General features: G+C 41.3%; 3 protein-coding genes across 5 annotated transcripts in view; 1 reads left to right on the top strand and 2 right to left on the bottom strand.

The window, feature by feature from the left end:
* PXT1 (peroxisomal testis enriched protein 1) overlaps nt 1-24,446 on the bottom strand; it is a 25,554-nt gene extending 1,108 nt beyond the window's left edge. Inside the window, exons 1-3 of the mRNA XM_032861955.1 lie at nt 24,422-24,446; nt 15,474-15,719; nt 10,245-10,375 (exon numbers count right to left, since the gene is read on the bottom strand). Coding sequence (XP_032717846.1) covers nt 10,245-10,375; nt 15,474-15,552 — 210 coding nt within the window. The 5' untranslated portion in view covers nt 15,553-15,719; nt 24,422-24,446. The remainder of the gene's footprint in view (nt 1-10,244; nt 10,376-15,473; nt 15,720-24,421) is intronic.
* Nucleotides 24,447-47,924: 23,478 nt separating this feature from the next.
* KCTD20 (potassium channel tetramerization domain containing 20) lies at nt 47,925-80,253 on the top strand. 3 transcript variants are annotated; one of them, XM_032862363.1, is made up of 8 exons: nt 47,925-48,027; nt 65,213-65,418; nt 67,964-68,237; nt 71,537-71,639; nt 71,986-72,106; nt 73,567-73,764; nt 75,142-75,252; nt 76,590-80,253. In XM_032862363.1, exons 2-8 carry the CDS (start codon nt 65,259-65,261, stop codon nt 76,880-76,882), a joined length of 1,260 nt encoding a protein of 419 aa, XP_032718254.1. In that variant the 5' UTR covers nt 47,925-48,027; nt 65,213-65,258; the 3' UTR covers nt 76,883-80,253. The 3 variants fall into 3 exon arrangements, with proteins under 3 accessions (XP_032718254.1, XP_032718255.1, XP_032718257.1); XM_032862364.1 differs by lacking the exon at nt 47,925-48,027 and adding an exon at nt 48,281-48,464; XM_032862366.1 differs by lacking the exons at nt 47,925-48,027; nt 67,964-68,237 and having other exon boundaries at nt 65,308-65,418.
* A 3,733-nt stretch (nt 80,254-83,986) lies between these two features.
* Nucleotides 83,987-124,963, bottom strand: STK38 (serine/threonine kinase 38). The gene is given in 15 exon segments (XM_032862362.1): nt 83,987-85,906; nt 85,908-86,002; nt 86,485-86,579; nt 87,487-87,582; nt 87,795-87,918; nt 88,985-89,102; nt 94,280-94,341; nt 95,169-95,271; nt 98,978-99,132; nt 101,486-101,609; nt 105,238-105,321; nt 107,097-107,219; nt 108,108-108,159; nt 119,818-119,953; nt 124,675-124,963. Coding segments are annotated over 14 exon segments (1,398 nt in total). The 5' UTR covers nt 119,949-119,953; nt 124,675-124,963; the 3' UTR covers nt 83,987-85,870.
* Nucleotides 124,964-144,179: the final 19,216 nt, after the last annotated feature.

Here is a 144,179-nt window from a genome sequence, read left to right as displayed (position 1 = left end):
AAGGTGGCTTCCTTCTGAGATCACTATGCAACCACATTGCGTGGTCATTCCTGGGGGACAGAAAGCACGCTATTGTATTGTATTCTCCTTGCACACTGTGGCTACCAAAGAGGAAACACGCTTACCCTCACAAGCTCACACTTACAGCTCCGTTTCTGAACATCACTACCATGGAAATGACAGTGAATTCCCATTGGACTGCAGACTTGTAGACGGGCCATTCAAGGTGTCAGTAGAGGAGGATGGAGATGGCGCTATGGCTAAAAGGATGTAAGTCCTTGTCTCTGGGAGTGAAAAAATTAGATTTGCCCCAGAGGCGCTACATTCTACTCAAATAAGGGACATGATCCTACGATCTTTGAGACCAGGGATTGACAAAGACTTTTCTGTAATGTCTTCTGTAAAGATTTTCTGTTAGGTGTTGTAGTCCACATGGTGACTCTGACAATGACTGCACTCTTGCACTGTGGCTTGAAAGCAGCCACAGACCATCCATAACTAATGTTCTAGCCACACCTGATTACGAGAATATAGGGGGAGGTCCAACTGGCCCACGGGTGGTAGTTTCCCACACCCCAGATCTGCAAAATGTTGGATAGTGGAGAGGGCTCTTCCTTTCCAGTGGCAGAGTGGGAAGACACTGTGATCTATCCTGCCTGAACCCGGCCCCTGTACTTGAATGAAAAGAAAGATGATAGTGAGATTGGCCAAAAGTTAAGGCCTCAGGAATCCCCCCCCCTCCATTTCCCTGACAGCCTCGAGTTTCCCCCAACATGTTTGTCTGTGGTGGAATTCAACATAGGTATTGTTTAACTGAGTCAGTCCCCACTGCCTTGTGGTTATATCTTTCAGGTTATATACCACACTGATGGTCATCTTGTTCAGGCCAAGACCATGAGCACATTTAGGGTTCTCCTGAGTTAGAAGAGGATCCAGCATGTGTGGGCTTCAGGACGAATCTGAATGAGCCCTCAGCAATGTTATTGTTGTGCCCGAGTTTTCACGTCTGAGAGACCACCAAGGAGCCAAGCACCGATGCAATCACGTGAGGGTTTATTTGACAAGCTTAAACTTGGGCCCAAGTATACACGACACAGCGGAGTAGGGACTTGGACCCCGAACCAGATTACAGTCAGAGTTTTTAAAGGCAGAGTAGGGTTGGACTCGGCAGGGGGTGAGGACAAAGGGGGTTATGGATGATGTAAGTCTCTAAGGAATTTTGGAAGCGAGGTCTCCAGGACCTTGAGGGGCTAGCTGTTGTCTGAGGAAAAGGTTATTCATTACCAATAATAAAAATCTTCCTGTGAGACCCTTTAGATGTATACCAGTGGGTCATATACTTGGGAATGATTCTCAACACTATCTTGGAGGTTTAGAGATAAAGTTTCCTAAAGGAATTGTTAAAGTAGACTTACAGAATTCTGGTTGTACCTGTCGGGGTAGGGGGTCGGTCAGGCTAGGATTGTCCTTCGCAAAATCTCAGCGTGAGGGCAGTTAAGTCCCCAGGGGAGAGCCACTCTGTCTGTTTCAAGGGCTTGTCAATAGGTGAGGAATTTTAATGATTTTCTTCTCCCTCTGTTTCCCACATCAGCTAAACTTGAGGTGGGATGGCCTTAATTTTCTCGGCCTCCACAGTTATGGCGCACCTGGCTTCCTGGGCCCTCTGTGGCACTGGCACGGGCCTGTCCTAGGCTACAAAAAACATAGCTTTTCCCATCTTCTCTACCCTCTGTCAGCATCTGTGTTTCCTACCAACTGTGTCTTTGCAGACAAACTCTGAGATGGCCTATGGCTTGGGACTCCACTGACATCTCAGAGTCTCATTATAACCACCAGTGGTTTCTGTGGCCCTGACCTGACTTTTGTTCTCAGAATATGCCTCTTGAAGAGTCCCATGAGAGCCTGGGAGTCCAGGAAAGATCTGTGGGTACAGAGGCAGGATCACCAAGGGGGTTAATGGAGGGCATGAGGTTCCGGGTTTGTGGTCAGGGGAGCTGCCAATGTTGGCAGTGACCTCAGTGGGGCACGCAGTTTCTCCTGTTCTGAGGGTTCTGTGCAGCTCCAAAGGGCATGGTTTCCTCCTGGGGGGGGCAGGAGGACTCCTGGGGTGTGACTCAGAGGTCCCCAATCTGGGGGGCTTCAGGGCCAGGACTCTGGGGACAGAAGCCTGAGAGCCCAACCCAGGGTTGGGCTTCAGGCCAAGGGGCATGGAGGCCTCACCTCCCAGTGGGTCTCCCAGGGGGTCTGAGGAGAGGGAGGTTGGGTAGGCATTCGGAGGAGATCTGGGCCACACATGGGCCACACTGGACGGAAGCCTCTCAGACAGGCTTCCGTCCATGACCAAGCAGGACCCTGGGTCAGGCCTAGGTGGCTCCCATGAAGGACCCCGCTTCTGGGAGCAAGTTCGACCGGGGATTCCAGCCAATTCTCATGAGCTTTCTGCCCAAATCAATGTTGATTTGGGCAGAAAGCTCATGAGAATTGGCTGGCATTGGGCGGTGATTCTGGCTGGGCACCCACCTGGTGTTGGGAGCGCTTTCTCGATAGGTGAATGTTGTGGCCATGTGGTCCATGAGATGGGCCCACGTGGCTCCCCTGAGGGCCCCCGTGGAGGCAAGCTCCCTGGGGTCTGTGATGTGGGAGGGCGTGAGCCTGAGCATCACGTGGTTCGAAGGGGTCACCATAGGTCAGGGTGGCCTGAGGGGGGAATGCAGGTTTCTCCAGGTATGAGGGTTTCGTGCAGCTCCCAATGGCACGGTTGCCTTCTGTGTGGCAGGCGGAGTTCTGTGGTATGGCTCAGGGGTCCCCAATCTGGAGGGCTTGGGGGATAGGCCCCTGGGGATGGAAGCCTGAAAACCCAACTTAGGGTTCAGGTTAGGGCCTAGTGGCATGTCAGGCCCGATCTGCCAGTGCTGAGACTGGCACCCCAGAGGGCTGAGCAGAGGGAGGTTTTGGCCATGTGTGCACCTGGCTTTGAGAGCACTTTCTCACATGGTTCAGGCCACGACCAACTCAGGACCTGGGGCCAGGCCCTGTTGGGTCCCCTGAAGGTCCATGTAGCTGGAAAGGAGTTTTCTGGGGGTTTCTGGCCAATTCTCACGAGCTTTCTGTCCAAGTCGGTATCAATTTGGGCAGAAAGCTCATGAGAATTGGCCAGCATCATGCAGCAATTCAGGCCACACTCGTGCCCGCTGTTGAGAGCGCTTTCTGTCTACGTATGTGTTGCCACCATCCGGGAACTTGGGCTGGGGACACCCAGTTTCATGGGTGCTGAAGTCAGAAGGAGATTCTTTGGGAATTCTCCTGGATAGAGGCATGCTGGTGGTTTCAAGGGGCTTGGCATCAGCAACCCTGGGGTGAGTTTCGTGCCTGACGCTGGGTGAGTCAGGTTATCCCACAGGTTTTCCATTTCCTCCTTAGGAAATTGCTGGTAGATGATATTCTGCTTAAAGCAGAACCCACCTGCACCGTCAGTGGGCATGTGGGTTGTTGCAGCCACTCTGGAAAAAAGTATGGTGGTTCCTCCAAGAGCTAAAAACTGAACTCTAGGATCCAGCAGTTGCACTCCTAGGTATTTACCCAAAGTATACAAAAATGCACATTTAATGGGGTACAAGCATCGTGATGTTTATAGCAGCATTATCAACAGTAAGTAGCAAAACTATGGAGGGAGTCCCAATGTCCATTCACTGAGGAATGGAGAAAGAAGATGTGGGTGATCTATATCTATATCTATATCTATATCTATATCTATATCTATATCTATATCTATCTATATCTATACACAATGGAATAGGACCCAGTTTCAAAAAGAATGAAATCTTACCATCTGCAAGGATGTGGATGGATCTGGAGTGGATTAAGCTAAGCAAAATCAGTAGGACAAGACCAATACCCTATGACTTGACTCCTATGGAATTTTCAGAAAGAAAACAGATGAATATAGTGAAGGGAGAAAGATAGGCCAATGAGGAACAGACTCCACCTTAGAGCACAAACCGAGGATTGCTAGAGAGAGGGGTGTGGGGGAAGGGTTCAATGGGTGATGGCTATTAGGGAGGGCAATTGCTGTGATGAGCTCTGGGTGTTCTATGCAAGTGAGAAATCGCAAAATCCTATCCCTGAAGCAAAGGATTTACCACTGCACAGAAACGAGTTGGAATTGAAGTCAATGAAGAAAAGAAGACCATGTTCTGCTTCATGAAGAGTGAGGTAAAAATGGAGTGATTTTCACTCTCCTATTCTGTAGACGATCATTTTCAAATACACTGTGGTAGGATACACTAGTTTATTTTTGCATAAGGAATCCTCAGAAAGCTGCCATGGGGGGCGCCTGGGTGGCTCAGTGGGTTAAAGCCTCTGCCTTCAGCTCAGGTCATGATCTCAGGGTCCTGGGATCGAGCCCCACATCAGGCTTTCTGCTCAGCAGGAAGCCTGACTCCCCCCTCTCTCTCTCTGCCTGCCTCTCTGCCTCTCTGCCTACTTGTGATCTCTGTCTGTCAAATAAATAAATAAAATCTTAAAAAAAAAAAGCTGCCATGGAAGATTCAGATCTCAGAGCATGTACATGTTCCATTGATACATTCCTTACAGTTTGCCCAGGTACACAGGTAGGTGGAGAGAAATGTGACAGAAGAGGAAAGGAGGTGTTAAGCATTCAGGAGGTAGCCTTCTCCCTTTCTCATGAAAGACTTGGGCCAGTGTAATTTTGGAAGAAGGAGGGAGATCCCAGAGCTCTGTGGCAGAGGGAGTTCCAAGTCTGCCTTGAGCTGACAGGGGTCCCTGAGGTGAGCTAAGCTAAGGCATGATCTGGCAGTGCTGGGGCCGGTTCCCTGGGCTGCTGAGTTGAGGGCAGGGTCAGGAGGTATGTCAGGCTGTGGGTTTGTAGCCAGGGAGCTACAGAAGGTGGGGGTGTAGGTTTCAGGGGGGACATACAGGTTTCTCCAGCTCTGAAGGGTTCTGCACAGCTCCAAATGGCACAGCTTCCATCTGGGTGGAAAGCGGACTCCTGGGGTGGGGCTCCTGGGTCCCAAATCTGGAGGGCTTGGAGGACAGGCCCCTGGAAATGGAAGACTGAAAACCCAACCTAGGGTTCAGGATAGGGCCTAGTGTCACGGCGGGCCCCATCTGCCAGTGCTGAAAATGAAACCCCAGGGGGCTGAGTAGAGGGAGGGTTTGGCCACTCCTGTCCCTGGCTTTTAGAATGCTTTCTCACAGAGTTTGAGCCCCAACCACTCAACCACTCTGGACCTCTGGCAGGCTCAGGTGGCTCCCCTGAAGGCCCCCACAGCCAGAAGTGACTTCCGCCAGGGGTTTCCAGCCAAATCTCATGAGCATTCTGCCCAAATCGATATCGATTTGGGTAGAAAGCTCCTGAGAATTGGGCGTTGTTGGGCCGCCATTGGGGCCTCGCCGCGCCGAGCTAAGAGCACTTTCTCGCTAGGTGCGTGTTGCAGCTGTGCAAGACCATGAGCCGGCTCCTGGAGCCCCCCCACCCCCCCAGGCAAGCTCCCCGGGGTGCAGAGGTGAGTTAGGGTGTGAGCGTGAGCCTCAGTCTCTAGCTTTTTTTTGGCAGAAGGGGGCGCCAAAGGTGAGGTGGCCTGAAGTGGGCATGCAGGTTTCTCCCACTCTGAGTGTTTCCTGCAGCTGCCAAAGGTATGGTTTCCTCCTGGGTGGCAGGCGGTGCCCTGCCATATGGCTCAGGGATCCCCAATCTGGAGGGCTTGAGGGCCAGGACTCTGGGGACGGAAGCCTGAGAACCCAAATCTGGGTTAGGGTTTGGGCCTAGGGGCGTGGCAGGCCCCAGCTGCTGATGCTGAGGCAGGCTCCTGGGAGCACTGAGTAGAGGGCGGGTTTGGCCACCATTCAGAGGCGACTAGGGCTGCACGTGCACCTGCCCTTTAGAGCGCTTTGTCGGGGGACACCCTGCAGCCCTGGGCTAAGCCCAGGCAGCTCCCAGGAAGCCAGTTCACTGGGGCTTTCTGGTCAATTCTCACGAGCTTTTTGCCAAATCGATTTCTGCCAAATCGATTTCTGCCAAATCGAAATAGATTGGAGAGTCAATGTGACCACTTGATTAAACAGCATACAAAAGGTAAATAAGTGATGAGTATATATTAAATATACCATTCCAGATTTGAAATTCTATTAAAGTTGCTTCATTTAAGTCTTCAAGCAGCAGAATAAAGTCTTGAACATTCTAGAGCCAAACTTCGGAGGAATTTTTTTAAAATTATTTTTTAAATGTACTGTGCTCTATTTATAGGTGTTCTTGTCCAGGAAAAGATATTTTTAAAAGTCTAGGGCAAAGCCAGCTTGGTAATATGCTTCAGGGAAAGCTAGGGCAGGGATAAGGATAGACATGTAGATCAATGGAATAGAATGGAGAGTCCTGAAATAAACCCTCGCATTTAAGCTCAATTGATTTTTGACAAGAATGCTAAGGCAATTTAACAGGGAAAGGATGTTTTTTTCAACAAATGGTGCTGGGACAACTGGGTTGCCCATATGCGAAAGAATGAAGATGAATTTTTAACTCATCCCAATATACAAAAACTAACTTCAAATGGATCAAAGACCCAAATTGAAGAGCTAAAACTATAAATCTCTTAAAAGAACTCATAGATGTAAATCTTCATGACTTTGGGTGAGGCAATGGTTTCTTAGCTATGACCCCAAAAGCAGTAGAAACAAAAGTAAAAATAGATAAATTGAACTTCATCAAAATTAAACACTTCTGTGCTTCAGAGAACACCATCCAAAAAGTGAAAATGGAAGAAAATGTACAAATAAGATCTGAAAAGGAACTTGCAAATAGAATGTATAAAGAACTCCTACAACTCAATAATAAAAAGACAGATAACCCAATTTTAAAATAGACAAAGGATGTGAATAGACATTTCTCCAAAGAGATATACAAAGGAGCAGTGAGAGGGTGCCTGGTGGCTCAGTGGATTGGGCCTCTGCCTTCAGCTCAGGTCAAGGTCTCAGGGTCCTGGGATCGAGCCCCGCATCGGGCTCTCTGCTCGGCGGGGAGCCTACTTCCCCCTCTCTCTGCTGCCTCTCTACCTACTTGTGATCTCTCTCTCTCTGTCAAATAAATAAATAAAATCTTTTTTTTTTTTAAAGAGTAGTGAAGACATAAGAAGATACACAACACTAACCATCAGGGAAGTGCCAATCAAAACCACTATGAGACTCTGCACACCAGGCTGGCTGTAATAAAAAAGACAGTTAACAAATGTTGACAAGGACATAGAGAAACTGTCACCTCCCATCCTGCTGCTGGGCCACAATGTAAAATGATACAACCACTGTGGAAAACCATCAGGAAGTTCCTCAAAAGTTAAATGTAAAGCTGCCCGGTGACTCAGCAACTTCCTGGATATGCTCCAGGAAGAACTGAAAACGTATGTCAACCCAAAAACTTCTACACAAATGTTCATGGCATCACTGTTCTTAACAGTCAAAAAGTTGAAACGACCAAAATATCTATCAACAGATGAATGGATAATACATAAAATGGAATAATATTCAGCAATAAAAAGAAACGGAATAGGGCCCCTGGGTGGCTCAGTGTGTTGAGGGTCTGCCTTGGGTTCATGATCCCAGTGTCCTGGGATTGAGCCCCACATCAGGCTCTCTGCTCAGTGGAGAGTCTGCTTCTCCCTCTACCCTGTTCCTGATCTATCTCTCTCTCTCTCTCTCTCTCAAATAAATAAAATCTTAAGAAAGAAAGAAGAAAGAGGAAAAGAAGGAAGGAAAGAAGGAAAAAAGGAAGGAAGAAAGGAAGGAAGAAAAATGGAATAGGAGGTTATGTAGAGCAGTGCCTTCTTGACTGGGGTGAGGCAAATACAGAAAACAGGTGTTGTGGGACGCCTGGGTGGCTCAGCCAGTTAAGCCACTGCCTTCCACTTCAGGTCATGATCCCAGGATCCTGGGATTGAGTCCCGCATCCGGCTCCTTGTCCAGCAGGGAGCCTTGCTTCTCTCTCTGCCTCTGCCTGACACTCTGTGTGCTTGTGCTCGCTCTCTCTGACAAGTAAACAAATAAAATCTTAAAAAAGAAAAAAAAAGAAAACAGGTGTTGTGATTTGTCCTCCTCTATTTTCTCCTATTCAGAGAAAAAAAATAGAGTACTCAGAATTAGAGGATAAAGACGCAGGAATGTTGAGCTAAGGACCTTCCTAGAATTCATAAAGTACAGTCATCAGAGAAAACTTTCCTAGAGAAAAGACTGGAGCCTGGAAGGAAAATGGTGACTATGAGGAGGATGTTGTGGTAAAAGCATAGAGGTGGTCAACTCCAATGATGAAAAGGGCAAAGCCAGAAAACAAATTAATATTTTGGCTGAGATAACATTTAGCAATCATTTTCTGTGGGTCAGGCTGGGTTCTAAGTGATTTACACGGATTATCTCATTTGATTTTCACAACAGCCTACTCTCTGCCCAGGGAGTCAGTCCCCATTCTAAATGTAAACCAGCACCTGGTACTCGCTGCTTCCCTTCCCCGGAAGCTTCCCTTATGCATAGGTAGAACGCAGACACCTGACCACTGTCTCTAAGACCGAGGCCAACTTCTGGAATTCAGCTCATTCCACTCCAGCCACTCTGGCCTCCTAGCGTTGCTTTAAGTCTGTTGCTGTCACAAGGACTTTGCATTCCCTGTCCCCCAGCTTGGAACACTTTTCCCCACGTGTTCTGATGGCTCACTCCCCAACTGCCACTCTCTGTTCAAATATTGCTTCCCTAAGGGAGGCCTTCCCCAAAGTCACTCTGCCTCACTCAGCATCTCCAATCCTGCTTTGAGCCTGCATCCCTGTCTGGCTAGTCATCGGCTTTACTGTGTCCCTCCTACATTACTAGTTCAATGAGAGCAGCCTCATCTTCCATCCTGCTCTCTGTTCTAGCTACCAACACCTGGAACTGAGTCTAGCATACAGTAAGCACTAAATAAAATGTGTTTGAATGAAATTGGTCCATCAAATATTGTATTTGACTCTCTTTGTTTTCTCTTGGTTTCCTTCTTATTTTTAGTAGTGTGATATTTCTGGGAGCTTTCTTTCGTGTTTTGTCTGATGAGACAAACAGGGAATGTTTTCTCTGAAGGAAAGGCTGAATATGGTCCGCCTTTGGACCAGACCCTAAAAGAGGACATGGCACCCCCTGAAGTCAGTGTGATGGCAGCAGCAGCGACAAGCAAGAAATCATCACAGGACAGGTCCATCTGAGGAAAGAAGCTGGGCTCTGGGGATGCCTGGGTGGCTCAGTTGGTTAAGCGTCTGTCTGTCTTCGGCTCAGGTCATGATCCCGGGGTCCTGGATTTGAGCCCCCATTGGGCTCTCTGCTCAGCGGGGAGTCTGCTTCTCCCTCTCCCTGCTTGTGCGCTCTCTTGCTCTCTCTCTCTAAAATTAATTAATTAATTAATTAATTAATTAATTAATTAAAGTAAAAAAGAAGTTGGGCTGTGAGGGCCGCCACCCGCCGCCCCCTCACCCTCCATGGAACCCACCTATCATTCTCTCTCCACTGCCAACAATAGGTTGGTCCCAGTGGACTTGAGCACCTCTAAGACATCAAACAGTAATCATTCTTCTTTATTGTTTTCCCTTAGTATCTCTCGTAATAACCAGGAGAAGCAAAGAAACCAGCAGGAGTAGGGCTTAGAGCATCACCTCTAGATAGTTCAAGGGGGAAAACCACCAGGAAAGCTGAGGTTTTTTTTCCTCCCTGACTGAGCATTAGATTCACCTGGGGAGCCTTTAAACCGCTGGCTGCCCAGGCCACACCTCAGGCTAACTCAGTCAGAATCTCTCAAGGTGGGGCGCAGGCAGCTATAGTGCTTACAACTCCGCAGGTGAATCTAATAGGCCCCCCAGTTTGAGGGTGGGGAGCAACGATTCTCACACTTTAATGTGCACACAGATCTCCCAGGGCATGCGTAAAAAAGTTGATTCTGATTCCAGCACTGGGGCTGGGGCCTGAGATTTTGCACATTTGACCAGTTGCCAAATGCCGCATCTGCTGTCTAGCTCTCTGCGGACCACAGTTTGAGTAGCAAGTGTGAGATCAAATACTGGCTTTGACTCAGGTTCACAACTTTCAGATCTAAGGTTTCATGATCTGGATGTTATTAATCCATGTGTTCTGCTAATTCCTGGGCATCTCAGCCACTTGATGGCCCTTGTTCTCTTTGCTCTTCCTGGCTACCTGACTGGCTGTTGCTGGGGAAACGGAAGACCCACCTCTTGAACCATCCCACAATCAATGCTGTCCCCGATGTTTCTCAACTGCAGGGCCAACTTGTGGATTATCTCCTCCTGGTGATGGTTCTGGCCACTGCTACTCTCCTTGGGCTGAGAAGGCAGATAGTGACCTACATGGGCAGAAGAGTTCAGAAGAGATTATTAACTATCTGTAAACCCCTCGCCACTAGTCATAAAAAACTGTCTTATTAGACAACGAGAGGGATGAAATCTCATCATCAATGATTATAGAAAAGCAGAGTCTTATATTGGAATAGATTAGCTCTGTTCAATAAAAATATAATTCAAACTACATACTAATTTCAAATTTCCTAGTAGTAACATCTAGTGTAACATAAGTAATATATTCTATTTAAAATGATATATCCAAAATATTATCATTAAATGTATAATCAATATAAGATTATTGCTGATATTATTTTGCATTCTTTTTATTATACCTAAGTCTTTCAAATCCAACACAAATACCTACAGCACATCTCAATCCAGGCACTACCCTGCTTTCCAGGTGGAAAATCTTGATCTGTATTTAGTCTCATGCAATTTACAGTTTAAAACATGGATTCATGCATCCGAATTGTTCCAAACATACTTAAAAGTTTTCCAACAATGAAATCAAGCATCATTAAAGATGCCAATCATCGTCTGACTTGCCCACACCCCCTTGCAATAGAATCTGCCATGTTGCCTAAGCAGTCAAGCTCCTTCTTCCATGTCCTCACCCTGACCTCAGGCCCACAGCTGTTTGGATCAGAGATGGATACCTGACCCAAGAACCACGACTCACTTGCTGGCCAGGTAGTCATAACCCAGCCCCTAAAGAGAAGAGGGTCCCTTCCTCTCTGTTCAGTGTTCAGGAGACTAAGAAAAAAATCGGCAGCAAGACCAGTAATGCTACAGGACTATGTTGGGCCTAGGGTAAGTCAAATCCATTTGTAAGCAAACATTATGAAAGGGAAGGAAACACTGAAAGGAGAGATGGAGAAAGCTGGTTGACAGAGAAGAACTAAGCCACCAGACACTTACTAGGAAAGCAAGATTAAAAAAAAAAAAAAAAAAAAAAAAAGACTGGCCCCAGAATTCCCTGAGAACCTGACCCCACCAAGTTCAGTTCTGTTTCATAAACATCCTCACCAGCAACCACAGCTTTTTGGAGGTGACTAGAATAGGTTTCTCTTCCCTGCAACCAAACGAATAGTCATCAAATATCATATCAATTATCATTGTGCAGAGCTGTAAAATGTAGGAAAAACTGTATAGGAAATTATGTTGGCTATACAGCTGCTTCAGGACAGACTCTGAAAGCAAAATTTAAAAATTAGGTCCCTGGGGCACCTGGTTGGCTCAGTCGGTGGAGCACATGACTCTTGATCTTGGGGTTGTGAGTTTGGGCCCCATGCTGGGTGTAGAGATCACTTAAAAACAAAATCTTTTAAAAATAATAAAATGAAAAAAAAATTAGGTTCCTGGTACTAGTGGCTTGTGTTTTGGTTCTGGTCATTTATCTATTCCTATTAAAATTTGAATGGAGGGGCACCTGGGGGGCTCAGTCAGTTAAGCACCTGCCTTTGGCTCAGGTCACCATCCCGGGGTGGTGACCTGGAATCGAGCCCCGCATCGGGCTCCCTGCTCGGGAGCGTCTGCCCGTTCTGCCGCTCCCTCCGCTTCGCCCCCCCCCCCGCCCCCCACCGCTTGTGCTTACATGCTCCCGTGCACACACTCTCTCTCTCAAATAAATAAAATATTTTTTTAAAAAGTTGAATGCAAAATGTCTTCAAGGCTCTGCTGTACTCAACCTGTTTAGTCAGGATCATCTGCTGACTAAAGAGAGACCAATATCCCTGTCCTACAGATATTTACACAGCAAAATACCTATGCCACCATGTTATAAGAAATATTATAAGATTACAGGAAAGAAATTATTTTTTAAAGATTTTTTTTTTTAATTTACTTGACGGAGAGATAGAGCACAAGTAGGCAGAGCAGCAGGCAGAGGGAGTGGGAGAAGCAGGCTTCCAGCTGAGCAAGGAGCCTGATGCGGGACTCTATTCCAGAACCATGGGATCATGATCTGAGCTGAAGGCAGATGCTTAAATGACTGAGCCACCCAGGAAAGACTGGGTGACTCAGCCACCCTGAGGAAAGAAATTATTAAATCAAAGCTCTAAAATAACCATATATCAGAGAAGTAAGAGGTCTTGTGACAAGATGACCAAAATGAATTAAACATAAAAGTAAAGCTGTATTTTCCAAGAATTGAATTTTTAATATCCAGAGGGAAAAAGTATCTTGCTCTGTGCTGAAAAGTTGTGTGAATGTATATACGTAGATATCCACACAGTGTTCTGAAAATAAAATTCATAGTCTGAAAGGCCTCCTGAGAAATTTGGGACAATCACGTGGTTAATCTTTTGCAAGAATAATTCCTTCATAAAGCAAATAATAAGCCCCAATGTACTGGAACTTTAAAAAATATTGCTGTGGTGAGAATCTTACGTAGAAAACTTTGTCCCTTCAGCTGCACTTGGGAAAACTTTTAAGCAAACATACTTCTAAGGTTTTATAAGTGTTTCTCTGCTGCTAGCTATACTGTGCCTATTTTAATTTCTCCTATGGTGATCGTGCTTTCATAATCTTGATTTTGTTCACTAAAAATAGAGTTCTAGAGACTTCCGGCTCAAGCCTGGACATAAGCATCGGCCTCCCATTGGCCCTAATCCCTCCCAAGACACCACCAAAATGAATGCATAAAATTAGAATAAAACCACAACAGTGAGAAGAATGGGAAATGGATCAACAGCAGATGAGAGATGTGTACGTGTTTCTGGAAGGCAGAAAGCAGATGAGACAAGATATGGACAAATGAGCCAGGCAGAGAAAGTGCCAAGACTGTCTCACCACAGGAGCTCCTGAGGCCTGGAAGCCCATTTACTCCACTAAAACCCCAGGGCTGGGAGAAGGAGACATGACCTTGACTGGAAGGCTGATGGGGATCAACTGTACCACATGGTACCCTTGACACCCGCAGGCCACTATACTCAGCACAAACTTCAGGCAAGAAAAACCCAGGCCACTCTTCTCTAATGGAAGAGAACAAATCTTGTGGAGAAAACTAAAGCTTCTTTATGAATGTTGGTGCCTCAAATTAAAGGTCTCCTTGTTGTAGCATTTGGAGGACCTGGGACCAGAAAGTGAGCTCCCTAACTCATGTCCCTAAAGTCCCCCTAACTCAGAGCCCTCCTACGCCCCAATTTGAGTCCTCACTCAATGGGGAGCCAACTAATCATAGTGGTAAAATTCTGAAGCCAGGTCCCTTGGGTTCAAATGTAAAATCCACTATAGGTAATACTGTGTAACCAGGGACAAGTTATTTAATCTCTCTGTGCCTCAGTTCCTCCAACTGTAAGAGGGGAATAGTAATGTATTATTTCATCAACCATAAGATTTTGTAATGTCTCCAAAATTAGAATGTGTTTTAAAACCTATGGCATGTCATATTTCAATGATATTTACCTTTCAGAAGTAAACAAAATGATGGTATATTTTACAATTAATGGCATATTATTAAACCTCATGAAATAGCATAGTAAGTATCTTATAGAGAGTTTGGGAGATGACTGAATGAGTTCACAAGGAAGTGTCCGGAACATAGATAGACACTACATAAATGTTAGCTACTGCTACCTCCTTCATACTCGCACAACAGCAGAAAAAACCCACACCAGCTACCCAGTCGATAATTTCTTTAAAATAAAGGATCACTAGGCAATTGAGAAGGACCACAGAATGCAAGAGAAATACCAGAAAAACAAAGAAAACTAATCCTGAAGAATACACGTAATTCAGGAAATGGAAGAGAATGTTTGCCAATTCTAATGTATATATTTTGAGAGATTTAAGAAAATATTACATTCAAGAAAAAAAGAAACTGCTATGAAGACAGAACAATCCTAGAACAAAATCTTTCCAATTTAAAAAATATGATCGCCAAAATTCAAAAGACAATGGATGGCCTGAAAAATTAAGTCAAGGAAATCACTCGGGAAAAAAAATCAGAAGGTGTAAAACATACAAGAGAAGAGATAGGTAATATAGAGGGTCAATATGGAAAGATGAGCATTTGATTTATGGGATGGCCAGAAAGAGAGAAACAGAGGAGGAAAATTTCAAAGCAAGCAGTGTTAAGAGAGCTTCCCAATGCTGAAGGACACCAAACATCGGATTAGAAAGTACCCCCCAACCCCACACCCCGCACCCCGCACCCCGCCACACACACACACACACACACACACACACACACACACGCCCCTCCAAGTTCCCAACACAACAAATGGGGAAGTAAAAACCTCACCTCCAGAACATATTAAAATTTCAAAACACTAGGCATAAGAGACACTAAAAATCTCCAAAGAGAAACACAGGTTAGTTTGGCCACTGACTTCCCAACTACAATGCATACTAGAATATAAAGGAACCATTTTTGCCCCAAGACTTCTATAAAAGATTATTTTCAACCTAGAATTCCATGTCTAGCTGAACTCTCAGTCATACATGAGAGGCGAATGAAGACATTTGCAGATCTGCACAGGCTCAAGAATTTTTCTCCCATACAAAATTCCTTAGGAGGGAGTATTCCAATAACACAGAGTATGACTAAACCAAGAAAGAGAAAGAAGATTTAGCAGAAGGTGAATCCAACCTACATGAAGGAAAGTCCCAGGATGACAGTGGGACAATAGGCCCAGAGAGAGACTAGATGAGAGCCAGAGAACAGCTCTGGAAGGGCAGACCCTTGAGCAAGTGAGATTTAGTAGAATAACTGGTATGGACGAAAATCGGGGGAAACTCAAAGAAATGGAAACTATGAATCATGTGGGAGAAGAGAAGGAAAGGGAGTGAGAAAGTCCAGAAAACAATAAAAGGTCATACAGGAAGTTTATGGCCTGAATGTGAAGCAAATTTTAATGTGGTTTAAGTTGAAAATAAAGGAATCATTTTTTTAGGTCCTTTCAACAGGATATTCCTCTGTGTTCCACTTCCTGGTACTCTACCTGTATGACTGGACAAGGTTTCAAACAATCGCAGGTTTTGTCCCTTGTTTTATGACTGGGAGGTGATTACTCTGAGGGAAAAAGTCATTCTAGCACGTATGGATTTTATTGCTGGTAGCCAGAACCCCTAATCCCAGAGCCTTGCATAACCTTTTACCTTTGGATACTGACACAACGGGTGGACAGAAATGAGTGTGAGGATTCTGAAGTCTTGGCCTCTCTTTATGCTGGACCATCTGCTTCCAGATTGGAAAACAGATACCTCCCCTTCACAGGGACAAACCACCTTTTCCAGAATGCAAGTCCTCATCTCAAACTCAGCGGGACCTTTTCTTTTAGCTGAGGAAGGGAACTTCTTTTAGGAGAGCTTGAAGCCATTAGCTTGTACTTTGAACATTTAAATCTGTGAAATGCAAAATCAACAGTCATTGCCTCATCTCACAGGACATCAAGTCAACATATTATAGTTAAATGTTCGATGGCTATAAATACCCGAGCTGAATAATAATTTCAAAACAGTTTGCCTCAATTTAGCGGGACTGCTGGTCAATCTCAGAAAGGCTCAAAGTCTCTCACCAAGGACAAACTGCTCTTTTTAAAAAGAACTGCTGATATCACCCAGGATTGAAGTAAAGCAAAAGAAAAATGGCCATGCAGGAAGGCTGAACAGAAGGAAGTTTGCATGACAGTGAAGTGTGAATTTGAACCACCAGACTAGATGTAGCATCAAGAAGTATAGACTACTCTTCCAAGGGGTGCCCATGATGGAAAGAGAACAGACAGTGGCAAGAGGAAGAGTTGTGTTGAAGGAATTTTCTAGGTTGAGAGTCTTGAGCAGGTTTTGTAGGTTGAGGGGAGGAATTAGAGCAGGAATAATGGCAATGGAACATAGAGCCGAGCGAATTGTTGAGGCCAAGTCCCAAAGGTTTGGGACAAAGGAGAATGAAATCACATGGAAAGATTAACTTTGAATCGAAGCTGGAGGGTGGCGCACCCTTCCTTTGAGATAGAATAGTTGGTAAGATGTGACGTGCAGGTACAGAAGTCTGGGGCAAGGGAGAAGGAAATTAGGTGTTTACCCCAATGACTTCAGTTTTGTACATGAAGCGGAAAACTACGCCATCTGCTGAGAAAGGGGGGGATCTTGAAGTGGCTGAAATCTGTCACTAGCAGAAATGGAAAAAAGAAGGCTGACCAGAGTTGCATAATAGGGGCTAAAGACAACCATCACCTCCAACCTCACCCCAAAAAAAAGAGAAAGGAAAAAATGTGTATATATTCTTGATGGGCATTCTCTTTCCAGCTGGTAGGTGTCCTAAATTTGAACCTAAAGAAAAGACATTTTTATCCTATCTTCCCATAGGGGAAGCATCAAGGCTTGGCCCAGTTACTTTCTAATTTCCTATTCTTAGGCAAGATACTTAGCTTCTCTGGGCCTCAGTTTCCTCATTTGTTAAAAAGGACTCCAAGATTGTTACGAATATTAAAAACGATGTTCACAAAGTGCCAGGTATATAATAAGCTTTATGTTATATATCTTAGCTACTACCACTGGACTTGGTATTAGATGATAGTTACATAGGTATAAAAATGTAAACCAAGGTTACTGGTTTCTAACTTTTGGACTCAGCTGATGGACAAAGTATGGAAGAGTTGTTGTGGCTGGAGGCGAGAATATAAATGTTAATGACTCCAGCTATATCAAAATAAAAAAAAGTGTAAGGGACAAAGAGCAGGGTATGGAAGGCCAAGTGAACAGAGGACAGGGAAGTTAATATCTGCGTCTTATAAAATGGGGAGTCATATGACAGTGCTAAAAATACATGAAATAAGAAAGAGGATTTTAAATTACTGAAGTTTCCAAAGACAACAAATGGAAGTTTTACAATAATTTAACTGTCAACCATGAGAAGAGAGGGTATAGTATGAACTAAACCCCATCTGTCATGTTAAAGAATCAATGGGGGGAGAAAAGAAGCAATGGATGGCACCAATTTGATAAACCAAGAGATAGAAGAATAAACACACATTATTAGAACAGTAGTTCTCAACTCTGGCTGCACATGAAGATCAACTTGGAGACTTAAAAAAAATTTTTTTTTCTTGGTCTGGGAATAAAACTACAGATTGGTGTTTTTTTTTAAAGCTCCCCAGGTGATCCTAGCCTACAGCACTGAGACTCACTAATCGACACAACTGGAAAACAGAGCCAGTTAAAGTTTCCTTCCTGGAAATGGGACAGTGGGGCGGGGGGTGGAGGTGAAAGGAGAGACTGGATACTAACCTAGCCTTCCTTCACTCATTCATTCATTCATTCATTCAATAAATATTATAGGGGGCACGTGGGTGGCTCAGTGGGTTAAGGGCCTATGCCTTCGGCTCAGGTCATGATCTCGGGTCCTGGGATCAAGCCCCGCATCAGGCTCTCTGCCTGGCGGGGAGCCTACTTCCTCCTCTCTCTCTGCCTGCCTTTCTGCCTACTTGTGATCTCTGTCTGTCAAATAAATAAATTAAATAAATAAATATTATAGAAGGCCTTCTATGTACCAGACACTGCTTCAGGCCCTTTTTACCACAACCTCTCTAATACTAGTTGATTTGTTCTCATGGACATGAGTGCTTGGAAAAAATATTTTAATGCAATGAAAACACAGCATCATTACCTGAACCCACACGTTGACATACTCTGGGCAGCCAGTGAGACCCACTTCTGCCTGACTACAAGGAGCATCACCTATGCAGGGTGACACAGTTAGAAAACAAAATCTTTCACAAGGAGACAGCCAGGCTGTGAGAGGACTGGGAAAGACAACGGGAAGAGTGTCCAAGGGCACGGGAGATTACCCACCCCACTTCACAGGCCCCCTGTCCTACCGCCAGAAGCCACTGAGCCATGGCTGCCTGGCTGGGTTCAAAAGTAAAGAGCTCTGAGGGCACCTGGGGTGGCTCAGTCTGTTGAGCCTCCAACTCTTGATTGCAGCTCAGGTCATGATCTCAGGGTCCTGGGATGGAGCCTCATGGCAGGCTCCGTGCTCAGCAAGGATTCTGATTCTCTCCCTCTCCTTTTCCTTCTCCCTCTGTCCCTCTCTCTATTCTCACTATCTCTCTTTCTCTCTACAACAAATTTTTTTAAAAGCCTTTTTTAAAAAAAGTGCTGTAAGGGCAATGGCTCCAGAATTCCTGAACCCTACAACAGGGTTAAGTGGGGAAGGGAGAAAATAGGAGGTAGGGAGGGCCAGGGTCTCAGTGCATTAACTCACCTCAGGCAAGAGAAGGTGAATTACATAGTAGGTGAAATATATGGCCCTTTGATAAAAATTGCAACCATACTACCTGTCATTTCAGTTTCCATTGTTGTTTTCAAGAGTATCATGAACGCTATACACATTAATGACATTCTCATCTCAGACCATTTTGAAATAACACCCTAATAATTAGTTGACACCAATCAAAGATTATGTGAGGGTACCAGTGAGGACTGAGAGCTCACCCAGGAGAGAAGTCACCCAGAGAGAAGAAAGGGCAACTGAGTAGGGACACCCTCCAAATGGAGGTCACCTTTTCAAAATGGGTTTAGGACCAGCCCTGCCCATGCCAATCAGAAGCATAACGATCTGCATCTATTAGTTTAACTGATCAATTCACTGACACCTGGGAAATACCAAATCCAGTATCTGCATTAGGAAGATGGAATACAAGTTGGATATGTTTCAGTAATGGACAATGGGAGAAATGAAGAGCTATAGAGAAGCCAACAATACTTGAATAGCTCAATTGGAATTGGGTAAGCAAAGGGGCAGAAAAGAAAGGACATGCAGATAGGATGCAATAAAGGATTAAATGTACCAAAGCTAGGGATGTGTTTTACATTCCAGAACTCAACATAATAAATAATATTTTGTGCATGTCTGACCAACTAAACGGTGTATTCCTTGAGGACTGTATCTACTTCATAACTCTGAGACCTCGCTCAGTGCCCTGCACATGGAAGGTCCTCAACAGATATTATTGATTATGGTTATAAAGATGCAGTTGCATGAGGGGGTAGAGAGAATGGGACAGAAAATAAGGTTAGGGTTATATGAAAAACGTTGGCTATTCTATAAGAATAAGAACGCCCTACCTTTTAGTTTCTCTTGAAGACAGATCTTTCATTTAAACTTGTAAAATATCAACAATAATTCAGATTCACATATTTTACCTCTCAGTATAGAACCTTATCAAAAGCCTGAAGAAACTCCCGCAGTTAGTGGTGGGAGTGAAATTGGTACAACCTCTGGGTGAGGGGGGCAATGTATCAATCAATTTTTACAAATGCAAATATGTGCAAGGTTTACAAATGCAAAATGCAAATTTGTTGTAGCACAGTTTCAATATTAAATGATTGGAAACAATCTAAATGTATATCAAGAATAAACTATTTAAATAAATTATGCTATATTCACACAATGGAATATTATGTCATTGTAAATAAAAATGACACTCTGTAACTATTAATGGATAAATATCTACAAATCATACTGTTAACTGAGAAAACAAGTAAGGACAGTGTGCTTTGAATGCTACCTTTTCTCTAAAAAAGGGGAGGGGTATAAAAATCTATATTCACATTTGCTCATACTTACATAAAAAACCTCTAGAGGGGCACCTGGGCGGCTCAATGGGTTAAAGCCTCTGCCTTCTGCTCAGGTAATGATCCCAGTGTCCTGGGATTGAGCCCCACATCGGGCTCTCTGCTCAGCAGGGAGCCTGCTTCTCTTCCTCTCTGCCTGCCTCTCTGCCTACTTGTGATCTCTGTCTGTCAAATAAATAAATAAAAATCTTTATTTAAAAAAAAAAAAAAGAATGCCCCAAAATCAAGAACAATGGTTGCCTGCAATAAGGAGTCTTCAGAATGGGAACTGGACAGGGAACAAGAACGCAAGACTCTTCACCATATGCCAAAATTTTCATATTCTTTAATTTTCCACCCATGAAAATATGTTTTTATAAGCAAATACTTCTATAGCACTTAATATCTTAGTCACTGTTAAAAAGCCATTTAAAATTAGTAACCATTTATTATTAATGTATTAACATAAATACTCAAAATTAAATTTAGAAAGTATCTCAAGAATGTCATAACTCTATTGTGGTTATACAGGAAAATATTTGTTCTTAGGAGACAAATTATTTAGAAATGGAATTATTTAAAGATGAAGTTAGTAGATCTACAACTTTATCTCATAACTTTCTTTGTAGCAAAGAAAAACATCTGTACATGGGTTTGTGAGTATGTGTGTATAGGGAGGTAGAGAAAGAGAGAGATAAAAAGATAAAGCAAATGTGCTCCCCCCTCCACCAAAAAATGATAAATCCATGCAAGGGGTAAGAGGCAGAGGGAGAAGCAGGCTTCCTGCGGGGTAAGGATCCCCTGGGACTCGATCCCAGGATGCTAGGATCATGACCTGAGCCGAAGGCAGCGGCCCAACCAACTGAGCCACCCAAATGTCCCTCATTTGTACAACTTTTTTGCAGATTTTAAATTTTCTAAGGTAAACAGAAAAGAAAAAATATCTCAGGAAAGTCCTTAAAAGTGAAATAGAACATTTTTATTTAGTTTCTATAAACTCTTTGGACTGATTTTCAAGGTCCTTAGAATATATCTCAACTCACCTCTCCAGCCTTCTTACTCTATTTGACCAAATTTTACCTTTAAATCACAACTCAAAAAATACTTTCTCAATATGGCTTTTTTGAATCTTCCAAAATAATGTGATCTCTCACCACTGTGAATATCTATAGAGCTTTTAGTTCTACTGAGATACATCATATTCTAAATTTTGTTATAATCATTGAATGTTTTGGGATGCCTAGGTGGCTCAGTTGGTTGAGTGCCTGCCTTCAGCTCGAATTATGATCCCGGGGTCCTGGGATTGAGCCCACTGAGGGCTCCTTCCTCACTGGGGAGTCTGCTTCTCCCCCCTCCCTCTGCTTGTGCTCTCTCTCATTTTCTCTCTCTCAAATAAATAAAATGGAATTTAAAAAATCATTGCATGCTTTTATTATATAAAACAAGAGATGATAATGTATATTAGATGTGTGTATTATATACTTACCTACTGTACATACTGTACTGTACATGGTCTATAACAGTAATTATTAGTTATGAGTTACTCCCTAAGAACTTAACAATTAAAAGAAAAAAGAAGTGTCTTTGATAACTTAGAGGCCAAGATAATTTATGTATAGTGGAAATGAGAGATGGGCAGTCATTGGAAGAGGAGAGACTATCAGCTCTCCCCTGCCCAAAAGGCTCCCTTTGCCTCCTTCAGATCTCAGTCCAGGATTAATCTTGAGGGAAGCCTTCTCTCAACTCCCTGCTAGATCAAAGCCCCATTATAGCATCTGGAACTATCTGCCTCCTTTACCCGACCATATGCTCCAGGACGGAAGAGATTGTTAATGTTTTTGCTCACCACTGTCACCCCAGTACCTAGCAGCATCTGGAACTTAGTAGACCCTGGTATTTTTTTTTTTTTTTAATTTGTAAAAAAAGAAAATGTGTCCCTCTGGAGAAAGAGGACACTTGAGACTTAGAAGAAAAGAGAGAGGGGCAAAATGAGCATCCAATCTACTCTCTGAGGGAGAAAGAGGCTGAGTAACTGGATTCTCTACTGACTTCTACAATCAATATATCGCATTTATACTACCTACATACACACGCATACGTACAGACACACACATATACATAATTCTACCCTTTCCTGCCAGTAATTATTACATTTTTAGAAGTGGAAAAGCCCTCTTTTTGCTCTTATTACGTTTTGTTTTCCCCAGAGTTTCTGATTTCCCTTAAACGACCTATCAGGGTGGTCTCTCCGGATTTCCCAAGATCTACGCATCTCCTCAAATTTTCTTTTAAAAAGCGGCTTTAAATTCCCCTGACAGGGACGCCTGGGTGGCTCAGTGGGTTAAAACCTCTGCCTTCCGCTCAGGTCAGATCTCAGGGTCTTGGGATCCAGCCCCACATCGGGCTCTCTGCTCCGCCGGGAGCCTGCTTTCCGCGCCCCCCCCCATCCCTGCCTCTCTGCCTACTTGTGATCTCTGTCAAATAAAGAAATAAAACCTTTAAAAAAAAAAAAATTCCCCTGACAGAAATTGTGTTTTCTTTCTCCAAAGACTTATACTTTCAAACGTGTCTATTTCCCCAAAGTAGCCGAGACATTTTGGCTTCAGCGAGTCGCCAAAGACTGGGGATTTCCACTTTCAGTCTGTATCCAAGAAGCAAAGGGGGCATAAGGGGACCTTTCAGTGATCAGCTTCCTCAGTAGGAGTTTTAGGTGAAGCAGTACTTAAGACTTTTTTTTTTTTTTTTTTTTCTTCCCTTATAGGGTTCCCAACCAGAGAGCTTCCGCAGATCCTCTGCGCTACCTCCCCGACCTTCGCGGGACCTGCAAGCCGTGGGCCCCGCCGGCAGTTTGTCCCGCGGGAAAGCGCGCGCTCCAGCCGGCGATTTTGGCGGCAGAGGTCACGTGGTCCCGCTGTGGCCAATGAGGGGCACACACGGCAGTCGCGGCGGCCGGAATCGGTCTTCCGCGCGGTCTGGGAAGCGCCTTCTAGCTGCTGGCCCCCGGCGCGCTCACGGGAGCTCTGAGGCTGGAACCCCGGAATACACTGCCCCGCGCCTCCCGTTACCCTGCGGCTGGGCGTTCCTGATGCTGTTCTGACACCTTCAGGGCCCCTTCTGTCTCCACGCCTCTAAATGCCCGAAAATAAGAGGGGACAAAGGCGCCGCCGCTTCCTGAGCCGGGAAGAGAGTGAGGGCGGTGGAGGGCTTGTGTCTGCTCCCACCTCACGCTGACGGATCCCTTGTTTTTCTAACACGCCGGTGGCCCGCTCCCCGCCCCTGACTAAAATTCCTGTCACAAATAAGATTTCGCATACAGAGTAAAATGAGAGTTCTAGGCGCGAAAACAAACGTAAATTAGATTGTTGGCTGTTACTGTATAACTCAAACGTAGGGGCTTTATTCTTCACCCTGCTTCTGCTTTTGAGGTGAAACTCTAATTTGGATTAAATTTGGCAACCGGCCACAGGGAACCTCAGAAGTTGCTGAGGAGGGCTCTGTGAGGCTCAAAGGGTATAGTTGAGTGTGGAAACACTGGGAAAATTTTATAATAAAGCAGAAGTTCCAGAATAGTGAAAACGATCGCACAACTTGATGAATATGCTAAAACCATTGGTTTTGCCCTTTAAAAGTTTGAAGTTTATGGTGTACAGATTACATCTCAATTAAAAAAAAATCTATGTTCTAGAAGATATATTCATAGGTGACAGAATCTCAGGCTTTGAGAAATCATTGTTGACACCTGCACAGATCAAAACTCAGTTATTTTAGTCAATCCAGTTATTTCTGGAAAATGTACCATATTTGATATGTGGCAAGAGGCGATCACGATGCCTGAATGTCCACTTTCTCAGTAGCATATTATTCTTTTAAAACTGGAGAATAGTCTGAGATTAGCTTTAATTATTCCTTCCAGGTGTCTAGCATATTCTTTTTTTTTTTTTTTTTTTTTTGTCTAGCATATTCTTAACCTAAAAGTCTAAAACCCATAAATTTAGCTTCTTTAATCCCAACACCCTAGTGCCCTTCAGAACATGAGACTTTAATTTTCCAACACTCAGGGACATTTAGGAATCATGCAAATTTTTGCAAAACAAAAATTCATGTTTATATTTCCTTCATGTTCTTTCCTATACTGGCAAAATCAAAGAGGAACCGACACTGAATTTTCTCTACTTAACAATGTTGACTTTGTCCGGTCAAGTTAAAGACAAATCTCTATTAGAAGGCAAATTTGATCTATTTTAGTTAATTTTGGATCATCTTAATGAGTTGTCACATCAACAATTTAGAGCTAACAGACACTAAGAGATTTATGAGGCAATGTCAGTTTTAGATTTTTACCACCTAAGAACATTGATGAATAGATTGACCACTATCTTCTTACAGTTAATGTTTAATTAATCTATTTAAGGCCCGATTTTATGTCCTCAATACCAAGAAAAACACATGCTAAGTAGAATATTTATCTTAGCTTAATGCAAATAATATCTTACCTGGGTCCCTTGACATGGCTGAAACTGTCTGGAAGCTGACAAGTCAGGTCATGTACTCCTTCTGAAAACTGTATTTCACCCACAGGGATTTGCAACAATTTGTTACTTTGGCATTCAGAAGTTCTTTAGGTTCACAAACAATGGTATCATGTTTTTTCTTCATGTTTTTTCCCTGTTGAAAAATACATCTTCAGAAAATTTCCCCCATCAGTATATATTCAGTATGTTTGATGAGTACTGGTGTTCTAACAATACAAACAGCTTTTATTCTATATATCTAAGGGTTATGGTTTTGAGTGGAAAATGGAACAGAGTAATTAAGGTCTTTTTCAACTTAAATAAACATCTTTCTATATTGTTGGTCTTTAGATCTGCAACCACTTCACATCCTCATCTCCATGGAGTTTTTCTTCATTTTTTCAATAGCCACATTCTACCAAGAGAGTAGTCTAAATAAGTATGCATAGAAGAATGCAGACAAAATAGCATAGTCAAAAGAAAATAGATTTAAAGCCTAGAGATGGGGGCGCCTGGGTGGCTCAGTGGGTTAAGCCGCTTCCTTCTGCTCAGGTCATGATCTCAGGGTCCTGGGATTGAGTCCCGAATCGGGCTCTCTGCTCAGCAGGGAGCCTGCTTCTCTCTCTCTCTCTCTCTCTCTCTCTCTCTGCCTCTCTGTCTACTTGTGATCTCTCTCGGTCAAATAAATAAATAAATAAAATCTTTAAAAAAAATAAATAAAGCCTAGAGATGGGGAGGGTTGGAGATGAAATATATTTTTGTCCTACTTCTTTGCATGTACATGATTTTGTATTCTTTCTTTCATTCCCCATGTACACATAGTCCATCTCTACACATGGTCCATAGTCCACCTCTACAAACTCTAATGAAGACTGTTCTCCCGCCCCTACACCTTTTTTCTAATACGGCAGCACCAAACCAACACACTGAAGAATTGAACTAAGACTTTCATTGTTTACTTGAATTCTCTTGACTTAAAGGTTGAGGGGTGCCTGGGTGGCTTAGTGGGTTAAGCCTCTGCTTTCAGCTCAGGTCATGACCTCAGGGTTCTGGGATTGAGCCCCACATCAGGCTCTCTGTTTATCGGGGAGCCTGCTTCCCCCCTCTCTCTGCCTGCCTACTTGTGATCTCTCTGTCAAATAAATAAATTAAAAAGAAAATCTTTAAAGGTTGGCCACAGTTTCACTTTGTAGTTTACCCTCTAAATCTAAGCAGTTTAATGGAAATGGAAGAAATAGAAGTCAGACAATAAAGAACAACTAAAGAAAGTAAAGGAGAGGACTTCGGGTGCCTTAGATCAATGCTATCCAATAAAAATATGTGAATCACATATGTAATTTTAAGGTTCCTAGCAGCTACACGAAACAAATAAAAAGAAACATGTAAAATTAACTTTAATGATATATTTACCCAAATATATTCCAAAATAAATCCAAATATTATTATTCCAATGGGTAATCAATATAAAAATTACTGAAATATCTTATATTCTTGTTAATGTACATCTTCAAAATCCAGTATGTATTTTACAATTATAATACATCTCAATTTGGACTAGCCATATTTCTGGTGCTCAATAGCTGCATGTGGCTAGTGGCTGCATTCCAACTTTAGACAAAGAAGCAAGAAGTAAAAACAAACGACTGAGAGAAAAGCAATGAGCAGTTATCCCAGCTATGCAAACCAAGAGGGGGTGGGAATCAGCAAGTAGAATTCTGACTCATTCTTTTTCAAATTTACTACATTTTCCAGAGCAGAATGCTACTTGAATATTTTGATTTTTATAATGTGGGCCAGATGAGGGAAGAGGGAGCTATGCTTTGAAGGGCTGTGGGTGCCTGGGCCTTTTTGATACCTTGGGAACTTGACGGTTTTTTTTTTAATCCCTGTGACTTCTTTATTTTATAACTGAAAGTTTCTTCTTCTTAATCCCCTTCATCTATTTTAACAGTTTGGCATTTTAACTATATGCATCAGACAACCTTCTAATCCTAATTTGATTTCTCAAGTACACTTTCCATTGGAAAAAGGACATGCTCTCCAGCTAATGCAGCACAGCCAAATTAGCCCTGAATAGAATTATTAAATTACTAAATTAGCCAAAGTTGATGGTCAAGATACAGTTACAGTATTTTTTAAGATTTTATTTAATTATTTGAGAATGATAGAGAGCATGGGGGGTTGTGCAGCAGGAGAGGAAGAAGCAGGCTCCCCAGTGAGCAGGGAGCTCAATGTGGATCTCAATCCCAGGGCCCCAGGATCACAACCTGAGCTGAAGGCAAACTGTTAACTGACTGAGCCACCCAGGCACTCCCAGAGTGAGGTTCTTATCTGAAAGAGCCAGATGATAGCCTTTCCCATCAGCCCCTTGTGAAATTGTCATTTTGTACTGTGTATTCACATGACATTGCCAGATATCTGAGAAGGAAATATCTAACCATGGTCTTTCAAAATAAACAATTAAGAATGTTGGAATTGGTTTTCCCCAAGTAGGTTTTTATTATAATTTTTCCCAAACAATTCTGCAGGATGTTAAGAGGTATTTATTGAAAAATAATCAATGCTAATTATGTTTTTCCGTCTAAAATTTATTTTTAATATATGTAAGAAAAAACACTATGCTCTTTTTTATAGTTGTTTGTATAATTAGGTAAATGCCTTTAGGAAATGGTGTGCCTACCTGAAACACCAGGAAATCCCAGGATTCATGAAAGGACAATAATGGAGATATGCACATGGAAGCAAGGCAGCTACTGAGCTGATGATGTATTTGTCTATTTAATAATCATTGGTTTACTGTCTTATTATTTCAATACATATTTATGATATTTTTCACTTAATAAATTATGTTATCTACTTTGGAGGCTGTTCTGATTCAAAGTTTAAAGTATATATGAGGGAAGTTTTATCATTTCTTGCGGCAACTAATTCATGTATGGATTTACATTCTGCTGTCTATGTGTAGTAGGCTGAATAACCATCCCCCAAAGATTTTCACATCCTAACCCCCAGAACCTGTGGGTATTTTATCTTATGTGGCAAAATGGATTTTCCTTATGTGGTTAAGTTAAAGCTGTTGAGAAATATCTAATCATCCTGTGTTATCTGTGCACAACTTAATCACGTGGGTCCTTATAAGAGGGAAGCAGAAAGGTCAGAGTCAGAGAAGGAGGTATGACAATTTCTGCCAAGAAATAAAGGCAGCCTCTGGAAGCTAAAGAAAAAAAACCTGAAAGCAAGGAAATGGATTCTCCCCTAGAGCCTCCAGAAGGAAGGCAGCCTTGCCAACCCATTTTAAACTTCAGACCTCTAGAACTACAAGCTAATAAATTTGTGTTGTTTTTGTCACTCAGTCTCTGGTAATTTATAGCAGCAGAAATAGAAAATTTATACACTATGCTGATCTGAGTGCGTATTACTATCAGTACATTATGATCTTAAAAGTGTCCATGTAAAGTAAGTTTGGAAATGGACGAGAGTCATTTGATAGTGTTTCTATAACAATAACTAGACAATCATAACTAAGATCATGAAACTTTAAATACTTATTGGTGGTATCAACTGTAAATCCAGCCTTTTTTTTTTTTTTAAGTAATCTCTACATTCAACATGGGGCTTGATGGAACTCACAACCCCAAGATCAAGAGTCACATGCTCTACAGATGGAGCCAGATTGGTGCTCCTAGCTACAAATCTTTAAAATGAGTAATATATGTTGATCAACAATGAAAAATATATATTTAGGGATGCCTGGGTGGCTCAGTCAGTTAAGCATCAGCCTTTGGCTCAGATCATGATCCCAGGGTCTTGGGATCAAGCCCGGCATCAGGCTCACTGCTGCTCATCAGGGAGCCTGCTTCTGCCTCTGCCTGCCGCTCCCCCTGCTTGTGTGCTCTCTCACTCTTTCTCTCTGGCAAATTAAAAAAAAAATCTTTAAAATATATGTATATAGCCCCTATTAAATGCTAGGCATTGCACTATACACTAGGGATATAGCAGTCAGCAAGACAGAAATGGTCCCTTCTCTGGTGGAGGTAATGGTCTAGCAAGGGAGGCAGACGTATATACTTAATTAGAATCATGATAGGTATTTGAGACTAAATTACAGTGAGTGGACCTAACCTAGTCTGGGTTAGGAATGATGTTTAAGCAGGGACCAAAAAGATGACTTGGAATTGGCCAAGATAGCTGAGATAGTCCCCATATCGCTACTCCCAAAAATAACAAGGAGGGAAAAGAAAATACAGGTTTCATCTTTATTGAACTGGTAGTCACCCCAAACCACAATGCATGAAAATGGCAAATGGATTGAGGCGGGTGAAAGACTTAGTCAGGCCTAAGTGGTTGGAGAAGGAGAAACCAAGGAGAAGCAAGGCGGGTCACCCTGAGGAGCCCTGGAAAGACTCATGAACTAGGAGTAGGTAAAGTGCAGAGAGAAGTTAGAATGGAGATGGGAGGGGTGTAATGCTGAAAAGGAGATTTGTTTGAAAATCCGTTTAATAAATGGACAGATCCCCCACATTGCCATTCCACCTGATAGAATCAGGCTACTGCTTTTACCTCCATTGGAAACAGGAAATGCCACCTTTAGAGAGAGTAACCCAAAGGAGTTATAGTTGTGGCAACACAAGGCATAGATCTGACTGAAAGAAAAGAGGAATTAAGTCTGAAACAGAAAATGAGGCACCCAGTCTTCTTCTCCAGCTCACAGAACTCTGACACCAAGTTCTGCCTCTAGCAAAGAATAAAAGAAAAAAATGAACCATGCCAGAAAAAAAGAGCCACAAATACTGACATTTGGAGGTCCCCAAAGGAAAAGCCTTTAATTAACAAGACTCAGACACAAATCAGGGCATCTGTTCAGCTTTTAGGACTTCACTCTTAAAATTTGAATGATAAAAATCACCAGATACCAGAGGGAAAACTTCAACATGAACAATTAAAAAAACCTTCAACATCCCTGGGGATAAAAATATATTATATGTTTATAAAAAAGAAAGAAAGAAAGAAAGAAAAAAAAGAAAAAAAAAAAAAAAAAAAAAAAAAAAAAACCCTTCAACATATAAGAATCAGGGAGAGAAAAGGAATCCCCAAAAAAAAAACAGAGACAATGCAGGGAGCATAAAAACACTTCAAAGAAAGACACCTGGGTGTCTCAGTTGGTTAAGTGTAAGCATCTGCCTTCATCTCAGGTCATGATCCCAGGATCCTGGGATGGAGTCCCACATCAGGCTCCCTGCTCAGCGGGGAGCCTGCTTCTCCCTCTGCCTGCCACTCGCCCCTGGTTGTGCTCGCTCGCTCTCTCTCTCTCTGACAAATAAACAAATAAAATATTTTTTAAAATACTTCAAAGAAATTGTAGTGTCATCAGAAAATTATTGTATTCATGAAACAAGAACAGGATGCGAAAAGAAAAAATCATCTAAGAGCAAGGAAAGCAGTTGAAAATTACAAATACTAAAATTCAGTAAAATTCAGTAAGAAACTATATATTGAAAAATAAAGATAAGTACTCTGAAATAGAATAACCTTAGAAGTTGATACAAGTCAGAAAAAGTCATGAGGACATTCTACAAAAATAACTGACTGGTCTTTTTTTTTAAATTAGTCTCATAAGGAGATAAAATAATAGGCAGATGGACAACATTGCTCTAGATTTAAAAAAGCTAAAGAAATAAAACAACCAAATGCACTGTGTGAACTTTGGATACTAGCTTTAAAAAAAGAAAAAAGAAAAGAAAAGAAAAACTACTATTAAAAAAGTTATTGAGGAATTATTGTTTCCTTTCCTGAGCACAATAATACTATTACAGGCATACAGAGATTATCCTTATTTTTAGGAGTTACATTTTAAAATATTTGGAGGTGAATATCATGTTGTCTGCCACTTTCAAAAGGTCAGCAAAATAGATAAATATATAAAGTAAATATGGGGAAATGTTGACAATTGCTTAATCTAAGTAGTGGATATATTAATGTTGATCATACAGTTCTCTCAACTTTGAAATTTTTCATAATAAATTGTTACAAAAATAAGATAAATATGTCAAAATGTTGATTATTGTTGCATCTAAGTAGTGGTTACATTTTTGTTGAATGTATCATATCATTTTTTCTTTGTGTTTGAAATTTTTCATAATAAAAACTTATGGGTAAAGGTCATGAGAGAGATCTAAAATTTTATAGACCTTTGTGTTAATTCTGTAAGAGTTGTGGCCTCTTTTGTTGTTGTGTGTGTTTACCATACAACGTATTTTTAAAAATTTGTTATTTAAATTCAACTTAGTTAACATAGTGTATTATTAGTTTTAGGGGTAGAATTTAGTGATTCATCAGTTGCATGTAACACCCAGTGCTCATTACATCAAGTGCCCTCCTTAATGCCCATCACCCAGTTATCCCATCCCCCCACCCATCTCTAACCCCTCTAGCAACCCTCAGTTTGTTTCCTCTTATTGTTTGCCACTCTCTCTGTTTTTATCTTATTTTTCCTTCCCTTCCCCTATGTTCATGTTTGTTTCTTAAAATCATATGGTATTGGCTTTCTCTGATTTATTCCACTTAGCATAATACCCTCTAGTTCCATCCGTCATTGCAAATGGCAAGATTTCATACTTTTTGATGGCCAAGAAATATTTCATTGTATATATAATCCGCATCTTCTTTATCCATTTATTCATCTCTTTTTTTAAAATATTTTATTCATTTATTTGAGAGAGAGACAGTGAGAGAGAGCATGAGCGAGGAGACGGTCAGAGGGAGAAGCAGACTCCCCGTGTAGCTGCGAGCCTGATGCGGGACTCGATCCCGGGACTCCAGGATCATGACCTGAGCTGAAGGCAGTCGCTTAACCAACTGAGCCACCCAGGCGCCCCATTTATTCATCTCTTGATGGACATCTGAGCTCTTTCCATAGTTTGGCTATTGTGGACACTGCTGCTATAAACATCTGGGTGCATGTGCCCCTTTGAATCACTATGTTTGTATCCTTTGGATAAGTACCTAGTAATGCAATTCCTGGGTAATAGGGTAGTTCTAGTGTTAACTTTTTGAGGAACCTTCATACTGGTTTCCGGAGTGGCTGTACCAGTTTGCATTTCCACCAACAGTATAAGAGCGTTCCCCTTTTCCTGCATCCTCACCAACATCTGTTGTTTCCTGAGTTGTTCATTTTAGCCATTCTGACCAGTGTGAGGTGGTATCTCATTGTGGTTTTGATTTGTATTTCCCTGATGCTGAGTGATTTGGAGCATTTTTTCATGTGTCTGTTAGCTATTTGTATGTCTTCTTTGGAGAAATGTCTGTTCATGTCTTCTGCCCATTTCGTGACTGGATGTTTTGGGTTTTGGGTGTTGAGTTTGGTAAGTTCTTCTTCTTCTTTTTTTAAGATTTTATTTATTTATTTGACAGACAGAGATCACAAGAAGGCAGAGAAGCAGGCAGAGAGAGAGGAAGGGAAGAAGAGCCTCTGCTGAGCAGAGCCCCAGTGTGGGACCCCATCCCAAGACCCTGGGATCATGACCTGAGCCGAAGGCAGAGGCTTTAACCCACTGAGCCACCCAGGCGTCCCCTAACTCCTTATTTTTAAAATATCGATGTTTGGTTGACACCACGCCAGATATCTTACAGAGTGTACCACAGGTGCCCCAAGGTTGGTAAGTTCTTTCTAGATTTTTGGATGCTAGTCCTTTATCTAATATTTGCAAATATCTTCTCCCATTCCGTAGGTTGCCTTTTAGTATTGTTGACTGTTTCCTTTGCTGATGAAGTCCCAATAGTTCACTTTTTGTTTTGTTTTCCTTCGATTGTGGCCTCTTTTGAAAATAATTCAAAATAGAATGAAGCTGTCAATAAACTGGCTGAATCTAGTCAAATGGGGTCGCTAATCAGATTTTAAAGTCCTAATCAGATTGAAAATTAGTTAATGATATAATTGAAATCCTCCTTAGTTTAAGTGGAACTGTTTGGGTGTATAAAGGCCAAATGAAATCAAATCTATATTTCAGATATCCAAGAGAATTTGGCATATAAGAGAACTAACAATCACTCATATTTATAAGTTTATTAGGCTTACAATAATGCACAAGTACTTGAAAAGTCTTGTCAGTCTGACAATTATGGCATGTAAAAAAGAAAATAGTTTAAATGTATGTGATTTGAAAAGATTTCTATTTAGTTAAGCAGCAAAAGCCTCTATTCAATCAACTGCTAAAATGTGTAGACTTTCAACCAAAGTAATAAAATGTATCAGCTGAAATGTTATCATTTTCTTTTTATTCTTCTTTTAACAGCTTAGGGAGGTTAATTTCTGAGTAATATTTTTCTGTGGTTAAAACCCTTCTTGAAGGGACGCCTGGGTGGCTCAGCTGGTTAAGCAGCTGCCTTCGGCTCAGGTCATGATCCAAGCGTCCTGGGATCAAGTTCCACATCGGGCTCCTTGCTCGGCAGAGAGCCTGCTTCTCCCTCTGCCTCTGCCTGCCACTCTGTCTGCCTGTGCGTGCTCTTCTCTCCCTCTCTTTCTCTGACAAATAAATTAAAAAAAAAAACAACCCTTCTTGAAGTTATTAAAAGTCAAACATATTGACAAAAGAAGAAAAAGAGAAGACTAGAGGATCTAGAAAGTACAATATCTAAATAATAGGAATTGCAGGGGTGGAGGAGAGAAAAACACAGAGAAGGGAGGGGCTCATCAAAAGAAAGTAAACCAATAATGATGGGGGGTGGGGGGCATAACAAATTCTTTAGCAATGATTGCTTTCAAAATTATGCGCCTGGATTATTTTTTTTAAGATTTTATTTATTTATTTGACAGAGAGAGACACAGTGAGAGAGGGAACACATGCAGGGGGAGTGGGAGAGGGAGAAGCAGGCTTCCTGCTGAGCAGGGAACCCAATTCGGGGTTGATCCCAGGACCTCAGGATCATGACCTGAGCTGAAGGCAGCCACTTAACAACTGAGCCACACAGGCGCCCCCCTGGTTTAGTTTTTTAAAATAAAAAAATAAGGAAGCAAAGCAAAAGGAAGCCAGTGTGATTGAAGAATAATAGGTAAGTAGCCCCCAAAAGAAAAGATTTATAGACAGGAGCCAAATCATTCAGGGCCTTATATGTCCTGCCAAGAGCTTTAGATTTTATCCCAAAAGAAGTGAGATGGGGTGCCTGGGTGGCTCAGTTGCTTAAGCGTCCAACTCTTGATTTTGGTTCAGGTCATGATCGCAGGATCATGAGATTAAGCCCCCAGGTGGGGCTCCAAACTAGACTGGGGCGTGCTTGAGATTCTCTCTCCCTCTTGCCCTACTCCTCCCCTGCTCATACACTCTTGAAAAAAATAATAACAATAAAAAAATAAAAGAAGTGAGACACTATTTGTGGGATTTAAATAAGGGAGTGACAAAACCATATTTCTGTTTCAAAAGACCACTCTGGCTACTAAATGGAGGGGGTTTGCAAACAGACAAGAGATGACTATATTTCAGTAATCCACTAGGGTGGTAGCAGCGGAGATGGAGAAAAGTGGTTACAGTTGAGAAGACTGAAGTAGAATTGACAGATTAGAAAACAGGATGAGTAAAGCCTAGGGGGTTCAGTTAGTTAAGCTTCTGCCTTTGGCTCAGGTCATGATCTCAGGGTCCTGGGATCAATCCCTGAATCAGGCCTCTGCTCATTGAGGAGAGGGCAGCATCTGCTTCTCCCTCTCACTCTCCCTCTGTGCTCGCTCTCTCTCTCAAATAAAGTAGATCTTTTAAAAAAGAGAGAGAGAGAGAGAACAGGATGATAGGGAGATGCCCCAATTTTTGTTGAGCAAGTAAGTGGATTATGGTGGCATTTACTAAACCAGAGAACTCCAGCACAGAATTAACATTTTGCCTTGTTTGGTGATAGGTTTTATTTGGGAGAGGGGAATTGGTGACAGGAAATGGTAAGTTGGATATATTCAATGATGCCTCTGAAAATCATTCAAGTAAAGAAGTTAAGTGAGCATTTGCCAAGACAAATTTGGAGCTCACAGGAGAGATCAGGGCTGGAAATTTAAATTTGTGAGTCATTATCCTAGAGAAGATGAAAAATGCAGTGTAAGTGAAAAGAACACCCTTACATTCAATCACTAAAGAAATATTTAATAAATTCCTACTATGTGCTAGACACTATGCTAGGCACTAGGTTACAATTGTGAGCAAAACCTTTATGGTACAGGATATATAAGTGGACTCCACTGTGGGCAGTACAAGTCCCTACAGGGTGTTGTTGAAAACAGTGTGGCGTACTTGTATAGTGATATTAGTAGGGGGTTATATTCAGATTTAACATGTCCAATCAGGTATCATAGACCTACTCCAATGCCTGCCAAGATCCTGCCCACAAAAAAATTGTCCTACAACCTATATGCTATATTTGTACTATTCCTCTGGATATTCATGTAGGTTAAAAAATATATACATCCACGTATAATTACCTAAGTTTAGAATTTAAGTCTGTTTCGCATATAAATCCAAAGATTTTTTGCATGGGTTTTATATACACTGGAGTTACTAAGAATGCATTACAGTATAAATGCAGAGAAATCAAGAGAAACATACTTTTATTGTTACTATTTTTCTGAACTTTGGCAAAATTCGTTTACTATATCAGAAAATCAGATCATAGACTACACGCCACACATGGTAATCGAGTTCCTAATTTAATATACCTTATCAGACTGTATTTGCGGCTGTCACATTTCCAGTGATTCTATGTATAAGTGCAACCAAATGACTACTTAATTGAGTTTTCTCTTGTATTGTATCTGAACATGTATTGAAAAATATATATACGGTAACTGCTATCGTAAATTACTTTATTTTTTTCTTTTCAAAGATTTCATTTATTCATTTGACAGAGAGAGAGACAGAGAGCACAAGTAGGCAGAGCAGCAGGCAGAGGGAGAGTGAGAAGCAGGCTCCCTGCTGAACAGAGAACCTAACATGGGGCTCAATCCCAGGATCCCTAGATAATGACCTGAGTTGAAGGTAGATGCTTAATCAGCTGAGCCAGCCAGGCACCCCAATTAATTTCCTTTCATTCTCCTCTAGGGGAAGATAATTATATAGATTTTTTTTTTTAAATTGGATTTGTACATAGTTCCTATAAACCATACATGTCATTCCAGGATAGAAGATGAGGTGTGACAACACAGTTGTTTTAAAAAGTGACTTTCAGGGATGCCTGAATGGCTCAGTCAGTTAAGTGTCTGCTTTCAGCTGAGCTCAAGACCCCAGAGTCCTGGGATCGAGGCCCACACTGGGCTCCTTGCTCAGCAGGAAGCATGCTTCTCCCCCTGCTTGTGCTTGCTCGCTCTCTGATAAATAAATAAGTAAAATCTTTAAAAAAATTAAAATAAATCAATCAATAACTAAAAAGTGACTTTCAAAGTGTTCTAAAGCCCTTATATTGTCCCAGAAGAGGTAAAAGTACAAATGTAAATTTATGTTATACTTAGGAAGTTACACTTTTTATGTGATATAAAATTAGATCTGTATGAATGGCTACATGAAACTGTGACAGTAATGACAGTGTGCTAGCTCCAACCTGGGCCTGAAGGGGCCTAGTGTGTGTCTCAGTTTGCCCTTTTGTACTTCTTGCCATCTCTAGGAGAAGAGTTTTCCCTGGGTAGCTGTTGCCCCTCAAGCTGAGCACCAGAAAGAATGCCAAACAGAAGCCAGGAAAATGCCAGTAGGCTAGAATTAGGGATTCTTCCCCCTCCCTTTTCCCAAAGAAACGAATTAGCAATTCTTTATTCCACTCCCTATTTTCCAAATTTTCTAAATGAGCATAAATTACTTTTCATACTCAGAAGATAGAAAGGTTACTAACGAAATGAAATCATTAACTCTTCTTGCAGTAGAGTAATGCATATTTATTTTTCCTAGGACACGAATTTATTAGAGTGCACACAGTAGGCAATAAACGTTTGTTGATGAAAAAAGGAACCCTCTTAACTCTTCTCTGCTGGGCAAGTCTGTTTGTTCTTAGTCTTTCTCTCCCTTCTAAGTAAGACCAGCTTCCTCCTTTTCTCCACTTCTGGTTTCTCTCTTCCTGACTCCTCCTTCTCCTTCCCTAGCCCTTTTTTTTTTTTTTTAAGATTTTATTTACTTATTTGAAAGAGAGACAGTGAGAAAGAGTATGAGATGGAAGAAGGTCAGAAGAAGAAGCAGACTGCCCGTGGAGCCGGAAACCTGATGCAGGACTCGATCCCGGGATTCCGGGATCACGACCTGAGCCAAAGGCAGTTGCCTAACCAACTTAGCCACCAAGGCACCCAACTTTTTTTTTTAATAATGCATTCTCTATATTGTCCCAGCATTTTGTAATTTTTTTGAGGGGGAGCAGAGAGATGGGGAGGGAGAGAATCCATAAGCAGACTCCCTGGCTGAACACAGAGTCCAACTCAGGGCTCTATCTCAGGACCCTGAAATAATGACCTGAGCCAAAATCAAGAGTCAGATGCTTTTCTAACTGAGCCACCCAGGCACCCTCTTCCCTAACTGTTCTTTTTAACTCTTCCTTTCCTTCTCTCCGGCTCTAATTTTTCTTTCCATGTTTCTCTCCTTTTCTTTTTTCTCCCTTTTCTCTTTAATTTAGCATTGCCTCCCCCCCTTCTTTCTTCTCTCCTCCTTCCATGGGAATTCTACCTCTTAGCTAGCCATAATAAATAATTATTTATAATGTTTATTGAAAGTTCATTATTTACAGAAATTTATCCCGTTTTTAGTGTTTGAATAATTTTAAAATGTAAAAATAGATCAATACTTGTGCTTAATTTTTTAAAGTTTTTTTGGTGACACATTAACAGCTAAATTAAATTCCTTTTTCATTATGTGTGATGCATTTTTGACTTTTCGGTGGTTGGTGATTCTAGATGAAAGTTTCACTACCTCAATTTATATGTCTCCAAAGAAAAGGACTATCCTCCAGTGACCTGACCTTCAGGTCAGGAATTTCCAGTGACCTGGAAATTCCACTTATTTGGACAGACAATATTTACCAACATAACCAAGGTCATCTTTAAGAAGCTTTTGGAACCCAGTCCAAATTCCACCTCCTGACACACCTTCTTAAATATATATTTCTACCCAGGTAGAGAATCAGGTTACAAAGAGTATTCATTATAGTCAAACCGGAAGGGAAAATAAGTTACGACCATGAGCTGATCACTCATCCTCTTTGGATCTTAGATTCCTTCTTAACAACTGAAAAACCTAACACTGATCATTTCTAAGGCCCTTTCCACATTTGGCATTTCATGACTGAATCCCAAACCATGAAATTTCTAAAAGGGAAACATGAAACCCAAGGGGTAGAATTTTCTCAGTAATCCTAGAATTTCAAAGCTAAAATGATTCCATGGAGTTCACCTAATGTGGCCTAAAATAACTTCATCTCTTTGAGCCTTGATTTCTGTATCTGTAACATGGAACTAATAAACCCTGTCTTGCCGGGCTGCTGGGAGACTTAGAGCTATTATCTGCCTATTGGTAAAAAAATAAGCCAACAGGCACAAAATGGGATTGCTTCTGCTAAGCCCCACATCACCAAATGGAGACGTAATTACAGGTTTGGCTCTCTAAGGAATGGAATCTTAAACCAGTCAGTCAGGAATCACTGATCAGCACTAGTGAGGTAATCTACCTAACAGACCCCCACCCTCCAAAAACCCACTAAAGGAAAGTAACTTTGCAACAACCCACCTGCTTTTCTTGCCAAGTAATAACTTCCTTGTTCCTGCTCCCTTCTGCCTATAAGTCTTTCATTTTTACAACTCCTCAGAGCTCCTCTGTCTACTAGAAAATAAACTCTTAATTTTTTAACTTGTGTATATTTATTGAAGACAAATTGACATACAATATTGTATTAGTTTCCAGTGTACAACACAGTGATTCAATATTTATAGACATTATGAAATGATTACCACAGTAACTCTTGCTACCATCTGTCACCACACAAAGTTGTTATAATATTATTGACTATATTCCCTACCCTCTATGTCTCATCTCTGTGTCTTATTTTATAACTGGAAGATTGTACTCTTAATCCCCCTTCACCAATTTCATGTGTCCCCTCCTCCCTCCCACAATCTTCAGTTTGTATCTATGAGTCCGCTTTTGTTTTGTTTTATTGGCTCATCTGTTTCTTAGATTCCATGAATGAGTGAAATCATACAGTATTTGTCTCTCTCTGACTTATTTCACTAAACATAATACTCTCTAGGTCCACTCACATTGTTGCAAATGGCAAGATTTCATTCTTTTTTTATGGCTATAAACTCTTAAAATTTTTAATGTGCCTCGGTTTATCTTTTAACACTACCCTATGGAAGGTGGCCAATAATGGCAGCTATCATTTGATCTAAAACTACTGACTTAAATTCTTTTTAAGATTTATTTATTTATTTGAGAGAGAGCGAGAACGAATGGAGGAAAGGGTCAGAGTGAGCGGGAGAAGCAAGCTCCCCGATGAGCAGGGAGCCCGATGGGGGACTCAATCCCAGGACTCTGGGATCATGACCTGAGCTGAAGGCAGCCGCTTAACTGACTGAGCCACCCAGGTCCCCTAAAACATCTTTTAGATGAAAAGAAATGACATATAGAGCTAATGACTGACCCACAGGCAACCAGGCTGGTACCAGATGCCTGATCAGCCTTCTCTCAACTGACTCCTTCTCAAAGTCACTTTCTAAGTACAGGTTTCCCCCACTACCTGAAAGTAGAACGTCCTCATGAAAACTTTCGTAACCCAAAATGGCATAAAGAAGAAGAAATCACCAGTTATTTATGTAGAAAATTTTTTGAACATTCCCAGACCCAAGCAAATAACCTCTCTTAAGCTTTTCTGATACCTTAAGGACACATCTTGCTAACAGATCCACAAAATAAGTTGAGGTAAAGCACAGGTGTTCAGGTCATGGCACCTCAATGCCGAGATGCTGAGCACAGTTCCGGGGGAAAAAACTTGTGCTCAGGTGTGCGCTGCTTGAACAGTTTCTTGTGAGACAAACGCTGAATGCTGTTTTTCCTTTTTGCCTTTTTTCTTGTAAAAAATGAAAATCCTCTTCGGATTTCTCTCATTTGGCAAAAACAGTTACTAATGTGGGTCTCTTGTGAAAGCAAAGTAGCATAATTCGAACTTTCAAAAATCAAGGGGTACTTATGTATGCTATCCTCTCCAAGGCCTGAACATCTACTAATTTTCAGCATCTTAGGGCCTACCAGCATTTACAAGAAGAGAGAGAGAATACCCCAAATTGCTATCTAAACTTAGTGAAAAGTGCCTCAGAAACTGGAAGCAAGAAGACAAACTCTTTTTTAAATTTTTATTTAGATTCAATTAATTAGCATATAATGTATTATTAGTTTTGTAAGGGCCTATTTAGCCAGAGCAATTCCATCTGGTTAAACAGTGATTTTGTTGTTTATGCAGTAAAACTTAAACTGACCCTGTCCCCCGCCCCCCGCCCCCCTTCAGGGAACTTACTTAAAAGCAAGTCAGGGAAACCAGTCCCAGGTAACAAAGCCCAAATACAAGGGCAGGTCAGGCCAGGTGGAGACATCCAATCAGTGGAGTGTGCATACTGTCTCCCTAGCTACCAAGGAGTGTGGGTCCCGCCTTTTGGGTACCAATTCTGACCAAGGTGATAGGCTAGTTCAAATATCTACTAGGGTAAATTATAATTCAATTGGCCCCCCGTGTGTGACCTAGCATGACTGTGCAGCTTTCTCTGTGTGCTACAATCTCATTGGCCACCTGTGTGTGGCCAGGCCCAACCACAGGGCCTTTGCTCTATAAAAGTTAGTCTGTAAGGCAGGGAGGGGTCGCCCTCTCCGTAAGAGGCGGCCCTAACCCGTCAGTTTGATTCTCGATGCTTGGCACGAAATAAAGCTTTGCTTGACCTTCGCTTTGTATCAGTCTCGCTCCTTTGATTATGGACCTAGCAGTTTCTGAGATAGAGGTCAGTGGTTCAACAGACTTATATAATAACCAGTGCTGGGCACCTGGGTGGCTCAGCTGGTTGAATGTCTGCCTTCAGTTCAGGCCATGATTCCCAGGGACCTGGGATCGAGCCCTACACTGGGCTCCCTGCTTAGCTTCTTCCTCTCCCTCTGCCTGCTGTACCCCCTGCCTGTGCTGTCTCTCTCTCTGTCAAATAAACAAAATCTTAAAAAAAAAAATACCCAGTGCTCATTACATCATGTGCCCCCCTTAATGTCCATCATCCAGTTACCCCTTTCTCCTTCCCCCACTCCCTCCAGCAACACTGTTTGTTTCCTATGCTTTAGAGTCTCTTAGTTTGTCTCCCTCTCTGATTTCGTCCTGTTTTATTTTTCCCACTCTTCCCCTATGATCCTGTTTTGTTTCTTAAATCCACATATGAGTGACATCATATGATAATTACCTTATTCTCATTGACTTATTTCACTTGGCATAATACCCACTAGTTCCATCCACATCATTGCAAATGGTAAGATTTCAATTTTTTTGATGGCTGAGTAGTATTCCAAAGACAAACTTTCTGAATTGCTCTCTTCAACCTTTGTATATGCTGCTATCATGTGATTTGGAAAGAGTGGTTGGGGGCACCTGACTGACTCAGATGATACAGCATGTGACCTTTGATCTCAGGGCTGTGAGTTCAAGCCCTACTTTGGACTTATGTCAAAAAAAAAAAAAATCAAACAGTGGCTAAGGAAAGACTGAGTTAGTAATTTTCCCCAATTCCTTCAGCCAAGGGAGGGTGTGCATGTGTGTGGGTGTGGGTGTGTGTGCACACGTATGGCAATCCTTAAAAATAAGAATCTACAAGGACGATTATTTACTACACCATTACAAAACTGCACTAGAAAGCACACATCAGACAGAGAACCAAATGTCCTCTTAAGAAAAGATGTCAAGGGGAGGATTAGGTAACTGGGTGATGGGCATTAAGGAGGGCACTTCATGTAATGAGCACTGGGTATTATATGCAACTGATGAATAACTAAATTCTACCCCTGAAACTAAAAATAGACTATATGTTAACTACATTGAATTTAAATAAAAATTTTAAATTAAACAAGATGTTAAATTCTCTTTAAAAGTAATTCAATTGTTACCAATGACTATGGCTAAAAAAAAATACTGAAAATATTTTATCATTATAACATGGCTTATTTTCATTCACACTGCATAATGTTAAGGAAAGGAGTATATTTTGATATATAAACTATTTATGGTTGACATTAATAAGGACCACTTTATGTCACAAAAAAAGTCTTTAGGGTTTCTTTTTTTTTTTAAGATTTTATTTATTTATTTGACAGAGAAAGAGACACAGCTAGAGGGGGAACAACATTGGGGGAGAGTTGGGGGGAGTGGGAGAAGCAGGCCTCCCACTGAGCAGGCCGCCCCATGTGGGGCTCCATCCCAGGGTCGTGACTTGAGCCCACGGCAGCCGCCTATCAACTGAGCCACCCAGGGGCCCCTGGGTGTTCCTTTTAAAGAATGTTTGCTCGGATGGAATGTGTATATCTGCCATTAATAGTCAATACTTCAGTAAAAAATTGTTTTAAGTAAAAAATAGAATTAATATTAATAGCACCTCGGGGCGCCTGGGTGGCTCAGTGGGTTAAAGCCTTTGCCTTCAGCTCAGGTCATGATCCCAGGGTGCTGGGATCGAGCCTCGCATCGGGCTCTCTGCTCGGTGGGGAGCCTGCTTCCTCCTCTCTCTGCCTGCCTCTCTGCCTACTTGTGATCTCTGTCTGTCAAATAAATAAATAAAATCTAAAAAAAAATATATATATATATATATATATATTAATAGCATCTCAAATTTCTCTAGTGCTTTGAGATTATGGATTTTTGCATACATTTTTGACTATGTTTTCTTCCCCGTAACAACCTCAAGGCAAAGGTAGGTCGGTTATCATGTTACAAATTAGGAAACCCAAGCTTATGCATGACTTGCTCAGCCAGTAACTGGTGGAATGGCCTCAAACTGAGGTCATCTGGCTCTTCCAGTATTTTCTTGCACTACATCGTACTGCCTTATGAATCTGATATCACTTCATGTTTTTGTACTTCCTTTTTCATGTACTTTGTACATTCACAAACACTGATGTGCTTCCAAGTGGGCATGGTAACTCCAAATAAACAAGAACACTTTGGGCTCTTGGTTAGCAAGCAGAAGAGACATTTCTGAATCTACTTAGTTCCTATTATTTATCTTACTATCTGTTCGTTTTTCTTTTTTAAGATTTTATTTATTTATTTGAGAGAGAGACAGAGAGTACAAGCAGGGAGAGGAAGAAGCAGACTCCCTGCTGAGCAGGGAGCCTAATGTGGGGCTAGATTCCGGAATTCCAGGATCACCACCTGAGCCAAAGGCAGACATTTGACTGAGCCACCAAGCTGTCTCTGTTCATTTTTTATTATAAAGTTTCCCAAAGAGTGGAGGTGAGGGGCCAGGACACATGCTTTGGTAAATTTGCTGTATATCAGTCACTGTGAACGTTTGGGGAAAGGAGGAGGTATGATTTGAACAAGGTGAAAGAATCTCCTGGTTTTCTATGGTGGCTCAGTGGTAACTGGAGTCTATTCTGCAAGCCTAAAGCTTATTAGTTCAAACCCTAATTTGAAGAATGTATATTTTGGGGCCTATTTGTTTTCTTTTTCAGATGGAGTTCATTTAAAACTCATATGAAGTTAAAAAAAACTTCCCAGCGTTCTTAGTATTGGGTTCAAGAATTAGACTTGTGTGTTTATAAACACAGGCAATATGTGTTGACAGAGCTGGTACATGGGATTTCGAAGGTCAGTCTGTTTGCAAACTGTAACAGGAGTAATGACAGATAAACATATTATCAGTTTACACTCAGCCTCTGCTGAAGCCTCAGGATAACATATTTCTACATTTTCTGACTCCTCCATTCTGACTCCCAGCAGGACTTCTATTTACAAAGGTTTATTTGATTCTTGAATCTCAAGCTGAGCATTCTATATCCTTTTAAAAAGTCACAGAATTCTGAGATGAATTGTCCTCACATGTGGGTGGGCAAGGGAGGGAGCTCCTGCCCTTGGCAAAATCTCAATGGGTAAAGTTATAGATCACTCTCCTGACCATTACTGGAATTTAACCATTAAATCTCAAGAAATTGTTCCTTATCTTTCATCATTCCATTCACCTTTTCTCTAACATTCAAAACACACTCTACTACCTACTTGTCCATCACCTTCTAAAAAAAAAAATGACAGTGGGGTGCCTGGGTGGCTCCGTGGGTTAAGCCTCTGCCTTCAGCTCAGGTCATGATCCCAGGGTCCTGGGATCAAGCCCCACATCGGGCTCTCCGCTCGGCAGGGAGCCTGCTTCCCTTCCTCTCTCTCTCTCTGCCTGCCTCTCTGCCTACTTGTGATTTCTGTCTGTCAAATAAATAAATAAAATTTAAAAAAAAATTCTCACCCTTAAAAAAATAAATAAAAATTTTTTAAAAAGACAGTATCTAAATAAAATTCAAAACTGTATTACAATGTGGATTGTCTTTCAAAGGATTCAGGGTTTTTTTTAAAGCCTTTTGCTTTTAAAAATAATTTCACCTTAATATTGTTCCAGGAAACCAAACAGATATATTTGCAAATAGCTAGGTGTGGAGAAAATGCATTTCAGTTCTTGGGTAGGGCTGGCCTGTCCTTCCAACTCTTTTTTTTTTTTTTTTAATCTTTTTACCATAAAATAAAACACAGAAACAGAAGACACTATAAAGGAAATGTTCGCCTTAATAAATTATTTTAAGGAAAACACCCTTGTAACTAACCATCACCAGGTCAAGAAACAGAATTTTGATACCTTCCCTTAGAAGCTCCTTCCAAGTAAGTGTCCCTTCTTAATCATTCCTGGCCACCACCATCTTCTAAGTGACCATGATCCTAACCTCTGTAGTATCACCTTCACTTCTTTTTTTCTTTAATGGTTTCTCCACCCAAATGTTCACCCCTTTGACGTGTAGAGTTTTCCAGTCAGGACTTTGCAGATTGTATGACCTTGGTACAGTTCAGCATATTCCTGTGTTTCCTACAAACTGGCAGCCGGATCTCAAGTCTGCGTCAGATCTAGCTTCAATCTCTTTAGCAACATTTTAAGTGGTGGTGTGGTCTTCCCTCAGGAGGTACAGAAGGTCCAACTCCCTTTTTATTATCTTAAGAGCTGCTGAGGCATAATGCCTAAATCTATTAACTCACAAGGAATTACAAACCTGGGATAGCCTATCATTTCTCTTTACTTAATAGTGGAATACTTTAACTAGATTCATTTACCCTTATCTCTTATTTGGTTACCCAAATAACCAAACCTAACTTTTATAAGTTCCTTTAGAGGAGAGATCTTATAATCATTATCTACATAATTCTCTTGGGGTCCTATATCTTTGGATTGTGCTACGTTTTTGTTGAATTTGCAACTGAGACATTATAAATGAGACTAAAAGTCACTGAGTTTGTATGTAAAGCACATTTATACTAACAAGGATCCAGTAGCAAATTCCAGCCACTAGAAACTCAAATTTGTGATCCTTTGGTTGTTTATGTTTTCAAGATCCAGTCTTTGTTTCCAGTTGGTCATTAGCCTTTGTGACTTTCACGAAGAGATTGTTAACAAAGGTGAACTGATAGAGTAAAGGAAAAAGGATTCTTGTGAAGCTATTTTGCAGGGTTCCAGCACACCCCCAAAAGTCGGAAATTAGTTATTTACATCTATATTTGAGCACAGTTTTGGACTTCCAAATGGAAGTGATTATTCTTTCAAAAAGTCTCATTTTATATGTCTGCAGTAATCCAGAAATCATAAAATCTAGATCATTTAGTTAAAATGCAAATATGATTACTTTGAGAGTTCAGAAATCTTGGGATTTTTGCATTGTTTTTACATTTACTACATATGATGTAGAAAGGATAATTAGTTTCTTATACAATAACTGATACCAGCTATTACCTTAAAAATATTTTCATTCTGGGGCACCTGGGTGGCTCAGTGGGTTAATCCTCTGCCTTCCACTCAGGTCATGATCTCAGGGTCCTGGGATAGAGCCCCACATCAGGCTCTCTGCTCAGCCGGGAGCCTGCTTCCCCCTCTCTCTCTGCCTGCTCTCTGCCAACTTGTGATCCCTCTTTTTCTGTCAAATAAATAAATAAAATCTTTTTTTAAAAATTTCATTCTAAGATGGAGTTGTTTGGTATTGACAGCTGAAGGCATTTAAGGTGTCTCCTGGAAGTTCTTAGGAGTTCACCTAGAAGCGATTAGGGAGAATTGCCACACACTCAGTGGATGCTGAGCCAAACTTTGGGGTCAGATGATCCAAGTTCTCAACCCGCCAGCACCACTCTGTAGTTTAATGACCTTAGATACTTAACTTGTCTATGTCTTGTTTTCCTCATTTGTAAATCTGAGTAATAAAATCTATCACCCAGGGTTGAGAAGTTTAAGTGATGTGAAATATTGGAAAAGGCATTTTGCAGTATTTGCTAGTAGTGGACAGCATATTCAAGGAGACTTAACACAGTTAATTGTATGAACTGTATTGCCTTTTGAATTAGCCATCATGGCAATGGAAAATTCCAGGTTTGCCAATCTGACATGAGAAAGGGTTTCAGCTTCAGATAGAAATACATGTGGGAGATTCAGGTTTGGAGAGGCATTAATTTACAAATGAATGATAAAAATCAGCATATGCCAGTGCTTTCTGTGAATATACATTTCTCATACTTCATCTACTTGGTGTCTACCCCAAGAAAGTGCCAGTTCTGATACGCTATTTAAGACATGAAAGTAGAGACAAAAATAGAAAAATTTAGTCTGAACTGTTAATTAAAAGACACAGTCATTCGCCTGATTGTTTGATCTTTCTGCCAGATTTTTGTGTTACAAATCTGCAGAGAGAAAACTTTCCAGAAAGGAAGAATGTGCTTCAAGCACTATCCTGTAGCGATGCCTGGGTAGCTCAGTTCGTTGAGTATATGCCTTCAGCTCAGGTCATGATTCCAGCCCGCTCCTTGCTCCTCAGGGAGCCTGCTTCTCTCTCTGCCTACTGCTCCCCCTGCTGTGGTTCCCCCCCCCATAAAAAAATAAATTCTTAAAAAAAAAAAACAAAACTATCCTGCAGGAATATCAAGAAGGTTTTCTTCCTTTTCTTCTTTTCTGCTCTCAGGAATAATATTATATTTTATAGAAATGGAAATAAAGGCATTAGTTTGAACAATCCTCTACTTTGTTAAGTTTGGATCCTAGATCCTGAAAGACCTCTACAGTCAAATTATAATGAAAGAACTGTATAGCTTCAGCTTTTAAAATTAAAAGTTTTGACCCTGATAACGCAGTTTTGCCATACACACGATAGCAACCTACTAGAATGAGAGTCAAAACAATTTTCTCATATTCCTACCACTTCAACTCTAATCCTAATCTTTGGCCTCAAATTCGTTTCTAGAGACTTTTGTAAGGGGAAAAAAAAAAAGTTGACTCAGCATTTAAGAAATCATGCTATTAATTTACATAGTTTTCAACAATTTTATTTTTTTTTTTAAGATTTTTTATTTATGAGAGGGTGAGGGAGGAGTAAAGGGAAGTCAAGTAGCCTTCCCCCTCAGCGGGGAGCGCTACTCCAGCTCTATCCCAAGACCTGAGCAGAAACTGAGTCCCATGCTTAACCCACTGAGCCACCCAACTGCCCCAGTTTTCAGCAATTTTAAAATAAAACTGTTTGCATAGTAAGTATAACTTACTAACTTTTAAAAATACAAAAATCCCTAGAAATCAGGACAATAAGGACTGATATTATTTCCTTCCTTTATGTTTTCAGCCCTCAATTTATAGGACATTGACCGTACGTTAATATTTTTTGACTGTTGAAATATTTTACTCGTAACACAGCCAATTTTCCAATACTTTGCTTTCGATTGATTTAAAATTTTCAATTCAACTTTGTTTGCTATATATACCATGTGGTTTCATTAATTCAAAGTTTGAGAAAAATGAGGATTTTTTTTTCTTCTTTGGTCAGAATGCATACCCAGGATAGGGGCTTCTAAGCAAAACGTGTTTAAGGAACTCCGTCATTCTTACTACATACCCTCTGCCCCAAATGCGTGAAGACAAGGAGGCTCCACAATGTCATTTAAGCATTAGCTGTCCTGGGGCTGCGCAAGATTATTTTACAACTCCGGTAGCTACTAACGTTCCGTTTTATACCTTTAATAATTGAAAAGGGGGCATCCTCAGCTCAGAAACAGAATCCACCCCCGCAGTGCAGGTGCGAGCACGTCCTCCATCAGGACCCGTAGGCGTGGAGGGAAAGACTGAGGTTACCTACCAACGGCCGCCCCAGGCGGCGGGCCCGGTGCCTGGCCTTCCCGGCGTGCCCCGCGCGCCGAGGGGACTTTTAATGTGAAGCTCCGGGTGACTCAGCCGCGTGGCCGCGCCGGCCAGGGCGGGGGGCGCGCGCCGCTGCGGCACGGCGGCTTCTCGCGGCGCCAAGTGCGCGCGCCTCCCGGGCGGGTTCGGGCCCCGAGCGCGAGAGCGCGGCGGGGAGCGTCAGGTAAGTGTGGCTCGGGGCCCGGTAGGGCGAGTGTGGTGGCGGACAGGGCCCGGGCTATGCCTTTGTGTCGGGGGGCGTGAGGGCTGGGGGGGCCGTCTCCTCCGGCTGCCGCTGGGGCGGGCGCCCGCCAGGTCGGACCCCAGTTGTAAGGCCGCGGGACTGAAATCATCGCGAGGAAAAATGTCCGCAAGTGGGTTTCGGCGGCCCGTTTTCGTGTTGAGGATAAAGTCTTAGAATCCGGGAAAGGGGTGTCGCCTTATATGGAAATCGTAAACGCAGTCGCGGGGACAGCTAAAGAGTAACTTGACTGTTTTCTGCAGGCCTGGGGTGTTTTCATCCCGCCAGCAGGGTGAGGACGGTAGCGCCGAATGTCTCTTGATAACGCTTTTGCAGACGCGGTTTTTTCCTGGCAGCTAATGGGACTCATTAAAAATCAGATAGTTGGTGGGACTTCTTGTCAAACTCTGTCTGGAGCGGAGAGTGCGTCTTGCTCACTCCCCACCCCTCCTTCAGAGTCTCCTTTCTCTGCCACCCACAAATTACTGGCTTTCATTAGAAGCTCCGAGTGCAGAAGAGCTGGGTAGAGCCTTAACCGGGGATCTTTTCTTTTGAGTGAAATCCTACTTTTTATAGCAGGCAGTGACTTCAGGTTTACAAGCCTGGTTCTGCACTATCAACACACACACACCCCAAAACAAACAAACAAACAAAACTCCAACCCCCAAACAAAAACCTCTTATATTTCGGAGTTTGTGATTCTTTCTGAAAATTCCTGGGTTGGGGCGGTTTATTTTTAAATAAAGCAGTGAAGCCAGTGAACAAACAAACATGGTAGACAAGGCCGTGGAGGAACTCTTTAACCAGTTCATGAAAATGCATTTTCCAGGTCCTTTCATTGTGCCCCTGTGAACTGTTAGAGGACTCGCTCAGGTTTTACCTGAGAAATTGAGGTTTTTTTTTTTTTTTAATGGTCCCCAAAGCAAAGTAGTGTAGTCATATGTAATGAATCCAGAGTCAAAAGAACCTCACCTTAGTTCCTATCCCCATCCGTACCCCATCCCCACCTCCCATCCCCCACCCCCATTCTGGGACAGTAGTTCTCAAATGTAAATTTACTCTTTAAAAATGCGAGTACCACTCCCAGAAATTTGATTCTAGAGATCTGTGATGAGTCCCTGAAACTGCATCTTAAGCAGGCACCCCCATCCTTGGTGTGGTATACCACTTTGAGAAACACCACCATAAGGCTGGCCTGGGAATCTTGAGAACTGCCCACCTCCCTCATCCCTTTGTTGATTTACTCTCCCCTCCCTTCCAACCAGTCACAAGCCAAGAAACCAGCCTCTACAGAGGGAAACTTAAGCTAGTGCTTTCTTGGACTCTGACACCAGGGTAGGAAATGACTTTCATACATATTCTGATATTGCCTTGGTGGGTTAGAGATAGCCTGTGTCTACTAATCTGTACTTGTTCCTTCTGGGGCTGCTTCTAGCATCCTCAGAATTTAAGCAGTGCCATCAGGCCACATCTTGGCATCCCATCTGACTCAGTTTCAGTCTTCCCTTGAAAACCAGGACCGCCAATGGCATGTAATTTCACTTGAGTCCTCAGATTTCATGGTACCTAGCAGTACTGGTAGCGTTTATGAGAGCTTTCAGTTCAGCTGAACTCTAATTCAGTCATTAAACCCAGTAACGCCTATTTTGTGCAAAGCCTGTAGGGGGCCGCTTTAGCAACAACATTGCGAAGATGGCACACAGTTGCATTGCTCCCTTGAGCTGGAAATGAGGACTGTGTAACCTCTACTGCTGAAAGCTTTTTCTCTTAGTTCCTCTTAAATAGATATGTAGGCATGAGGTTAGAGTTAGGCTGTTTGACTTCTGTTTTTGACCTCTTTTTTGTCTTATATCTCTTATTAATCTTCTTCTAATTGGTTCACAATTTCCTTCTATAACTCCAGACTTCCTGATTATTGTGTTTTCCTCCTGCCCCTGAATTTGAACATGCCTGCCCCTCTTTGGCTAACTGGAGTAAAAAGTTGAGGAAAGTTGTTGGAATGCTGAATGACTTCTAGCAGGAAGACCCAGAATCATGGAAATATGAAGCTTAGAGATATAAGGAAAGCTATTACAAATTTATTTAGTGCAGTCCTCTCATCTTTCAGATAAAGAGATGAGATGGCAGAGGTGAGGACCCCTGGCTCCCAGCCCAGTGTTCTTCCCACTAAATCTTCTCAAGAAAGATGCTTCTTAAAATGGAAAAGGTCAAAAGAAATTCTGTTATAAGTAGAAGAAGAAAATGGAGAGACTTCCACATGACTACAAAAGCAGTATTTTCTGGGAAAATGGAGATTGAAGGAGAATGTGATGTAACCATATAAATCCTGGAGTGAGAGTACTAAGGACTCTGAAGCTTAAAATAAGTAGTAGAAGTTCAAATAAGAGCAAACAGATGGTTACCTTGTAATCCCAAGAGACATTACAAACTTAATATTTTTTTAAGAATTCAGTAAAGGTTAAGATAAGTATATTGGCGAATTTTTATTAAATATTAGATGTTTGAGCAACATCCAGAATGTTTTAAAGTTGTAACCATACTTGTCCTTATAGAAGTTATTAGATGTTCTATGGGAGACCATGTAAAACTGATCTAACTACTAATCTGATTTAATATGTTTTCTTAGGGGAAATAAGATTAATGACATGCATTTCTGGAATGTAGGAAGGAAATAAGTATGGATAAAAAAAGTTTTTGATAATTTTTTTTCTTTTGAGGGGGGAGAGAGCGTGAGTGCATGCACTGCATACACACATGTGGGGGAGGGGCAAAGGGTGAGGGAGAGCAAAAATCCCAAGCAGGCTGTAATGCCCAGTGCAGAGGCCTATGTAGGGCTCAGTCCCTCGACCTTGAGATCATGACCTGAGCCAAAACCAAGAGTTGGACACTTAACCAACTGAGCCACCTAGGTGTCTCAGGAGAACCTTTTGATATTTTTGCTTGGAGTCCTCAAATTAAACATTGTTGGATTCTCCTATTCTCCTTGTATATTCATGAAAGTAGATTAGAAGGGTAAGGGCTTAATAGTTAGACATTATGTGCCAGACACTGTACTAAATGCTTTTACATCCATTGTCTTATTTACCTCCATTATAGAGCTGAGGACTCTAAGGTACAAACAGCTTAAGTTTGCCCAAAGTCATACCCCTAATAAGTGGCAGAACCTCTATTCAAACTTAAATCTGCCTGCCTCCAAAGCCATTAAGATTTATGCTCAATAGTGCCCTCTTTATACTTCATTGGGTGGCAGTTCAGAATGTGGGCATTGAAGTCAGTCTTTTCCTGGGTTCCTTTATTTATTAACTTGGATAATCTCATCAGTTTCTAGGTCTCTGAAATAGAGATTGTTGCAGTTACGATCTCAGAGGGTTATTAGGGTCGAGTTAATTCATGTAAAGTGCTTAGAACTGCCTGACACAGTAAATTCTCAGGAAATGTTGGCTTTTTTTTTTTTTAAGATATTCTTTTCTTTAGATTCAGATTATCCTTCCTACTGTTAAAATACTAAGGCTTTATGATAAATATAGATATAAACTTTATCTCTGTTCTTACTAAAATGGGGAGCCTTACAAATATTTTGGAAAATACTGGGGTATAGTGCAAAGATCTGTGACTGGGACTAGAGGGTTTGGTTTTTATTTGTTTCATAGAAAAGGTTGTAAGGATCAGATAAAGTAACAAATACAAATGAAATTTAAATAGTATTTTATATTTGTATAGCATATACAGTTATTAAAATTAGAGGAAAGTTAACAGTAAATTATTGACAAGATTATTAAAGTTTGATTTCCTTAAAATAGCTAGTGATTTACAGTTCTATAGGAAGATCACAGTCTATACATAAAACTATGTAAGATTCCTTCTATGTGTTTGTCCTAAATCTCTTTTGGTGCCAGAACCTGAAATTTAATTTTCACAGTTGTATCTGTATATCATTTTGCTAGGGCTGCCATAAAAAAGTATCACAGACTGGCTTAACCATCAGAAATTTATTTTCCTACAATTCTGGAGGCTGGAGGTCTGAGATCAAGATGTTGGCAGGATTGGTTTCACCTGAGGCCTCCTTGCTTTGTAGATGGACTCCTCCCTGTGTCTGTGAGCTCATTTCCTATTCTTAAAAGTCCTATTGGATTAGGACCCACCCTAATAACTTCATTTAACCTTAATTACCTCTTTAAAGTCCTTTTTTCCAAATAGTCCCATTCCAAGGATTTAGGAGTTGAAACCTCAACATACAAAGTTTAGCTCGTAACAATTTGTTTAGGGAATTATTTACTTTTTATTTTTTATTTTCTGTTTAGGGAATTATATGCGAGGTAATCTGAATGTTCCATTGCCTTTATTGTTGAGTGCCCTATACCCTGGGGCTCAAGCAGCATCATCCTCTATCTCTGTGCCTGCCTACCTATTCTAACTTCCACCTGTTACTTAGAACCAAGCTTGCTGTCAAGTACCCTAAGAAACACATCATGCCTCTGCATTAAGTCATTGCATTTGGATTTAAAGCAAGAATCTGCTTGAGAAACTATTCCATATATTTAACCTAATAAATTACTAATTTGTTTGGTAAGCATATTTCTTAATTTTAAATCTCTTATGTAGTATATTTTTTAAACTTTAAAACATTTTTTTTTTCTTAAACCATTTTAAGCCTTTTCTAAGGGGAAGAAAAAACATCCTGGGGTGCCTGGGAGGCTCAGTAGGTTAAGCATCTGCCTTTGGCTCAGGTCATGATCCCAGGAGGCAGATGCTTAACCTACTGAACCACCCAGGCATCCCATAATACGTGTTTTTTAAATTGTATGTTATTGAATATTCCAAAGTCTCTAAATGTGTTATAACTTTTAAAATGCGAAAAAAGGAAAACGTATCTAAAAATGGAATTCTTCAAGAAAATATTAAAATGCTGTTTTGGGGATTTTTTGTTTTGTTTTGTTTTAAGATTTTACCTATTTGTCAAAGAGAGCAGAAGTGCACAAGCAGGTGGAGAAGCAGGCTTCTTGCCAAGCAAGGAGCCTGGTGCGTGACTCAACTCCAGAATGTTTTTTCCTTTGAAAAGACTTAAAGTCCGCTTCTCCCTCTCACCCTCCCCACCCCTCATGCTCCCTGAAATAAACAGATAAAATCTTAAAACAACAACAACAACAACAACAACAAAAAAAACCCACACACATACATCATGAGCCTACAATGAAGGGAGAATAATTAGTATTTTCAGTCTTTTTTTCTATGAATATATTTATTTCAACCTGCCTTTTTTTAAACCTAATAAATCAGTACTGTTTCATGCTATTTTAGTTATTAATCTAAAATCTATTGTTTGGGGTGCCTGGGTTGCTCAGTCATTAAGCGTCTGCCTTCAGCTCAGGTCATGATCCCAGGGTCCTGGGATCAAGCCCCTCTCCCACTCCCCCTGCTTGTGTTCCTTCTCTCGCTCAGCGCCCTGGGATCAAGCCCCACATCAGGTTCCTTGTTCAGCAGAGAGCCTGCTTCTCCCTCTCCCACTCCCCCTGCTTGTGTTTCCTCTCTCGCTTTATTATTTTAAAAATAATAAAATAAAACCTATTTCTCTTTAGTCTTTTAATGTGGTGAATTATATTAATTGATTTTTAGAATGTTAAGCCAACCGTCCTCATAATGTATTATCCCTTTTTATGTATCTGGATTTAATTTTTTAATAATGCTTGGGATTTTTGTACTTATGTTTATGAGAGAAAATAACCTCTGAAAATGAATTGGAAAATAGTCCTCCTTTTTCTGTTTTCAGGAAGAGTTTGTATAAGATTGGTGTAATTTCTTCCTTAAAGATAGGGAAGAATTTGCTAGTCAGGCCATTTGGTCCTGGAGTTTTCTTTTTTGAAAGGTTTTATTTTATTATTATTTTTTTTAAAGATTGTATTTATTTATTTGACAGAAATCACAAGTAGGCAGAGAAGCAGGCAGAGAGAGAGGAGGAAGCAGGCTCCCCGCTGAGCAGAGAGCCCAATGCGGGGCTCAATCCTGGGATCCTGACCTGAGCCGAAGGCAGAGGCTTTAACCCACTGAGCCACCCAGGCGCCCCAATTTTGAAAGGTTTTAATTACAGATTATGGTTCTGTGTGTATATACATCACAATAACATATATCCTCTATCTATGAATACATACACACACCCCTAATATATGTTAAGATATTTATCACAGAAAGTTGGCTTTATAGAACTGTGGGGACTGGGCTAGACCATCAGGAAGGATGTTCAGGTTGGAGCTCTGAACAGGAGTTGAAGCTGCAATCCACAGATTAATTTCTTCTTAGAGAAACTTGAATTCTGCTTTGCTTTCCAGTTGACTGGGTCAGGCCCACTCAGATTATCTAAAATAATCTTCCATAATTACAGTGATTATAGACTTTTAATCACATGTATCACATGCTTTCATAGTAACATCGAGATTAGTGGGGTGTTTTTTTTTAAGATTTTATGTATTTATTTGACAGAGAGAGATCACAAGTAGGCAGAGAGGCAGGCAGAGAGAGAGGAGGAAGCAGGCTCCCCGCTGAGCAGAGAGCCCGCCGCAGGGCTGGATCCCAGGATCCCAGGATTCCAGGATCCCAAGGTCATAACCGGAGCCGAAGGCAGAGGTTCAACCCACTGAGCCCCCACAGGTGCCCTGAGATTAGTGTTTTGATTGAACTAAGACTGTAGCTTAAGCAAGTTTACATATAAAACTGACCATTATAGCTTCTCGCCAATCTTCAAGTCTTGGCTACTTTACTTAGTTGTCTGATGCCTTCAAGCAGTTGTTTTTCTGTTTTATCCATTTTTCTGAAGGATTCCAGGCAATAAGACTAAAACGAAACATGGAAGTCGTGGGTGTGGGGAGGAAGGCAGACTTCAGCTCAACTCAAAAAGAAGAAAAGATTTTCCCCAAGGATTGCTATTCAGTGATTGAGCAAAGCAAGAGACTTTTTATTTTTGGATATTTTTAGGTAGACTGGACTAAACTGGTAGAAGTATTTTTGTAGTCCTAGGTAGATTATTGGGATCCAGATTTTTTGAGATTCATGATTGGTAAAATGTGGGGAAGGAAATTGGGAGCGCATCAAAAGGTTGCCAGTATCTTCGTACATTTAAAAAAAAAAAATTCTGGCCGTCATTTTCTGCCCTCATTATTTCATAAAAGACATTTAATACCAAAAAAGAATTGAAGGTTTAATTTAGGTATAAAAGACTGTCCTTCCCAAGAAAGCATTACATTAACATATACTATAATTTATACTTCAGTTCAAACTTTAATATTTTTGAAATCGTGATGTATCTTAAAATCATGTATATATCTAATATGCTAGTACTTCTTTTTCCTGCAAAACTATTAGATTGATGATGTCTCAGTCAATGCCCACTGTCTTTGAACTGGAGTGATCTGTCTGTGTATGTGTAGATTGCATTGTCCTCATTTCTGTCAAGAATTCAGGGAAAACTTTTGACACTAATTGGTACTGGTCCTTGAACCATCTTCTGATAGTGATTTTGGGTTGTCTCCAGAATTTTCAACATGTTCTGTAGCTACAGTATTGATCCATGGGTCTGTCCCCTAAGACCTTCAGATCTTTCTTGCTATACATTCACTTAGCTTTTTCCAATAAAATGGCCAACTGTGTTGATAGATACATTTTTAAGTTTTGTTATTGCACTGCTTTGCACTGTTCCTTTTAAGACATTGGTAAGAGTATGGCCCTTGGATATTTCCTGGAAGTTTGCCAAAGTAACCTTTAATTGTATATCTCTTCCTTTAAAGGATTATAAGCTTTTAACAAGAAGAAGACTGTCCTGGACATTAGGAACCTCACCCTGGAGATTGTATAATATGTTGACTGGCTTTTTCTTAGGAATCCCAAGCTTTTCCTGGTGTGTTATGTGCCCTGAATTGTTCTTAGCTTAAAGGTGTCACTAGCATGACTACAACTAGTTGAATCCAATCAAAAGATAGAAACACCTTTGTGGAAATTACAGAATTTCATCTATGCAGTTTTTAGGTGATAATGTTGAAAGTTAAAGCAGAATTAGGTAAGATCTTTGAACTCTGGGAAATTCATACCGTAAAATCAATCCCCATGTGGAGTTAGTTGATTTAGAAGTCCACTCAACTATTTAAACAGAAAAGGTGCTATATATGCCCATTATTGTCACAGTGAGGTTGTATACCCAGGCCGCAGATCTTAGGCTTGGAATTATATCTCCAAACCTGTGCAACTTAGATAGAAATTGGGAATTAGGTCAGACCTATAGGAGAGGTAGGTAACACAGCATGATGGTTAACAGTAGACAGTGAAGCCAGAAGCCTGGGTTCTAAACCTGGCTCCACTATTTATTAGCTGTGTGACTGTGGGAACGTTCCATAACCTTCCTCTGTTTCCTCACCTATTAAATGAGGGTTATAATGGCACCTACTTCATGAAGTTTTTTGACTATTTAATGTTTGTGGAGCGCCTGGGTAGCTAAGTCAGTTAAGCATCTGCCTTTGGCTCAGGTAATGATCCCAAAGTCCTGGGATCAAAGCCCATGCTTGTTGTCAGGCTCCCTGCTCAGTGGGGAGCCTGCCTCTGCCCTTCCCCCACTTCCCACCTCTACTCACTCTCTCTCTGTCTCTCTCAAATACATAAAATCTTTTAAAACTAACATCAAGTACTGAGAACCGTATGTAGCACATGATTCGTGTGAATAAAGTTCATTGCCATCTGTACTTAAAATGTAGGGTTTGTAGCAATTTGACATATTCAACAATCTCAACTGATTCATTTGTGATTCTAATGTAGAATGTGTTCTTGAGTAATTGGGTGTTAGATTTGATTACTCATTTAAGGATGGAAGAAAATGTTGCTGTTTGAGACTGTTGCAATATTTAAGAACTTGAGATAAACTAGATTAATCAGTTTAACTTTTTAGATTTACCAGAGTTTTTTCATTACTTAAAGATTTGCTTGGTAGGCAGTGGAAGTGCTAAAACAAGAAAAGAATATATATGAAGATTATAGATATAGTTTGAAATATCTGATGGAAATACCAAACTTAGGGTAGTGGTTATAGAGGAATTAATATATTATGTTTTATATTTTAAACTGGATGGTAAGTATAAAAGTTTTTACTATATTATTTAAATTTTTTTGTTTCTAGTACAGTAGTTTTTTAATTTGATAAATTTGTAAAAGAAACTGAGTAAGGGCAATCTTAGTTATAAATTGAACACAAGGTCTTAAGTCTTAACTTAAATCCAAGTAATTATAATATAGTCTCTTTGTGCACAAAACCCATTCTTGGACCTAAGTTATATTGACAAAAAGGTACTGGGGGCAGTAAATTGGGGATGTCAAGTAGAAAAGACAGGAAAATATATCCACGCAATTACGAACTTGTCACTATTGTCATTGTGCTTTTATCTGCCAGCCTATTAGCATGGCCTCAGCAATTCATTGGGGAAAAGGAAAGAAAAGGGAAGTAGAAACAGAATTCCAGCCTTTCTGTCCTCTTCTCTCCTGCATCTCTTCTCTCATTGTGACTCTCTTCCAATGTAGAAGAAATGAGGAACAGAAGTGGTTCTGCCAACAGACATCTTTGAATTTTTTTTTTAAGATTTTCTTTATTTGAAAGATCACAAGTAGGCAGAGAGGCAGGCAGAGGCGGGGTTGGGGGGGTGCGGAAACAGGCTCCCGGCCAAGCAGAGATCCCGATGGGGGTTCCATCCTAGGACCCTGAGATCATGACCTGAGTCAAATGCAGAGGCTTAACCCACTGAGCCACCCAAGTGCCCCCATCTTTGAATTTTATGCCTTCCCCAACTTCTGTAGTTTTTTGCCTTAAATTCTATTTTGTAGACTATTAATATAGTTTCACCTTTAACTGGTGATCAAATTTATCCCCTATAGTGGGGTAACCTGGCATTATGTGCCTCTAACGTGATGTTTGGAAGGATACAGTTGCCATCTGTCATATTCTTGTTTAGTCACAAGAAAATGTTTTACTTATATGGAAATAGATTCAGGATGTTGGAACTGACCTATACTTTTTTAAAATGTCAGTTTCAGGGCTGTCTGGGCGGCTTAGTCATTTGAGCTCCCACCTCTTCAATTCAACTCAGCTTGTGATCTCAGGATTATGCATCATGAGATCAAGCCCTGTACCCTGGACAGGGCTCCAGCTGCTCTCCCTTTCCCCGGTCAGTACTCTCTCTCTTTAAAATAAATAATTTTTTTAAATGGGGGGAAGGAATATGTAATATTAAGAGATTGAGAATAGCCAAATGCAAGGAATGGGCCTTGATTGGATTATGGATCCTCAAAAAAGGCTATAGAGGAAAATTTGAGGCCAAATTAGTAAATTTGGTTATGGATTATATGTTGAGATTATAGAATTGTTTGTTTTCTTAGATGAAAATGGTACTGTCTTGTTTTATAGGAGAATGTCATAATTCTTAGACAATGCATACTGAAGTATTAAGGATAGGAAGTGCACCTCTCTGTAACTCTCAGGTGATTTGGAAAATGTATGGGGAGGGGAAGGAAGTGTAAGCACACACAAATGAGACAGGATGATCATTGTTAAGTCTGAAGGGTGTATATGAGTGTACTGATTGTAATGATTTTTCCATTTTCCTGGAGATTTAAAAACTTTCAAAATGAGGGGCGCCTGGGTGGCTCAGTGGGTTGGGTGTTTACCTCCAACTCAGGTCATGATCTCAAGGTCCTGGGATTAAGCTCCACATTGGGCTCCCTGCTCTGCAAGGATTCTGCTTCTCCCTCTCCCTTTTTGCCCTCCACGGCACTTGTGTGCTCTCTCTGTGTGTCTCAAATAAATAAAATCTTAAAAAAAGAAAAGAAAGAAACCTTGCTGATGAAAGTGTTTAGTTAATACAGAAGATTCATTAGAAAGCTATACAGTTTTCTCACTAGATGGAGCACACAGCTCTTGGTCTCAGGGTCATTAGTTCAAGCCCTGCGTTGGGTATGGAGCCTACTTTCCAAAAAAGAAAGCTGTGTAGTTTTTAGTTCTAAAATTACAGGTTTGGTTTAAAGAAGTAACATGTCTGTTATCAGTAAATGTTTGAAATTGAGAGTTAACAGTGGTATCATAATTGAATTTTATTACCTCTGCAAAAGGACACATTCAAAGTCCAGCAGTTATTCTTAATATAAAAAGTACAGCTACACAGAGATAATTAGCGGTTGTTGGTATTGGAATGGAGATAAGGGATGATGTGGTAGGTAGGTAATAATGCAAGAAAAAAACAAGCAAAGATTTAAAAATGTTTTTGAATATGATTTTTAATAAGCTTGAAGCTAGGTTTGAATATATGAATAGTAACAGCTATTTTCAGTGTTTACCATATGTCAGAGATCATACTCAATCTAAAGTATTTGTGATCCCTAAAATAGCTCTTCCAAATAGATATTATCAGTTTACAAATGAAAAAATTGAGTCTCAGAGAAATTAGTCATGTGTGCAGATTGACCTAGCAAATAAGTAGTGGAATCAAGAACCAAACTATGCAGTCTGGTTTCAGAGCACTTGCTGGCAAATATGGGTGGCGGCATAGGTTATGGTTAAATATAGCTTCCCTTAATTTGAGACTTTGTTAAGAAATGGTATGGTAAGTGGGAAAGCATTTTATAGCATCAGTTCTTTGAAAAGAAATAGAAACCCGAAAGATAAAGCAGTTAGGGCAAGGGGGTTGATCTTTACTAGGGATTAATTGCTTAGGCTCATGTAGAGAGTATATAAGAAGGGCATGTGCAAAAATCTTGACCAGTATTCAAGAAGTACAATATCTTGAGTTCTTTTTCTGCATAGAATTCTTCTAGTATAGCTGCAGTATTAACCTAGACAGCATAATTTCTTTAATGCATATGTATTTGTATGTGTTAAAATAGCTAAGGAAACTCGGGTTTTACTTTGGAATTAAAAATTTGATTAAACAGTGTCTCAACAATAAACAGCAAAATTGCTTTAGTTTTAATAGTTTTCAATTATCCATACATACTTTTAATATTTCATTGGAATGAATTATGGCAGTAATCTTTTCAGGTAAAGTGAATTTTTACTTCCTATAATAAAAGTTGGAACAAATGGGGATCTGGCTGGCTCAGTTGGTGGAGCATGTGACTCTTGATCTCAGGGTTGTGAGTTCAAGCCCCATGTTGGGTGTAGAGATTGCTTAAAAAATAAAATCTTTAAAAACAAGGCTACATTCTGGATAACAAACCTGGTAAAAGGAATGTGTGTGTAACCGCTATCCATTAAATGTAATATTCAATGACTCTTATCACAGTGATTTTAAACGAAATATTTTACTCAAGGCAGAAAAAATATAAATAATTTAAGACACGATGTTAAAAATTAGAAGAAAAAATTTTCCTATTAACAACTTAAAAATACCATTTTAGAACTTCTAGCTAAGGGACATAGAAAAATGATGGTCAGATTGTTCAGTTGAAATTGTACATGACATTGGCACAGAAATAGATGAATTGGTGGAACAGTGTAAAAACCAGATCAAGCATCTATTATCTGTTAGTATTTGATAAAGGTGACATCTCAAATCAGTATGGGAAAAAAATGAACTCTTCAGAATATATTAAGGCAGTTAATTGGTTAACCATTTGAATTTTGGTACATCCATACCTCATGCTGTATACAAAACAAATTCTCTATGGGATAAAGATTGAATGTTAAAAAGGCAATAAAACATGAAATTTGGTATAACGTAATAGAATATTATGTACCATTGAAAATGATATGAGTGTAATTGTTGACCCACAGGCAAAATCATGGTATGTTGAGAAATATAGCATAATATTAACAGCAGAATTTCAAATTGTAAAAATAAAAAAATATATATCTATGTATTTATGCTTAGGAAAGTCTGGAAGAGGAATTATGGGTGATTTTTATCTTCTTAGTATTTTCTGTCAACAGCAATAAATCTGTACTGCCTGAGTGCAGGATGATTATTTGTTTTTTAAAATTCTGCAGGAGTAAAATAGCTAAGGAAAAGACACCTTGGCAATAGAAGAGGAAGATACGGTGTTTTCCTGGGTTGAGTTGGGGGGTGGGAGAACGGAAAGACACAGAAGGTCAGGTGCAAATGAAAAGTTAGGCAACTGAGGCCAAAAATAATTTGTAGAATTCCAACAACAGTACAGGGTATAGTCTCACTGAATCAAAATGAGGAAGGTGGAACTGGACAATAGTCAGAACGTAAGTATATTCAAAAGTAGAGGATGAGCGTGATGACAGGCTTAGAGAGCTAAAGAAATACTGAGCTGCTGTATGTGGGAGATTGACACATGTCTCCCAAGCTTATCTCTTGTCTTTTGTATGGTGCCTCATGAGTTCTGAGAGCTTTGCCCTTTATCCTGTTTGAGAAAGGTTTGTCTGACTTGGTAATGGCAGACATCCTCCTCTATTTTTATGGATGAAAATACTGAAGCTTAAAGAATGTTTTGGTGACAGAGCTAGTTAATAACGAAGCCGAAGCCAGAACCTGCTTTGCTTCAGTCTAGTGGGTGGTCTTGTAATCATACCTCATTCTCTCAGACTTCCAGGGAGATGAGAGCAGTCCTGGGAAACACCCAGTGATTCTAGTCAAGCCTGACAAACTTGATATGAATAAATCACTATTACCTAATACCTGCCCAGCATGGTTGTTTTTCCCCACCCACCCAAAGGTAAAATTTTAAGGATCACAAAGGTAAAATTTTTGATGAAAAAAATAATGGAAATGACTTGTTAATTTATCACATTAAAATGAGCTATCACATTTCACTTACCAGATTGGTAAAGATAAAACTGAAACACTGTTAGCAAAAATTCTGGAAAAAGATATAATTACTTTCTAAATCTAATTATGCCGTATAGATTAAGGGTAGATTGGTTAATTTACCAAATTCTGTGGCATCCTACCTCATCTTCACCACCCAGCTTACTCTGAAGTGAAAAGAAAAGAAAAGAAAAGATACTGCCTTTTTAAAAAGATCCTATTCTGGGGTCCTGGGATCCAGCCCTGAGTTGGGCTTCCCACTCAGCAGGAGGTCTGCTTCTCCTTCCTCTTGTCCCTCTCCCTGTCATACTCTCTCTCTGTCTCAAATGAATAAATAAAATCTTTTTAAAAGAATAAATAGGGGCGCCTGGGTGGCTCAGTGGGTTAAAGCCTCTGCCTTCGGCTCAGGTCATGATCCCAGGGTCCTGGGATCAAGCCCCGCATCGGACTCTCTGCTCAGTGGGGAGCCTGCTTTCTCCTCTCTCTCTCTGCCTGCCTTTCTGCCTACTTGTGATCTCTGTCAAATAAATAAAAATTTAAAAAAAAAAGAATAAATAAAAGATCATAACCCTTGTACGATTTACAGTCTGAAAGTGTTATGCTTTTGAGATAGATTCATGTTAGGGTTGTTTGCTCCTAACCCTATTTAGATTTTAAAAATCTGAATAGTTTAGTGTAAGATATTGTACTTAATGGCACAGTGATCCATGTAATTACCTTGTTTTCTTCAGAAATAATTGATTAGAGGAAATCCCAAGTAAGAAGAAAATACATAGATTTATTATAACTAGAAGTTATTTTGGATTAATACTCAAGGTGATTATGTTCTTGGGAGAAACTGGTGTGTCTGTTTTTAGGTTCAAGAAATATGTGGAGATAATTCCACTACCAAAGATTGTGTCTAAATTTTCCAAGATGGGAGATTATGAAGCTAAGTGGTCTTGCTATTCCAGGTCTGCAAAATCATGACTTAACAAAATATGAGCCTTCATGTGAGGCCTGTGGAAAAAAAAATTATTTTATTTATTATTTATATTATAATTTTATAATATTATAAATATATAAAATATAAAATATAAATATATAATTTTATAATATTATAAAATGCTTACACATACTGTGTGGAAGTGAAGCTCAAGCTGCATGCTGGATGTTAAGTTTTCTTGATGGCCATGTAGTCTGAGCTCCATTATTAATATATTTCTGACTCCTGGGGCACCTGGATGGCTCAGTGGGTTAAGCCTCTGCCTTTAGCTCAGGTCATGATCTCAGGGTCCTGGGATCGAGCCCTACATCGGGCTCTCTGCTCAGTGGAGAGCCTGTTTCCTGCTCTCTCTCTGCCTGCCACTCTGCCTACTTGTGATCTCTCTCTCTCTGACAAATAAATAAAATCTTTTTTAAAAAATAAAAAATATATATATATTTCTGACTCCTACTCCTTTCCTGAAGCAGTCTCATCAGCTACTGTTCAGTGTGCCAGGGGCAGCACGATCCTTTGGTTTCTGTCATTGTATGCTGCTATGACTTTTAGGACTGCATTTTGGCCAAAAATAGTTTTTTAGCAATAGAGACTGTATTGTTTAAGTGCTTTGCTTTTTCTTTTTCCTTAGAACTGTTTTGAGGGCCACAGTTCATTTAGGGGATGGTTACAGAATTGAACCAGGTTGGCAGTGAAAATACACATTCAAAGTTGAATGAATGCCTCATCCTGCAAGGGGAGTGGTATTAGGTTTAAACAGGCTACTCTGGTGTAAAATCTTCTGGTGTCAGTTAACTTTCTTGGTTTCAAAGTTTAAGAGAGTTTCGTTCTGTCATTCTAGGATTATAGAGGAATTAATTCATAGAAGACTTTGGGAAATGTTGCATTAGGTGATTTCTTTTATGTGTGCCACTAAGCATTAATCCTAGTGAAGAGCTGAGAAACCGTATCTACAGGTTAAGTGAAACATTGTCATACAGAACCAGTTAAGCTTTTTTTTTTTTTTTTTTTAATTCATTTGAGAGAGAGAGAGCATAAGCAGTGGGGAACAGCAGACAGAGGGAGAGGGAGAAGCAGACTCCTCGCTGAGCAGGGAGCCCGATGTGGGGCTTGATCCCAGGACCCTGGAATCCTGACCTGAGCTGAATGCAGACACTTAACCATCTGAGCCACCCAGGTGCCCCCAGAACCAGTTAAGCTTAAAGAAACACCCCCTTTTGGTCTTTCCAATGTTGGCAATAAGCTCTTTCCAGTTCCATGGATCCTTTTCTTACCCTGTTCTATAGACCTGATTTTGACATCTGAATAAAACTTGAGGGCAGTGGTGGTTTTGACTTTACCAGTTGCTAGGGATCTGTTTTAACCGCTACATGCTACATGTTACTGCCCTTAGTGACCTAATTTCTTCCTGAAATGGTGTTAGCATGCAATCCACTTGGATAAAAATCAGTGGTGATATAAGATGATTCTTCCACCAAAATTGCAAGTAGAAATCAGTATAATAGAATAATAAGTAAGGTGAACTTCAGGAATATTTCACATAGTTGTGCATCCCCTAAGGATGGAAGGGCTGCAGGGCAGGATTACCTGGAAGAAAGGTATGAAGCTTTTCACATAGTCCCCCCCCCCCATTCTGCCTGATGAGCAAATGCCTAGCACAAGGAGGTAGCTCGTTATGTGTTCCTCCCATGACTGGACTGCCTGGGGGAGTTAGCCTTCTAGCCAATGATGTCTTGGTGTAATTTTGAGGTTGGGGTTGGGGTTGAGCGTAAGGTACAGAAAGTGAAAGAACTTATAAAGAGGAACCTGGGCACTCTAAGTCAAATTTTGTTTGTTTGTTTTTTCTTTAGTGCAGGTGATTTCTTGTTTCAACAACCATAATGCTAATGCAAGATTTGATAGTTTTCATTCCCTAGTGCTTAGTTGTTGCAGGAACACATGTGTCTTGATTATTTTTCACATATGGGCAGGTTTTCTTTAGTTGACCTGTTGGATTCTTCCCCTCTTTTGTGTCTGTGATCTAAACAACACCAAATTACTGCACTACCATTTAACTTGTAGAACTGATCATGATTGGGGCCAAAATGGTAGGTGTGATGTCTGGTTTTGGATACAGCTTAAAATTATTCTCAAATAACAAGTTGACCGACATTCTTAAATTGTTAGTGATTTGGTAGAGATCATTAAATAAGCCCAGTTCCTCCCAGTATAAAATCACAAAAATAAGTTTAAGATGTCATTTCTTCTTCAAACAAGAATGTGAGCCGTCTGTGAGTTCTCCAGCTCGGCTTTCATGCTTCAGAAGTCCTTGGAAGTCTGTTGGAGGGTGTTTTAAATCCTGCACATTCCTGTCTTCCAGGCTTTTTCTCTGGCCCAGCAGACAGTTCAGGATCCAGAACTCAAGGATGAACGTTCACCGCGGCAGCGAGAGCGACAGGGCACTGCGGCAGGAGGCCAGCTGCCTAAGCGATGACCCCTCAGCTGTGGCCCAGGAGAGAGAAACAAATAGCCTGGCTGCTTCTGCTCTTCAGAGTCTCACTTACTCTGTAGGGCCCAGGAGCGATGGTACGATGGTTAGATCTTGACTGAATTCGGAGGGCTTTCTCACCCGTGAGCGTCCACTCCACCCGGATGGCATAAATAACCTTTCCAGCGGACTGGCTTAGTTACAGAAGGCTGACTGCCACATAACAGCCCCGCTGACTCACTCAATCCCGCATGTCTAACTCAGCGGTAACGGTCTGAGAAAGATAGTCCTGGGTCTGGAGTCACAAGACAGATTCAGAGTCTAGCTGTGCTATTTATCGTCTGTAACAGTGGATGAGCTCCTTAATCTTTCCGAGCCCTGCTTTCTTAATCCAGAAAACAGGGATGTTAACATTCTTACTTCACAGGACTGGGAGACTTCGGAATTAATGGATGTGCAGGCTCTTGATAAACTGTCCACTTCTTTTTAACTTTGAATGAAGGCAGCGGCAACACTCACAATAGCGGTTACTGTTTACTGGGTGCTCACTGGGCTAGGAACTTCACATACGTGTTTTTAGATTAAGGATGGCAGACTGTTGCCACATCTAAATCACTGCCTGTTTTGTACATTTTTTAAAATGCCGCCATCACGCCTGTTTGTTCACATATGGTCTTTGGCTACTTTCTAGCTACAGTGGCAGAGACTGTGACCCACAGAGCTTTCTGGCCCTTCACAGAAAATGTGCTGATCCCTGCCTAGAGTCCTCCTCCTTGTGCAGATGAGGAAAGGAGATTTCAGGAACTTACATAACGTGCTCAGACCCACACTGCTAGGAGGTGGGCAGCTGCCATTTGAACCCGTGTCTTTCTAACCAGCCTGTGGTATTCTAATGCATCCACTGGCAGAAGAGCAGGGCATGCCTGCCATCCTAGAGTGTGCCATTGGGGGGAGTTTGTGCACTGAGTCCCCCTTCCTGCTCACCCATGTACACTGCGTGGGACTTGAGGCGCCCTTCAGGAATCAGCCCACTAGAACTGCTTCATTGTTGGGGGGTGAGAGGGGTAGGGAATCAAGCATCCTGAATTTATGATGTGGGTACCTACTTTCATTTTAGAACAGCATTTTGAATGTGAAAGCCCGTCTTGGTGATGTAAGCGTTTCTTGCTAGAAGCTTGTCCGTGGGTGGTGTGGAAGCTTGGCTCTTGTGCAGACAACAGGGCCACACTGAAAATTTGTCCAAAGCTGTAGAATGTGAACCCTCGGTGTGTTTGGTCTAGATTTTGGTTTCCTTTCCTTCAGAAGCAAATGGGGAAGAAATGTGAGTGCACTCTAGCTCACAATTTATTTGGTTATCTAAGGGCCTGAAATCAGGCTTATTTCCCACAAGTGAAGAGCAGGTAATCCTGTTCATGAATTATTGTATACAGACTTAAAATTCGTGTGGGATGGGAGTCAGACACTCAGTTGTATCTTTAACCTTTTACTTTTTTCAAAAAAAGATTTTAAGAAAATGTAGAAAAGTTAATTAAGCTTGTTAAATCTAGGTGACAGGATATGCATATTGTGTTAACTTTGGTATGTTTGAAATTTTTCGTGAAAGAGACTTTTTTACATTAAAATATATTAGGAGATCTGCCAGTTTAAAAGAATTCTATGATAATGCTTTCATAAAAATTTCCCCCAGTTTTCTTCTGCATTATATCCAGATTTCACATATTTGGTTTTAAGCCTTTTTTCCATGTTATGGTATTAACACACTTTGAAGTGCTCTCACATACTTTAATTCAGTTGATAGAAGAATCCTTTGAGGGAGGTGAAGTGAACATGATTCTCATTTTAGAGACATGAACAGTGTTTAGAAAATTAAATAAACTGCTTAAAGGAAATGCCTCCTTGGTGATACTAGCACAAAAACGGTTTCCATGAAGGAATCCTAACCCAAGGCCACTTGCACCGGAACCTTTCTGCTGAGGGCAAGCCCTGCCTCTTCAAAAAATGGTCCTGGTGATGTTAGGATTCTCCAGTGCATAGTGAAAATGCATTTTTATGTGAATTTCTAGGAAAGGTAATGCATTAGACAATTAGAGACTGTCATCCCTTCTGGGAAATAACATTTAGAAACATTTGGAAATTTTTAGAAGGATGTGGGAAAGGAATAGTTTCTGCACCCAGAAGTAGCAGATTCCTTAAATAAAACACAGGAACTACGAGAGTATTATTTAGAGCTAAAAGTGGAAACAGAAGTAAAAAGTGATTGCCTCTGTGAAACAAGACCGGGGGAGGGCATGGAGTCTGGCAGAACCTTGTTGGTTGTCCACAGAAATTCTCTAGTGTTTAAATTTTTTTAAGCCATGCACGTAATTTACTTTAAAATTTTTAAATCACTTTTTGAAATGTGGGCATTATTGCCTTCATTCTCTCCTCCCCAACATACAAACCTGTAAAAAAGCTCAGGGGGATCCAATATGAATCTCTAGCTTATTCTTCCTTTACTTGTTCAAGGGCAAGAGTTTTTTGCCTGCGAACACCTAAAAGTTCGGGGGTTTTTGTTGTTGTTTTTTTTTAAAGAGATGAGCTTTATCTTTTCCCCCAAGGCTTTTTGCTGTCAAGTTATTTTGGTTTGTTTGTATGATCTTTTAGACCTTTCACTTGACTATGCCTCTCAGCCAGCAAATCTTCAGTTCCCTCACATAATGCCACTTCCCGAGGACATCAAAGGCTCCTGCTTCCAAAATGGGAATAAACGGAACCATGAATCCTTTATGGCTCCAGAACGATTTGGAAACAGCACTGTGGGCTTTGGCAGTAACGTTCATTCCCAGGCACCAGAGAAAGTGACACTTCTTGTAGATGGCACACGTTTTGTTGTGAATCCACAAATTTTCACTGCTCATCCGGATACCATGTTGGGAAGGTAATTGATGATAATTTCCTTCCAAATTCACTGTGTTCTCTATGAATAGAAGTACCTGCTGTTTATCTTGCACTAGATGTGAGGAAAAGAAGGCCTGCGGTTGCTTATTTTTCTACCTTCCTATCTTTGTGAGACAGGGAGGGCAAGCTTGTACAAAGCTGTTTATGTGTTGATGATTTGGGGGATGTACTCTGTTTACAAAGCCAGTACAGCACAATGGGCCCCCACAGAAGGGCGTGCAATCAGGACTATGGAAAATAATCTGCTGAATATCCTTCCCTCTTCCTCTATAAACTCCCTCTACAACAGAAGTCACACTCCTCATTTCTTATCCATCTTATCCATAATAAGATGCATAATAAGTACACCCTCACAAAAGTAATCTTGCCTGAGTTCCACAGGTCAAAGACAGGGTTAAGGGGAGATCTAAGTTGTGGGTTCTTTTTTTCTTTTGTCTTTTAATAAAAAATAGAAATGTGTTCCAAATGACACAATAGCAAAGCCGTTTTATGGAAAAGCCTTTTGCCTGCCATCTGTCGCCCACTGTGCTTGGCAGCGGGTGTCATGCTGTCATTTTCTGATACCTCCGTCTCTATTCAAGTTTTCCAAAACTGAGTCTTTATGTCTGGCTGTTGTATTGTTTTGTGACTGCTCTCTCTTTTCGTCATGTTCCATTCTCAGTGCTGCTTCATTGAGACCACAGTCTTACCCTTCTCTCCCCATCTCCTGCCTCCAGCATATTAGGGTTAGAGTTTAGGAAATGGAAAAGGCCTAGCAAGGAGGAGCACTGGCCAGAAAGTGTTCTTGGAGCCTGGGCTGGGAGTTAGGACATGCTCCTTCTGGCCAACTACAGACCTTAACATGAGGCAGAGCAAATTGGGATAAGAGTAAAAATAATAATGTGTGTATGTATATTACACACAGACATTTGGCTTTTGAGGACGTTCATCTCCTTGGAAGTAGATCTTATGTAAAGATTTAACCTCACTCAGGACTTTGGACTAATTTGAACTGATTTAGAAATCAGAATGGAGGGGTGCCTGGGTGGCTCAGTGGGTTAAAGCCTCTACCTTCAGCTCGGGTCGTGGTCTCAGGGTTCTGGGATCGAGCCCCGCATGGGGCTCTCTGCTCAGCACGGAGCCTGCTTCCCCTCTCTCCTCTGCGTGCCTCTCTGCCTACTTGTGATCTCTGTCTGTCAAATAAATAAATAAAATCTTAAAAAAAAAAAAAAGAAAGAAAGAAATCAGAATGGACTACACTCATTTGTTGAATTTTAGGCTAAATGAAATCCAGCTACTCAAATGTATTTGAACATATACATACAGATTCATGATGAACCATTTTTAGCCAGGACCAAATCTGAATACTTCTCAAACCTCTGAATTAAGACTAAACTAGAACAAGCAAGCAAGCAAACAAAAAAAGACTAAACTATAACATTAAAACATATTCCAGATTGGCCCTACATTTTATCAGATTTGACTTCTTGTCCTCAGTCTTGGGGTTATTACCACTGCCCACCCACCACACCCAAAAACTGTTCTTGCAGCACTGGCTGGCTCTTCAAAGTAGATTGCCTCTGACAGTAGTGATCATGAGAAGAAAGGCAAGCATTTTCTGTTTGATTAATAGATTCTTTTTTTTTTTAAGATTTTTATTTATTGTATAGATCACAAGTAGGCAGAGAGGCAGACAGAGAGAGAGGGGGAAGCCGGCTCCCTGCTGAAGCAGAGATCTTGATGCAGGCCTTAATCCTAGGACCCTGAGATCATGACCTGAGCTAAAGGCAGAGGCTTAATCCACTGAGCCACCCAGGCGCCCATGATTAACAGATTCTTAGCTGACCCTCTTTCTTTGAATCTAGGATTGTCCCATGATGAGAGAGTCTAATTCTTAATCTAGGTGGTTCTTCAGCTGAGGCTGTTGGTTCTGAGATATACTTAGGTTTGCTCTGTCCAGAGGTTATATACAGTGTTGGTAAGCCTCTAGTCAGTGAGCTTAAAAAAATGTGAGCCATTAGTCAGAAGGGGTACAGGCTGAAAGACTGCAAGTAGATTAATGTTCATCCACACCATTACCAGAAAAATAACTCTGAGCTTAGGTCTTGCTGATGAGAATTTGTGGGGGGAAGGGGGCATTGCATGGCATGTTCACTATTTTGATTCATAGCTGTTTTGGTTGGACTTTAACCAGAATGTTCAGAAATGTCAGCATTCTTTGAAGACCCTTTTATCAGGATGGATTTCTTACGTATGGTGTTAGTGTTTGGAAAGTATGGATTTGGAGTCTTTTTCAGACCTTTGAAAAGCAGCCAATTTAGGGTAGAGGAAAAGAGTTTTAACACTGAAGAGCCAGCCAGGCTTCCCAGCAGGCTGAGGAAGGAAATGGCACTGAGACGCCATCGGGAACTTAAATCAAGCTGGCCAAAGAGCCTACCTACCGCCTGCGCTGTCCCTCACACTGGTTTCCCATTCCACAGCTCAGATGTGCAACAGGAGTGGTGGAAGTCAAGGGGCCAGTTTTACTGGAGGGGATCTGAAAGGGAGGGAGGAAGAATGGGAAAAGATGAGTAAGAAAAGGCAAGATCTTCCTGTGCCCTCCTGACCTCTAAGTTCATGTACAGAGCAGGTTCGCCTCTCTAAACTATGCCGAACCACTAGATAAGCCTAATAGCTCCCATCCCTATCTGCTTGACCCGAAGTTCCTGTCATTAGAGTTACTCCTTGGATTGAAGAAGGGTATTTTCTCCAGAGCTCCAGCATCGGAGTGTACCAGGAATGGGAGGACAGTAACGTCTGCACCCACCAGGAGAGATGCATCAATCATATTAGATATTGAAAAGCAAATCTGAGAACCACTGCATGCTAGATAAGGTAGGTTAACAAACGAGGGAAAGGACCAGGAAGGGTCAGGAGCAGGAGAAGCAGTCTTCCTGAGCTGCCGGCATATCCCTGGGCACTGGGGAGGGCAGGAGAGGCAGCCCTCCCACACACCAGAGATTTTCCAAGGGCCAGCTCTGCAAATGCTCCTTTACCTCATTTGCTGTCCCGGAAGCTTACCACTGGTGATCCCTGAAGACTTGGCTGCTTCATTTCTCCTTGCTCTCAAATGCTGCAAGCAATTGCTACCACCTTTTATGTCTGGAGGGAGCTTCTTCATAGGGGTTGGGTCTCACTGATGTGTTTTTAATTTATACTATGAGAACATGGAATGGAGTCTTCCAGAATGAGGTGAAGAAGGGAGCAGTCCTCATGGGTGAAGAATCCATCTGTCTGACATTGTCGTCTGATGTCTTTCAGAATGTTTGGACCAGGAAGAGAGTACAATTTCACTCGGCCCAACGAGAAGGGAGAGTATGAGATTGCCGAAGGAATCAGTGCGACTGTATTTCGAACAGTGCTGGTGTGTAGGACCCTTCTTGTGGCATCGTCTTCCCCAGGGGCAGGCACAGGCAGAAGCCTTGAGAGTTCCATCAAATTGTTACTGACTTTAGGGTCTCTAGTTCCAGTTCCCGTTCCCTCTATTTTCTCTCCCTGAAGTACCTCTTGTTTGAGCTCAGTCAGCTATCAGGTTATGATTAAGCACATCAGAGAGCCAGGAGCCACTCTGCCAGCTGACAAGTCAGCCAGCATGGTGACAGTTCTAGTAACCTACCATTTTAACAGAACCAGGAATGGATGAGGGGTTGAAGAGGTCATTCCTCATCTTGGTTCTTTGCCTACATTTCTTCTTTTTAATCTTTTTACAGGATTATTACAAAACTGGTATCATCAATTGTCCTGATGGCATCTCTATTCCAGACCTTAGGGATACATGCGATTATCTCTGCATTAACTTTGACTTCAACACTATCCGATGTCAAGATCTGAGTAAGTACAAGAGCAGCTCTGAGCTGCATTTGAGCAGCTGAACTTTTGAGTTCGCTTGGAATCGACTGCTATTCTTTATCACTAAACAGTTTCTAGTGTGGGTTGAAAACCATTCGCAGAGGCAGAGACGTAATACTAACCTGTTCCCTCTCCTGCTTCATAGCTCTGTGAGGACGTGGAATAAACCAAAGAGAATGTGTGGCGGGTTCTGAATCCAGCTTGTCCAGTGAGGCACTGAGCTAACTGCTTCCCCTCTCAGGGACCTTGGTGTCTCAGCTAATAAATAAGGATACTGACTCTTGGACATTAGTGAGCAGAGTCAAACAGCATAAATTGGCTGGGTTCTTCTTAGAATTCTTTTTACCATTAACTTCATGTTTACTAAGTGCTTTCTAGATGTGAACTTGCTTAAGTCTTATAGCAGTGAGCCCTGCAAGTCAGGTAATAACCCCATTTAACAAATGAGAAGACTGAGAAATTAACTTGTTCAAAACTCTAAAAAGCTGGGATTAGAGCTGATTGACTACAAACACCATTCTCTTATTATCACCTAGGCTTCCTGAAATTATTTAAAAAATTATTCTTTGAGGGGCGCCTGGGTGGCTCAGTGGGTTAAAGCCTCTGCCTTCAGCTCAGGTCATGATCCCAGGGTCGTGGGATCGAGCCCTGCATCGGGCTCTCTGCTCAGTGGGGAGCCTGCTTCCTCCTCTCTCTCTGCCTGCTTCTCTGCCTGCTTGTGATCTCTGTCAAATAAATAAATAAAATCTAAAAAAATATATATATATTCTTTGAGGTTCATGATACATTTCCCTGCATATTCCATGAAGTTCTCTAGACTTGTGGTCTCTCTACTGGGTCTAGCGCACACTTAGAGCAAGTCCCCTGGTGTCCTCAAACTTCAGATGATCCCTCTTCTGTGGTACCATAACTCCATGAAATTGGGGTCCAGAGCATCTTCAGAAGAGGTACTACAAATGATGGTTCTTTCTCTTGTAGAATTAATGTGTGTGGTTTGACATTGTATAGCTAACAAAACTTCAGTTGGTCAAAGTGCTCAGGGATTAATTCAACGTGAGGGGGGCACCTGGGTGGCTCGGTTAAGCATCTGACTTGGTTTCTGCTCAGGTCATGATCTCGGGGTTGTGGGACAGAGCCCCACATCGGCTCCATGCTGGGCGTGGAACCTGCTTGGGATTCTTTCTCTCTCCCTTTGTCCCCCACTCCTCCCTCCCTCTTGCTAATAATAAATAAACATGAGAAAAGTTAGAGTGGTAAAATGTGCAACATATCTAACAAAATCTGCTTAATTAGTGCCTCGAAGCAAAAAACCATTTCTGCCTTTAATGGGCTACGTCTCTAGAACTTCTCAGTGATGACAGCCAGTACCTCATAGTCTTTTTCCCGTCAGTAATATCTGCACTCAGGCTGAGCAGATGCTCACCTACAGCGTCTCTCCCCAGGTGCTTTGCTGCATGAACTGTCTAACGATGGTGCTCACAAGCAGTTTGACCACTACCTCGAAGAGCTGATCTTGCCCATCATGGTGGGCTGTGCCAAGAAAGGGGAGCGAGAGTGCCACATCGTTGTGCTGACGGATGAGGATTCTGTGGACTGGGATGAAGACCACCCCCCTCCCATGGGGGAGGAATATTCCCAAAGTAGGCACAACCTGCCCGGTGTAGATGTTTTCCACAACAAACGCACTGCCCAGAGTAGCAGCTAGATCCCGGAAGCACCGGGAATATCACTGTTGAGCTGGCGATGAGTACACTCACCTGCACGAGCAGTGTGCTTGCTGCAGGGCTAAAGTTTGTGCTTAGCCTCCATGTACACCTTCCACTGCTGCCCCTGGTGTCCGTGGGAGACGGTGGTAATACTGAGGCCCTTAAATGGCCCTCACTCTTCTCTCTTGCTGGTTTCATTTTTAAATCCTTTGAATTGGTAACAACTCAAAGAGTACAAAAGGATGGATGTATACTGAAAAGTCTTGATCCAACCCTGCCTCACCCACCCGGTTTTCCTCCTCAGTTTTTTTTATATCCTTCAGATGTAATCAGTGCACATACATAAGCAATTACATCCACGGTTTTTCCTTTTCTCCAAATGCTTCCATGTCCTACAGACTGTTCAACACCATGTCTAACATAGAAATCTTCCACGATCTTTTTAATGGCTGTATAGTATTCCACCATGTGACTGTGCTGTGACTGATTTAACTGGCTCTGTTGTTGAACTTTGAAACTATAAATTACAAATGATGCTGCAGTAAATACCTCTTAAACAGTCTTCACACATGTGTATCTCTAGAGAATAATCTTCCTAGAAATGAAATTTGTGTGCCAAAGCTTTGTTATTTCATAATTTTGTAAGTGTTGCTAAATTCTCCATATTACACTTACAAAACAATATATGACAGGTTTGTTTCCCACATCCTCACCAAAACAGTATTTTACTAAACTTCTTTGTCGCACTGATAGGTAAAAAATAGCATTGCATTTATGTTTTAATTTGCATTTCTCATTTCATGATCAACACTTACCATCTTTTTAATTTCTAAAAGCCTTTTAATTTCCTTTTCTATAACTTTATTTATGCTTTTGCTCATTACAGAACTGATTTGTGAAGGCTCTCTATTTGTGACCACTCTATACATAGTAAGAAAATTAGCCCTTTGTAATGTGAGTTGCAGGTATTTTTTTCCAATTGACTTTTGTTTTCTTTTAGCTTAATTACAGTGGTTTTGGCTAAGCAGAGATGTTGTATTTTTAGGTAGTTGAATGTATCAATTTTTATATTATGGCCCCTGGTTTTATGTTGTACCCAGAAAGGTCTTCCCCACCCTGAGACTAGAAGAATTTCTCATGTCGTTTCCTTCTTATGTTTGATCCATTACTTAACATTTCATCTGTGATCCAGCTGAATTTTTTTTCCCATCAGAGTCAGGTATACCTTTCATTAGGCTGATTCTGTTAGCTCATCTCCCTCCTCTTTTAGAAGTCTTTACTCCATGACTAACTCAGTTTTTCTTTTTCCAGTTCTTTATAGCTCCAAGCTCTATAGATTCTTCAAATACATTGAGAATCGTGATGTTGCTAAAACAGTGTTAAAGGAGCGAGGCCTGAAAAATATTCGCATTGGAATTGAAGGTAATAAATATCCCAGTTAGTGTTCAGCTTGCATGGCTCAAGAGAGTAGGCTGTATCTGTAGGCACAGCTTATATCCTTAAAACCCGGCTTTCAGAGGACCTGGAGAATGGGCACAATGAAAACTACATTCCTACCTGTGTGAAGGATTCCTGTTTTTTTTGTTTGTTTGTTTACCCTTATATTTTTCATTTTATTTCTAGTCATAAATGCTTTAAAGCAGCTGCAGGAATAAGTTCGGGTGTACTGCTTCGGGATAAAGAGCAGTGAGGGCGAAGGACACTGGGGGGTAAATGGAGCAGGGCCTGTGGGCTTACCAAGTGAGTGAGCCATTCTACCAGCAGTCTTGGTGAGGATTTTTGGGATCGGGAAGGGTCCTTCTGAAAACTGTAGCTTTGGAGACTCAAAATTTGGATTTATTCCACTACACACCTTTGAGGAATGTCTGTGTGTATTGGTAGAATGGTTTGAAATGGTCATGAGCAGGTGGCTCCCAACCTGTGTTCTCCATGGAAGGGTCTGAGACACTGATTCTTCAAGAATGCTGAAGCCGTCCTGGTCTCCCCTCATGAGTGTTTGACTCTTTTGTTTTGCTATTCTTGCTGTCTCAGTCTTACTACAGAACCCATCAGGTCTTTACTGTGTGTGACTTAGGTTGGAATTGCAGGTGGGAAGAGATTTCTGAGGTCTATTAAACCTCTTTCCATTGTGTCCCTCCTTTGTCACTGGAAACCCCGGGAACGGGGTGATAAGGATTATTCCATTTCCCAGAGCAGCCCATCAGACTGTCGTACCATTAGAACATTCTTCCATGTATCTAGTAGATAACTTCCAATCTCTTCAGTCTTCCTTCTAGTTCTAGCCTCTGAAACTACTCTAAAATTTCTCCCATTTCCATGTGGTAGCCTTTCAGATATTTCAGGCAAATTCCCTGTTTTTTCTTTAAGGTACACATTACATGCTTTCTTAACCTTCTCCTACAGTGTGCTCTCTAAGCACTAGGGTTAGAGACTGGACTTCACCATGGCCTAGTAGGATTTCTCTTCTTTGGCACTGGTGCCTGTAAGTACAGGCTTCTGAAATTACTAAGAGGCTGTTCTTGCCCTGCCATTAGAGGAGATAGAATTTTTGTTACTTCCCTTCCAGGAACAAGACCTACTAACCTGGATGGGTGGGAAGTGAGCATGTAGGATGTTGTTGGGAGTGGCAGGGCATGGTCAGAAGTCATTTCCCCAGCCTTTGAATTTGGGAGGAAATTAATGTGGTCAGAGAAGAGAAAGCGTGGAATCTAGAGTGGGTAACTTCCCGGAGTCATAAGAATGGCCTTCTTCTGTTTCAGGTTATCCTACCTGCAAAGAAAAAATTAAGAGAAGGCCCGGTGGCCGCTCTGAAGTAATCTATAACTATGTGCAGCGCCCCTTTATCCAGATGTCCTGGGAAAAGGAAGAAGGGAAGAGTCGCCATGTGGATTTCCAGTGTGTCCGAAGCAAATCCCTCACTAATCTGGTAGCTGCTGGAGAAGATGTCTTAGAGGACCAGGAGATATTAATGCACCACCCACCTCAAGTGGATGAACTTGACCGGCTAAATGCCCCACTTTCTCAGATGGCATCTAGCGACTTTCAGGATTAGGGCCAGCTGTGGACTGTGCCTCTTCGGAGCCCTTCTCTGTCTGGGATGCCCACAGCCAGTCCTTCCCATGGTTTGTCTCCCCCTGAGTGTCAGGAGACCTGCTTCTCCATCCTTTCCCTTTCTCCCACAATTAGCGTGTGTCCTTGTCATTACTGAAAAGTCTGTGCCTCCAGCAAGGGATAAAAAAGCACTGGTAAATAAGCTACCGGCTTTGCAGCAGCCCTGGTAACTTGAAAAATTTGGGTCTGGTGCCATTTACGGAGTCTTTGCACAACTGCAAAAAGCAGGAAAGGAAGTCAAGGCTCCTATTGCCTCATATTCATCAAAGCTGTCCTCTTATCCTTTATACCTTGTTCTTGGCTTGTTTGTCTTATACCAGGCAAGTTACTTAGCAGCAAAGGGACCAAACCTTAAAAAGAGACAATCTCTAGCTTCCATAAGCAGGCGGTAATAGTATTCTCATTAGGGGTCCGTGAAGATGCCATTCCTGGTGGCCTCTGTGCCCAGACCTGCATCTGGGAAGAACTAGGCTCTCATCTAAAACATTCAAAAGGAGATTTCTTAAGAGTTTAAATTAAGTTTTCTTTTTCATTAATGCAATGAATAGTTCAAAACCACACAGCTTCTTTGACAGAAGTCTAGTAATAGTGTAACAATGTTTATGAAACCTTTTTACGTTCAAGGTTTTTGAGTCTAAAGAAATTATTTGGAATGATCATTTGTAATGAAATTCACAACTCAAGTAGAAGAACCTGTTCAGATTAGGCCACTTTGATTATCATGGCTTGGAATGTGGTGTGAAGCCACAGGTCTTCTCCCTAAGCAGCACATTGCTGTGAGTGTGGCTGGGAAACTTTCCTTAGATGATGTGACTGAAAGGCTTGCAAGAGATGGGCAGAAATTTCTCACAAGCGCTCTGTTTCTCCATAGACCTGTAAAAGCTCCAGGGAAGAGGGCATTTGGGGTGAAGCTGGGTAGGGAAACATCACTTGCCCAGCCCTTGTCCCAGTGCAGGATTTTTCTTTGTATTTCTTTGTATATTCTTTACATACTGTGGGATTTTTTTTGGATCAGGATATTTGTCCTTGAAGTAGCCTATCACACTGCTCACACTGGGTTAGAAAACCATACTACTGTCATCCCCAAAGGACAGATGAATTGAAGGGGTATTAGGCCTAGTAATTTTGTTTGATCTGTTGGCTCCGTTAATAATGCATGGTGTGTGACAACCCAGACCATTCCTCCCAGTACTGAACCATTTTCCCTTGTGTCCTCATGGCTATTAACAGCAGAGCTAAATTTAGAGTCTAGAGTCAGATGTTAAGTGTCTAGGGATAATCTATTTTATGGTAAAGGTTGGCCTTCTAATCACCTACCCAGAGCCTTTACTCATCACAGATTTCAAAAAGGTACATAGATTCCTTTAAGTTCTTTAAGATAACGTGACTAGTTTTCTTAAATTCCATTTCCTTAAGATACCATAGGGCAAGTTGGGTGATTCCATTTTGACTGCCCTAGTTGTAGTCCTCCAAAGGTAAAGTCAGATGGGTGTCAAAAGCTGCTCTTTCCAGGCTTGAAGAACAAGAATGTTTGTAAGAAGTGTGTTTTCTGTGCATGTGACCACAATCACAGTGGAGATCGATGCTCCATTTGTTATTCAGAAAATAGTAGTAGTAGGGGTTAAACTGAGCCATCTCCCGCCCAGAGTTCTGACTACCACTAGCATCTAGCTTGTAAGGCTGATGGTAAGGGTTAAAGTTTAGGGTGAGGGTTTTTTGTAGCCAGAGGGTAATTTTATGTCTGTGAAACTCCTTGACTCCTATTTGAGGTCAGGTTTGTCTTTGACCATGCCAGTATTTCATTCTTCCCCACTGATAGGTGTCTAGCCCAGATAATCATTTAATGGTGCTTCCTTTCTGCTTCTCAGTTGACTTCCTTCCATGCCACCACAAAGGACATTTGAATGAACTGTGTTAGTCTAGCAAGTGTAACTTCTGTTCTCCAGCTTCTCTATTAACATTCAAGTGTGAACATGCGGCAGCTAACACTCTAAAACCAGTTAGTCCTTGCTTAGGTAAAAAGCCAGTTATGAAAGTATGGCGTGTACTTTGCACTCTGTTCTATGTAAGTGATTAATTTCCTCAGGCTTTCAAGAAATAGATCTCCCTCTCTCCCTCCACCACCCAAACTGGGTTAATGTGCTTTTGGCCCCAACCCATGGGGTGAACTGGAAATCTATACAGGTAAACCTGCCAGTGTCACTAGATGGTGGTGATGAAGGGAAAAGTGGGGCCCACGGGTCCCTTCTGGTGAAGAGGGAGGTCTCTTCTGCACCCACCACCCTCCCGGCTTGGAGCCCAGCATCACTGATTTAGTAGCTCCCCTTAGCCATAGCTGCTCTGTTCCTGGGGCCAACACAGTCCATGATGGCAGGACCGCTCAGTCCCCACAGGGACAAGGGCTGGGGTGCAGTTATTCCCTTCAGGGTCCATTACTGGCCAGCTGGGCAAGAGCTATTTCTAATAAAGGTGGAACTCAGGTTTGCTGGGTCTTTTGTTTTTCTTCTAAGTGCCTAAATAAGTAAGCCAGGCTGTGTATACTGAACCATCTTCATAAGATGGTTTTGCTCAGACTGTCTTACTCAGAGGTAGCTCAGCAAGCCAAGAGGAACCTGAATTTGAGATTTAGAATGCATCATTATCGTGTATCATTGATTGGGAAACATTTGGCATTGAGCTGGAGAGTGGGCAGAGTGTTAACGTGTGTCTGGTGAGATGATCATGGTTTCTCCAAAGTGGAGGAAGAATATTGAAAAGATGACAGCAAAAATGGTAAGGAAGCTAGAAAGTACATTTACTGTGTAATACATAATAGCAAATATTATTTTACGCTAAATTCCAAGAAACCAGTATGTCATCTAATGTATACAGGTCTATGAAAATACTGTGGAATAAGCCCAGGAAGGAAGGATATATTTTCAGAAAACAATTGGCACAGGCTTTAAGTCAAATTGTCAAAGTGTGATATGGAGTCTTTTAAATCAAGTTTCAATAGAAAGTTAAGAATCAAAGGGTTTTAGTAATTTATTCAATGCCACTTCTTGCCATTGTTTTGAAATTGTTAAAACGGGCATACGAGTTCAGAAAGCATACCTGCTGCCTTCACTGGGGGACACGGAGCCACATTCGTGCTCTGGGTGGGATCACTTCTGCAGGAGAACATTACATATTCTCTTAAATTTAGGCAAAATGCTTGTAGATTTTGCCTCTTTACTTTGTATTTACTTTTTTAAATTGCACTTGTTCACCTACAGTGTTTACGAAATCCTTTATGTGGGATGCTTTTTCTATAATAAAATATTATCATTTGTGTCCATGTTGTTTTTTTAGCAGAAAATAAAGCTAAAAGTCAAGATGTTCAAAGAGACCCAAAGCAGCAGCATCTTGACTGCCCAGAACAGAACCTCTTTTCCTGTGGGGCCACAGGGTCACTTTGAGCCAGGGCATGCCTTTCCCATTCTGTCTATAACTCACAGTTCCAGAACCCTAATAGTCTGCTTTCTTGAGTTCCTGGCTAATTTACATTCAAGACCTCCTGAATCCTCAAATCCAACCACATAGGACCCCCATAAAGCCAAGTATAAATCTGGAATGTAAGAGGACTCATAGACTTTTATGTTCTGGTTTTAAACAAGCGAGGAGCCATGGCAGGAATGAAAGGCAGTTCCCTTGGAAACATTGCTGTAAAGCTTCTGGCTCCTCCTCTGATCTGATTTGGCCCAACTCTAGTCAGGTGCCTCTGGAGTTCCTCAGCTCACTTAGCCTGGGAGCTTATTGGTGATCCAACTTCATGGGGCACTAAAGCCAGCATCTCCCCGGCAGGCCCGCCTTTACCAGCAAAGGTTAAGGACATGCTCTGAAGACAAGACCCGCTCGGTATATTCTGTGCCAAGCACTGCACGACCACAGGGACACAATGACCAGAACATAGTTCCTCTCCTAGGGGTTTTTATACTTGCGGGGAAAACAGATCTATGAATAGTCCAGGTCACTCAGGAAACCCAAAATGATAGAGCAGCCAGTTTTTACCATGAGGAGAGTTCACAAGCGAATTCTAGAAGTGATACAGGAAGCAAGTCATGAAGAATGAATACTAGTTGTCTTGGATCCACGAACATGCAGGGAGGAGGTATTTCAGACCAATTAACTATGAGCAAAGATGCACAGGTGAAATGATCAGGGAAGATGGGGTGATGGGATGATGCAGAGATGAAGCCAGAGTGAGGAACGACCCTTCTACCTCAAAGGTGTTTGCTCTCATTTATATAAACGACTGGGAGCCTGAAAGGGTTTTATGCAGGAGAATGACATGATCAAACCTGAAAGTTGAATTTCTTTGGCAGCATGGAGGGCAGTGGACTTGAAAGGGGAAGGACCAGGGACAAAGAGTTCAGCTAAGGGGTCACTGCAGTAGATGTAGCAAGAAACGAAAGCACTGGTGGAACGGGTGGTCATGCCCCAGAGTTGTGCCTGTTTACGACAGGAGCTGTATAAGACGTTTCCAGCTGGACAGCTGAGTAGACGGAGTCAAAAAGGCAATGGGATGCAAGAGGAGCTCCATTTGGAGTAGTGTTAGTTTGAACCTGAACAAGGCCTTCCAGATGGTGATGTCTAAGGGCTCTTGGCTATATGGGATCTAGAGTTCTGGGGATGGAGCTGCAAAGCTGGTCACCTTGATGACCTCACCACAAAAAATGGGAGCTGAAGCCACGGTGTTGGGGAGATCACTGAGATCACATGAGTAAAAAGAGGGCAAAGGCATTGCTTGGATGATTACTAGCATTTAAGTGGTGGCGAGGGAAAGAAGTCGGGTAAGAACAGTTTTTTGCAGGTTTTTTTGAAGTTAACAGTATGCTGTGTGCAACAGGTTGATCAAGTAAGATGAGGGCTGAAGGGGTGCCTGGGTGACTCAGTCGGCTAAGCAAGATGCCTTTGGCTCAGGTCCTGATCCCAGGGTCACAGGATCGAACCCCACACTGGGGCTCCCTGCTCAGCGGGAAGCCTGCTTCTGCCTCTGCCTCTGCCCCTCTTCCCCCTGCTCTCCTCTCTCAAATAAATAAAATCTAAAAAAAACAAAAACCCACAATGAGGGCTGAAGGGAAGCCAATGGCTACGGCAGTCAGGACATGCATGACCAGAGGAATGACTATGAAAATGAATAGTATGCTTTATACCTGGGATAATGAAAACATGTTTTCACATTAAGGACAGAAATTAGATGAGGTGAAGTGGAAGAGGGAAATGAGGAAGTAACAAAGACCCCAGAGTGTTCCTTCCAAAGTAATAACTTCACGCCTCTGCCGTAGCACAAGACCAAACCTACTGGCCTCCAAAATCCTGGGCTGTATCACCTCTACAAGTCACTGCAACTAAAAAACTTCTGGAAGCTTCCCTCAGCTTCCCTAACAACTCTAGGTCAGCTTCACAGTACTGCTACACCGTGGTACTGCGTGCTGTTAAGCCACTTGGTGGGAATTCTCCAACTGCTCTGCAGTTCAGGCCCATGATAGGCTCCCCAGTGCCTCCCAGAGTGCCCAGCACTGTGCTCTGTGTGTGATGGATGCTTCAGTATGATTTGGGCTGAAAGTATGCCTGAAAATGCATCATGGCGGTTGTTTTTAGGTCAGTGTTGGCTTTCACAGGTCATTCCAGGGAAATGTAAACTACCTTGCAAAGGAAACTACCATCCATTGAATCCTTTGAGTTCAAGAAAAAATACCATTTGAGGCTACACGCAGAGGCCCAGGAGAGACAAACGGGAGAGAGTGAAACCCGAATACGCCTTCCATATAAGCTATTCAGAGAGGACAGCATTAGCAGTTGATGGCAGAGAACTCCTATTATGCCATACAGATGAGCTTGGAACCTGCGACCTGCTATTCAGAGCCTGAACATTAATCCCAAAGGAACTCATCCGTAGCTTACTTTTGGAAAGTAATTCTAAAAAGAAACAGGTACTGGGGGGCAGCTGGCTGGCTCAGTTGGTAGAGAGTGTGACGCTTGATCTCAGTCAGGGTCGTGAGTTCAAGCCCAATGTTGGGTGTGGAACCTACTTTGAAAAACCTAAAAAAAAAAAAAAACAGGTACTGAAGAAAATCCTGATGCACCCCTGAATGAAGAGGAGACTGGGTGGACATCAGTATGCAGCTTCACTTCTGTGGGCAATATGGTTCGAGTCCTATTTCCTAAGCCCCCCTTAAGAGAATAGGAAGCAGAACTATCTGCAAGGAGGACCAATACCAAACCAATGGTTTCCAACATATTTCTTGAAATCCTTAAGTTTTGCAAAGACAACATACATTCTGGCTGCGTTCAACTTCCTCCTGCCCGCACTTCAGACCCTGGACAGCCTTCGCTCTTTTTGCCTCTTTCTGAGGCTCCTCTTCCTAACCCAGAGAAGGGGCTAATGAGGGGACCCCACAGGACTCCTGCTCTGGTGGACCCAGAGGGCTCGGCAGAAGTCCCGTCCTGAGAGCCTGTGAGGTTCCTGGTCAACCCCAGGTTGGGTAAACAGCTGTACGAATGTCCACCAACTGACAGCACTTGTCAGCAGGTGCCCCCTTAGCCTGGGAGAGCCCACTGTCCCGCAAGCCTGAGCCGGGTGGGAAGAACACATGCAGCCAACAGAAGATGGGTCTTTTCGTACAAACCAACTCAGAAGACTCCTTCTCAGGGAAAAAACCAGGCCCCAGCCTCCCTGAGACAGAAAAGCATGTTGCCTAAACATGGTGATGAAGTGTTCCAAAGATACACAAACGGGTTCAAAGAAGCCACCAGCAATCTGGTCCCTTTCAGTTACAAGCCACATTTGCTTTATTTTTTTTTTTTCCTTTAAGATTTTATCTATTTGAGAGAGAGCGCAAGCAGGATGGGGGGGCGGGAGGGCAGAGGGAGAGGGAGAGGGAAAAGCAGGCTCCCTGCTGAGCAGAGAGCCCAGTGTGGGGCTCGATCCCAGGACCCTGAGATCATGACCTGAGCTGAAGGCAGACGCTTAATCGACTGAGCCACCCAGGCGCCCCCGCATTTGCTTTAAAACACATCATAGTCACACTGTTTTCACACTGTTTATTCAGAAGTCTAAAATGTGGGCATTTTCCCCTAAAACAAATCATCCCCTGCCACTCCCCACGCACAGACTATCACCACTCCTGTGAACTTTTCTCTACCGTGCTTACCACACATACTTGCAAAAACACCTGGGGGTCAAAACCTCAACTATTTGGTAATACAACGGAACTACAAAGTGACACAAAAGAATCTCATTTACTTCCTTTTCACTAGCAGACCATGAATGAAAGATTAAGGGGCAAACATTACCTTCATCCAAAGTTAATACTTCCCTAATATTCTCTTTTTTCTTCCTCTAAGACATTAACACCCAAAGCAGTTTCATTTACTACTATAACTCTGATATCCCATTTTTCATTTCTGAATGGCTCAGCCAGGACATACTTTCAAGTTGATCTTATCCTCAAGACTGGCAGAAAGCGGCCTCCCAGCTACAGCTTGGCCATGACGCTTTGCAACAGGCAAAATCACCACACAGGTGCAAATGATGCTTTCAGAGTTATCAACAATTTTAAAATAATGCATTAATATGGAGCCTCCACATTTTTCTGATGCAGCAAAATTCCTCTGAAGGTGGTGGCATCTGTGAAAGAAAAGGCACTTTGTGCTAAAATTCCGAGGGTCTCTCTTGAGAATGCCACAGCAGAGGCCTGGTCAGCCCAGGCTGTAGGCTACCCTTTAGGGTAGAGAGGAGCATCCCCCAGGAAGGCATCTGCAAAGGAAATATCTGTAATCATGATTCCAAGGCAAAATGGTTACTTAAATTGGAGAGGACAAATACAAAGACCAAGAGAAGACAAAGCACAGTTGCACCAAGGACTGGGGAGTGAACTTTACAGGGATTGGCAGGCTGGCTCTGCACTTTCTATTGGGCTGGTTCCTTCGCTTCCAAGGAGGTTCTGGAGACCGAGCAGGAGCAGCACCTTAGCCAAGAGAGTTCCAGGCCTGCTGCCTCAGCCTGGACTCTCCCCGCTGTGTTCCTAGGATCAGAGTGAGTTCCTGATGGCAGCACCTGTGGCTACTGCTGGTCCACGACAACATCCGTCTGAGAGATTTTCTGATCCAGCCGTGAAGAGATGGGAAGGGTTTGCCACATGATCTGGCAATCCCTGGCAAAGCCCAGTGGCTCGGGTCTTCTGAGATCGACAATGGATCACACTAGTATCCCCCATCAACACTCAGAAAAGCAGCACGAGTGTTTTAGACGGGCAGGAGGAGAGAAATCGATGGATTGAGGGTCTTTATCCTAGTACCATAAATAAAGTGCACCATGAATGGAGGCTAACAGGAGCCACTCGCCCCAGGCCGAGGTACAGGGAGAAACCACCATCACCACCCACTCAGAGGATGGTGGATCATTTCCTTCAGCCAGAGTGCTGGCTACTGAGGCTTTTGTTATTGCTTTATTTCCTTAGTACTATGGAACTTTTAGCTGTAAAGGAAAAAGAAATACTTGGTGGGCTTGGCAGAAAGCACGTCTGTCATAAAATCACAGAAATTGGCTGACAGTAAGTCTATGTTACAATCTCAGTAATGTTTGATGATGGCTGTTGTTTCTTCTTCATTCTGATGAACATAGGAAAAAAAGTTTTTCAAAACATCTATCAAATTGGCTCAGGAGGCTTCTAGAGAAGCAGTACAGCTGTTATGGCCGATGTGGTAGGAATGGTTGTCTCTGTTCTACAGGTTTCCAGTGTATTATGGAAGAGAATTCACTTACTGTCACATTCAGGAGAGTTTACCATGACACACTGGGGGGTTCCATAAACTTCTTGGAAACTCTTTCAAAAGAGTGTGTGAGAGGAAAACCGTGATGATGTACCAATAACTCCGCTCCACTGAGAATTCTGTTTCAAGGATACTATTTGGCTGCTTTCATGTAGGAAGGTATTGCCCCCCCGAGCCGTCAGGCCCTCAAAGCGCTTGTATGTGTAATTGATGAAGACCCAGTCTTTGTTCTTGTAGTCAGTCTCAGGGTGATTACTGGTAGCCACTGGGAAAGAAACAGATGTGAGAGTTGATTCACTGTCTTACCCCGAGGGACTACTCAGTCCCGAGGATATGACATTGGGAAGAAGGGAACCACAGTTTCTACTTGGGAAAAATTGTTTTTCAATCTGCGAATCTTCTACATTTGCTTATCTATGTTCTTTGAACCTCCTATTTTTCACAAATATTTTTAAAGTTTTACTTCCCCATTTCTGTCACTTCAGGTTACCTAACCTTTCATTTAATAAATAAAAACAAAAGAAAAAAACCTTATGATTTCCCCACCCCGTCCAGCAGCTGAGCATGGGAGTCTGTATTCATTCTCTGTTGAATAGGGCGCCACTGCTCCCCAGCACCAGCACTAGAAAACACTTAAAAAGAACGTGAAGAACTAAGATTCCTCTGGCTGACCTATAAACACAACCCCCAGACTGAGGGGCAATAATGTGCTTATAATGCAGCAGGAGGCACTGTTGGTGATGTTACCTGTTGGCTTAAGAATGTCAGATTCTGGAAACTCATCGAAGTTTGAGGTATCATCAATGCTTTTGATCTCAATAGATATTGCAGCAGGTCTCTCTCTGCCAAGAACAGACATGATTACTATGGTTAGTAACCATGTGGATCACAGCTAATTAAGTCTTTCTCTACAGATCCCCCTGGCCCGACATGGGGAGAATATCCACTGGCGGGCAGCAGCTATTTTCTCTGAAAAGCTTCTGACACTGAGCAACCATGCCACCTGGCCACATCCAGACAAAATGAGAAAATAGAACTAACAATGACCTATAGCTGGAAAGAAAGACAAAAATCATGAGAAAAATTAAAATCCAAAGTTAATGCACTGCCCTCATGACTGTAAAAAGGGGAACTAACCCTTTGGGCGCCCGCCCCCTCAGGTGGGGTTCTGTCCTTCTACTGGAGGTGATAACGAAGAAAGGGTTAAAAACGTGGCAAAAAGGAGCCAAAGGTAAAACTCTGAATAATGCAAATCAGAACTCAATTATGGAAGACAGGACAATGTCTTCACCTTTGGTCTGGCAACTGCCCAATGCCAAGCGCCAGGTGAGAAGGGCTGCTACAGGCCACCCTCCACAGCCCTCCACAGCCCCTGAGGTGGCCAGCTCACTCTCCCTCCACACGCCCCTTCTGACTCCAGCTTCCTATGGCCAGGGACAGCCCTGCTGGCAGCTCCCAACACTACAGAAGTTGGTGTGTTCTAGGTAAGAGCAAGGGCAACAAACTTCTTAGGCTCCCTTCACCATGGAACTCAAATGTCACTTCACTCAGGAAATAACATCCCTGGCATATGGCTGACGGGAAGCCCCAGCTCCCAATCCTCACCAAGAAGGAAAATCAAGAGAAGCCCCTGAGTTTCTAAGAAGCCCTCTTCCCTTACCTGGTTTGCCAATAATGGTGCTTCTAAATTAGTATGAAGCAAATTACAGCCTTTCTGAAATAATCCTGAAAGTTTTTATATGGATATACCTGATATGTTCCCAGTCAACGCCTTCAAAAAAAGAATTACTTTTGATTTCCTCAACTCCAGGGGCTCCAATTCTATGTTCCCACTCACAGCAGAATCTGGAAAAGACAGAAGCCTTTCAGCATACCTCACATAATCTCTTTGGAAAAAGAAAAGGAATAACCTCCCTCCCCCCACCTTTTTTTTAAAGAGAGAAATGGGAGAAAGCAGGGGACAGACCTGGGTAATAATTTAAGTTTAAAAAAAAAATGAATTCACTCATGTCAAAAAACCTGGATGGGAGGTGGGGGAGATGTTCTCTGACGAATACCTCAAAATTAGATCCTTGGCTTTCTCAGAGATAGGAACTTCCGGAGGAAAAGTCAAAGTTTCTTTCCAGTTCATCACCTTCTTATATGTCTCTTGAGGGGTCTCAGAACAGAAAGGTGGGTAGCCTGTAATAAAAAAGGAACTTCGGAGCTTTCACACTCCAGAACTTTGAATCTGACAAAGAGCATTCTCCTTAATATGATTCTATACATCTTTCGCCCGCCACATAACCTCTTCCGTGACTTCCATTCATTCCAGAAAACATCTAAACTAATTTTTCATTTTCCCCTCCAACTCCTAAGCCCAAAGTGAATTTGTGCTTCTGGTGCCACAAGGGAAGCAGCTAACAGCTGAAGCTGGAAAAGGAAAGGAGGACAAGCACAGCATTGCACATGTGCACACTGTGCTCCAAGAAGAAATGAAAGGATGAAAGAATATCACTGAGAAACGACCTTGTTCTAGGAATATCCTTATATAGGTAAAGTGCTAAACAAGTTGAATAGGAAAAAAGCATAGGTTTTAAAGATGATCACCATGCCTCTTCTTGAGAACAACAGACAAGGGGATAAATACTCTCAGACCATATTACTTGGCATGGCCTCCACACAGATCATATCCACCTCCACAGGCATCCATCCAAAGTTCCCAAAGACAGCGCAGCCAGAAGCCATACTAGTCAGCCGCCGACTCACGCACTCAGGACTGCCATGGACACACTTCCTCTCCTCGTGCTCTCGGGCATATGGCCACCCACCCCGCCACAGTGTCCCCTAAATACACAGACACACCATACCAATAAGAGGGAGAGAGATCAGAGTGTTCCATGCTCTGAAGGCTTAGAGAGAGGAAGGGGTCAGCAAGAAAGTAAAAAGTACGTGAGGCCAACGCCCAGTTCAAGTTCTCACATACAATGAAGTGGAAGAAATGCTAGAGACTGAAAGAGCTGCTAGGAGAGGATGAAAAAGGGGAAGAAGAACAGGATAAATGAACAACAAAGCAACCACAAGGTGCCAGGAAGCCAGACACTAAAGTTGACTATTTGAAGGCCACAAGCTTTCTACCTACGAGACTTCACGTTAAAAGACAAGAGGGGAAAAGTGCTTAGATCACCCCCAACTGAAAAAGTCTATTATCAATATGGGACTCTTTCCTGGCTTTACAGAAAAAGTCCTCTGAAAGCATGCAACTTACCGATGAGCATCTCATACATGATCACCCCAAGCGACCACCAATCACAGAGCTTGTTGTACCCGGTCTGCATGAACACCTCAGGAGCAATGTAGTCAGGAGTGCCTACCGTGGAGAAGGCCTGAAACACGTACCATACATCAGGGGGGCCCCGCAGGCAGGAGGGTGCCCAGAGTTCTGTTCTAGAGACCAAAGGTTCCAAGCACCACCTACAGCTACCCACAAACTAACTGAGCAGGATACCCCGTAGCTTCACGGCAAGACTTATTTGCCAGAGCACTTCCAAAACAAACAATAACGCTTGGTCAGGGAGGCAAGAGACCCTTCCTAAATACAGCCAAAGCCCATGGTCGATCAGGACAGAGGTATCCATCTTAACAACTCGTACCGTGATTTACTGAGCACCCAGTGAGTGAGTGCCCGGCTCCATACTTCTTGTATATGTCGGAGCCTATTTCGTCCTGACACAACTTAGCAAAGGACTTTACCAGAAGATAAAAAAATATGACGCCCAAAACAGCTTTGTTCATGGGCTCAGGACTAATTAAGTGGCAGAACCCAGTTTGAAAATGAAATACCTTGTCTAAATTATCCCTTTTTCTGTTATAAATATTCCTTGATTTGGCAAAGTTAGAAAGGGAATCTTTATTATTACAAGTTACTCATATCCTATAGGTTAGAAATTTATGTCTATTTACCAAACGTACTCATTTATCTAAATAGTTCTTAGGGGAATCTTTTCTAAATTCAAGTAATCTACTCTCATATACCAGGACTACAATACTCAAAGCCTGCCAGTGTGCTCAGCATTTGGGGGTTTATCACATAGAAGGCTCTAATCTAAGCACTTTGACATTATAGAATTTCTAACATAAAAAAATAACACCTGTGTTGTCTTTTGAAAATGTTTATTACAGAATGCTGCAAACATACAGAAAAAAAAAAAAACAGCATACAATACACGTGTACCTATTGCCCATATTAAAGAGAGGTTAATCATCTGCCATATTTGTTGTAGCTCAGTTGTTGTTTTTTTTTTTAAAGACAAAAACTATAGGAACAATTAAAACCATAGTCCTTCCTCCTTCCCTACTGAAGTCAAAACCACCCTGAATTGCTGTGCTATGCTTGTATGAAGATTTGCATAAGTGACATAATATTACTTCTTGAATATTTCCACTTTTAATAAAGGGTTTCACTTGGTACTCGTTAGTCTACAATGCTACAACTTGTGTTGACTCAACATTGTGATTTTGCCATTTATTCAGGTAGCTCTGGTTCATCCATTTCACTGCTATACACGTACTCCATTATACAAATGTCACGATGTTTTGTTTTTTATCCATTCTCCTGTGGCTTCCAATGTCTCACTATGACAACACCTGAATAAACACTCCTGTGACCCCTCTTGGCCACTAGAGCAAGAATTTCTCTACCAGGAGGAGTACCACTGGGTCTTGCATTATGAACATCTTCAACTTAGACATCTTCCAACTGTCCTCCAAAGTGTTTATACCTATTTAAACACCTGCTGTGGGGATGAGCTCCTGGTGTTCCATATCTCACCAACACCTGGTTCTGTCAGACTTTTTAATTTTTGCCAATCTGATGAATATGAAATGGGATCTTGCTGTTTTAATTTACATTTCCTTTATTTCTAGAAAGGTTGATCATGTATTCATTCACTGATTAGCCAATTAGGTCTTTTTTCTCTGAATTCTAGTTTGGATCCTTTGCCCGTTCATTTTTTAGTTGCATTATCTTTTTTCTTATTGATTTGCAGGAATTCTCTATGAATCCAGGGCATTAATCCTGATTCAGGACATAATCCTTTACATATTGGAAATAACTTCTCCCAGTGTGAGGATTATCATTTTTATTACGGTTTTTAAGTGCTGTTATATATGATATATACCAAAAAATGTGTAATAATCAAGTTATGAAGCATAATAATGAATAACCATGAGTTCAACTAAAGAAATGAGTCATTAGTAATGTCATTAGAACTAAACATGCACTCCTCTCCCTCCCATCCTCCTGCCTTTCCTAACCCCTATGGTTCAATTTTGTTTATCATTCCTCTGCTTTTAAAAAATTACTTAATTTTGCCCCACATCTGTATCTAAATGAGATCTTAGCTTTATTTTGGGACTTTGCAATTTGGGATCATTCTACATGCATCTTCTGCTCCTTGATTTTTTTCTTCTCAACATTTTGTTCCTGAAATTGATCCATGATGTTCCATGTAGCTGTAATCAATTCCTTTCACTGCTGTAAAATATTTTACCCCACAGTGTAACCATTTTCTGTCAGTGGGACACAGGGTTATTTCCAGTTTTTTGTTATTACAAAAATGTAATAAACATTCTTATAAATGGCTCCTGGTTCACAAGCGCAAATTTTTTCAGACCATATGACTATAGGTAGAATCGCTGGGTTGTAGGATATGTACATGAACTATAACATAATTCCAAAGTAGTGGGACCATATATGGCTTATCATTTGTTTATGTCTTTCCATATATAAAGGGGTTTTTTTCTTTAAAGTCAAATTTTCCTTTATGATTTGTACTTCTTGTATCTTAATGTTTTTTAAAAATCCTTCCTTACTCCAAGATCAACCTTTCAAGATCACCTTATACTTTCCTCTAAAATTTTAAAATTTTTAAAGTTTTTTTTTAAATTTTTTTATTATTTTTATTTTTCCATCTACAACTTATTTTTTATATACTATAAAGTAGGAATCCATTTTTTCCATAATACAAGTATCAATTGTTATTTTTAAAGTTTTAAAGTCTGAGACATGCACCATGCTCTCCAAGAAGTATATTCATTCTAATCATAAAAGGTTAAGAAACTACAGAAACCCCTCAATTTAGAAATTAGATTTATTCCAGCAAAGCTGAATGTTAAGTAGATCTTATTTGTTAAAAAAATTTCTATTATAAAACCAGAGACTGAGGCACCTGGCTGGCTCAGTCAGTAGAGCATGCAACTCCTGATCTCGGGGTTGTGAGTTCAAGCCCCATACTGGGCACAGAAATTACTTTACATAAATAAATAAATAAATAAATAAATAAGCAAGCAAGCGCTGTGGCCAAAGGTTAACTCTTGGCTTGCTTTAAAAAAATTTTTAAAAATCAGGATTCCTTACCTTTTGTTAGCTTCCAAAACACAGGTAAATATCAGTTTCCCAATAATGCAGGAGCTATTGTTTGAGAAACAGTATCTTCAGTATCTACTTAACATTCAGTGTAGAGTCTCAACCTTTACTGTACAGTAAAATCACCCAGAGTCCTTTCAAAAAATCAGATACCCAGATTATATACCCCAAACCAACTGAATCTATCTCTAGGAGTAGGACCCAGGCATTAATAGGTTCTAAAGCCCCACAGGTGATTCTGATGTGCAGCCAAGGTTAAGATTTACTACTCAATGGAGAGGCGTAATAGAAACACCTGACCAAATTTGTTCCTAACATTTCCTCAGTAAGCTATGTAAACAGTTTTTCGACCACATATAGAATTCAGACACTTAAAGAGTATCAGAGTCCCTAAGGAAAGGAGACTCTGATGTGTCTGACTATACCAAAGTTAAGTATCTCCAAGTTCATGTGAGAAAAAGATATCCATGATGAATTTCAGTTACTACGTCTCCAGAAGTGTTTGGTTTAAGATAATGCCTCTCCCAGGGCTTAGGCTGACTAAAAAAATCATTATACTCAAAGCACAGTCTGGTATGAGGCCCACTGATGGGCTTAAAAAATGCAAGCCTTTCTTTTGATGCTTTCTTAAACAACCTTATAGGCATCCATTTCCACTAGGACAGACAGCTACTTCCCAGTGACCTACTCACCGAGTTATTAAAGATACTAGAGAACTCTAGCTCAGTGTTTGACTAGGAAGTCTGACTAAAATACAGTATTTGGCAAACCCACCAAGTAACTACCGCATACACCGACAAGCAGAAGTGCCACCATTTCTAGATGATACATGTATTTGACCATCACTCTGAACTAGCCATCGTCTTCCACGACTGCTGTTCTTGCTTTCTACACCCAATTGTTAGCTTAGCTTTACCGTCATTTACTTCATCCACTATGGGTTTCTAGCAAAACTTAAATATGTGGTGATATACATTTCTATTATCTCTGGTCTATAATTTTCCAATAACTAGACACTGGGACATACAGATTATACTTCAGATATAAACCAATGAATCAGAATAAAAGTCTGCCTAGAAAGCAATATTTCACTAGTGAATCTGTACTACTTAAATAACTTCCAATGTATCATCAAGGTAAATGCAGTAATGATAATTATTTTTAGGCTTGTAGGGCATAATGTTATATGTACATACTTAAATACTTATAAAGTTAAAAGCACTTTCCTTGGGACGCCTGGGTGGCTCAGTTGGTTAAGCGGCTGCCTTCGGCTCAGGTCATGATCCCAGCGTCCTGGGATCAAGTCCCACATCAGGCTCCTTGCTCGGCAGGGAGCCTGCTTCTCCCTCTGCTTCTGCCTGCCTCTCTGTCTGCCTGTGCTCGCTCACTCTCTCTCCCTCTGTCTCTGACCAAAAAAAAAAAAAAAAAAAAGCACTTTCCTTAAATTTCTCTCCAATTTTTATCACCAAGTTCTCTTTTCCACCACAAAGGAGGAAAGGGTGGGGCAGGTGAACTGAAATCTTGACTTGCACAAGTGAATCAAATTTTTAAAAGTTTGAAAACCGGGGCGCCTGGGTGGCTCAGTGGGTTAAGCCGCTGCCTTCGGCTCGGGTCATGATCTCAGGGTCCTGGGATCGAGCCCCGCATCGGGCTCTCTGCTCTGCAGGGAGCCTGCTTCCTCCTCTCTGTCTGCTTGTGATCTCTCTCTGTCAAATAAATAAATAAAATCTTTAAAAAAAAAAAAAAAGTTTGAAAACCACTGCCTTAAAGCTCTGGGTAAGGTGTCTGTAACTAAGTTTCATCTTGAGAGACCTCCAGTTTAAATATATCTCCTTTACAACACCATAAAAATAGGGAACAGGTGGAATAGGAAGGAAAGGGGTTGTCACCAAAGTAAAGGATCAGAATGAAGTCCTCCATTAAAACATCACAACCAAAACAACCTAATATTATCTTCCCTCTTTCAAAAGATTACCTTGGGTGCCACTGGCAGTATGACAGTGTCCTAGTAAGGTAATCTTAAAAGCAAGGAATAGATATGCTGTAAATACTTGTTGAATGCAAATTCACGTACCTATTTTTTAAACTTATTCATACTCGGTTTGTAACATTTAAGAAACCACAGATTTTACTTACTAGCTGACGTCTATTTCTTTTCCAGGTTTCTGCTTTCCTTTTGGAATTCATGTTCTGGAAAGCTAAAAGCAAAGAGAACAAGTCCCAATCAAGTTTAGACAGGTATGTTTACTACTTTTTTAGGCTCTGGTTCAAGCCCCATGAGATCTTAAAGTCTTGCCTTTCTGCCCATACATTAGTAACTCTAGATAACATACTTCCCAGCAAGTCTGTAAACCCAAATCAAAGGCATGGAAGCATTAGCTCAAGAATCACAAAGTCATGTGGGTCATGTGGCCACAAAAGATAACAGTCATTCATCAGAATTACAGGACTGCAGTTTCATCAGCAGCCAAGGTCCCAAATTGGACCTAAGACACTGATAATTTCTCAAAATTACCATCAAGTAATTTCCATGAGTAATAACTGGTCCATATTCAGAGACTTCAGAATTAAAATACATTTTTGGTATAAGTTACTCCAGGATGAACTGTAATTATACTACATAGTTTCAATGGTTTCACAGTGCTGGAGTGAAGATAACACTTACAAAGATCAGTTTCTTTCTGCCATGACAGAAGGAAGCACGTAGGATAAATCTAATCTGGAGTTGGTCCCAGGACTTGGTCCTCTACTTCCGCTTGCCTGCCCTATATTCATTTCCAGTAACCTTCTCAGCAGAGTTCCTAAGACGGCTCTTCTCAATATCTGCCTCAGTATATCTGGTAGCACTCATCTTGCCTCATCATACAATAAAAACCACAGGCACACCTGGGAGGATACTTTTATTCTCTAGACTCATGCTGTGAGAATCTCCTAATCCATCCTGCGTATTTTGGTTACCAAGAGAACAGCTCTTCCAGGCCCAGGTAAGGGATAAAAAGGCTAACACCACTGTTTTTACACTTACTGAAATCACTTGGGAGGCTGTGGTTCAGATTCCTATAAAATTCTGTCCTGTGTGCTTTTTTCAGTCCTGTGCAAAGGCCAAAGTCAGAAAGCTTCACATGGCCCTGTGGGGAAGAAGAAAAAAGGTAATGGATGAACATCCAGAGATGGGGAACAGACATTATACTCTCAGGCCCCTTCCAGTATCCATTACAGATCCAGAGTCTGCTCTCTTTTTTTAATTTGTTTATGGGGGAAAATAAATAAAAAATCAAATTTTAAAAGATCCTATTATATTAAATACTACTAATAAAAGTATTTCAATTTTTACATACTATTTTTTTATCCAAATATAAACTTCCCAACAGTTTAAACCCTCCATGGCATTTGAAGATACTTCCATGACTTTTTTTTTTTAAGATTTTATTTATTCATTTGACAGGGAGAGCACAAGCAAGGGGAGCAGGAGGCAGAGGGGAGGGAGAAGCAGACTCCTCAGTGAGCTGAGAGCCCCACATGGAGCTCGACTCCAGGACCCTGGGATCATGACCCGAGCCAAAGGGAGACGCTTAACTGACTGAGCCACCCAGACTGCCCCCACCTTTTTTTTAAAGTAGGCTCCACACTCAGCATGGAGCTCAATGTGGAGCTTGCACTCAAGACCTGAGCTGAGATCAAGAGTCAGACTCTTAACCAACTGAACCACCTAGGTGCCCCCTCTTATTACTTCTTAAACTCATTCACTCAGATAGTCCTGTGTTTCTACATGGTTTTCAAAATCACCATTTTTAATGTCTACATAATATTCAAATGACTGAGGGGGTGCCTTCAGCTCAGGTCATGATCCCAGCATTCTGGGATCCAGTCCCATGTCCCTGCTCAGCTGGGCATCTGCTTCTCCCTCCCCCTGCTCTTGCACTCACGTGCTCTCTCTCTTTTCCTCCCTCTCAAATAAAATCTTTAAAAAAATTTCAAATGGGGCGCCTGGCTGGCTCAGTGGGTTAAAAAAAATTCAAATGACTTAGCACATTATTTTTTACCTAACCATTGTCCCAATTCTGGATGCTTATTCCATTTCGAATTCTTCACTCTCATATAATGTGGATTATAAGGACCCCTGTGATAGAGTCTGTGTTCCCAACCCTAACCATGCGAGGTACAGAGGACAGTCTCCATAAATGATTGTGAAATAATGAGTAAATGAACAAATTTTTGTTCATGTAACTTCGCCTCTTAAATTGTTTCTTTATGATACAGCCCAAGAAATAAATTATTCCAAAGACAAAGAATCAATATTATCGCATAGTTCCTGACAAACGTTGCTATACTGTATTTTAATCTTAAGTGTCTGGCTTTATCAGTCTCTTCAAGGAACACTTACACCTCCTCTGAGCCAAGCCTCATGTTTTAAATGTGTCGTCTCATTTATAACTCTTAAGCCACACTTCAATGACTCAGACTCATTAAATGGCTTGCTGGTGAAATGGCAGAACCAAAGCCAGAAATCAATTCAAGTTCCTTTTCTCCAGACCAGGATTACCTACCCTCTCCAACCCCCTGATCTCATCTGGAAAATGGAAATAATGGTATCTTCCTGGCAGGAATGATGAGAATTAATGCATATAAGGCTCCTAACCTAGTGCCTGGCACATAAGCAGTCCTGAGGAAGAGCCAAGTGTTCTTGGGGTGATGAAATTTCAAGTAGATAAGGAAGTAAAGCCAAAAATACAGGAGGAAATCCTCATACTCAGGGATCTACACTGTTCAAGATCACATAATTAGAAGTGGTGTGGCCAAGGTTTAAGTCCCGGTGACTTCAACATCTGTGGTCTTTCCATACCACATTCCTTCAGGACATCCTTAGGCCTTAACATATAAACTTCTCAGGATAGAGAAAGAGGCTACAGAAGCACTGCTCAGATGGGTCAAGTTTTGTTTTGTTTTACAGAAATCACATTAGGTTTGGTGGTGTGTGTATACACACATGCATGCACAACAAAGTAAACAGCCAAACGAAGACAGCTTTGAGCTTGCTAGCCTGGCATCATTTCTTTCGTATCTGCAAATAACTTGTTGTACAAGTCAAGGAACAGAGTTTAATTCCAGTTCTCAAAACTAGACTTCACCTGGACACCTCTAAGAAAGGAATGTGTCTTAAAAAGCAGTACCTGAAGCAAATGCTATTCAAGCCTACATTCTTAGGGAATTCTTTAGCTATCCTAAGTATGCAGCAGGAACTCAAAACATCTCATTTCACTTCTAGAATCTGTATAGCTGAACACCTAAATAAGCTTGCTTGTGAGAACATTTTTCTACAAGTCTGGGCTAGCATCTTGTAGACAGCGAATGTGCACCTAAAAGGGCTCCCGACTTCTCCTCAGCCACACTGAGGCCCCAAGTTCCTTGCCGTCAAGATGTTTGCTGGACCTCCACATAGACTATGGGGTTCAACTAAGCCTGCACTAAGACACCCAGAGTACAGGACCAGGGCATCTGAACCCAACCACATAAAGTAAGGCCACTGCTCTATTAAAAGTATATCTAAACACAATGACATAGAAAATTAATTTTATATACATTAACATTTTAAAAGCAGAATGCCAAGCTACTTTTAGGCTATTAACTGTATATAAATTATAAACACAAAGAGAAGAGGTACTGAAGATACTGTACCAAAATAGTAGCTATCTTCGAATGATGAGGTTATAGGTATTTTTCTTCTTTATAACTCTTTATACTGTTCAAATTTTCTACTATGTATATACATTATTCTTATGAAGAAATTAGCTACTACCCAGAAATTATTTGGTAAATGTCCTGCCACCTCAAAATAGAAAGATAAAATTTTTTTAAAGAAAATATACCAATAGCTCAGGTTTCCCAAAGATCACAAGCAAATTATCAAAAGGCAGCACTGAGCTGGCTCAGTCAGTGGAGCATGTGACTCTAGATCTCGGGGTTATGAGTTCAAACCCCACAGTGGGTGGAGAGATTACTTAAATAAATACAACTTTTTTAAAAAATGGGAATAAAGAAAAATACCCTAAGAATTAAATTCACTGTTCTATGTAGAAGAAAAGTTCAGCCCAGACAACAATTCTGTGTAACAGAACAAAACATCCTAAAATTTTAGAGCTGGAAGGGACTCTGGAGCCTCTCTGGATCAATATATTCACTTTACAGATACATGAGGTCTGGACAGTGGGGAGACTTGCCAAGGAGCAGCCAGCAATCTAGCAGCACAGGGACTCTCTTCTTATCTGCTGTGAGTTTAAGAACCAAGCAAGTGAACTCATTTCCATGTCTAAAGAAAAATACAACAAGACCAGTACAGAGGTTGAGCACGACTCTTCTTTAAGCAGAGGGCAAATGATCTGGAACCTGAACTTTGGGACGGACTGCTGTTGTTGTTTTTGTTTGCCTTACTTCCTGTTTCTTGGCTGGGTTCCTCAACTAATAAGGTTGCCCAACAGAGGGGTTCCCAATAGGTGATGCATTAGAGTTAATTATATGCTAGGAAAAGATGACTATCTTTGGCTTTATTATAAAATAAGCTTCTAAATCAATTTTCCTCTTAATCATTTTCAAAAAGGTCCTTTATTATTCAGAAGAATGTTCAATCAAATTATAGAGTCATACACCTTCCAGAGAAGGGAAGTAACAGCAAACTTACCTGTAAAAAAAAAAAAAAGAGAGAGAGAGAGAGAAAAGAAGAATATACAAGGCAGTTCCTGGCTCCCTTACTACGATTACAAGTGGTACAGGTGTGAAACCAGAGACTGCTCAGATGAGGAAACACACATCGAGCATGCTACTCTCCTAGCACAGTACCTTGCTGTCCAGGAGAAGGTTGTCTGGCTTGATGTCTCTGTGGATGAATCCAAGTTGGTGAATGGAGTCTATGGCTAATACTGTTTCTGCTATATAAAACTGAGTCTCCTCTTCTGTCAGGGTATCTTTCTTCATTAATAGGGTCATCATGTCCCCTGGAAACAAGAAGATACAAACCACCATACACACACACACACACACACACACACATACACACACACACAAACACACGCACACGACAATACATGAGTAAGTGCCAGTTTTCAGATAGGTCTTCCCTATCTGCCTACATAAGGCAGTGCTAAACAGGCCTCTTCTGTGTTCCAGAAACTGACCCCACACTGCCATTATAGGTGGAAATGGGAAGTAGTCTCTAACACTTAAAGGTAAAATTCAAAGCCACAGAGAGCAAAATGCTTTTAACCTAATCTGATGCTGACCACTGAGCAGTGATTTCCACCGCACTTAGGGGAGAAAAAGGATATTTCTTTCTCTCTCTCTTACACACACACACATACACACACACACACACACACACACACACACACGCATGCACAATTTGCTTAGGGTAATTTTTTTAACTTGGGGAAAAATTGCTTTATTTTTCACTTTGCCTGAGAACTTCTCTATCCCGAGAACCCAATGTCATTTCCACATAGGTTATACTGCCTCTGTTGTAGACAGAGGCCAAAATGCCAAACAAAAAGTAAATATATGAGGAGGCAGAAAACAAGTTCTCCAGTCTCTACCTACAAAACACTTGAACATAAACAAATAAAAAGATGGGATTTAGGTAGCAGAGCGGAAGTCAACAAAAGCTAAAAAGGAACTGAAAATGCTATCTCCTGGGATATGTAATGGCTGCCTGCCCAAGTACAGAGTGAACACCTCCCAAGATCAGTGGAGTTTTTTCTCCAGTGTTTTATTATAGGTAGTTAAATATACACTGATATGCTTGATGCAACTTTTATGACACAATTATCAGTATTCTAGCAGTTAAAAGGTAAACTCCCTAGTTTTCTGCAAAGTCAAAATTTAACTATTTCTGCTTAATACCAGCAACATAAAATGGCGAGAAAAAAAAAGATTCTGATCCTAATTCAATGGTCAGACAAAAGCAAAGCAAAGAAAATATGTGTAAGAAGTTTAAAGCTAAGAGAAACAGGAAAGATTCAATTTAGATTCCATATAAAGCCATTTATGGTCAGAAAACAGGAAAAGAGAAAGAAACCTCTGATTTTAATAGAACATCATGCTTTTTTTTTAAATTTCATTTATAATTTGGGGGGAATTTTTTTATATTCCTGGAAAAAAGGGGATATTTTAACACTCAGACAAAACTCAAAGCATTTATTAAAACGCTCTCTTTTTTTGACCCAAGACTTAAAAAACAGGATTCTCTAATCACTCCTGGCAGCTACATATTCAATCTGGAGGCACACCAGAGACATGGGAGTGGTGCACTCGGGCCAGCTCTAGAGTAGCTGTGTGGCCTTAGCGCTGTGGCCCAGGAGAGTAGCCGGTGGCCTCACCTGTGCGAGTCTGCCCAGATGATCAGAGAGCTCAAGGCAGATGGTCTATGGCTTTGCAGGCCAGCTCCACCGAGTGCAAAGGGCAGGGTCCAGGAGACATGAGGAGCTATGGAAGATGGAGCATGTAAGGCTCGAGGAGACACGTGTTGAGGGGCTGGGGACTGAGCCGGTTCTTATTCTTATTTAAGAACTGGCATCTAAATGTTCAAAAGTTTCTCCTCATTCTACCACAGACTCTTTCCTAACTTGCATTTTAACTGTTCGTTAAAAACTGATGACTCTAGATCTAAAGAAAGGTTATCACAGGATAAAAATATTATGCCACAGTTGTATTTGCTTTGTTATAGAACCAAAAAGAGAAAAAGTTTTCTTTTTTTCCCCCCACCAGGGTTTGCTCACAGCTCATCTGCTCACTTGCAAACAGACTGTGTTCCCCAGAACAGATGGTATGTTCTGTTATGGGTTCACTTTGGAGCAGTCTTAGGAGATACACATGCTGAGTTATGTAAAACTTGAAATCTCAGAAATGAGAAACTGTTTCTGGCTACTGATATAGGTAATGAGAAAGTCACTCCTTATTAATACAAGTTACAGAAAAAGAAACAAAAAAGTTGAAGCAAAGAATGTAATAGCTTCAATTTGGTCACCTGGGTAATTGATTATACATGATTCCCACTGACAGGAGAGCAGGCAGAGTCCCTATTTTATTCCTATATATTGAAAAAGAAAAAGAAAAGAAAGAAATGTCCATCTGAAATCATGAGAATGAATGAGAAGGTTACTTTTATGGCACTAAGAATTGTAGAAAGGCACCCCAGCACAAGACAGGTTACTGACCTCGTTTACAGACCTAAAAAAGATACAGAAAGCAACTTTGTGAGCACGGTTAAAAGTAGAAAGGAGGGTTAATTGACGTGAGAGTGAGAGAAACCACAGAACAAAAAGGAAAAATGACCTTTCATCGTCAAGTAATTACCTCCAGGCAGGAACTCCATGATTAGGTAGAGGTTTAGCTTATCCTGAAAACTATAGAACATTTTCACAACCCACAAACTGTCTGCCTCCACTAGAATGTCACGCTCCGCACGAATGTGGCCAACCTGGAGGTATACGCATTTGATTAATGACAAGCCTTGCTCTGCTTTATTCGACTGTATATTTGTTTAAACAATTTAAATACTGTTTGAGTATTAAATTGTGATGACGTAAAAGATCTAATTTGTGCTCAGGCAAACGTATGAACTCAAAACGGAAAACATTTGACTTGAAGGTATTCAGTCATGAACACCTGAGTGATGAAAGGCTTAAAAAAATAACACAACGAATGGCTGTAATGCAAACGGCAACTTTCACAGTGCTAGAAATTGAACTTCTGATTAGTTAAAACTACCATTCTTTGGCACAGCTTTTTGTCCCAATAACCTTTTAAGACAAAAAGAAGTCCCCAAGATGAGACTCTCTAAACAAGTCTTGCCTTGGGTCTGCAAGGTTATCTGCAAGGAAAGCGCCCTGGTTGACAGTTCTAGAACACTACTCCACACCATTCGGTTCACTGCTGCACACAGAGAAAAGTGCTCAGTTCTTACTAAGCTGAATGTAAGAACATCTAAGAGAAGTTACGGATTCAAATTTCTGGTATTTCCAATTTTCTGCTCTTATAAACTAGCTAAGGAGACCAAGTTGCCAAAAATTTGGGAAAACTGGCAGAATTACTTCATTACAATAATATTTAATTATCAAATTTACCTTATCTACTTTAAATATGTAATAGTAATCAAAACACTGCTGCATGTTATCAAATCCCAACCCCTCCTTACATAAGTATCATAAGATGCAAAGCTGGGTTCATCCATGTCTATGTTTATTAAGACCCAGTCCAATCCTTGAGTAGAGGTTTTGCTCTTAACATACACTGCAGGGCTTGACTTCTCCTCTATGTTTGGAGGTGAAGATGTACTAAAGCTCACAAACTGGCCCTTCTGTGGCAAACTCAGCCCCTGGTTGTTGTTTTATTTGCTACGATGTTCTATTTGTTTGCTTGTTTTATCGGAATCTCTTTGGCAAAGTCAGGCACTCACTCTTCCAGTTGGACGCAGCTCCCAACCCTCTCCCATCTTAGACATAAGCTGCCTTATTCTTTCTGCAGGCCTCAGGGCACTTGACTTTACGGATTTCGGTTCCAAGTCTGTACTAAAATTGTTTAGGGACTTTTTAAATAGTTTCAATGTTGCAGAAAATTTCCATTTTGTACATCTCTACTTAGGGTACGAGGGTGGGAAAATGGAAGAAAAGGGTGGTAAGGAACAGTGTTAGGAAATCAGGAAGAAACTGAGTAAGGGTAGATGTTTTTCCTCAGCTTTCATAAAGAAGCAAAGTTTTGGGAAACAGTAATGCCACCTGCTCGACTGCAGCTGAGGCCAGGCCCTGGGCATTAGCAGACATGAAGACCTTTACTTGTCGCAGGGAGCCAAAGAAAAGGGGAGGGACCACTACTACCACTCATCAGTCACCCTGGAGGACAGAATGGTGACTGCCACATTCTCTGTTTGCCAAGGGGAAAGCTCTAGGTCACCTGTGCATACCTTGACCTTCCGTCCTGGGGCTGAAACAGCAGCTAGGAACCCCAAGAGTAGAGTGGAGTCAGGTAAATAGGGAGGGAAGAACCAGAGGTGCAACTCACATCAGAGGCTCCCTTTCCCTGTTCTGTAAATATTTAATGGGGTAGAGAGCTAAATGCTAGCTGCTCCCCTAAGTGCTAGAAAAGCAAAGATAAAAGTGCGTATTTTGTCCCATTCTAATATGATATTGGCATCACAACAGGAAGTTTTCCTTTGCAATGTAAGAGAAACATGAAAAAAAATAGCTAAATGCTGGTCTCTTATCCTCTAAAATTTATTATCCTTAAAAATTTCCACCCTATGGATCAGGATAACAACCTGAACTCTCAGTGAGTAGCTTTAATTCCTGTTCAGTTTAGTAAAAGCAAACAACAAACTTTTCCTATAGATAAGGCACCTCTACCTACAAAAAGTGAGGCTCTGAATCTAAACTTTGTCAGCCCCACCCAAAAGTGATGGATCTGCACTGGTCTACTTCCTGTCACACCCGACACAAACTATGCTTCAGGATGGCTGATCCAGGCAGCGTGTGGGGCCAGAGACTTTAACTGGACCACCCCGAGATCAAACCCACAGAGTCCAACAGCACGGTGAGCTAACAATTCAGTTAATGCATTGTTTAAAATCCTATTCTCAGAGAAAGCCCCTCTACTCTCATGTAGAGAACTTTAGAAAATGATTTTGAAGAAGGTACAATATTCAAAAAACTATTTTTACACCCTATGCTTGGATTGTCCTCTGTGACCCTGCTGGGCAACAGGCACACGCTATGAAGGACCAATAAGGGAAAGTCCTCATACACACTTCTTTTAACAATGTGATTCTGAACACTAATTGTTTGATGAAGAAATGTTTTTAAAGCCTTTGTTTAAAAAAACTACAGGAAATAGGTCTTGTAAAAATAAACTTTACTCACGAAATACAAAATACACTGACTAATCAATATAGTTTTACATTTCATTTTTCAAGACTAACTGAAACTCTTTCACTGCCTATACCCATTCCACACACTAATTTCAGATAATACATAAACAGGGCTGTTGAGCGTTCTGAATGAAGCCGGCATTAGCATAAGCTATGATGTCTGAAGGTTCACTGCCAGGGTATTTGATACTCTCAACCAAAATTCCTGTGACTCTAAGCTTATGGGTAGTGTATGAAAATTGAAGAGAAAATAAAAACTCCAAATGGTGACTGAAACTTAAAAGGCAGAGAAGCCTCAGCGATCATGTCTCAAGAGGCAGAAGGGACTGGCTGCAGAGCTGCTCTCCATTCCTGCTCTTGCACTCTACACCCAGAGCTCTCCTTGCCACAGGGTCTCTCTTTGCCCTCCTGGAGCATCTGATCCTTTACAGGACATATGCAGGCATCACCCACTACAATCTGTTCTTAAGCAAACCGCTCAATGAAATTAGATTTACAGAAACACAGCATTCTTATTTTTAATATGCTGTCCAATATTAAAAATTTTATTTTGCATAAAGTACTTCTGCATCTTATAGATCTCTATGCAAAGTAGGTTTAGGTTTTAGAAGGTGCTCTTAATCCTTAAAAGAGAATTTGCACTGCTCTGCCGTTTGCATTAGATTTTTTCAAATTCATTCAGAAAGAAGACTGGTCTCTCTTGGGTAGTAACGAGCTACTCAGAAGACCCAACTTTGGTTTGAGGGTACATAATGAAGCATAGTAAGACACATTTTAGATTCCAAATTCCAAATTCTGGTTCCCAAGTCTCAGTTCCAAGGTATATATATACAATTTCTCTTAGCATTCAGTAGGAACACGCTACCACAGCAAGTGTGACCTCAAAAACAGGCTCCTCCTGACAAGCACAGTTTGTAATCAACTGGGAGACACAAACAGCAGATGCTTCTAATAGGTTTTCAACTTTTAAAAGACCACACAACATAAGGCAGTACTTGTCCTTTTAAGATATATGTAACTGCTTCTTTGTTGGGGAAAGAAAAGTAATATTATATGTATATTCACACATGACAGTGCTAAAGGAAACTGTAATAAGAAAATACATTTCAAATAAACAAAAAGAACAGTTCTACATGACAAAAAATTTTATAAGTTGACTAAAATCACTGCTACAATTGTGGTTTACCTGCTCTTTTTCAAGCATATCTGCTTTACGTAGTATTTTCATTGCATATACATGCCCTGTATCTTTCTTCTGAACAAGCCGCACCTAAAAGTTATAAAAGAAATGCCAAGTCAAAAGTTCACAATGTCAAGCTAGCGCTTTCATGTACTACAAGAAATAATTTAAACTAAAAAAGTATTACAATATTAATATAAGCAACCAGCAATAACAAAGCAGAAAAAAGTGCCTTTTAATGTTCCAAAATGGATATATTTATTATATACCATGAAGTCAGCCCTGAAAACATTCTCAAACATCTCCACATCTGAACAGCTTTGGCTCCCTAGTTGAACACATCAATCTAATTTAAAACCCTTTCAAACTTAAGGACTCATTACACCCAAGGTACATGTCATCCAATCAGCTCAGAACCCTAAGGAAGTGATGACAACAATGTTTAATACAACAGCAAAAGCTCATGCATAGGAAAAACGTCTAGAAGGGAAAAAAACCTAAAATGTATAATTAGGGAAATGGGGTTTTTGCAGTTTTCCTTTCTCTTTTTTATCTTCCAATGTTTTGAAAAAGAACAGGTAATTTTATGATGAAAAGAAAATTAATGGTCTGCAAATCCAAAGACAAACTTCTTGTCAAGTCCCTTCATATCACCACCCTGCACCGCACCCCCTCCCCAATAAGTATGCTTTCTTCTCCCTGCACCTTTCTTCAGTTTTTCCTGACTGAGTCCCATGTCCCTTCCTCCCTAAACAGAAAACCCTTTTAGACGTGGTACTGTACCTTTCCCTCTCTCCACAAGCCAACAGGGATTCTGAACACTGAGGGATCAATTTCATCTTTCACTTGTGCCTCTAAGTTCGTTGCTCTCATTTCCCCTAGGTATGGCTTTTTAATAATATGCTGCTCTTTTTATACAAAGTTAATGAAACTATTGCATCAGTAAGCCGTTCACTTTGGGTGTTTTCCTTTAATGAAGATGACCTTGCACAGGCTCATTCAAACCCTCCCCAACAGACTGCCCTTGTGACTAAGCAGGATGCGTCCACAGGACCAGGTGGGATGAAGTGGCAAATGCTTTCAACTCTCTACCACTATCTGTATAACCCATTGTTATAAATTCTGTTTCCTAGGGCCATCATTAGAGCAATAGCAATCTGAGGGGAAGAAATAAAGGGTGGAGATATGCTGTTAGTTTGCTCCTGGGGAGGCAGTGTGATCCTAGGAAAAGCGAGAGCTTTAAGTTCAGGAACTCCTTTAAGAAACAAAGCAAATGGGCAAAGGGGTAAAAAAGAGAAAGAGGCAAACCAAGAAACAGAGAACTACAGAGAACAATCTGATGGTTACCGTAGGAGAGGCGGGTGGGGGGATAGGTGATGGTGATTAAGGAGCACACTTGTTGTGATGAGCACCAAGTAAATTAAAAACTAAAAAGAAAAAATAAAAATCAGGAACTCCTGGGCCCAACTTCTGGTACTGATGCTCACTGGTTGTGTGACAATGGAACATTATATATCCCCCCCTGAGTCTTAATTTCATCATCCATAAAATGAGTTATTGTCATGATTGTAAGAGAGAAGCACTCAGTAGATAATAAGTATTGATTTCTTCTACCTTTCAACTCTCCCTCTAGATCAATACTTAGAGCATCAACACCATCTCTGGCAAAACAGAAGAACAATCAGAGACCTGGGACAGTGGAGGGGGACATAAAGGACAGACGGAGCAGTTACGAGGTGGGGCTGGCATGCCTGACCCACCTACTCCATATTGCAGATCTATCAACAATCAAGAACTCACGGTATGTCAGCAGCTTCAGAGTTGTGTGGTGTTTTTGTATCTGATACATAGCTGTGGTTTTTTACCTCACCGAATGCTCCTCTGCCTATTACTTTTAAGGACTCAAAATCTTCCAATCCAAGCCTTGTTCTCTTCAAACGAAGAAACTCTGTTTCCTTCCGTGCATGCGCTGACCTCCTCAAACGCTTCTAATGTTTAAAGGGGGAGAGAAGTGGGAAGGGGAGGAGCTGAAACTGCAACTTCATAGCAGTCTTATTTGCGAATGGGAAAGCAGGACCAAGCGGACTAAGCAGAACCTTCTGAACCCTTAAGAGGTCACATCTCTCCTCCCCAGCCTTTGGACACAATAACCAAACCATACTGAACAGATGTGGAGTGCCTCCTCTGAGGACTCTGACCAACCTAGTTTGGCAATCAACTATCCTAACTTTTCTAAAGAAGGAAGAATAAACAACCAATATTTTCCTTTAAACTTCTATAAAATAAAAGGGCATAGGGTTTTCTCTAATTTCCCTCTGGGTTTAGTCTTTTTTTACACATTGGAGTTCATTTTATGCTCTATATTTCCCACAAGTTTTCAGTATTTTTCACCATTTTCCTGAATTCTATGATTCATTCCTATTTTTGAAGGCATTTCCACTTTCAGTTTCTTGCATAGTTTCTTAACTATATTTTCTCCTACCACGTCAGTAGACACTGGGAGGACTCATCTGAAGAGATATTTTGCCTGGATAATGATTTCAGAAATTTGCTCCACTCCTATCGAGACTTTTCTGTGATTTCCATAAGTATGCTATAAGTTGTTGTTGTTGTTGTTTTTAATTTTAATGTGATCTCATCTCTTTCTTTTCTTGGAATTCTGAATCTAGTTAACTTATTACAATTGTGCCTAGATAAATCTTCCTCTCCCTGGTACTTAGTAATGAATTTCTCCCTTTGCATGAGTACCTAAATCCAGAAGTACATCAGCCCTCATAAATTCCTCTAAGCCAAGCACCCTATGTACCAAGGCTAACAACTTGCTGAAAAAGATTTGCCATGCTGGGTTCAAGGAAGAATTTCCCAATATGAATTACCTCTTCATCTTTCAGGCCTTCTTCCTCCATCACTTTCTCTAACTTCTTTTGTCTAAAAATAAATAAAGATATTTGAAATAACAGTTGAATACCTTTCTGAAAAGTCCATATAAACACAGTATTTTTTTAAATGGTAAAAACAGGTAAATCTCATATGCTCATTAAAACAACAAATTACCGGGTGCCTGGGTGGTGCAGTCAGTTGGGTTACTGCCTCTTGGTTTCAGCCAAGGTCATGATCTCAGGGTTGTGAGATGGAGCCCCACGTCGGGCTCTGCGCTCAGCGTGGAGTCTACTTGAGGATTCTCTCTCTCCCCCTCCATCTGCCCCTCTCCCCATCCCCACCACTTGTGCACACATGTGCTCTCTCAAAAATAAATAAATCTTTAAAAAAAAATTACAGTTACTAACATAATTTTGAAAAAGACCGTATGTTAATGCAACAAAGAATCCTATTTCAAAATGAAAAGTTCTCTCTCTTTTTTCAAGTATTTCCCCTTTAAACAAACCACAAACAGCTGGTGTTTGATAACCTCTTCTATCAGGGTGTCTCTCTCTCTCCCTGACTGAACTCCACTTCCTTTATTTTTATATCTTCCTCCTCCTCCCTGCCATAAGCAAAGAGCAATAAACAACAGTAAAGGCAGAATTTAGAGATTCAAGGGGAGAGGCAGGAATGATCAAAACAGGTGACTGTCACCACAATTAAAACTTAAAAGACTCTGGGGTGCCTGGGTGGCTCAGTGGGTTAAAGCCTCTGCCTTTGGCTTGGGTTGTGATTCCAGGGTCCTGGGATCAAGCCCCTCATCAGGCTCTCTGCTCGGCGGGGATCCTGCTTACCCCAACTACCCTGCCCCAGCCGCCTTTCTGCCTACTTGTGATCTCTGTCCAATACATAAAAATTAAAAAAACAAAAACAAAAACTTAAGACTCTAAATCCCCGGAGTATTAAACCTTAAAAACTGTATCCAAGAATATTTCTCATCTACAGTCTCATATTGATTTGACAGAACTAAAAGAAACAAGAAAAACTTCCTTAGAACTAATTCTATACAACCTGCCTTTATTCAGCATAGTAAGTGAAGGCACGTTGGCTGGGGTCTCTATCCCTTATCAGCATTTCAGGTAACAGGCGATGTGGGCAGGACAGGGAAGAATGACAGTAGGAATATAGGGCGCCTGAGTGCTGCAGTCGGTTAGGGCCCGACTCTGGATATTTGGCTGGTGTTGTGATCTCAGGGTCATGGGATCAACCCCGAGTCAGGCTCTGCACTAGGCACACAGTCTGCTTAAGACTTGCTCTCCCTTTCCCTCTGCCTCTCCCCACTGTGCACTCTGTCTCTCTCCCTCTCTTTCTAAAATAAATAAATAAATCTTAAAAAAAAAAAAAGGAAAGAAAGTAGGGAGTACACGAAGCAATACCTTGTAGTCTAATGCGGGGAGGCATGCAGCACTTCAAATGTCACACTGAAAGGCCTGGCTTAGTCTGGAAATAACTAAGAGCTCCAAGGGCTTGTGTGTAAAGGAGTGATGCGAAGAGGTTTCTATTTTAAAATGACAGCCAGCAGTAAGGAGCTGATAGACTGGCAGGGAAAGTAACTGACAAAGACTGAAGCGAACTAAAAGCTCTCATAATGATTCAGATATGGAGTCCAGATCTGGAACAAGGGCTGGAAACCTAGAATGCAGTGAACAGAGGGACTACAAAGATGACTAACTGGCAGGAGGTGTCAAAGGAAAAATCTTAGACTTTCTTGTGTGGGAGGATAATGATGCCGCTAAACGAGATAGGGAAACACAGAGAAAGGACCACAAGAAGATAATGGGTTTTATTTGGGTCAATAAATAATTATTGCAATAACAGCAATTAGTTAAAATTAACAGCATGTTAAAAATCATATTACAAGTCTATAGTATCAGATGATATATATCAAGTTGTGTCTAAGCTCTCAGGAAGTGAAAAGATCTACTCTGACCCTGTTGGGGGGATGGGGGGAGCACTTATGTGGCTTCCAGCCTGCCTACTTCTCTGGGTTTCCAGAATATTTTGTGATATGCATCTTTGTTTGCAAGTGTATTGGAGGGATAAGGCTGTACTTACTGTTGGTATTTTCAGGAATATATGCTAATTAGTTGAAGTAGAGAAGAGTAAAAAGAATCAAAGATAACATCAATAACTCAACCATGGTTAGCTCTTTTTATGCCTCGAATATCAAACATCATCATACTTTCTGACTGTACTCTTTTGAATGATCACACCAGATTGAGCTAGAAGTCCAATGTGCTATCATACAATTTTCATGATCAAAACTGAGAAAATTCTCAAGAAATACCCTAAAAATGAGCTAGAAGTCCAATGTGCTATCATACAATGTGTGTTCTAGAGATGGCTGCTTCTGACTATATTTTAAATCTCAATTCAAACTAAGAAGTAGCCTGACTGCAAGTGTAAATTATTAAATTGCTTTCTGAACCTACCTGAGAGTAAAGTTATCAGAATCAACTCCTTGAACACAATCAGATTCTTCCATTAGAAAAAGTATTCAGAAAAAGCCTATCATGCAGAATTATCCACAGTAATGATTTATTGGGTCCAAGCCAATGAAGACCTTAAAGACACCCAAAATGGCAAGGATAGCCTGAAATGAGGCTTACAAGTGACAACCTCTGTGAGATGACACCAAGAAATTACTGTTAACTTTGTTAGATTCATGGTGGCATTGTAATTATACAAGGAAATGGCCATATTTTTAGAGATGTACACTTAAGTACATAGGATTGAAATGACAGATGTTTGAAATTTGCTTTAAAACACAACAGCAAGAAAAAATAAAATGGAACAAATTTAACAAAATCTTGATAATTACTGAATCTGAGGGCTGACTATGGGAGTTCACTTTATTAGTCTTTCTCTGTGTGTGTTTAGAAGTGTTCATAATGAAAAAGAAGAGCAGGCCCCTCCACTGGTTGGTCTCTGATCAAAGATCTTTTGACGAAGCCATTCTTCCACACAACTCCAATATTCCAGAGAAGAATTCTGGGAGAGAGACTGGCCACTTTCACACTTAGAGGCCACACCCAACCTCACCCCATTACTTTCCATGAGCTCTATTTATTTGCGTGTGAGCTCACTTCTCACAGAAGACAGTAAGATTTTTGGAAGGCAAAGTTCATATCTGAATCCTCCTCCTCCACGAAGAATAGTGTCTTGTACACAGCAACTTTATAAAATGTATGTCACCAAACGGCGGGTGGGGGGGAGGGATCACAGCGTGTAATAATGTGCAGACACATTCATGACTATGTGTAATTAGCCCCCTTTGCTAATATTAAATTCACCTCACAGCACAGCTTGGTTCAGAGGCTGCAGGGATAGGAGAAAAGGGCCAGTGAATTCTACAAGAGCTGACCAGACAATATTTCTCATTTCTGTTGATGAAAAATTAAAAATGAGGAAAAATAGTACAGAAATAATCACTGTCATTTTCATGATCAAAACTGAGAAAATTCTCAAGAAATACCCTAAAAATGAATTTAACACAGATTTTTTTAAAAAACTCAACAAACTGGGGTTCCTGGGTGGTGCAGTAGATTAAGTGTCTGACTCTTGGTTTTGATCTCAAGGTCATGAGATCATGCTGGGGTCAGTTCCCCGCTTGGAGCTGAATCTGCTTGTCCTTCTTCCTCTGCCCCTCCCCACTGCTCTCTTAAAAAGAAAAAATCTCAACAAATTACTTTAGTTTGACTGATGTATCTAGTCAGTGAATAACATTCAAAGGTCAAGACTTACTCATCTCTGGGACTTAAATAAAACTGACACTTGCTCACTAATAATCATCACATATTGCAACTCAGTATCAGATCAGACCAAACACAGACACAAGAAAACCTGGGTAAAAATACCTAAAAGGAGGGTGCCTGGATGGCTCAGTTTGTTAAGAAACTGCCTTCGGCTCAGGTCATGATCCTGAAGTCCAGGGATCGAGTCCCACATTGGGCTCCCAGCTCTACAGGGAGTCTGCTTCTCTCTCTGACCTTCTCCCCTCTCATGCTGTCTCTCAAAGAAATAAAATCTTTAAAAAAAACAAAAACAAAAACCTAAAAGGAGTAGCAGACAGTGCTGGTTCTCAGTGGGTAAAATGTAGGAAAGTTTTTATTTGATTTGGGGGCTGGAAAGGAGGGAAGCATACCATTACTTCCTATTAAATTGGATTTTTGTGGCTTTAATTAATCCACCGAAATAGTATTCATGAAGAACAGAAACAACACAGAATATTTTATAAGAAAAAAATGTCAGCTTCCTCAGTTTTGATTTCAGATTGCTATAAATTATTTTTTGTATGAATAATTTGGCAAACATCAATATTTACTGGATACCTAGGATCACATAAGAGAGAGAACAGAAGAATTGCTATAACTAGATAACCTTACCATCAGAGGCAAAACAAAGATTTAATAAAGAAGATGAACTTGCACTCCTGAGTGGGTTCAGTTTATAGTCTACCAGTAGCATTACCAGGAGACCATCAAACAGACACCGGACTTAGGGGGTTTAATTGTTTATAAATAGATCAGTAGAACTTGCTGTAATGTTTCTAAACTCACTGAATGTTCTCATATTCTATTTCTACACAGGAAACCATTCCTAAATGATTTTTCTTCTTTCTTCTACCTCTAGGCTTTGGCTTCATCTCCCCTGTCATTAAGTACTTTGTTTCAAATATAACCTAGTGTTCTACTATAAATGGAACAATGCAAAAGGTGTATATGTGTGGAAGAAATATTAGAGATTTTAAAGGCATCCAGACAAAGCATATATATTGAAAATTTATACAACCTAATCTCAAAATTTACTAGCCCAATACTTATTTCAAACCACTCATCACATATTAGTGATTTACTCATAATAAAATGTTTATCATTGATTGTCTCATATTATTTAGACTCTGCTTGTTTATCAAGGTTCTATGACATTTCCACCCATAACATGAAAAAGCCTGAAAATCCATTTCTTACAGGCTTGGGTTTTTTCCTTTTTTTTTTTTTTTTTTTAAGTAGGCAATGCGGGGCTTGAACTCAGAACCCTAAGATCAAGACCTGAGCTGAAATCAAGGGTCAGACACAATCAGCTGAGCCACCCAGGTGCCCCATCTAACAATTTTTTTTCTTTTTTTTTTCAGATTTTATTTATTTATTTGACACAGAGAGAGGGCACACAAGCAGGGGGAGTGGGAGAGGCAGAAGGAGGCTTCCCGCTGAGCTGGGAGCCCAAGCCAGGTTCGATCCCAAGACCCTGGAATCATGACCTGAGCCAAAGGCAGACACTTAAGGACTGAGCCACCCAGGTGCCACCATGATGTAACACTTATTAATAACATAAATAAAACCATATGTCATATTGTTCCTAGATAATGTGATAATATATTAATAATGAACCATAAGGCAGAGCCAGTAGGATTAAAAACCAACTATTATTAAATAAAACAAGGTTCAGTTAGTTGAGCATCCAACTCTGGGTTTCGGCTCAGGTCATGATCTCACAGTCATGGGACTGAGCCCACATCAGGCTCTGCGCTCAGCGCAGAGTTGGCTTCAGATTATCTCTCCTCCCTACAGCTCGCACGCATGTTCGTTCTTTCTCTCTCAAATAAATAAATAAAAGCTTTTTTAAATAAATAGATAAATTGGGGTGCCTGGTTGACTCAGTTGGTTCAGCACCTGGCCCTTGGTCTCGATTCAGGTCATTATATCAGGTTCTTGAGATAAAGCTCTACATCCGACTCCATGCTAAACAGAGTATGATTCTTGCCCCCTCTCTCTGGCCCTCTCTCTCTGCTCATGTGTGTGTGCTCTCTAAAATAAAAATAAATCTTTAAATAAATAAAACAAGTAACTTAATCAGAACTCAGAGTATTTGTTTTGTAACTACAACACCAGAAACTCTGATTTCAATAGAGTGGTTGTATTAAAAAGAGCTATCTAGTATTGAAAAGAAGGGGCACCTGTACCCCAATGTTTATAGCAGCAATGGCCATGGTCGCCAAACTGTGGAAAGAACCAAGATGCCCTTCAACGGACGAATGGATAAGGAAGATGTGGTCCATATACACTATGGAGTATTGTGCCTCCATCAGAAAGGATGAATACCCAACTTTTCTATCAACATGGATGGGACTGGAAGAGATTACACTGAGTGAAATAAGTCAAGCAGAGAGAGTCAATTATCATATGGTTTCACTTATTTGCAGAGCATAACAAATAACATGGAGGACATGGGGAGATGGAGAGGAGAAGGAAGTTGAGCGAAATTGGAGGGGGAGACAAATCATGAAAGACTATGGACTCTGAAAAAAAACCTGAGGGTTTTGAAGGGGCAGGGGGGTGGGAGGTTAGGGGAGCCAGGTGGTGGGTATTATGGAGGGCACGCATTGCATGGAGCACTGGGTGTGGTGCAAAAACAATGAATTCTGTTACGTTGAAAAGAAATTAAAAAAAAAAAAAAAGAGCTATCTATCTCCACTAGCATGCCTACAGATATATTGTGCAAATTTATTTTTGAATTCCCCATCATCCTAACATAGGGCACTTACAGGCACTTGTCTATTTCAATAAGCAGCAGCTAGCTATACAATATTTTGCTATTCTGCATACAGCTCTGCATATTTAAAATCTAATCATGAGTTACATCCTCTTGAAGAATGTGCCTGTAAAAGCCCTTATCAAAATATTAGCATATCAAATCTAGCAACATAAAAAAGAATAATACATTATGATCAAGACAGTTTTACCCCAGGAATGCAAGGTTAGTTTAACATGCAAAAACACAGTCCATGTAATTCATCACATTTTTTTAAAGGTTTTATTTATTTATTTGTCAGAGAAAGAGAGACTGTGAGAGAGGGAATACAAGCAGGGGAAGCGGGAGAGGGAGAAGCAGGCTTCCCACAGAGCAGGGAACCCAATGCAGGGCTCGTTCCCACAATGCTGGGATCATGACCTGAGCCGAAGGCAGACACCCAATGACTGTGCCACCCAGGCACCCCTGTAATTCATCATATTGATAGAATAAACAATGATGCAGAAAAGGGGATGCAGAAAAATTATTTGACAAAATTCAACATCCACTCTAGTTAAAAACTATCAGCCAACTAGGAACATAAGAAAACTTCCCCAACCTACAAAGGGCATCCTTGAAAAACCTACAGGTAACATCACAACAAACAGTGAAATACTGAGTGCTTTCACCCTTCAATCAGAAAGAAAACGAAGCTCTCTAGTCTCAACCACTTAGATTCAACATTGTACCTGATATCCTAGCCAATTCAATAAGGCAAGAAAAAGAAAGAAAAGGTGTCTCTTAATCTCACAGAACAAACTGAGGGTTGCCGGGGGCAGGGTGTTGGGCTATGGACACTGGGGAGGGTATGTGCTATGGTGAGTGCTGTGTAGTGTGTAAGGCTGACAATTCACAGATCTGTGCCCCTGGGGTTAATAATACATTATACGTTACTTAGAAAGAAAGAAAGAAAGAAAGAAAGGGAGGGAGGAAGGAAGAAAGAAAGAAAGAAGGAAAGAAAGGAAGGAAGGAAGAAAGAAAGGAAGAAAAAGAAAGAAAAGGTGTATAGATTGGAAAAGAAGAAGTAAAACTCTCTATTTGAATATGACGTGATTGTTTACACAGAGTATCCAAAGGAATCTACCAAAAAAGTTAGTAGAATAAATAAATTAGCAAGTTATAGGATTTAAGGTCAGTATACAAAATTCAGTTCTATTTCCATATACTAGAAGCAAATAATTGGAAAAAGATTTTTAAATGTCCACTTAAAGCAGCATCAAAAAACCCCCAAAATACTAGCAACAGAAGAAAAAAATAACATGTAAGACCCCTACACTAAACACTACAAAACACTGATGAGAAAAATTAAAGACTTAAGAGAATGGAAAAATATCGCATGTCCATGCATCAAAGATTCAATACTGTTAAGATATCAGTTCTCCCCCAAACTGGTCTATATATTCAATTATAATCATAATCCCATCAAGCTTTCCTCTAGAAATTGACAAGCTGATTCTAAAATTTATATAAAAATACAAAGAACCTAGAATATCCAAAATAATCTTGGGGGGAAAAAAACCCAAAACAATTAAATTTAAGACTTACACTAACTAGATGACTTCAAAACTTACCACGATACTATAGTAATGAAGTGTGATACTGGCATAGGGACAAAAAGATCAGTGAAAGAGAATAGAAAACCCAGAAATCGGGGCACCTAGTTGGTTCAGTCAATAGAGCATGTGACTCTTGATCTACGGGTAGTAGGTTCAAGCCCCACAATGGATGTAGAGATTACCTAAAAAAGTCTTTAAAAAAAGAAAAAAGAAAACCCAGAAATACACACACATTACATGATATTTGATTTCTGACAAAAGTGCCAAAGAACCTAATGGGGAAAGGAAATCTTTGCAACAAAGGGTGCTAAAACAACCAGATATTCATAACAAAAAAAAAAATAAATAAAGCTCAACCCCCATCTCACACACTTATTAATTCAAGATGGATCATAGAACTAAATGTAAAAACTAAATTATAAACTTTCCCGAAGAAGATACAGAAGAATATCTTTATGACTTGGGGGCAGAAAAGTTTTACTATAAAAAAAAAAATTGCCAAATTAGATTTCTAATTTAAAAACTGAATTTAGGGGCGCCTGGGTGGCTCAGTGGGTTAAAGCCACTGCCTTCGGATCAGGTCATGATCTCAGGGTCCTGGGATCGAGGCCCGCATCAGGCTCTCTGCTCCACAGGGAGCCTGCTTCCTCCCCTCTCTCTCTCTGCCTGCCTCTCTGCCTACTTGTGATCTCTCTCTCTCTCTGTCAAATAAATAAAATCTTTAAAAATAAATAAATAAATGAATAAATAAAATAAAAACTGAATTTAAAATTTCTGCTCATCTGAAGACACTGTAAAGGTAATGAACAGGAGGGGCACCTGGATGACTCGTAGGTTAAGCCTTCTACTCTTGACTTCGGCTCAGGTCATGACCTCAGAGTTGTGAGACTGAGCCCTGTGTTGGGCTCCAAGCTCAGCACAGAGTCTTCTCAAGATTCTTTCCCCTTCCCCTCCTCTCTTCCCCTCAGCACGTGCCTGCGCTCTCTCTCTCTCATGCATGCTCTCTCACTCTCTCTCTCAAATAAATAAAATCTTAAAAAAAGGGTGGGGGGGACACAGACATTTCGTTAGCAAAAATGTAAAGCAATTGAAAGTATCACACAAGGCTCATGATATTCTGGAAAAAGGTCTAGCAGTTTCTTATAAAACTAAACATACACTTATGTACACTTATGATCCAGTAATTCCACTCCTAAATATTTACCCAAGAATTGACATCAAATGCTCACAAAAAGATCTGTACACAAATGTTCATAGAAGCTCATTCAAAACAGCCCAAAACTCAAAAAAGCCCAGATGTTTATCAACAGAAGAATGTAAAAACAGAGGTATAGTTAGAAAACAGAATGGTACTCAGCAATATAAAAGAACAAAGTATTGATACAATAGCAACATGGATGAACCTTGAAAACATCAGGCTGAGTGAAAGATGCCTTACTCAAGTGAGTACTTACTATATGAATCTGTTTACATGCTTCATTTATATGGAACAGGCAAGACTAATCCATGATAGAAACAAAATTCCAACAGTGGTTGCCTGAGTTTGGAGGAATGTCTCCAGAAATCAAAGAACTTTCTGGAATGATGGTAATGGTCTAAGTCTTGATAGGAGTTTAAGTTCTACAGGTATATACATTTGTCAAAACTCATTGACTAGTACCCTTCAGATTGTGCATTTCAGATGGAACCCCACACTATGTGTAGAAATTACTTAAAAAAAAAAAAAAAAAAAAAAAAGGATGGGGCGCCTGGGTGGCTCAGTGGGTTAAAGCCTCTGCCTTCAGCTCAGGTCATGATCCCAGGCTCCTGGGATCAAGTCCCGCATTGGGCTCTCTGCTCACCGGGGAGCCTGCTTTCCTCCCACTCTCTCTGCCTGCCTCTCTGCCCACCTGTGATTTCTCTCTATCAAATAAATAAATTAAAAAAAAGGGGGGGGCGCCTAGGTGGCTCAGTTGTTAAGCCTCTGCCTTTGCTCAGGTCATGATCTCAGGGTCCTAGGATCAAGCCCTGCATCAGGCTCCCTGCTCAGCAGCAGTCTGCTTCTCCCTCTCCTTCTGTGCTCTTTCTCGCTCTCTCTCAAATAAATAAATAAAACCTTTACCAAAAAAAAAAAAAGGAAAAAACACAACCAGAGGAAGATTGTGCATTTCACCATATGCAAAATTCACACTCTTAAAAAAAAAATATATATATATATACAGATATATATATAGAGAGAGAGAGAGAGATACAGATATATATATAAATAGAGCGAGTGAGCGCAGACATATACAGAAGTAAAACATACTGACACCTCCAACATATTTTGTATGTGTGTGTGTGTTTTAAGATTTTATTTATTTATTTGACAGAGAGAGATGGGAGAGAGGGAATACAAGCAAGAGGAGCAGGAGAGGGAGAAGCAGGCAGAGGCTTAACAAGTGAGCCACTCAGGTGCCCCACCAATATACTTTGAAGCATAGCAAAAAATTAAGATGCTTTAATGAATGGATAGAGAGATGGATAGATGAATACATAATACAATAATGAATGACAATTACACAATCTAGATGATGTATATAAGGGTATTCAGCATATTAATCCAATTTTTCTGCACTTTTGAATATTTTCATAATAAAATATTGGGAATAAAATTTCAATTACGAATTACTACATGAATAGTGTACACTGGATCAATAACAACAGGTGCCAAGTGATTAAGTGATTACTCTGTGAGAAACACTATGGTGGTGACTCACATTCATTATGTATAATCCCCAGAGCCAATCTTGCAAGGAAAGTATTATTCCCATTTTCCAGATAGGAAACTGATACACAAAAAGACTAAGAAACTGGGGGGCGCCTGGGGGGGCTCAGTGGGTTAAGCCTCTGCCTTCGGCTCAGGTCATAATCTCAGGGTTCTGGGATCCAGCCCCGCATTGGACACTCTGCTCAGCATGGAGCCTGCTTCCCCCTCCCTCTCTCTCTGCCTGCCTCTCTGCCTACTTGTGATCTCTCTCCCTCTCTGTCAAATAAATAAATAAAAAGTCTTTAAAAAAAAAAAAAAAAGACTAAGAAACTTATTCCAGACACCGACAGCTACTAAATGATAAAGGCAGGATTCTAAACCCAGGTCTGATTCCGTAAGGGCTGCTCTTTCCATTACATCATTCTGCCTTAACAATGAATCCAAGGATGTGGCCCAATTAATTTTTTTATACTACTGAGGAATTCTGTGGGGTTTTTCCCCCTAAGAATTAATTTTAAGTAACCTCTGCACCCAATGTAGGGCTCACACTCACAACCCCAAGATCAAGAGTTGCATGCTCTACCAACTGAGCCGGCCAGGGACCCCTGTGCTATTGACTGGTAATAGAAAGAAGTGTGTGAATAGCAAGGGCTTTGGAATCAATGACACCGTGCTTCCTTTGTAATGGGATAGGCTATTACATGGCTGCTGCTATTCTTACCTCCTTTCAATGATATTATGAATGTGTCTTATGATACTAGACACAAATGCCAAAACCATGACACAATTATCTCAAACACAGCTCTTTACCTCATTTCTCGTTCTTCATGTTGAGCGATAAGGTTGCTATAAAAATTCTCCAGTGTCACTTTGGTCATGGTCACCCTTTCCTTTGTGTGATTACTCATGGAGGAGCAAGGTGTTGAGCCTGTCATTGCCATGGCCGCTAGAAACAAAGAAAGAGGTATTAGTTTTGGAGTTAGAATCCACCAATTATGCACTCTCCTAACTTACTGGTAGGAAAGTAAATTGGTACAAGTTTTCTGGAGGACAAACATATAATATACAACAAAAGCCAGACAAACAGAATACTTGGTGAAAATAAGTATATAGTAATGTCCTATGACCCAGAAATACCACCTTTAGGTATAAGGCCTAAAGAAATTGTCTCACAGGCTCTTAAGAAATGTACAAACTTGTGCATTACAGGGGATGTTTATTATGCCATCATTTGTGTTATAGTAAGCTGAAGCTAATTCAGTAAGAAAATAAAGAAAATGCTGTGGGTGCATATAAAGAAATAATATGCAGCGGTGAAAAGCAAATCTATTTGTATCTAAAAGTGACATGAATATATCTTTAAAACATATGTTATAATTTTATTTATTTATTCATTCATTTATTTATTTATTTATTTATTCAACAGAGAGAGACAGCAAGAGAGGGAACACAAGCAGGGGGAGTGGGAGAGGGAGAAGCAGGCTTCCTGCCAAGCAGGGAGCCTAATGCGGGGCTCAATCCCTGCACCCTGGGATCATGACCTGAGCCGAAAACAGGCGCTTAAGGACTGAGCTACCCAGGTGCCACTTTATGCTGTAATTTTTAAAAGGAAGAGAACAAGATCACAATACCATAAGCGCAAATTAAGAATATATAATACAGACACAGTTTAATTCTTTGTCATCCAAGAATCTACATTGGAGAAATCAAAGACCCATAAGGATTCATACACAGGGGGTTCAAAGTAGCACTTTGAACTTGAATATCCAACAATAGGAATGAAAAGTCCTATAGTTAAATAATGAACAATTAAAATATGTTCAAATGTTGAACATCAGGGAAAATGTTTCCAATCCAAGTGGAAACAGGTTACAAAACAGTATACCATGATCTCAGTTTTATTTATGTGTTTACTAGAGGTGCACAGAATTATTTGAAATATGTATCAAAAGATTACTAATGGCATAACTCCGGCAATAAGAATGCAATAGATCATCTTACTCTTGTTTGGGCTTTTCCACATTTTATGTATTTTCTTCAATGAGCATGTACTATTACTTTTAAATTACCAATAATTTTTAAAGACTATTTTTAAGTAATCTCTTCCCCCAATGTGGGGCTCGAACCTACAAACTTGTGATCTCTGTCAAATAAATAAATAAAATCTTTTTAAAATTTATTTATTTATTTATTTGACAGAGAACACAACAAGGCAGAAAGGCAGGCAGTAAGAGAGAGGGAGAAGCAGGCTCCCTGCAGAGCAAAGAGCCCAATGTGGAACTCGATCCCAGGACCCTGAGATCACGACCCAAGCTGAAGGCAGAGGCTCAACCCACGGAGCCACCCAGGTGCCCCCTGAATCATAATTTTAGTGATGGAAGGTATCTTAAAAACAAAAACCCTAACTTCCTCGTTTTACATATGAGAAACTGATATCAACAATGTCTAAATAGCTTATAGAACATTTTTTTTCCCGAATTTAAATCTCATTTTCGCCCAGATATTTTTGCCAGCCCATATTGTCACACTTGGCCAGACCATTCACCAATCTGGACTTGCTCCAGAATTGGCAATAATGCTCAATATTTTACCCTTATCATGCCTTCCTCCAACATGACCAGCCTCTAAGTCTGTCCTTTTGTCCCAATACAAAGCTGAGAAAAAATCAGAAGGGGCCAAGAGCCATTTTCAAAGATAGTACACTTTATGAAAGTTTCCTTAAGGTTCTCACATTAATATTTAGCAGCTTTTTAAATTGTCTCATAGATTAAGGCTATTAAGGAATGTGCAAACACTTATTATTACTAAGACAAACAACATTAAGCAATTTTATTAAAAGATACTCAGGGGAAAATCATGTAAAATAATCCTTTCAGAGCAAAGAGATTCAAAATAAAGGCTCTACTTCAAGTATTTTCATTCATGAAATGCCAAAATTATCAGTAATAACAAATTCAAGAAAGTGAACTCAGCTCTACCTTACTATATTATTTGTTACAATGTTATTTTTTATGGGGAAGTTTCTGCCAATACCAAAACAAACCCAAATATTTTTAGGCTATCAGAATTGTTTAAAGACCTCTGTTTTATGATGCTTGGGTGTGGTTCCTTATTTGTCAGCCTGTACCCCCTCCACCCACAATGAAAACCACATGCACTCTAAGTCTGGTGAAATTTTCAAACCAGATTTAAAAACAAGTCTGAAGCAAGGGAGTGCTCTGTACTCCTCCCTTGTCTGAACATTTCTAGAGACCTTTTTATATATACATATTATGTGGTTACATTTTAACAACTGACATTATTCAACATAAAAATACAACTAAAGTATTTAAGCCTAAGACAACCAGTGCCTTTCATATCATAGGTGGTTAATAACAGTAAGTTGAGCAAGTTAATGATTTTTTAGTTGTCAACAAAACTAAAGAACAAAATTACATTTAGGTTGGTTAAGTACATAAATATGAGGTGGAGAAACTTTTTACTCATTTAACTCACTGGCATGGCTTTCTAAGCTTTTAAAAAGATCAACAGGAGATTAAGTGTACTCAAAGATGCTCATATAACAGATGAACAGATTTCCTAGCAGAATGATTTTCAACCTTCACATACAGTCTCTAATGTAATGGCAAAGGTTACACTATCCTTCCCTTTGACCTTTCTTCAAAACCTTCTCCTCCTTCCCCTCCTCCACTCATAAAAGGATTATCCTATTCTAATAACCTTTCATCAAAAGATACAATTACTATTGCCCTATAGTAATTTATAGCTTTACTGGGTCAACCAAGTACTTTTTATAAGAGGGCTTTCCCTCACACTTTTGAGAATTCAAGCCTTCATGCCCTGACCCACAGGCCATCAGAGGTCCCTTCCCTGTTTGTTTCATTCTCCATCTCTGCAGAATTAGGGAATAGGTAGGTAAGAAATTCTTAAAAGTTTTAAAAATTTAAGAAAAGAATGTGGTCTTCAAAAATTAGGGGTAGGTACTGCAAACTTATATAAAAGTAGATCAAGGGGCGCCTGGGTGGCTCAGTGGGTTAAGCCGCTGCCTTCTGCTCGGGTCATGATCTCAGGGTCCTGGGATCGAGTTCCGCATCGGGCTCTGCTCAGCAGGGAGCTTGCTTCCCTCTCTCTCTCTGCCTGCCTCTCTGTCTACTTGTGATCTCTCTGTCAAATAAATAAATAAAATCTTAAAAAAAAAAAAAGTAGATCAAATGATGGGGCGCCTGGGTGGCTCAGTAGGTTAAAGCCTCTGCCTTCGGCTCGGGTCATGATTCCAGGGTCCTTAAATAGAGCCCCTTGTTGGGCTCTCTGCTCATCAGAGAGCCGCTTCCTCCTCTCTCTCTCTGCCTGCCTCTCTGCCTACTTGTGATCTCTATCTGTCAAATAAATAAATAAAATCTTAAAACAAAAAAGTAGATCAAATGAAAACAATTTTTTATTCAACCTAGATGGTTATCCTTGGTTGACTGACTTTACAACGGTACTGTTATCTCTATGAATACCCCTTCCCTCACCAATTCTTTATTTCTTTGTGACTGACAATCCAGTATCTTCCATTTGGGCAAGTGAACACAGATACGAGTCCTTAAGAATCACGTATCTTAATTTCTCCTCCTGAACTGTAAGCCACAGGAAAACAAGCACCTGTCTTAGACTACTTTTAATATCCTTCTCCATCTCATGCACAATGCTATGCACTTAGTAAGCACCTTATGAAAGATTTACTGAGAGCTAAGGATTACTAGGAGCTAAGAATATATGTATGTATCGTGGGGATAGAGCTGGGAGGTGAAGTTGTTTTCCATACAAAGTTGGAGAACAGAGCTCTGGTCCTGTTAAGAGTGGAGCCTGTAATCGTGGTGTTTGTTTTATGTTCAGGGAAATGACATCTACTGCCTGGCTAAGTCTAATTTAGAGCCAAGGTGAATTGAAAGGGAGAGGAAGCACAAGGTTTACCTCACTTCAACCTTCCTCTGTACATTTCAAAAACAAGTTTCTCTTTGTGCCTTTTAGTCAATTCAAAATGCAAACTGGGAGATGTGATCTCTCCACACTAGCTGCTTCTACACACTTCTGACAGACTTTCCTCTAAGTCCTTATCGACTTTCCTTTTCCACTCTCTTCTTGAAAAAAAAAAAAAAATCGTCACTCGATTTTCCTGTAATTTTAAGATTATTTGAAGCCCAGTACCCTAAGACTAACCATGGGGAAGGGGGCAGACTCAAAGGAACCACACCCCAAAACGAGCTTTGCACATCTCTGCCTCACACAACAGCTCTCAGGTTCTCAGACCCCAGAAAAAAAGAAAGAGGTGGAAATTGGTAATGACTGAGATCCCAGAGGGGACTTGAGCGGACGCGGCGAGAAGACAAAGCTGGCAACATGGGAAAGAGAAGAGAGCCTGGCTCCCCGCCCCAACAGCACAAAAAGAAAGAATGGGGTGGGGAGCCTGAGACTGGGAGAAATGTGGCAAGGACCAACAGGGGAGCCTCTGCAAACCGGGAGAAGAGGGGAGGCTGTCAGTAGGCTGAGGAGAGCGGCCGCGGGACCGTCAGGACAGGGCTGGTAAGAGGAAGCCGGCGGGAAGGGAGAACCCCAAAAAGAGTCGGGCGGAGATGAGGGGGAGAGCCTGGGATGGACTGAAGACAGCGGCAGCAAGACACTCACCAGAGCCCCGTGGGTGGAAGAGCTGGGGGCGGCGGACAGCCGCAGACGCCCGCCCGGCCAGCGACCTCTCTCGACCGGCGGACAGGCGGAGCCCCAGTGGCAGCAGCCGGCGGACTAGAGGAGAGGTGGGGACGCGTTAGGGTCTCTGAGGTAGGGTCGGAGGGGCGGGTGCGGGTAAGTACAACAGGAAGCGCACCAACTGCCGGAAAAGACGGCAGCGCGAAGGGGCCAAGGCAGCCGAGTCCCCCGCCGCGTAGAGGGGCTGGCGCGGCAGCCAGGGGCCAAGACTGCGCAAGCGTGACTGCCCAGCGACGCGGCGGGGATTTTAGGCCTGCGCGTGCGCGGCCGGGCCGCACCCACTCTCCCCGCCTTACCTGAACAGGAGAGGCCATGAGGAGGGCAGAAGCGGGCCATGTGGAGCGGTCTTGGTGCGGCTAGGCTGGGCTCAGGGAAGGTGCCCATTGTTTTCTGGTTTCTTTGTGTTTGCTTTATTTGGAAATAATTATAGACTCACAGAAAGCTGCAAAGTTGATACAAGGAAGTCCCCTGTACCCATCACCCACCCAGCTTCCCTCACCGTCTTACATAACCACACTACATTAGCAAATCCAGGAAATTGACATTGACACAATACAACTAACCAGACCAATACGACTGACTAGATTACAGACCTTACCCAGATTTAACCAGTTTGCCATGCACTCATTTGTGCCTCTGTGTGAGTTGGTGTGCTCTCACTCATCTACAGCTCTATGAAATTTTATCACTTATATCGTCGTCCTCCCTGATTTTTTATTATTGTAGCAATAAGACGGCTGGAGCCCTTGGTCCCATCTTACTCTTCCTCAGTTTAAGGACTAACACACCTTACTTGGGATCTGGAGAGCTCTCCTAATATCAGGCCATCAGGAGGGCATCCCAGTGTGCACAGAAGAAGCTGCTTTTAAAAGCTATGCAACCCCTTAGTCTGTACCACCCTGGAGTAAAGAGGTCCCAAGCCTTTGGACGCTCATTCTTTCCTTGAGAATGGAGCACAGTGCTCTTGACCAGAATGTGTCAGACTCCTGTAAACAAAGATGAGTAAGATATATGGTGACTGCCTGCCTTCAAAAAGACATGTAAGGAGCAAAATGTGCAAGTCATTTATTAGGGTGTTTTGTGCTAGTTTGGTGCCTCTCTCTTGAGTAACTGTAAGACTATAGAGCTTGGTTTTACCCTTCAAGCTTGGGGTCCTGGGGTTTGTTTCTTTAATGGTCTTAAAAACATAGGCATTCCTTGACTGCTTTCATCTTCCTAGACTTCAAAGCTCAGTTTCCTTTTGTCTCACCTCATACAAAAACCACTTCAGCCTTCATTCTCTCTGCCCAAAGGCCCTTCTCCCCCAATGCCTTTTGTTAAAGTCCTACCTGTCCTTAATGACTTAATAACAGTGCAAGATGTTTGCATAGTGCTTTTCAGTTTAGAAAGCCCATTCACTTAGTTAATCTAGTTCATCCCTACAAGTCTTTGGCAGGTCACGCAGGATGAGTTTTTACACATAACGTAACTAACGCTCAGAGAAGCAAAGTGACTTGCCTGAATTGTCACAGCTAGTAAAGCAAACAGCAAAGAGGGGAGTCCCATTTTCTGGTTGCAAATCCAATGTTCTTTCTGCTTTCCCCTTTCCCCAGCTGAAACCTTATCTTTTCCTTGGAGACTTCCCAATTTCACAAGAAGCATCTCATCCTCTATTCTGTATTGTTCTATATTAATTTATCTGTACCCTAATTCTAATAAACACTAAGGTTTTCCTCAAAACAGCTCAGCCAGAATATGCTGCTCTTCTCTGGTAGACTCCCTTGTGGCCAGGAAGTAGGCACAAAACCTAAATGGGCACCAGTCACTTATACCCACCTCAGACTGTGAGTTGGAAGAAGTGAGCGTGATCTGACCCTACACCCGTGGGACTGGGCTTCATTTGCTTCCCTCTGCTACTGGTGTTGTTGGATCCTGTCATTATTATAAATGCTGATCTTTTGTTCATCATGCATCTTTTGCATTAATTTTTATTTTTTAAACACTGCATTAAAATGTTATTTTGTTTACTGAGTCTTTTGCCACCCTCATAAATCTTATGTAGTATGTAGACATCTTTATATAGACACTCCAAGGGAAGTGTCTTGCTCTCCTCACCCTACTCCAGACCCTGGAAAGATCACTCTGAATCCATTCTGGTCAGAGTGTAGCTGCTCCATATAGCTTGTAGAAACCTTCATAGAGGTCTCAAACCAGAACTGTGACACATGGCCACCCTTCTGGGGAGAGCAAATACTCAGCTTTTTAAATATTCTGTAATGGAGGCAAGCAAAAAAGAAAGGGAGTGAAAATGGTTATTGGGTGACCCCGCCAACAATGTTTGCCATGGAGTATATATTACTTTGCTGTTCTCTTTTAATCTAACTCTCTAATCTAAATGGAGAATGCCATATTGCAGGATTTTTGTTTGTTTGTTTGTTTTCTTTAGTAATCTCTATACCCAACATGGGGCTTGAACTCAAGACCCCAAGATCAAAAATCACATGCTCCTCCAACTGAGCCATCTAGGACCCTTATCAATTGACTTCTGGTTAATGGTAACACGAAACAGAGTCAATCCCTTTGTATTTTCTATTCTGTATTATCTCTGTCCTCATATAATTATAACTATAATATAATTCACCTAATCAAGATTCTCAGCTTGGTGGGGCTTTTTTGTGTGTTTGTGTCCTTTTTTGCCACAAAGTATGTGTTCTTTTCATTAATCATACAAATAATTTGCTGTACTATCCCAGGGCAAACTGGAGAATTTGGCAGTCCAATTAGGGGTCTCCTGAGAGATCCACAGGCCAGTAGCATTGGCACAGAGTGCCCAGGTTCACAGTGCAGCTTGTCACTCACTTGAGTCCATCTTGCAGGTGGCTCTTTGTCCATGTCGTGACTGGAGTGTCTCAAAGATGACGGGGCTGGGGAATCCTCCAAGTTCTTAGGAAATTTCATGCCACTTCTCCTGCTCAGTGGTCTCTTGGGTTGACAGGGTATTCTGGTCTCTGTTTTCTTCTGCTTGGCCTTATGGAAGCTGGGGATTTTCCCCATAGCCAGCTTGTCTGCCATTTTTTTAGAGCCATCGGTGGAGTCCCCCTTCAAGCCCTGTGCCTCGTGTACCCACTTCTGTTGCTGCAGCAAGAGACCTCCATTTTGGGGTTTGGTTTGTTTTGTTTTAAGATTTTATTTTTAAGTAATCACTACACCTAAAGTGGGGGGGGCCTCGAACTTACAACCCCCAGATCTAGAGTCGCACACCCCACCAACTGAGACAACAAGGCACCCCCCCAAGATTCTCCATTTTATAACAGATAATCTTTTAAAAACTGTTGGAAAACCAACAACCTTAGAGTATACTAAGTTATCCTTCATCCCCATGGGACTTGAGTTATTTGGTCAGAATATTAGTACTTTTTTTCCTAAGATTATTTATTCATTTATTTATTTGAGAGAGAGGGAGAAAGAGAATGAGAGCACAAGCAGGGAGAGCGGGAGAGGGAGAAGCAGACTCCCCACTGAGCAGGGACCTAGACACAGGGCTCCATCCCAGGACCCTGAGATCATGACCCAAGCAGAAGGCAGACACCTAACCAACTGAGCCACCCAGGTGCCCCACACTTTTTTTTTTTTTTTTTTTTTTTACCCAAGTTCTATGCTCAAAGCGGGGCTTCAAACTTACAACACCAAGATCAAAAGTTGCATCCTGGATGCCTGAATGGCTCAGTTGGTTAAGTGACTGCCTTCAGCTCAGGTCATGATCCTGGCGTCCCAGGATGGAGTCCTGCATCAGGTTCCTGGATCCAGAGGGAGTCTCCTTCTTCCTCTGACCTTCTCTCCTCTCATGCTCTCTCTCTCTCAAATAAGAAAAAGACAGATTTGCATGCTCTGCCAACTGAGCCAGCCAGGTGCTGCAAATATTAACTCTTTTGTCATGTTGCTCTTTCCCCCAGTTTCAGACCCACTAACCTTTTCCTTCTCTTTAAACATTGCCGCAGGGGTGCCTGGGTGGCTCAGTTGGTTGAGCAACTCTTGATTTCAGTTCATGTCAGGATCTCAGGTCAGGATCTGAGGATCAGGAGATGAGCCCTGCCTCAGGCTCCATAAAGCAGGGAGTCTGCTTGAGATTTTCTCTCTCTCCTTTCCCCTTTGCCCCTCCCCCAACCTGAGTGAGAGCAAGCCCACTCTCTCTCTCTCTCTCTCAGTGTCCAAAATAAGTAAATAAATATATCTTTAAGAAAAAAGTAGAAGTTGCCCCCAAATTTTTCTTTGTTCCAAGGAAATTACCTGTTTCTTGTCCATCAGGCTGACCTGCGATTGCTTCACTGGCCTAAGCTCATCCTCCTGTCAAAGACCACAATCCTCCAAAGAAGGGGTATCTTACATGCTGACAGCATGTGTCTCACCCAGTGAGGGCAATGACATCAGTGGTCTCTGAATATTCCTTCCATAAGAAGATAGAAACTGTTCTTGGTCCCTGCTAGCCTGGTGTTCCTCCAACTTTAACATGCACACAAATCCCCTAGGATTCGAATAAAATACAAATTCTGATTTAGAAGGTCTAGGCAGAGCTGAGATTCTGCATTTCTTTTTTCTTTTTTCAAGATTTATTTATTTACTTATTTGAGAGAGAGAGAGAGCATGAGAGGGGAGAGGTCAGAGGGAGAAGCAGAATCACCACCAAGCAGGGAGCCCGAGGTGGGACTTGATCCCGGGATTCCAGGATCATTTCCTGAGCTGAAGGCAGTCGCTTAACCGACTGAGCCACCCAGGTGCCCCTGAGATTCTGCATTTCAAACAAGCTCCCAGGTGATGCTAATGCTGGTGGTCCATATGCCACATCTAGGATAGGAAGGAACTTGAACATATATCCAAGAGAAAAATAAGAAGGGGAAAGTGCCTATGATCCAGTGGCCCTAGGTCCCTACCAGGGCCAGACCTGGGTAAAGCAAGTGAGGCACCTAGGCTCAACACTGAAGGAGGCTCTCAAGTTCAGCTGAAGCAAATGCATTGCATGACCCTGAGGGTGAGCATCTCCTATATCGTGCACACAAGGCACCTTGTTTGCCTGCCCTTGTCACTACCAAGTCCCTCTATAGTACTTTCTGATACACATATAAACAAATGGGGATCATACAGTGTATGATTATACTGTATGTAATTATACCTGTGATATTGCACACACTATACTGTTCTTATTTGTTCCCTTACATCTTTATTATGATATTTTGAAAACCTCAAGCTCTGACAATTTCGTTTTAAATTTGTTTAATAATCCTGTTCCTCTAAAATGTACATTGTTGCTTTCTCTGAATGGAAGAATGATGAACGATTATTATTTGCTCCTTTTGACTTTTCTCTACTTTCAAAATTTCCCATATAACTTTTAATTTATTTTTATCAAAGTAAGGCACATGTAGACTTGGGGGGGGAAAAAAAAAGAAGTCTACAAGACTTACAATGATAAACAGCAGCTCCTTGCCCCATCTACTCCTATCAGATTAAATCAGCAGAGGCAGCTGCTTTCAGGCACCTGGGTGGCTCAGTCGGTTGATCACCCAGCTCTTGATTTAGGCTCAGGTCATAATCGCACGTCAGGCTCTGAGCTCTGTACAGAGTCTGCTTGAGATTCTCTCTCTCTCCCTCTACCCTCCCGTCACTCCCTCCCTCTCTCTCTCTCAAATAAATAAATCTTAAAAAGAAAAAAGCAGCTGTTTTCGACATATAGTTGTTCTTCTGCTATTTACCTCCTTGCTTCTAAGTAGCATTGCTGTTTCTGAAATTTTCAGGCTTAGATATTTTTAATTTCCTCAGTGAAGGTGACGATTGAACTCAACACAACTTCCACCACTACTGTTCTCCTTAAATCAATATTCGGTGTTTGCAACTGACCCTAACAAGGCAGAATAATTACTCTGCTTTTTTTTAGGATTTTTTAAAATTTATTTATTTGACAGAGAGAGATCACAAGTAGGCAGAGAGGCAGGTGGGTGGGGGTGGTTTGCAGGGAGCAGTCTCTCTGCTGATCAGAGAGCCCAATTTGGGGCTCGATCCCAGGACCATGAACCATCCCAGGATCATGACCTGAGCCAAAGGCAGAGGCTTAACCCACTGAGCTTTCCTAGCGCCCCTACTCTGCCTTTTTGCACCACTTTTTAGTTTTCCCTGAGGTTAACAATTGTTTCAGTTTGGGGAGGGTTTTTTCCCCCCTTACACAGTTTTATTTTAAAATATCTCGCACTGGGCTGCCTGGGTGGCTCAATCGCTTAAGCGTCTGACTCTTGATTTTGGCTCAGGTCATGATTCTCAGGATCATAAGATCAAGCCCTGCCTTGGGCTCCACTCTGGGTGTGGAGCCTGCTTAAGATCCTCTCTCTCCCTCTGCCCCTTACCCCTCCTGCCTTGTGCTCATTCTCTCTCTCTCAAAAAATAAAAAAATAATAATAATAAAATATAATATCCATCACTGATTTATCTGCAAGCTCTCTATCAAAACTGGAAAACTTTTCTCGGATTATGTTCAGACTCTCAGCCTATCAGCTCCAGTTTTTTCTCTAGAGTCATCCTTCCTGGAGCTCTCTGTGTCAGTCAACATTCTCGAGAGTAACAGAAGAAGTAGGATAGAACGAGAGAGATTTGTTTTAAGGAACTGGCTCACATGATTGTGGGCACTGGCAAGTCCTAAATCAATAGGGCAGGCTGACAGGCAGGAACTCAGGCAAGAGTAGATGTTGCAGCATTGAGTCTGAAATCTACACGGTAGCCCAGCAGGTTGGAAACTCAGGCATGATTTCTATGTTCTCATTTCGAGGCAGAATTGTTTCTGCCTTTGAACATCGCAGACTTTGCCTATAAGGCCTTCAATGGACTGGATGAGACCCACATACCTTATAGAAGGTAATCTGCTTAATTTTAAATTAGATGATTATAAACGTTACTTGTATCTAAGATATACTTTCACAGCAACATTTAAACATTCAAACTGCATTTGACCAATTTGAACACCACAGCCTAGCCAAGATAACCCAGGAAATTAACCATCCCCCTAAGTGATCTCTCTCTTACAATGGTTTTGTTTTCTCATTAGTGTTCCCCTCCCACTCATTTTCATAGCATCTCCCTTTTAAATATCAACTGTAATATTGAAATATTGGGAGAGTGAGTGGGTACCTCCTCTAGCCCCATCCAGCTGCCTTCTCATCCCCATTTCTTTCCCATGGTCCTAGGAGAGCAGAAGGGACAGTCCTGAGCTCACACAGCATATACTCTGTGGTAACTGTCAATAACCATACATGGCCAGGAGAAAAAGAATTTATTTGTAGCTGCAGTCCTTCAGGAAGCATTCATGTAATTGACTGGGCCTGCCACAGCTGTCTGATCTTTTTTATCCCAATGCTTAGGCCTCAAACATGAAAACCTCAAAGTAAGGAAAGTATTAAATGCAAACATAGTTTTCCATTTTGTTTCTTGGGTGCAGACTTACAAGTATGCCAATGCCTAGTACAATAATAGCTTTGATCGTATGACTTTGCCTGCTTAGAGATTTCTATTTTCTTCAAACTGCTTAATGATGAGACCAAATAATTGAGAAGTCTTCAGAAACATAGATTTTGAATTCATTTTTTTCCAGATGATTGTGCACGCCTGTGTGTCATGTGTGTCGTGATGAGTCAATGTTTCTTTGGGAGGCGAGGGTGGAAAATCTCAAAAACAAATGAAGGATGCGAAGCATGGCAGGTTCAGTAACCAAATGACACATAAACTGTTCCCACCTCCCCATTTGGTAGTGAAAATATTAGGAGGGAAGAAATTATACAAACTTTATGGAGGAAGGAAAGAAAGAGAACAATAATTGCCGAACAAAGAGAGGGATGAAAACAAGTTCCCCAAAGGAAAAAAATACACTTGCTCTTAGCCAAAAGACCGAGAAGCAATCCCCAAAGCAAAAATAAATCAAAACCAGCAGTGAAAGGGATAAGATGTCACTGACCTCATTGTGCTTAGATGGGAACCTTCCTGTAAAACAAGGGAGATCCTGAGGTTTCTACTGTTGAAAGGTTTTCTTTTAATTGGTGGGGTGGAGAGCTTCGAGAGCAAGACTGACAGTCTCCCTTAGGAATGTACTAAATCTTCCCATATTAGTAGAGGCCCCAGAACTGCCCTAACTGCCAACTGACAGCTGATGTCATACATTCCCTAAAAATGGAAGCATGTGAATCCCATTTGTTCCCTAATAGGACACAGCAAAACATTCTATATCTATAAGTTTGAAACATGCTGGGTTAAATATAATTATGTGAGTTTCTTTATGGCAGGCCTTCTCAGAACCTTTAATAGCATAGTGACTCTCCATCAGGAATATTTATTATTCAAGATTCCATAGATGTATTTGAAATGTTTCACAGAGCACTAGTTAACATTTCCCTAAACTAGTGCTCTGAGGAACACAGTAGTACATGGTTACCACCAGGGTGTGTGTGTGTGTGTGTGTGTGTGTGTGTGTGTGTGTGTGGTTATAGGAGAGAGGGGCCAAGATCATATGCTAGTTCTTATGTAGCTTCTAATCAAAGGGGCAAGAGGAGACCCAACAGCCTGTTTCCACCTCCTGGCTTTGAAATATGAGCTCATAAAATTCCCCTTTAGTTCTAAATTGCTAACAACTGTTTTAGAATCCAACAACCAGCCTAAAAGAGAACCTAGAGATCACTTCAACTACTCCTCCATTTTACCGATGTGAAACAGCCTACAGACAAGAATTAAGTTGCCCAATGTATGGATACATTAAATTGCAAAGTTCAGCTAGAGCCAGGTTTCCTGACTTCCTTGTCCCCTGATCTTTCTCCCGCTCTCTGGTGCCTCTCCATATGACTGAATCCACAGACTAGCAATGGGCTGTCATTGCATAATTCTGACAAATCTGCCTATTACCAAAAATGAGATCTAACCCAGATGCTGGCCCATACGATCAATCTCTGACAAATCTCAATGCGATAAAATATTCAGACAGTCACAGTCATTGGCATTTGAAACAGCAGGATTTGGCCTGTGGCTTCAACACTGGATTCTTCATTTATCTCTGAGGGCATAGCTTCATGACGTCTTCCTTGAAAACCGAATTTTAAGTCATGTCGGTGTCATGGCCCATCTCTCCTCATAAAGTTTTATTTTTTTAAAAGACTTTATTTATTGGGGTGTCTGGGTGGCTCAGTGGGTTAAAAGCCTCTGCCTTCGGCTCAGGTCATGATCCCAGAGATCCGGGCTCTCTGCTCAGCGGGGAGCCTGCTTCCTCCTCTCTCTCTGCCTACTTCTCTGCCTACTTGTGATCTCTGTCTGTCAAATAAATAAATGAAATCTTTAAAAAAGAAAGACTTTATTTATTTATTTGACAGAGAGAGAAAGAAAGAGCACAAGCAGGAGGAGGGGAAAAGGGAGAGGGAAAAGCAGACTTTCAACTCAGCAGGGAGCCCTATGAGGAGCTCAATCCCAGGACCCCGGGATCATGACCTGAGCCAAAGACAGATGCCTAACTGACTGAGTCACCCAGGCACCCCTACTTGCTTATAAAGTTTTGTAATGTGGAGCCTAACATGGGACTCAAATTCACCACCCTGAGATCAAGACCTGAGCTGAAATCAAGAGTCAGATACTCAACAGCTGAGCCACACTCTCGCCCCAAGAGTTTTTTTTTCTTTTGAAGTTTGTTCATTTATGTATTTATTTATTTTTAGTAATCTCTACACCCAACGTGGGGCAACCGTGACATCAAGAGTCACATGGTCCTTGTATTTAGCCAGCCAGGTGCCCCTCCTTCCAGAGTTCTTTATGCACATAAGGATAGAGAGTCATTTTTCTCCCTTATTTACATAAAGGGCATGATCTTTTATTCAGGCAAGTTTCTTCCTATTCAGGCCTTAGTTTCCTCATTTATAAAGAAAGGATAGGGGTGCATTAGGCTGTCTGCTCAGCAGGGAGCCTGCTTCCTCCTCTCTCTCTGCCTGCCTGTCTGCCTACTTGTGATCTCTGTCTGTCAAATAAATAAATAAATCTTAAAAAAAAAAAGAAGAAGAAAGGATATTGTACCAACTCTCTCCACCCACCCTCTGACATTCTCACATGCTGGCCGTGCGTTAAGCTCCCTTGCTACTCATTCTGCCCCTCTTGACAATATCTGGCCTTTTGGAAAGTCACACTTGCATGGCTGGTTTTGTCAGCTGACCTCAAATTTAGAACACTTGGGGTGTGGTTTATAGACTCTGGTGTTTCATGCTTTAAGAAAATCCAGGACACAAATGTCAACATTTCCAAAGCAAATGAGGGAGTGGCTATTTGCATTACAAATGAACCTTTGCAAAATAATTCACCAAAGGCATCTTTATGTATTTATATATTTTTATTCATTAAATAAATAATCCTTACACTTGGTACAAAATATGAAGGAGTGCACAATGAAAATCCCCCACCTTCATCCCTGGTCACCAAGCTCTCCTCCCCATGGGTCACCTCTGTTGTCCATTTCTTGTGTATCTTTCTATAGTTTTTGTGTATGCAAACCTATCCCTATATGCCCTTTTTTTGAAAATAGCATTCTGAACACACTGTTTTGTACCTTGTACTTTTTCATTGAAAGAAAACATCTTGGAAATCGTTTCATATTAGGACAAATAAAACTGCCTCATTTTTAAGGGTTATTCTAATAACCCTTAAAATATTCTAATAACCCTGTTCCAATGGCCAATATGCCAAAATGAATTCATCTAAAAGGGGTTCTTTGCAATAGTGAATTCTGTTATTCCACTGACAATCTGATTTCATCCCTGAAGTCCTATTTGCAGCTGCACTGTATTGTAGGAACAGAAGTCTCTCAGGGTACTCCCTTTTGTGCAGGAAGCACGTTCAAAGCAGACATTAAAGCCTACGGACCAACTTGGGCCAAACAGAAACTCACAAGTTTCTAACTCCTAAAGTTGAAACTCAGAGGCTTCAAGACCCTCAAAGCTTAATCTTCCTAATTTTTAGAATAAGACTTTCCGGAGGCACCTGGGTGGCTCAGTCCATTAAGCGTTTGCCTTCCACTCAGGTCATGATCCCAGCGTCCTGGGATCAAGCCCTGCAGTAGGCTATCTGCTCCACACAGAATCTGCTTCTCTGTCTGCCCCTGCTCCTGCATGCTGTCTCTATCTCTCAAATAAATAAAATCTTAAAAATAAATAAATAAGATTTTTCCTGTTCCTAATTTTTAGAATAAACTTATTTCTCTCTCTCCCTCTCTCTTCCCCACTATCTCTCGCTACCCCTTCCTCATTACTGAAAGCTGAACAATCTAATGTGGCTTTTTTTTTTTTTTAAGCACCTAGCTTTTGAAACCTCCCTCATTCTCCAAAGCTCTGACTAACCCCCCTAATGACCACTGACAGCTCTTACTTTGGGTGGTTCCCAGCTCTGCCCTCACAACAATAAAGCTCCTCTACCATCATACTCTCTATAAGAATAAGAAAAACCTTGATCAGAAGCAGTGGATGATAATAATAGCCCCCTTCCAGCCCTCAGTGTAGCCAAATGGACCCAGGCAGGCTTGGGAGCTTCATCACCCATTCACCACAGGAGATGTATAAATACTATTGTTTTTCTTGTTAAGGTTTTTATTTATTTAGGGGTGCCTAGGTGGCTCAGTCAGTTAAGCATCTGACTCCTGGTTTCAGCTCAGGTTGTGATCTTGGGGTCATGGAATTGAGCCCTGTGTCAGGCTCTGTGTTCAGCGTGGAGTCTGCTTGGGATTCTCTCCCGCTCTCCCTCTGCCCCTCCTGCTGCCCTCTCTAAATAAACAAAAACATGTTTTAAATATTTATTTATTTGAGAGAGAAGAAGAGACCAGGGAGGGGGAAGAGGGAGAAGGAGAAGCTGACTCCCCTGTGAGCCCAGAGCCTGACCTAGGGGGCGAGGGGAACGATCCCAGGACCTGGAGACCATGACCCAAGCTGAAGCCAAAGACAGATGCTTAACCAAGTAGCCAAAAGCCACTTAACCAAAAGCCACTCAGGTGCTCCAAATATTGTTTTTTTTTTAATATATTTTATTTATTTATTTGACAGAGATCACAAGCAGGCAGAGAGGCAGGCAGAGAGAGAGAGGAGGAAGCAGGCTTCCCACTGAGCAGAGAGCCCGATGAGGGGCTCGATCCCAGGACCCCTCGATCACGACCCGAGCCGAAGGCAGAGGCCCAACCCACTGAGCCACCCAGGTGCCCCAAATATTGTTTTTTTAATGTGTGACCATGAGAATGGTTGAGGACCCCCAATGAGCATACGAGGAAACACTGTCCTTAGCACATTTTGGCACACAGTGTGTTCTGGTGAATATGATTGATTGCTTGGTTGGATAATATAATCAGGCACTGGAAATTCGATAAAGAGTGGCCTTATGATAACTATATATCTTCTCACTTTTTTTGTGTGCGCCAATCCAAAGTAAGAAGACATGACACCCACAGATATTTTATAATCCTAATCCTAGCTGACCTCTTATTCCACTTAAAATATTCACTTCTCTTAGTTCTATGATATGACATTCTTCCTCTTTGCTTCCTACCTCTACAATTTCCTCTGCTGATTCTTCTTCCTTCTACTGAGCCTTCAGATGTTGAAGTTTTTCCAGGTTTGGCTCTTTTTCCTCTTTTCTCTCCCTGATCCATGTCAATGACTCTTGGGCAAACCCTGTTCTGAGGAACCCCAAATTGATGTTTTCAGCCCATATGCTTTCGCTAAGCTCCAGACCCATTTAATCCGACTTCTCTCTGTCAGCCCTTCTTGAATTGACTCAGATGAAGCATCTGCCACCTAGAGGAATGAGACCTCAAAATAGCAATCAAAGTACTGAAATAGAAGGGGTTTTGTATGCATCTAGAATTCGTACCCACTCTACCAGCTGTTCCACGTCTTTTCCACCTTCTTTAAATCTTTGATTTTACCAACCTTCCCACCCTGCAACCCATCCCAGTGAGCAGATCCTATCAATTCCCACTACACAGAGACCCTTAGGCAGCTATCTTACCTTCTGCCACCAAATTTACAGATACCTGAACCCTCAGCCTTTTCTTCTCCTACTTAGACCAATTTCCTATTGGGTCTTTGGTTTGGGTCACTTCTAGTTCCTCAGGGGTCCTTTGCTACCGAGTGTCCCCCTCCTCTATCCTTGCTCTCCTACCCACTCTTCTTGCTGCTTCCTATCTCTGTTTATGCATACTCGAAGGCTCCCCGCCCTAAGAGCCTCTTGATTTGACCCCGTATCTGGCTCCCACCTACTGCCCTTTACTGTTCCTTTTGCAACCAAATTTCAAGAAAGAGCTGTCTCTGTTTACCATCTTTAGTTCTACACCTCCCACGTCTCAGCCTCCTGCAATTTTATTCCCTGTGCACCACCTTCCCCACCCCCTTCCTGGTCTGTGGAGACTAGCCCCGACAAAGTCAACACCACCGTCTTCTGTATTCTTTAAATCCAGTGGTCTTCACATTGCCTGACCTCTCTGCAGGGTTCACCACCACCGACCAGTCCCTTCTCCTTGTTCTGTTGCTCTTTCCCTTTTGACAACATTTCACAAACGGTTCTAGGTGGCTCACCAGGTCAATAGTCCCTGGCCAGCCCAGGGACTAAATTTGCTTTCTACCATCCCAGACACCTCGTTATCTCTAACTCACTCCTCAGGTCTCAGCTCAAGGCACCCTCCCCTTTCCCCCGAGACCTGTCTGCACGATTTCCTGTGTTTTGCCTGAGTAGCAATGATCACAGATTACAGTAAGATATGTTAGGGTCATTCTATACCCCCAGCTTTTCCCCAGAGTTGTATCTAATATCCAGGGACTGCTGTGGTGTCGAGATACAGGGGTGGGGCCCTTTCTACTCCTGCAAATCACCCTGGGTACTATCCAGCTGAAATGTACCAAGAGCTCACAGTCCTCATGAATACTAGTTTAAAAGGATCGGAACACCCTCCTCACACAATGAAATTGCTTTTCCTCTGTTCTTCCAGACTTTGTCCAAAGTGATCATTAGAAACAATTAAAGCAACCGCCCCCGAGAGTGGCCCGATGGAGGCCACACAGCATCTTTGTATGAAATTTCACCTCACAACAACCACTGAAGCCACCAAAACTGTTACCGGGTCATTCCCCTCACCGCTGTCCCTACCCCTCACCCCAGAAGTCCTGGTCCAGTTGTGGGGAACACAGCACGAAGACTGGAATATACAAGCTTCTGAGTTCTCCACTCACCATCTCCTCAGTCAGGGGACCCTGATCTCACCTAGAGGTCAAGAAGACTCTTCCAAACCTCGACGGCTCTCTTTTCATGAGTCTTTTCCGTTACCCACATGGTCCTGACTCCAGAGCCGCAAGAAAAGACTCTTCTTTCAGATAGGTCCACCCTGCCCTAAATCGAGACAACAAAGATTTGGTTCACCAAATGGGCAAAAAGGCCATGGAGAAAAGAAAATCCTGGGGACCAATGCCATCAGTTGATATTCTAAAGGAGCCTCCTGACACAGTACTGTGGATATTGAGACTCCAGAGAAATACTGGTTTGGAGATAATAGATAAATCCAGAACTGCCTGGTGTCTCTAACCAATAAACAGATACAGCAGAAGAAAAAAAGCATTTTGCCAGAGAGTAGAAAAAGAAGGGACGTTTCATCTTCAGCATTACACAGAGCAATTTCCAGAGGAAAATGTGAAGATTTTGTGACTGTTGAATTTCAGAGGGTATGAGTCATTTGTAAATATTAAGGAAACTAAAACGTGTACTTGTGCCTAAATGTAGCTAGCAAGAAGGTTAATAATCACCCACATACCTTCCCTTAATTATCTAATTAATCTAATTACCTCCTACCATCTCTTGACCTTTCTCTTCCCACATATCCCCATTTACCATGTATTACCTAAATGAAACAGCAGGATCACCCCAAACAAAAAACCCACAGATAACCAAGAGATGCCACACGTTTGAGAAAGAGTTCCATTATATTTTCATGTAACTCTGTATTAACACAGCTCTTTTTGGGGCACCTGGGTGGCTCAGTGGGTTAAGCCTCTTCCTTCGGCTCAGGTCATGATCTCTGGGTCCTGGGATCAAGCCCCAAATCAAGCTCTCTGCCCAGCAGAACCCCTGCTTCCCCCTCTCTCTCTGCCTGCCTCTCTGCCAACTTGTGATCTCTCTCTCAAATAAATAGATAACATCTTAAAAAAAAAAAACCCACACTCTGTGTTTTGTTTTGTTTTGTTTGTTTGTTTGCTTTTAGAATCTCAGTCCCTGGAAGGAGAATGGAAGATGCAAGTTGAAGGCAATGTGACATGCTTTCCTTCAAATTCTGCTGGTTCTCCGTGGGGCAGGAAGCCAACTCTAGAAGCCTCTTGCTTTGTGATAATCCTTCAGGACACAGCCGAACAATACACACCAAGTGTCTGCTTACAGGGGGCTAAAACCTGACACAGGCCATAGTGGGGGTCTATCCAGTTGCCTTCTCTCTTGACAGCAAGATGCACCCTGAAAGCTGCCTCTCTTTCACTGATGGAGAAAGACTTAAAATGGTTAAATATCTTTTCTTCTTGTTGACATCCCCACAGTGGAAATCTGGCCTTTGGGGGCCCCTGCAGATGACTTTCTCCCATGATATTCTATCTGCCTTTGTTTTTAGATGCTCTGTTTTCTTATTCTTACTTAGACTTCTCTTTGAAGAAAACAGAATAATTGGACTCCAGGGAGAGCTAAATTGCAGAGCTGAGGCTTAAACGAACTGACAAACTAATTTTCTCTACATCATGTTTTTAATTTCAAAACCCTGGTTAGGAACAGGCTTATAGTTGAAGTATTCTGTTTTTCTCATCATCATCATTATTATATATGTATTTTTAAGATTTTATTCATTTTTTTGACAGCGAGAGAGGGAACACAAGCAGGTGGAGTAGGAGAGGGAGAAACTGGCTTCCGCAGAGCAGGGAGCCCGAGGCAGAGCTCCATCCCAGCACCCTGGGAACATGACCTGAGCAGAAGGCAAACGCTTAACCAATTGAGCCACTCAGGCACCCTGTCACTATCGTATTATTGTGAACAATCACACTTATTGCATATTTAATAAACACTGTGCTAGGCCCTTCGACGGATCCCCTGGCATCCCTAAGAAGCAAGCATCTTTATCCCTCTTTCAGAGATCTGAACACAAAAGAAAGGGCCAGTCAGGGGCCATCAGAGGCAAATGAACCAGAAGGTAATGAAACTAAGGAAACTGAAGATATCCTCTCCTCCATGGGCCTCTTTCCAGACCCTGCATCTAATTCTGTATCCATAAGCTTTATTCTTCTCCTTAAAGGGAGCTTTCAGTATCGTATAAACATCAATCCCCACCAAATCTGGTTCTGTCCCTGCTGTGGAGCCAGTGTCCAAACCCAGAATTATCTGACTTTGAAGTCTATGCTCTTCACATGGAACTCTTATTCATCTTGAAATTCAAAAGTCAGAAAAGAGGCTCCCTTACTCTGCATCATCTCGAATATGCCAATACCCTTAACAGAGCACACTGTTCAAATGCTAAATGAATCACTTGTTTGGAGAATCATGGACATGTATTAGCAGATACTCATTCTCACCATGTGTCTGGTGGGATGAGAGGCATGGGAGACAGTGTTTCAAAGGACAGGCTTTGGGGCTGACTCCCTGGGTTAAAACTCTGGTTCTCCCACTTCATCCTTGGCTGTGTGTGCTTAGGCAAGTTACTCAGCCTCTCTGAGTCAGAATTTCCTCTTCTGAAAAATAGGTACAAAAACAGTTCCTTCCACATGGGAATTTATGCATGTCTACGTGTAGTAAATGACTTAAAAGTGTTTTTCAAACTGTGAGTCAAGACCCATTAGTGGATCACAAAATCAATTTCATAAGTGAACTAACATTTTTTTAATGAAGTAAAATCAGAATACATTTTAAGATACCAGAACGCATTCATTACACACAGGGTAGGTAATTGGTTTGTTTGTTTTTTAAGACCATTTATAAATGTTTTATTTGTTTCACTTTTTTTAAGATTTTATTTATTTGACAGAGAGCACGTGAGAGAGAGCACAAGCTGGGTGAGCAGCAGGCAAAAGGAGAGGGAGAAGCAGGCTCCCCACTGAGCAGGGAGCCCAACGTGGGACTCGATCCCAGGACCCTGGGATCCTGACCTGAGCTGAAGGAAAACACCCAACCAACTGAGCCACCCAGGCATCCCGTTAATTGTTTACTGAAAGCTTTTGTTTCCATAGTATATAGTCTGAAAGTATATATGTAGGAGTGTGCTACATTGATTGCTCTGTAAAATGTTTTTGTGAGTCACCATCCAAAAACTTTGAAAACCCCTCAATGAATACAAGCAAAGCAATTAGAAGTATATGGAGTACCTTGCGAACACTCAGGACATGTTAGTTATTATCATAGTGGTAGACGCAGAGAAGTAGCCATAGGTGCATTTAATGTAGCCCTAATTCTTTATCTGTATTACCTGTTGTCTCATATAAGTCTAATACTCCTTTAAAAACAATGTTTTGTCAGTATAAAATTCTGCATGTGCAGGGTAGAAGGGTAGAAAATCCAAGTAGGCAAAAACAAGAGAATAGCATCATCCCATTATCAGAGATTACCACTGTTAATATTTTAGTGAATTTCAATCGGTATCTTCTTCTATACTCACAGTTTTTAATTCAATAAAACTATCTCCTTCACTTGTACCCCTGGGGGGGGGAAATATATGTTTATAAAAAATAAAATAAAAAAAAAAACTATCTCCTTCATATTATTCTGTAACCTTTTCTTCAGTCACCAATCTCTTCCTCTTCATTCTTGTAAACTTTCATTTTATCTAATATCCAAATTATATTCAAACTTTGCCAAAATGTCCTCAGCAAACTTTTTTTTTTTTGAAAGAGAGAGAGAATGAGAGCACGAGTAGTGGGGGGAGAGCAGAGGCAGAGAAAGAAGCAGACTCCCCGCTGAGCAGGGAGCCCTGATGTAGGGCTTGATCTTAGGACCCTGGGATTATGACCTGAGCTGAAGGCAGATGCTTGACCAACTGGGACACTCAGGCACCCCTCAGCAAATTCGTGGAAACCAGTATGGGTGCAGTAGTGTTCAAAACCCTTAGCAGTTTCTTCTCCTTTCATCCCAACATTGACTTTCAGAGAGAACAGGCCAAGTGTCCTGCAGAACATTCTACTTTCTGATTTCTCTGTTTACTTTCCTGTGCCACTGTTTATCTTGCACCTTGAATTTACTGTAAATTAAAAGTTGTGTCTAGGGGCACCTGGTTGGCTCAGTTGGTAGAGCATGTGACTCTTGATCTCAGGGTCATTGAATTTAAGCCCTACTGTGGCCATAGAGCTTACCTTAAAAAAAAGAAAAGAGGGGTTCCTGGGTGGCTCAGTGGGTTAAGCCTCTGTCTTTGGCTCAGGTCATGATCTCAGGGTCCTGGGATCGAGCCCTGCATCCGTCTCTCTGCTCAGCAGGGAGCCTGCTTCCTCCTCTCTCTCTGCCTGCCTCTCTGCCTTCTTGTGCTCTCTCTCTCTGTCAAATAAATAAAATCTTTTTAAAAAAGAAATTTATATCTAAAGGTGTGAGAGATTCAATTTAAACATTTTGGCTAAGCTACAGTTTAAGTAGTGCTGTGTATTCATACCACATCATTGGAAGATCCCTGATATCAAGACCCATTACTGATGCTAAAATTTGCCAGTCTCAGGGAATGACACTCTGATTCTCCCACAATATGATTACATCTACTGACCTCCAATCTGAGACTAAAAATGAACCAATATGGTATTAATTGACACTATTTATACATTCAGTTCTCTACAAACCATTTATATATTTTTTAAAGATTTTATTTATTTATTTGTTAGAAAGAGAGAGTGAACACAGGCAGACAGAGTGGCAGGCAGAGGCAGAGGGAGAAGCAGGCTCCCTGTCCAGCAAGGAACCTGATGTGGGACTTGATCCCAGGACACCAGGATCATGACCTGAGCCGAAGGCAGCCGCTTAACCAACTGAGCCACCCAGGCGTCCCCATTTTTTTTTTTTTAAGATTTTATTTATTTATTTGACAGAGAGAGTGAGAGTGGGAGAGAGCACAAGCAGGAGGAGCGGCAGCAGAGAGGGAGGGAGAATCAGGCTTCCGGCTAAGCAGAGAGCCCAGCTGCTCAGGACCCCAGAAGGCCGACGTTTAACTGACTGAGCCACCCAGGTGCCCCTCTCTTCCACTTTTAAGGAACTTTTTGATTATATATGGCCCACCCAGATAATCCAGGATAATTTCCTTGTGTTAAGGTCATCTGATTGGTAAACTTAATTCCATCTCTTAACTTAATTCCATTTTGCCATGTACTATACATATTCATAGGTTCTAGGGATTAGGAAGCAGATATCTTTGGGAGACCATT

This window comes from Lontra canadensis, unplaced genomic scaffold, assembly GCF_010015895.1.
Source record: "Lontra canadensis isolate GAN:19392208 unplaced genomic scaffold, GSC_riverotter_1.0 scaffold23, whole genome shotgun sequence".
NCBI lineage: Eukaryota > Metazoa > Chordata > Mammalia > Carnivora > Mustelidae > Lontra > Lontra canadensis.
This window is presented reverse-complemented; position numbering and strand designations above follow the sequence as displayed.

Bases quoted from the DNA above. Each gene is read 5' to 3' on its own strand.
- KCTD20 (XM_032862363.1), top strand. From the start codon at position 65,259: ATGAACGTTCACCGCGGCAGCGAGAGCGACAGGGCACTGCGGCAGGAG. The intron at 73,765-75,141 runs GTAGGCACAACC...TTCTTTTTCCAG, and splicing joins GGGGGAGGAATATTCCCAAA to TTCTTTATAGCTCCAAGCTC. The intron at 75,253-76,589 runs GTAATAAATATC...CTTCTGTTTCAG, and splicing joins TATTCGCATTGGAATTGAAG to GTTATCCTACCTGCAAAGAA.